We start from the raw sequence: 144,179 nt of genomic DNA, 5'->3' as shown, positions 1-144,179 counted from the left end.
GGGATCTGAAATTTCTGAAGAGAATATAAGAACGTGCTTCTTGTTTATTTAACAACTGCCTTTCTGCCATTACTCAATGTCTAGTATTTCAGCCATGCTGGCTGTGATTCAGGTGTTGTAAACAGTCATCAATATTAACCGGCATTGATCACTTGTTTCTTAAAATCTCCCATCATGTGCCTTCCCTGGATTGATTAGGTCTAATTATGGAACTACCTACACTACTTTTCTAATTAAACAGGGAACTAATTAGCATTAGGTCTTAGAACATGGGCTCAAAGAACATCAAAATACTTGTGGGTTTCTCCCATGATGCCTGCTGTATCCCTGATTTTCATATCTTTGAACAAATTCATGTAATTAAAAAAGTGGGTAGTCAGTGTGCTGTAAAGAAAATATCCATCTCTATTCTTGTCAACAATGTTTCTGGGCCTAGAGCATTTTTAGAAAATAAAAATGGCAGGCAGCTGACGTGCAGTGGTTTGTTTGGAGCTATATTGACCTGCTTAGAAAAGGGAAACAGGGATAAGTAGGGGGTTGTCCAGCAGTGGAGAAATAATAGGTAAATTCTTATAAGCTGGTGCTTTGGAAAATGATTTTTTATAAATTAATGTTTCTGTTGAGATCTTTACTTGTCTTCCTGCAGACATTTGATTACCAGTCTAAATAACATCATCAGTGCATGGAAGAGTTTAAGTTTGCTGATTGTTTAGATGTAGTAGCTTGTCCTATGAGCCTTGATTGAGATATTGTTCTTCCCTGATGATTCTTGTTTATTTATTGTATCTCTGGTAGTAATGAACCCTAACCCGTCCCCCACACAAACACCCTCAGTACATATGTATTCTCAGCATTCTCCACTTGTACAAGCCTGAAAAATCTTAGAGGCCCAGCAATGGGCTTTTGATTTACTTCCAGGAACTGTATCTATGTGCTAAACCCAGACAAAATAACCATGAAAGACAGGAAGTGGCCCTATGCTAGTGTGGTGGTGACATAATAAGGTTTGGGAAAGAAGTGCTTTATGTCACCTGCTGCTTTATTCTTTTCATGGGAGATATCAGGGACACAGAGCTCTAAGCTTTCTTGCAAAACACCCATTGCAAACCAAGAAAAGGAAGAGACCTTGCTTTGATGCACATATGACAGGGGAAGAACACAATCAGGCAGTACATTAAAGTTCCCCACCAAAACAAATGCATTATTAATCATGCTGTGACTTGATATAACCTTTAATTACTCAGGGAGTTAGTTATTTTCCTCTCTATTATAGCTCTTCCTTTATAGTTTTATTATCTTGATGAGTTATCATTCCCTGGAAACAAAGAAAATAAAATGAAGATTGCTATTTCTCAAAGGTGCACAAGGAGACTCAGGGTGCACATGTATGGATGGACACAAAGGAGAAAATATGGCATTACGTTAGATAAGTAAATTATCTCCTCCCAAAAACACTTTCCCAGGGACAATAACCTGTCAGCTCAGCCATAAAATATTTAGATACAAAGAAATGCTGATTCAGATATTAAAGAATAATAGAAGCACCAGGAAGGACATTTGATAATACCTACTGAAAAATACATGTTAACAGATATAAGCTTAGATCAAGGATCCTCAAACTTGATGACTTTAAGACTTGTGGCTGGCTGGGGAATTCTGGGAGTTGAAGTCCACAAGTTTTAAAATTGCCAAGTTTGAAGACCCCTGATCTAAGCTTAGATATTTGTATAAGTCAGAAGCCATTGTTTTCACCTCCTTTCCTCACCATCTTGACTTTATAGGCACACACTATGAATCCAGTCAAATATTCACATCTCAGTAAAATTATTTACAAGGTAATTTTACACATCACAGTAAAATGTAATGACAATCAATTACTTTTGAAGAATTGCCTTAAAGATTGTTCAACTATTTGCAAGTGAAAAAAACTATTTTTTAAATGGGTTAACATATTTAACAACATAGAAACTCAAATTAATATTGTATATGGTAACTGTGGCAAGATTGTACACATGCCTTCAAGTTGGTGTTAACTCATGAGAATTGCAATAGATGTCTTGATCAATCTTTTCCAAATCAAAAGTATTATGAGAGTTTAAACCCCACACATCTGGAAAGCATCATTTTGGGAAAGCAGCCAGCTGGCCAGCAAGAGAGCAGACAGATTCTGGCAAGTGATTTTTATAGTTTTGAATCCCCACCATTTAGCTCTCCTCTTAAACATAATAAATGCTATATAGATAGTCTTCAACTTATAACCAGTTGTGTAATGACCATTCAAAGTTACAAAGTCTCAGAAAGGGCATTTTTTTGTTCTATAAATCACTTCCAGATGTTGTAAAATGTTGTGCCACCCACTAATGATCATGCAACCACACTTCGAGTGTTTGACAATTGGCTAACATTTACAAACAGCTGCCAAGTATCCTGTGATCATGTGATCACCATATGCAATCTTCTCTGCCAGCTTCCTCAGAAAGTAAATGTGGAAGAAGCAAGTGGAGGAGGATCTGAAATCTTTCTATGGACTGCAGGAACAAAGCTAAAATCCTGAAGATTCAGTTCTGTTTCTGCAGCCCCATGAAAGATTTTGCTTTCCCTGTATGGAGGAGAGCTGAAATTTTTCAGTGGGCTGCAGGAACTTTTGAGAGGAAAAGGGCTGCCTGCTGGGAGGATTTCAGCTCCATGCAGAGCTGAAACTCTCTGGCAGGCAGCCCTTTCCCTTTCAAAGACTTTCCTGCCAGGAGGATTTTAACTTCATGTGACCACTTAATGACCACAACAGGGGGTGCCAGGATTGTAGTCACTGAGCAAAACAGTTACATGGATGTCTCTTTTAATGACTGGTTTGTTCAACAACCAAGATTCTGGTCTCAACTGTAAACATTATGTGAGGACTACCTGTAGGGTGTAGAAGGAATGTGGTGGAAAACTTGCCCAGTAAAACATCAAAAACTGGAGAGGATCCAAATTTTTACCCTCTAAAATTCCCCAGTCTCTTGTACCCAGATGAGCCAAGAGTCCCAAATTTATTTATGTTTTATACAATGTATATCAAAAGCAGTTTGAGTATTTAAGAAGATACCGCCATAAAAAAAGCAATGCTGTACTGATCAGGAAACAAGATAACTCTAAACGAGACATAGGTATTATTCATGATGTAAACTCATTACAGATACATTCTCTGGTGTACAGCATAGCTGCTTTGATTCATGAGAGGTGCCAAGGCTTTAATTGTTATTCTAACAACCTGATACCATGGTTTACTGCACAAGGAAGGAGAAAGATAAGGAGGCCTAGCAATAGACATCTTTGACTCTATATCACAGATCAGAGTGTAAATTCTATAGACATGTAATCATCAAACAGGCAGCAAGAATTTCACCCTTAAAGAGACTGATTACACACACACACTTATATATGAAAGAGACAGAGAATTAATTCAAGCTACATTCTTATTCCAATTCTCCACAGAGATTAGGTTATAGTTCCCACTTGACCACAATACTCTGAGTCTCCATGAACTAATCACTATTTCTCAGTCAAACTACTTTATATCTTAATTACCTGTTTCAATAAATTAATTCATGAGGTACTGGCCTTTTGTATCTTCCATTGCTTAACTTGAGTAATTGAAAGTTGTGGTCCAGAAACATTTAGTAGAGATGCATTGCCTGTCCCTTTTAAAAGCTGTTGCAAACCACAAGCATTGGAAGAACCAAGTTTAAAAAATTGGAAGAAAAGTGTCTCTGCTTTTCAAATCAGCTAATATGTGTACCAATAAAAAATGGCTCTGTCTTGTTTTCAATTCACATAGTTATAATTCTGCAATGAGGTTGTTTTGAGCCTTTAATGGTAAAAACCTAAGTTGAGTAACAACAGGCTCTCTCCATTTCACAGGAATGTAAAATATGAGTTGGACAAGGGACAAGCTTTGAAAATCTGAAATTGATTGAGCATTTCTTAAGAACTAGCATTCAGCCATCTGGAGCTTCACAAAGCAGTCGGACTGGCTTATTAGAAGATAGAAGTGAAGTATGAAAAAGAAAAATATCACAAATATTCTCAGGGGGAGGAGGAGGAAGAGGAGGAAGAGGAGGAGGAAGAGGAGGAAACAACAACAACAGAGGAGGCAGCGGTGCTCTACCAGAGTCCTGAAAATGATAGCTTATTTAGCTTTTACTCTTGCTTACTAAGCACAGTTGGTAATTTAGATTTATTACTGAGCAGTTGTATTTAGTGTGTTTTTGAATGGCCAACCCAGGAAAGAAACATCAATATGGCTTAAAGAAAATAGATCTTGAAGATCTTGAAAAATCAGTTGTTCTCTCTCCTACTCGTTGATTTTCCAGAGGTGAACTCTCTTATATCTTAGCTGGTTTTAACTTGATCAGACTGGAAAGAGAGATGCTTTTAAAGAAAAGCAAACACATTTAGCTAAATTCAAGAACATAAGTACTTACAGTTATGGTACCAAGTAATATTGAATCAGAAAAAAACAGATGTTGCCTGTTCTGCGCAATCATAGCCCTGCTTGTAATATTGATTAAAGTGAGCAAAGAATGCAGCAATTGTCTGTAGAATCACTGTATTCTTGCTTCTTAATAAAAATATAAAATCTCTCTCAAGTCAAGCTTGCCCCTTGATGACTTTGCAGGAACATCTTGCAGTTTTCTTGGAAACAGTTCAGAAACCTTTTTCTAGGTATTATTTTTACTTCCTACTGAAGATCTCTCAGTGGTCTCCTGCCCAAATCTTAATCCATCATACCCTGCTTAGCTCTCTAAAATCAGCCAAAATTGCTAGGTGCTAAGTGTGGCTTCCCTTTTATATGGACAGGATAAAGGTACAAGTTGGACTATTTCTTTAACATGGTCACTTTAAAGAATGAGATCTCTCTCTCTTTTTTTTTTTTGGAAAATTTTATTTGGGTTTTCACAAAAACAAAATACAAATAAAACATCTTTTTTGAAAATAGCATGGTCCCAGGTTATCACTTCTTCATACAGACACAAAACTCAATTTCATGTTCATTTTTATATTCTATTCCATATCTTATTACCATTTTATATTTTCTACATAATTTTTCCCCTCTTTTAATTTTCTCAACTTTGTTTTAATTATCTCAATTCAAATCATTATATTTATACTTTTGTCTGTCCTGTTACAATTTCACATTATCTTTTCTTATTAAGCAAATTTTTCCCTGTAGTTACCAATTAGAGTATGACACCTTTATATCCTTTAATTTTATCCATTCAAGCTCTTATTTAAGCTTCAATGTATAGCTTTAAGATTATAGCATTCAATATAATACATAACTTCCAATCGAATTCTGCTTGGTACATTCTTAAAATAGACACTATATTCTTATGGATCTTGGTTATGGCCTCGTAGAAAGGTTCGAAGTCTCATCCACACCATATATATATATCCAACCGCAGCAGGGCGCCGCGCCCACTGGGTGTTCATATATATATATATATATATATATATAAAAGATATATATATATATATATATATGTATGTATGTATGTATGTAAATAAAACACATTCCATTCCAATTCAATTCTATCATTAATATGCATTAAAATCTTAACATCTTTAACATTTCTTTTCAATTGAATATCATACTTCCTTGGGAACACTTATAAACTTTCCATAATTAATTTTTTTTTCCCATATTTCTCACTTATATTTTTATAAATCATTACTAATAATTAAAAATGTTCCCTTTTAATTCTCTCAATCATTTTAATTCATTTATTTATTAACAAACATCCCACTGCATTACAATAAATATTTTATCCATCATCATATTTTCTAAAGTTATTTCTATTTGTAATATAACAAAGCTATCTTATGTACCTTTGCAGAATCCCTTTTACAATTAAATTTTCACCCATTATCTCTAAACAAACTTATGGTTACAATCCTTATATCTTTTCCCTGTTTCTCCATTTCTTGTTTCTGTCTTTTACAACTTCTTTTCCTTGCCTTCTTCCCCCTCTTCTTCTCCCTCACCTTTTTATCCCCTTGTCTCTCTACTTCTAACTCTCTCATCTGTAATCCCTTCTTCTGTTGCTTTCTAATATTATACTTATCTTTCAAATTGTTCTTCTTCTTTTTGGTTGTTTTTTTCTAATCTTAAACCTTTCACTCTCTTTCCCCCCTTTTCTCCCCCCACTTAAAATTATTTGATCATTAAAGATGGCTTCTTCTTTGTCCCGATCTTCTTGTTCTGTAAGCGTTACTTGTTGCTTCTCATAGTTCCAGAACTCCATTTCTAAGAATTGAAACATGAAGCCAAAAGAACTTCTCCCTTCTTGTGCGTCTTCTTTCTATTTTTTAAGTTCCATTTTCAGTTCTTCTAAGAGTGATACCATTTTAAAAACTTTTAAACAACCACCCAGTTAATTTTAGTCATCTAGATGCAAAAACCAAAAATCACCAAGTAATCCAAATAATCCAAGGCTGTTTCTACTTGCTTCTTTTTTCCACTTTCTCTTCCTGGGGTTCTATTATTTTGTTACCAAGTTTCCATTAAAATGTATCTTTGAGGAATCTTGTTAAAATTTCACTGTAAGTTCCTTTTAATTACAGTTCCATTCCTTAATTCCAGGCAGTCTCCTCTCCATTTTTCCAGATCCTGCCCTTCTATTCTTTTTTTTTCTCCTTTCCAGCTTTTAAAAACTTTTAAATGTCCAGAAATCTTTATTATCCCTTTGACTTTTATTTTCAGCTTAGATGCCTATTAATGTCAAAGTGGATTTTTTTCAGTTTCTTGCTTAAGTCTCTTAGCTGTCAGTATAAGGAAGGGAAGAAAAAAAAAACTAATCCTTTCCCTTCTCTCTCTCCTTCGCAGCTTCAAAATCTTCTTTGGGAACAATGTTGTTAAGTTTAAATTCCAGGGTACCTTATTTGTTGCTTTTGCTGTTTGACCCGGTCAACCAGAACTTTCTCTTCTTATCTTCCTCCTGCACATTCTTTTCCAGTCAAATTCTTCTTTGTGGTGGCCATTTCTGACCACCGCTACAACCGCCTTCGGAAAAGGGAGTAATGGCCAGCTGGGGAGGAGAGATGCGGCTCTCCTCAACCCTGCAAGCAGTCTCCCCACTCTTCACCACCTCTACGGGGTGGCTTAGCCCCGAAACCAGCTGGCTCAGGGCGCTCCAGCAGCGAGCACGGATCGAAGCCTCGGAGAGACAAGGTTTCGGTCTGTCACCGAAGAAGCTCAAACCGGAAGTCCCGAAAGAATGAGATCTTTTTACAAATGAATTTCAGAAGAATTAGATGTGTTTCTGCTTCTACCTTAGATTACAGGAAGAAAGGTAAAACTGTGAGATATTTTTCCTCCACTGGTTAGGTAGGATGGGAAGATGTCAAGAATGAGGGAGGCAAGATATGTAAAGGGCTTATCTAACAAAACTGCATATCCTTTATGACCACCAATCCATGTAAGCATCAAAGTTCTGACTGACAAACCCAACCAAGCCAGCAAAGTTGAGATGGTCCAATCTGTTTAAGCAAAACTTTATTGAGTATATCATTTTGGCACACATGAAAGCAAAACCAACTCTACCTATTTCCCGCAATTTTCCCATAAGTAAAGAATAGATTCTTCCCTCCCCTCATTAATATAGGTCACATTGTCCAATCAGGTGTTCTGGTGTCACTATGGCAACTCTGCCAAGTCTTTGCTAAACATCTGTTGAGATGACCTTGATTCCCACAGGATGATTTCTTTTTGTCATCTGGGGCTAGCATTCCAAATCTTTCCCTCCCCCTTTACCCTGTGGCAGCTGAGAAACAAGAAAATGGCCACAACAGCATAGGCATGTTTACAAGTTGACAGTAAGAGAGAGGTTGGTGCTTACATAGGCAGGAGGGGAGAAGAAATAGAGAACTCCAGTGGAACGACTGTGGTAACTAGCATCCAGACTGAACACTTTGATAGCATCACTACCAAAGCTGAGGAACTGAATTGAAATCTGGGTGTCAATAAATGTCTTCATTACATTCTGTTTCATCACAGAAGTCAGGCAGATAATGCTATCTCAAGGAAGAGCCTGTAGGACTTTGAACATTTATCCCACATTTTTGTGCCAAAGTAACAATCAGGATTAGGATTAGGCCTTTATTTATTTATTTATTTATTTATTTGATTTGCCAATTGTTTACAAGATAATAAGTATAAATGTATACATAGTTGTGAATACATGAAATGGTTACATATAAGAAAAATAAAAGAATAGGAGAAACAATAGGACAGGGACGGTAGGCACGTTGGTGCGCTTATGCACGCCCCCTACAGACCTCTTAGGAAAGGGGTGAGGTCAATAGTAGACAGTCTAAGGTTAAAGTTTTTGGGGTTTGGGGAAGAAACTACAGAGTCGGGTAGAGTATTCCAGACATTGACCACTCTATTGCTGAAGTCGTATTTCCTGCAATCAAGTTTGGTGCGGTTTACTTTGAGTTTGTATCTATTGTGTGCTCTTGTGTTGTTATGGTTGAAGCTGAAGTATTCATTGACAGGTAGGACATTGCAATGTATGATTTTGTATACCATGCTTAAGTCAGACCGAAGACGGCGTAATTCAAGGTTTTCTAGTTCTAGAATTTCAAGTCTGGTGGCATAAGGTATTCTACAGCGAGTAGAGGAGTGGAGAACTCTTCTTGTGAAATATTTCTGGACTTTCTCAATTGTGCTAATATCAGATACGTGAGTGTGGATTCCAGACTGATGAACTGTATTCGAGTATTGGTCTAGCAAATGTTTTGTATGCTCTGGTTAGTAGTGTGATATTACCAGAGAAAAAGCTACGTAGGATTAGGTTAACAACTCTTAATGCCTTTTTGGCTATGTAGTTGCAGTGTGCTCTAGCACTTAGATCATTAGAGGTGAGTATTCCAAGGTCCTTTACAGAGCTTGGGTCATCAACAAGATCTTGACTATTCAGCTTGTATTTTATTTTCTGATTTTTTTGCCAATATGTAAGACAGAGCATTTATTTGTTGAGATTTGAAGTTGCCATTTGTTTGACCATTCGGATACATAGTCAAGATCTTTTTGTAGGGTAGCAGTATTGTCTGTGGTATTGAACAGCTTTACATCATCAGCGAAGAGAACGCAATTGCTCTTAATATGATCAATATAATATAATATAATATAATATTATATAATAATATTATAATATATTATTATAATATATATTATTATTATATATTAATATATTATATATATTAATATATTATATATTATATAATATATTATATAATATATAATATATCAATATATAATATAATATATTATATATTATATAATATTAATATATTATATATTATATAATATATAATATATTATATATATTAATATATTATATATTATTAATATATTATATATATTAATATATAATAATATTATAATATATTATTATAATATATATTATTATTATATTGATCATATAATAATATGATCAATATAATATAATATAATATAATATAATATTATAATATAATATAATTAATATAATCACATATTAATATGATCACATATAAATATAATTAAATTTATTATTTTAAAAAAATTATATTTTTTTTTTTATTTTTTAATAAAATAAAAATATTTTTTTTATTTTTTTTTTTTTTTTTTTTTTTTTTTTTTTTTTTTTTTTTTTTTTTTTTTTTTTTTTTTTTTTTTTTTTTTGTGCTGCCTGGATTGTTTAATGAAATTGTTCTTTTAAAGAATGTAGGCACTTATGGTATGATAGCAGCTTTGCTCCTGTTGGGCAGCATTGAATGGGTTATAATGGGAACATTTGATAGCTGTCAATAATTGTGTGCCTCCATCTTCCCGGAAAGGCTCAAAGGAAACATTCTTTCAATCATTTTCAGCTCTGTGAGTTATCCAATGCCTCCTATTTCATTATATCACTTGGTTAGATGTGCCTCCTGGGTTCCAACAAGCTTCTGAATCCTGATCAAACAAAGGGATGCTTTAAAGGGATGGGATGCAGAAAGGAAAATACAGCCAGGGGAAAACAGAAACTCTAGGTTTGAGAACTATGGAAATCTGAAACCAGATCTGTTGTCTGTTGGTCTGGTTATTGAAACTGACAGAATCAGGGAATTTTTCTCAATGCCTTATAATTAAACAGAAGAAGATAATGTTACTCTAGGGATCTGGTTATACATTTACTATTTCATAGGCCTTTTTCCAAAGCAATAAAGACCTCCCCCCGTTTATTGCCATGGCTTGCTCTGCTCAGTTATTTGCATGCCCTTTAAAGAGCTGAGATTGCATTATCTCAGTCTTGATTGGCATTAGAGGCAACCAGGGACCATTTCTTGGCTGACCCTATTTCCCTGTGTCAATCTATTTGCCCTATGTGGAAAACAGAAACAGGGATCATGGTATGGGAAATGTTTTATGGAAAAAGACCCTTACCTAATGAACCTAGATGTCTTAGATGAAGGCATTTCCACACAAAATGATTCGGGGTTGTTTGAAAGCACTTCCAAATCTCTCTTATCATTATTACAGAGGTATTGAAAGGCTGAGGTAATTATTATCATTGCTATTTGGTTGTGCTTGAAATGGAACTCATGCTCACTTCTTTATTTATTTATTTTTGTCAATTGCTTACAAGATAATAGATATAAGTAAAAAACATAGTTATGAATACATGGATACTTATAAGAAAAAATAAAAAAATAAAAGAAACAATAGGATAGGGATGGTAGGCACGTTGGTGCGCTTATGCACGCCCCCTACAGACCCCTTAGGAAAGGGGTGAGGTCAATAGTAGACAGTCTAAGGTTAAAGTTTTTGGGGTTTGGGGAAGAAACCACAGATTCAGGTAGAGTATTCCAGACATTGACCACTCTGTTGCTGAAGTTGTATTTCCTGCAATCAAGTTTGGTGCAGTTTACCTTGAGTTTGTATCTATTGTGTGCTCTTATATTGTTGTGGTTGAAGCTGAAGTATTCATTGACAGGTAAGTCATTGCAAAGTATGATTTTATATACCATAGTTAGATCAGACCGAAGGTGGCGTAGTTCTAGGTTTTCTAGGTCTAGAATTTCAAGTCTGGTGACATAAGGTATTCTGCAATGAGTAGAGGAGTGGAGAACTCTTCTTGTGAAATATTTCTGGACTTTCTCAATTGTGTTAATATTCAGATACGTAATGTGGGTTCCAGACTGATGAGCTGTATTCGAGTATTGGTCTAGCAAATGTTTTGTATGCTCTAGTTCAGGGGTGTCCAACCTTTCACCTTCCCTGGGCCACATTAGAAGATGAAAATTTGGTTTGGGCCGCACATAATTAAATTAAATAATTAAATTAAATAATTAAATTAAATTAAATTAAATTAAATTAAATTAAATTAAATTAAATTAAATTAAATTAAATTAAATTAAATTAAATTAAATAATTAAATTAAATTAAATTAATAATAAAATAAAATAAAATTATTATTTATTATTAATTATTTATTAAAAATTATTTATTTTTATTTTATAATTTTCCGCCAAATTTTGCAGGGTGGGGGGGGGGAAGAAAGCTCGCCCGCCTCACGCCTACCTCTCCTCCTGCAAATGCAACAGCGGCGACAGCGGTGGCGGGGCAGAAGCAGCAGCAGCGGCGGCGGGGGCAGAAGCGGGCGGCGGCGGCGGGGAGGGGCAGAAGCAGCAGTGGTGGCGGCGGCGGCAACAGCAGGAGGTGGCGGGCGGGACTTTTGGGCTGCGGCTGCCCACCTTTTCTGTTGCTCGCCTCACCCGCCTCGCGCCTACCTCTCCTCCTGCAAATGCAGCAGTGGTGGCGGCGGCGGCGGCGGCAACAGCAGGAGGTGGCGGGCAGGACTTTCGAACTGCGGCTGCCCACCTTTTCTGTTGCTCGCCTCGCCCGCCTCGCGCCTACCTCTCCTCCTGCAAATGCAGCAGCGGTGGCGGCGGCGGCAACAGCAGGAGGTGGCGGGCGGGACTTTTGGGCTGCAGCTGCCTGCCTTTTCTGTTGCTCGCCTCGCCCGCCTCGCGCCTGCCTCTCCTCCTCCTCCTCGCTGGATCTTTCATGAAGGTTGGGGTGGGCATTGGGCGCATTGCACGAGGTGACATGGGCCGCATGCGGCCCGTTAGGCATGGGTTGGACAACTGCTCTAGTTATTAGTGTAATATTACCAGAGAAAAAGCTATGGTTGATCCCATGGGTGCTCCTTCTATCTGTTTGTATCTTTGTCCATTGTGGATGAAGTATATGTTGGTTAGGCAGTGGTTGGTCAGATCTAGGATGTGTTTGGGGGGGTTGTATTTGTTTTGGATGGCTGTCAAGGCTTCTTTGATGGGTACTTGGGTGAAGAGGGATATGACATCGAAGCTCACGAGTAAGTCGCTGGGTTGTAGGTTTTGTTTCTTTATTGTTTCTATGATGTGGAAGGAGTTTTGTACGTGTGAGGTAATGGATTCTGTGTAGGGCTGGAGTTGTTTGGCGAGAAATTTGGCAAGATTCTGTAGAGGTGAGCCTGTGGAGCTGACTATGGGTCTGAGTGGTATTCCTTCTTTGTGTATCTTGGGGAGGCCATAGAGCTTAGGGCATCTGGATGATTTTTTTCTGGGGATGATTCTCTGCTGGATCTCTTCGCTGATGGGAGATGCTTTTATTTTGGATTTGGTGGTTTTTTCTAGGTAGGTGGTGGGGTCAGTATTCAGAGGTTTGTAAGCGAGGTCTTGGAGTAGGTTGGATAGTTTGGAGTGGTGTATGTATGTATGTATGTATGTATACGTACGTACGTACGTACGTACGTATGTATGTATGGTATTCAGCTTTGTTCGGGTATTTTCCCATGTCATTATAGTTGTGGTTTTAAAGTTGTAGCAACGTTTCAGCAGAATCTCATTTGCCATCATCAGGCTTCTGTATTGTGAACGACGAACACAATACAGAAGCCTGATGATGGCAGATGAGATTCTGCCAAATCGTTGCTACAACTTTAAAAGCACAACTATAATGATGTGGGAAAATACCCAAACAAAGCTGAATACCATACATATAAATACCCTCGAAAACTTAAGAAAACACACACACACACACACACACACACACACACATATATATATATATATATATATATATATATATATATATATAGAGAGAGAGAGAGAGAGAGAGAGAGAGAGAGATGGGGGGAGGGCGGCTGACATGTGTATAGCACTGACATACATATGTGTGTGTATATGGATATAAATATAGGAATGAAAGGTATTGTGTGGACTACCTTGATTTCAGGTCTTCTAGCTTTCATGTTGAAATATAATATCTAGTTTGGTCCATTTTCTTAAAGTCTTTGGAGAAGGTACTTCTGAAGGATGCTTGCTTTTCATAGAAAGACAGGATATTATTAAGGGAAAGCCAGTCTGAAGTAAGTAATTTCTTGATTTGCTTCAAGCACCACAAAAGCAATGCTGTCATGCAATTCTGCTAACCACCCAGTGATGATAATGAGCAAGTTCATGCTTAGCAAGCATTAACACAGCTATCAAATCATATGTTTCATTACAAGGGGCAAAAAAAAAATGATCACAGATCATCTTTCATCTCCAGTGCTTTAATATAACTGCCCAAGAGAGGGAAGGTTATTGAGCATTATGCTTAATGACTGGCACCCTATTCATGCTATGAATTAGCCTTCCATGATGCCTAAGTAGCAAAGTTCCATTAAAAGAGTCCTACAGTAAGAGTGGGTGAGTTAAGAGGAAAAGATGCAAAAACACAAGAGGGAATCTGGGTTTGTCAGCCTAGTGAGGTAGTCTAGATAAGAAGCACACCTAGATATACCAGCTCTAATTTTATTGTAAAGTTACTTTAAAGAATCTTGCAAGTCTGGAGGCACATTCCCCACCCCCCCACCTTTACAGTTAAAAAAAAACTAGGGAGGGATCCTTCTGAGATGTTTGCCATGCTCACATTCCTTCTGCAAACAGCTGCAATTTCTCTGAGCATTGTCTAGTCTGCAGCTTTTCCTTCTGTTTTCCAAGGTCATTTCCACATGCCATTACAGGGTCATAATGCTGAAGAGGGAGCAAAGGCTTTTGATAGCAATTCAGACCATGGACATGATCTGGTTTGTTGAAGTAAAGAAGCCATCAAATCACCTTTACTTTGGGCCACTGCTAAAGAAGAAGGCATCTCTCAGAGTTTCCTTTGGCCAGAGCTATGGGAAAGAGCCAAGAAGAGACTGCTCATTCAGTGTTCCCCCAAAGAGAAGGTGAATTGAAAGCTTCTTTACTTCAGTGAAACAAATCATGTTATCTCCATGGCCTCAACTATTTAACTTCTCAACATCCTCCTCTCTTAGTGTGAGCTTTGTCACAAGAAGTGTCAAAGCTAGGGGTGTCAAACTTGATTTCATTGAGGGCCACATCAGGTTGACCTCTGGGGCCAGGTGGGAGTGGCCAGGGTGGGCATGGCCAGCTTGATGTCATGTGTCGGGGGCACCTGTGGTGGCCTGGGCAGGACTGGGGGGATCCATTGTCTCCAGCTCTGTTTTCGGCTGCAACTGCCTCCTACAGCCCTAACCCAGTCACTCGCTGTTTCCAGGGCGCTCCCATGGGCCAGATCTAAGTACCTTGCAGGCCAGATCCAGCTCTGGGCCTTGAGTTTAGCTCCCCTAGTCTAAGCAGAATGAGATAAAGCACTATGACTCTTTTGCTTCACTTACCGCACTCATGTCTTCTTCCCTGAGTCTAATGATATGTTGGGCAACTGAGTCAAATGAAAAGAAACTTGTCCCATTACCCCCATATGTTTTTACAAAAAGGGTTAGAGATATCAAAGCTTGGCTGTCTATTAGGGCTAAATATAAGGAGAACAGACCCAGACATGGAAAAAGAACGCAAAAGAATAGATGAGTCAATCTCAATAGACAAATTGGCAAGAATAACTTATACATAGAAACCGTGCCTCAAAATTGTGAAAAAAGTAATGAGGGGCCATGCTTGAAAATGTTGGAGGGAAGCCTTTGAATGTGTCTGACAGGAGGAATCCCACCTAATCCATGATTAATAAAGCAGGTTTTATAACTATAACAAAATTTAATTTAATGTAATTCAATTGAATGAAAAACCTAATATGAACGGGCCAATCCTAGCACTAAAGAAGTACAAAGAACAGCTGCAGGTGGCTGTCAGGGAACAAAGGCAGGAGAAAGACCCTGGGATTAGTAATCTCATAGACAAAAACAGGCAGAATTGAAGAGTGAGAGAAATCAGAGAATGATTCATACCTGTTTTCACTCTACAATCCCTGTGGCCAAAAGAGTGCAAAGTGTTGAAGAAGTGCCATCAAAACCAACACTTCCAACAGAAAAGAGTGCAGAAACTCCCATTGGATGCTGCAGTTAAAACAGGCTTTTGGAGGCCATTTAGGAGGCACAGGCTGCCAGTTGCTTTCCACAGTTTAAGCTCCAAAGTACTGGCCTTTAAAGCTTGAAATGACAGAGAGACTACCTATCCCGTCTGAGCCATCAGACTAGAGGGAGAGATCCTCTGAAAAACCCTTTTTTTCACAGTCTCTTGGAGAGGGACTCATGCTTTGGCCCCTGTTTGCCTTTAGAATTAACCAACATGCCTTTAGCAAGACTTGAAATGCTGCTAATCATTTTATTTTTCATGCTGAGTGCTTTATTGTTGCCTTTTGTTTTATGCTGAAACCGGTTTGAGTATTTAATTGGAATAGAACATCAAGGTATATGCAAAAGCAAAGTTGACTGATTGAAGAATTGCTTGCATGAAATGCCTTTGGGCCCACAGTCCGAGGAATTCCAGACAAATGTAAAGGTACTGTTGGAAGAAATGTCCATCTGGGGTTGAGGGGAGAAAGACACTGGAAACATGGAGATTGCTTGGAAAGATGGTTTTAATGGTGGACAGCAGGACCACATGATTTGAAATCCTGGGCAAAAAGAGCACATGGGTAAGAGAGGGAGAGAGATTTATAAGCCCTGTTGGGCTTTGAACTTGCTTCCTGTGGCAAGAAATGTATCCTGACTGGTTGTCAGACTCCCATGAGGACATGCAGGGGTAGCTATGTAGCCTGTCTCAAGTCCCAAGCTTGGTTGAATCTTGCTGGGTGATGTAATCTTCCCAGGTGCCATGTGGTGAGATGGGTAGAAGGCTAATCCTATCATGTCCTGAAGAGCCCTGGAGCTGATGGGGAAGAAGGAGGGCAGGGAGCTGCAAGAAGCTGCTTTGTGTTTTAAAACATGTTTCTCCTTTTCTCATCCAGGGAAATATAATATTCTGCCTTTTTAATATTTCCTAGAATATTTCATTCTTTTAGGAGAGGTAACTTTCTACAATACTTTGCACGATATGCCATTGCCATACAAATATTTCTACAGAACGTATCTGATTAAACCTTTCAGGTGATTCTCAGACCAGGTGCAGGAATTGTATGGTAACAGTTCTGCACTGCTTCTCAAGAACCATTTTTACTGAATGAACCCTGAAGGAAGAAAATAAAAGTTCATTTTAGATAAAAATGTGTAGAGCTTTAATGTAATATGGTTGTTTGTGTCTGATAAAGAGATGGTCCCGTAATATGCTGATGATAATATTCACATGGATTTGAATTTAAATGATCAAATCTTTCTCAATTCCTCCAATGAAACATTCTACTTGAATATTTTCCAGAAAATGACATCCGTAGTTTTACGTATATGACGTAATATTCTATAAATTTTCATATTTTTTATCGGTGAAGTTTCAGTTGAACCTGATATGCTATGTTATATATCCTTTTCCACCATTATAGGAGATTTAAGAATATGTATTTTTGTCTTGCTTTTGGACAGATTTCCTGAAATTCAAATATTTGGGACAGTAAAAAACCAACAAACAAAAACAAGCAGAAAGCTTCTGACTCCGTGAGAAGCAAGATTTGCTCCACTAGCAGCAAAATACCATCAGAATTAATTATTTTTATGTCCATATTGTCAAATGTAGACTGGATTGTTGATGTTTTCTAGCAGTTTTCAGCTTTGTGTATAATGTCAAGTATTTGTGTATAATGTTTGTATATTTTTTCCTGCTCTTAAACTGTTTTGTTATGTTTGTTACAGCTCGTGCTTAAGACAAGTAACATTAAAAGGAAAGTCCATATTCTGTTCAATGAGGATTTCTGCCCTTGGTTATTTCATGCAATTTTCATATTTTCAATGGATTTTTTTTCCAACCTTGGGATCTTTCAGTTCTTTTTCTTTTTTTCAGTTAATAAACTCACATAGTGCTTTGTGTAGACAATTGATCTTCATAAAGTTTCAACATATCATTAGAGATATTTCAGATTCAACATGGTAGGAAAAGCTTACAAAGCAGTTTTCCAACCCTTAATAATAGCTTCACTTTGGAAACTACAGGTGGCGAGGAGGTAGTTTGAGCTCATCTTTCTTTCTACAGCTTTTTCCCCATCCCTACCAAATTTGGCCCCATATTATTCAGTTTTTGAGATTTATCCTACTGATGGTCAGGCAGATAAACAGAACACCAAGCTCCTTTACATATTTACTTTTCAATGTTTTGTTGGGTTGGAAAGAATGAAAAAAATTGACTCATGGTAGAAAATAGCTAAAGATTAAATATCCCACACAGGCACCCTTTTTATTTCATTCATTTCTGCAGTTTTGAAGATAATGTAAGTAGATAGCTTTTTATACACTAAATTGTAGGGAGGGAATTTTTATTTTCATTCGCTATATTGGTATGGTTTTCCTTCAGGCTGAAACTGGTTTTAATCAGGGTTGAACTGAGCAGAACAGAAGACATCTGATTGCACAGTATACAGATCCCAATAATTTTAAAAAACATAACTGCTAGCTTCAGTAACAATATTGAGGAGGTATGATTTCAATTTATTTCATTTGAATTTTAGATTATGGAACTTTTTTTAAAAACTTAAAGGTGAAGGGTATTGGTAAGCAATGGTTAAGCAGGGGTAAGGGGTGTGGTTAAGCCTGTTTCATATAGACAAAAATATTAGGATTTATTGGGAAAGGTTTTCTCATTGGGTTGACAACTTATAGAAGCAGGCAGATCTCTCACTGGAGAATGACCAATCCAGGCCCAATTTAAAGATCAAGATCTATCAGAAGGGAGAGTAGAGGTCTATTTAATACTAGTACATGTATCGGCCAAACAAGTAGGCAATAGATCAGTACTATATTTGCAGCTATACTGAGTTTTCTGATGTGTATTATTAGTGCTGCCTTTGACTACTCAGTAGCATCATATCTGGCAAGTGATAAACTTGCACTAACAGCAATGAGAAAAGATATACATACTGGGGGGGGGTGTGTCATTAAAGAGCCCTATCCCTGTGATTTTCCATGGGACTCTTGCTAACTATGAACGTTACCTCCTAAATGCACATATAGTTCAAGGTGGACAATGAATGCATAAGGAGAAATCCTGGGGGGGGGGGGGGAGACTGGGGGAAGACTGAAAAGAGGGATCAGTTTAGAGCTGTTGCATATGTAGCCACAAGTGAACTAAGTCCAAACCCCTACCCCACTCCTTGATTGTATTTGGCTGACATCTAACTCTAACCAGATGCTGGGCATTAGTCAAGAAGATTCCAGTGCATTGGCTTTTAGTAATAAATCAGTTAACTTGAACCTTCATATGCTGACCTGAATTTTTGTACCTGACATTCAATCCTCCAGTTTTACTAAATGAAAGCTTCTACCATTCCTCAGTATTGGTCAGGCTGCCTAGTTGTATTTGTAGTTCAGAAACACCAAGGTTTCTTGTTCCTCCTTTACAGATTTTCATACCTGACTTCCAACAATATATGGAAAGAAAGAGGACATTTGTGTACCTATAGCTGTGGTGGCAAACATATGGCAGAGCTATTTGTGTCAGCGCACAAGCCGCAGGCAAACTTACCTCACTGCACATGCGTGTGCCTCACAGCTGATTTTTCTGCTGGTTTCAAGCCTTTTTCAGCCTCCCAGAGGCTTGGAAAAAGCCTCTGTAAGGCTTTTCAGGACAAATAGGCCCATTTTGTCATTTCCTGTAATACCGGAAGTGACGAAATGGGCATATTATTCGTCCTGAAAAGCCTTGCAGAGGTTTTTTCCAAGCCTCTGGGAGACTGAAAAAGGCCTCAAACCAGCCGAAAAATCAGCTGTGAGGCACAGTGCAGGTAAGGGGATGGCAGGAGGGGATTGCATGTGCATGCGCAGGAGGCGTGGGGGGGTGCATTGCATTCTGGGTGCTGGCACGCGAGTGAGCGTGCGCTAATGCGTGCACAATTTTTGGCTCAAAAGGTTAACCACTACTGACCTACAGTATGCTTAAACCACACTCTTCACAGGGATAAATCTGTTATAAGATGTTGCTAGCTGTATGAATGGAGAAAGGCAGCCACTGCAAACATGGTGGAAAAAGTTCTGCCAGACTGACTTCCAAAATACAGGGATTAAAAAAAAAACTCTCACTCTGAAAATGGTCTTTTGATACATTTCAATTACCAATAGTGCTGATCGTATTACAGATAGGATCCGTACATCTGACATTCCTGCTAGAGAGTGAAAAACTAGAGCAGCCTATCTGCTCCAACTTTTCTTGAATCAATCTGCAACTCCTACATCTGAACAGAGAATGGGTAGTGTGGCACTGAAGTGTGGTGTCAGCTCCATAAGTGGCAATTTCAAGGTCATTAAACCATTAAATGAGCTTCTTCCACAACCTCTGGGAAAGTGCTCTTAATTCAGAGCTGGTTTTTTTTTTTCTTTATTCTTTTTCTTTTTTCTTTTTTTGAAACTGAGCTCTAATGAACTTTAAATGATCTGAGCCAGAGGCTGACAGCTGCCTTTGTTGAATCAATGTCATATACAACTGGCTTTGTGAACTGAATATCATAGTAACAGAGAACCTGCCTGAACTGGAGTTATATCAGTCTCCAATTCTGTGAATTTTAATTGCTTTTTCAAGAGTTCCAGAGAGTGGAGTCAGAAACAGTATCTTCGTGATGGGTTAGAGAGCATTTGTGGTTTGGAAAGAATTCTAGGCATCCTTCTCCGTCAGTGTAAAACACTATCATTGCTATGCAAGAAACACTGATAATGGGACCCACAAAGCATTTTATTCAGAGCAGAGCATATGTCAAACTTTAACGACAATGCTCTGGCTAGAGAACAGGAGCATCAAGACCTTGTTCAAAATGAAAATAGCTTTTAATAAACCATTGTTAATCAAGATAGATCAAAATAACCAGCAAAGCTTTTAACTGAAGACAAAATGAAGTTACTTATGACTTGGAAAGTTGGAATACTTTGGAACATAGCTTTAGGTCAAGTTCCCTCTCTAAATATGTAACTTATTAGATATTGTTATACTATGTTTAGTGCAAGCACTACCTCCGTGTTAACTCACTGGCTAATAGAAGCAAAATAATAAATAACACAAACATGCACTAATAATACACATCAAACTATAAACTATATGTCCTATTGTTTCTTTCTTTTTCTTATTCGTATCCATTTCATGTATTCATAACCATGTTTATACTTATACCTGTTATCTAATAATCGCTTGACAAAATAAAGAAATAAAAAATAAAATAAAAATAAAATAAATTTTCCACAAGTGTCATACTAAGCACCGTATTTCTTTTCCTCAAACCAGTACATATTATAAGTTTCTGGTGCTCCTTTGTTTTAATTTCTTTACAACTGCTGTCCCAATGCTGACACTCTCCACAAATGTGTGGTACTACAACTCTCAGAATTTCCATCTTTGCACTAGAGTACCAGAATAGATCTATGGACTACGTTGAGTGCCAATGGTTGTATTCTCCCATCTCTTTTGCAGACTAGGTTAGTCCATCTCAGTAAGTCCTTGATTTATAACCATTTGTTTAGCAACTGTTTGAAGTTACAATAGCACGGAAAAAAGTGGCTTATAAGTGGTCCTTGTACTTATAACTGTCATAGCATTCCCACAGTCACATGATCAAAATTTGGGTACTTGGCAACTGGTATATATTTATGACGATTGCAGCATCCTAGGTTCATGTGATCACCATTTGTGACCCTCCAAGTTGGCTTCCAACAAGCATAATCAATGGAGGAAGCTGAATTCACTTAACAACTGCACAATTCATTTAATAAAAGCAGTGATCCATTTAACAACCATGGCAAAAGAGGTTGTAAAATTGGGCATGACTCCCTTAGTAACAGACATTCTGGTCACAATGAGGTTGTAACTCTAGAGTTACCTCTACCACTTTTAATCATGTTATCATGTTGCCGCTAGACACAGAAGTGTCTACATTGGGAGTTGGATTAAAATATTTGTCTGTCTTCAAAGCTTCTCAAATTATATTTTTTGAATCCCATACACTGCACAGAGTTGTTACAAGGTTGGGGGGGAAATCTCTGTGCCACTTTATAGATGAAAGGAGAGGGTACAAATGCTAATCAAATTGAAATGTGAAGCTGTAAAATGTATCAGAAAAGGTTCACATTTGCTCAGTTTAGTAGCATTGAATGTTTCATTTTGTTTTCTGTTTGAAATGGGTCTGGTCTGGGGTCTTTTTATGGGAATGATGTGTATTTCTGAAAATAGCATTATTTCGATGGCCATAGAAGGCAGGTTCAGGAAATGACTGGTTTCACACATTGTGATTAGTCATATATTTTATCGAGTGAACCACAGTGATCTTGATTTGCACAACCATTATGCTTTGCACATTAAACCATAATAATTTATAAGTCACAATGATGGTTTGCTTGGTTTGGCTTAATTTGTTGCACAAACCCAGCCATTTGTGCAACAAACTAAGCCAAGCTGAGCAACCCACCTTCTGAATTAACATATTGGCTGAACAAACTTAGACAGAATTAATTTCACTGAATTAAATAGACCAAAGATCTGATTTAGGAACAAAAATAGTTTCCTCTTTATATCAACAGCACATACTTTTAAAATGTAAAAGGTAATTGTATTCCACCATTGAAATAAAGGAATCGTTATGATCACGAGACAGCTTCAATCCTAATGAAAAAGCTGTGTTGTTGATGCAGAAAAAAATATGGTTGATCGAACTGTTGCTACTGTCAGCAGATGGAGTCCCATATCTGCAGCTTAAATTAAAAAGAGCTTAGTGTATTAGATATAGGCATGCACAAACTCCGATCCACCACTAGTAAAATACTTGGCTATGTCAGATTTCTCAGGACATGACTGAAGAAAATAATTCTTCCTAAAATACCTGATTGGGCATTTTATGATTTTGAAAAGAAGGTCTTAGAAAAAAGAAAACATACTATACTGTAACAGATATTTTAAAAAGGCACCACAGAGTCTAAACTTAATAAACAAAATGAGGATTCCTAAGATGAGCACTTTTTTTCTATTGTGCCTATAAAAATTCCTCCCTTGGCTCTGCTAACAGAGATGTGGAAGGAAATGTGTCAGAATAAGCAATGGGAGAATAGTCATTCTAGTCAAGATGTAAAAGCCCAGCACAGAAATGTAAAATTTGACATTGGCTCACAACAATAAGAAAACCATATTGTGCATTATTGACAGGCTGACAGATTTTCTTATTTCTTCTATTTTTCTACATTGCCCAGTGCACTAGTGAATCAAGACTAGCTTGGAAGGGAGACCTTTGCAATAAGGCTCACATTATTTTCAGAGAACTGGCTTATATTTGAGGATGGTTTTGAATCTGATTGATCTTGTGACTTGGTTTCTTTGGGGATTAGACTTGATTTATTTCTAACTTCCTTGTGCTTTCATTGAAATCACAACCACAAGATAGCATTCAGTTCTTTGTGCTTTAATTGCTTTGTGCTTTATAGATGTTGTGGATAATCTATGTTCCTTTGTTGGGTCAGGTTGCCACAACATGTTTCCTGATTCTCTCCATCCCTCAATTCTCAAGAGACAGCATCATGTTCCTACTTTCTTCTTGAATGCTTTGTTTAGAATGTATCCCTAAATCTCTTCCAATCTAACTACTAACATAATCAGGGTCATAGCTCAGAGCTTTATAGCCAGATTACAATAATTCTTATTATTCTGTTACTGGTTACTTTTGCAAAACCATTCCAAAACCCTAAACTCAGGATACCCTGGTCCAAGTCTCTCATCTGTTCAGTATTTAGCAAGACTTCTATGAACAGATAGTGTAGCATTTAGCAGCAAGGTAATATGCACACCATGCAACTTGAGCAACGAAGTGGTGCGGCCGAGCAGCAGCTCCGTGAAGTCCCGCTGATTTCTTCAAGCCCTGAGGCTCTTAGGAGCTGAAAGTCACCCTGGATGGGTGGTAAAGGCACAGGGATGCTTTGGTGGTCGTGTGGAGAGTAGAGTCTCCTCAACTGACCTGAAGAAAACCCCTCCATCCGAACTAAAAAGAGAACCGCCAGCAAGGCTGAATCGAAGCCGGAAAGGCAGCTGAGACAGAAGTGAAAAAGAAAGGAAAGATCTTGTTACAGCGTGCTTAGTCTTGGTAAGAATCACTCCAATTTCTGCAGTGAAATTTTCCTTGGAAAGCGGGATTCAAAGGAGGAAATTAGCTGCGATTAACGATCGGGAGTGACTGTCAGATTTAGTAAAGAAAAAAAAAAGATATTGCAGCTAGAAGTAACTTTAAAAGTAAAGGACAGATTGGATTGGTTAACCCAAATTTCTGGACTGTATTTTTACTACTACTCAACTTGAAGAACTTTGGGAAACTATTGGAAAACAATCTTATTCAGAGACATATTGATTGTAGTTAAAGTGTTTTAATTCAGCGAGTTTTGCTCTCTTTCAATAATCCAGCGTGCTTTTGAACATCCTGTTACAGCCTATTGTTTACAGCCTAATAGCAGCAGCCATCGGAGCAATAAATTCCTCCCACCCAGTAAATAACAGCTGCTAGTAAAACAATTAACCCTTTCCTTGCAGATTCTCAATACTACCTCATTTCTTTAATCAAACACTGATTAATTCATTACCTCAAAACTTACAACTTTTCTACCTCATTACCTATATCAATGATTAGATAATCAATTTCTATAAAATAATTTATTAATGGTTTAATTGATTTATTGTTTTAATTGATTAGTGTGATTAGAGTGTTTAGTACAAATGGTGTGATTACTGATTAGTTTAAAAGATCAAGATTCATGTAATTTACTTGATTAGTAAAATTAGTGATTTAGTGAATTTAATTGAACAGTGTGATTAATGATTAGTGTGATTAATTGATTAGCAATTAGTGTAATTAATTGATTAGGCTGATTGTTGCTTAGCAAAATTATTTGACTAGAGAGATTATTGCAATTGACTGATTGATATGATATTGGCTATATTTATTACCCAAAATTGTTTCATTAAGTAATTTAATCAACGTACCATCTTAACAAACCTACCATGCCAAGAAAAAAATCCAATGCCAAACCACAACCTAAAGAGAAAGTAATCCCCACCAATGAACCACAAGACTCCTGCACATGCCTTAAATGCTATAAAAATCTAAAGGATAATGAAAATTCCATCAAATGTTCTCTATGTAACAAATATGCTCATCATGACTGCTTAGGATTACCTGAGCAAATGATTCAATAGCTAGAATCATCCAATGAGTTTCCATATCTCTGCAAATCATGCAGACCCAAACTGGATCTGTTTGAAAGAGTTAATATCATAGAAACACAAATAACATCCCTTGACACCCTAGATGCTTTAAAAGAAAGATTATCCAACCTTGGGAAAAAAAGACACAACACAAAAATCTGAACATCCAATAGCTACAAACCACATCTCTACCCAACAACCACAATCCAATCCATAATCCAATCCACAAAAAAACATAAATCAGACAAATAATGATATCCCAATCCTCATCAGAGAAGCTGTTGAGCGTGAACGGAAACATCCAAATGCCATGTTATTTGGTCTAGAGGACATCAATGACAATGATGACATCACAACTGTCCGAAACATCATCAGTGATTATCAAGCATCAACCATCTCCCTTGATGAAATACTTGACATTTCCCGCATTGGCCAGAGCTCAAAAACAGAGATGGCTCTGTGGCCCCAAGCTTCTGCAGGGTCATTTGCAAAAATGAATCAAGCAAACATAAATTCATCTATACCATAAATTCACTTGCCAAAAGCAACAACAACCATAAGAACCTCCATTCTTGCCCTGACCTAACCATACAGCAATGTGCCCGCTCCTGTGCACTCCGCACAGAACTCAAAAAACGTCTATACAATGGAGAGAAGGACCTGTACATTGACTACTGCACTGACTGTATCAAAAGTAAGTCACACAACCCGCAACTCAGCTTTAACCTTCAACCACAATGATCTAATACATATTGATTTTACAGAAGACAATGTTGAAAAAGCACTACACAATCTAAAACCATCTCTATCTATTGGACCGGACGGAATATGTGCCTACTTCTTAAAAAAGCTATCCACTGCCATAGCCGAACCTCTAAGCATAATCTTTGAAAAATCTTTCAGGAACAGCTCCTTGCCAAAACTATGGTCACAAGCCACGGTTATCCCCATCTTCAAAAAAGGAGACCCCAGCCTAGTTGAAAATTACAGACCAATCTCCTTATGCTGCGTCACCTGTAAAGTCATGGAATCAATTATTAACCAATCCATTATCCTCCACTTAGAGACAAACAACCTACTCTCTAATAAACAATTTGGTTTCAGAAAAAAACTATCCTGTAATCTGCAACTCTTACACTGCAAAAACATATGGACTACACAACTTGATCAGGGCAAAACAATAGACGCAATCTACATAGACTTCTGTAAAGCCTTTGATTCAGTGGTACATGACAAACTAAAACTAAAATCTTATAGTATCTCTGGACAACTGCATAACTGGATAGCAGCATTCCTGTCAAACAGAAAACAAATGGTCAAAATTGGGAGTGTCCTATCAAAAACTGTACCTGTCAATAGTGGTGTCCCCCAAGGCAGTGTTCTAGGACCAACTCTCTTCATACTCTACATAAATGACCTCTGTGATCATATTAAGAACAACTGCGTTCTCTTCGCTGATGATGTAAAGCTATTCAATACCACAGACAATATCAGAAAATAATAATCAGAAAATAAAATACAAGCTGAATAGTCAAGACCTTGTTGATGATCCAAGCTCTCTAAAGGACCTTGGAATACTCATCTCTAATGATCTAAGTGCTAGAGCCCACTGTAACTACATAGCCAAAAAGGCAATAAGAGTTGTTAACCTAATCCTACGTAGCTTTTTCTCTGGTAATATCACACTACTAATTAGAGCATACAAAACATTTGCTAGACCAATATTCGAATACAGCTCATCAGTCTGGAACCCACATTACATATCTGATGATTGCACAGTTGAGAAAGTCCAGAAATATTTCACAAGAAGAGTTCTCCACTCCTCTACTCGTTGTAGAATACCTTATGCAATCAGACTTGAAATTCTAGACCTAGAAAACCTTGAATTACGCCGTCTTCGGTCTGATCTAAGTATGGTATATAAAATTATACATTGCAATGTCCTACCTGTCAATGAATACTTCAGCTTCAACCATAACAAAACAAGAGCACACGATAGATACAAACTCAAGGTAAACCACACCAAACTTGATTGCAGGAAATACAACTTCAGCAACAGAGTGGTCAATGTCTGGAATACTCTACCTGACTCTGTGGTTTCTTCCCCAAGCCCCAAAAACTTTAACCTTAGACTGTCTACTATTGACCTCACCCCTTTCCTAAGAGGTCTGTAGGGGGCGTGCATAAGCGTACCAACGTGCCTACCATCCCTGTCCTATTCTTTTATTTTTCTTATATGTATCCATTTCATGTATTCATAACTATGTATATACTTATACCTATTATCTTGTAAGCAATTGACAAATCAAATAAATAAAATAAATAAATAAATAAATGATGTTCAATGTGACTTAGAACTGGAAGAATTACAATCATTATTTAATGGTTCTGAATTTGTTTTTGGTTTTTTTTGAGAAAAGGCCAAATTAAATACAATCAAATTAAATACAATTGACAATACAGTCAATTCTGAAAGCAAAGCTTATGCATTGCTTTGCTTTGTGTTGCTCTGACTGCTCATGAATTTTAGTTGTCAACTTATGCACCTCTGTGATTCAAAGGGCTTCAGTGAGGTGAAGTGCAACTATTTTGCACAGGCCAAATATGGCACAATGAGCTTGCCAAAAACTTGAGTTTCACATTTCAATAATAACCAGATAGAAAGGAATGAACCAACTGGTTCCATAATTTATCTATCCTAGAGAAATGGAAGCAGGTGAAGAGGTTGTCTATGCTTATGTGTAAGTGCAATGTAACAGCACCAAAACAAACAAATATTGCAACATTCCTCTACCCCCAGTTCTACCATAGTTTAAGCAACATGATTCTTACTTCTTACAACCACAGAAGGGTTTTGCAAAAAGGAGTTCTTTAAGCACATTTTAAATTTCAGGAATTAACACTTCAGATGTAATTTCAAGATGAATTGATTCCAAAGAGTACATTAGAGATTAGAAAAAACTCTGATGCATGAAATGTCTACTTTAACCCATGGAAAAGCTAGCCAGTTCCGATTGTGCAGTTGAACAGAACGAACAAGAATATACTGTGTATTCTTATTGACAGTGTCCGGAAGCTAAACACCACCAATGTAAAATTGATACAAGTGTCTGTTGGTTTCCTCCTTTTCTTAAGCAGAAGAACCTAGTTATTGTGGGTTTTCTTTTCCTTTCCTTTTTGTATTGAGCAGTACTGAGGTTAGTTTTATTACTACAGAACAGGAATCAGCTTAGATTTTATTGTGTCACCATTTCTCAAAGGAAAGGAAATCAAGCATTTCCTTCTGACTGTTCTAAGATGACTGCCATACTGCACTATTTTTATCCTCAAGAATTCTATTCTTTTCATGTCCCAAATACTCCTGATACATAGTTGTTTACACATGTGGAGTTGCCTCCTCCATTGGAGGGGTAAAGGATGCTCCAGGCTCAAAATAGGAACAGAATGCACTTATCATGATCATCACTGATGCTATGGCCCTTCTGTAAAACTTCTCAATTGGTATTCTTATTTATCGACATTCATTCTCAAGTATATGCAGACATCCTGAATAATTAATGCTTTAAGTCAATTACAGTTTCTGGTTAAAAGGTATCCCAGTCAGAGACTTCTATGAACTCCTCACATTGCATTTCAGAATGCAACAAAGTATTGTCCGGCTATTCACAGAATGATTTTTAAGAAACATGCCTAATCTAAAAAATGCATGAGCAATTGGCTCCTTTGAAGCCTAATAAAATGAATATTTCCACAAAAATATTATCAAAGAAACTTGAAGCTAAAATGGAATGATTCTCATTAAAAATGAATGCACCAAACAAATTGAAGGAAGACAGAGAACGAGTCCATTAGTCCCTAGCTAGAGGAAAGGAAATAATAAAGCATGACTCTTTCAACAGCCATATAAAGTTATCATGGCTTGTGAATAACTTGTGTTCTTGGAAAAAATGCAGGATGAAGTATATGTATTTCTTGGCAAGTATTACATATTGTCTTGGAGGTAGGGAAATCTGGTGTTGAGATTGATGACTGGCAGCCAAAAAGAGATATAAATTATTTTGAAGATATTCCATGGTTTCTGTGGCAACTCAAAATAATTTATCTTCTTTGAACCTGACTAATTTGTTATTTTATTTAGGGTGGGATAAAAAACAAAACTCTTCTTTTAAAGCAAGATGATATAATTCAAATACAAGAAAAAGTCTGGTGGCAGCAGAAATTTTATCATCACCTCAGCTTTTGAGGATCATGTCTACTTTACCAGTTGAATGCAAGACTGAGTTAGATTAAGCAGCCTCCCCGTAGATCCCTGTACTGCAAAATAACAACAATAATCACAATTCTTAGAATGACATGCCTTGTTAAGATGAATTCAGACCCCAAGAGCTCCTGGGAAATCCTGTTTCAAACAGGAAACTAATATGAAATCTGTAATAACACTCCCTCCCAACCGTATCATGGAATTCCTGATATTTCTCACAGAAACTTCATTTTGCTAGAGAAGTCTGGCTGCTGAGGGACTTGGAAGGGGTTGAATAACTCATTCTTTTCCGTTATTCTCAGATGTTATTCTGACAGATAGCAGCTGCATTTAATGTAAGGCAGATGGCAGTTACAACATTTCCTATCAGAAGGAACCATGATTCATTGTTGGAGTTGTGTTTTGATTCCACTTCCACAAATTAATACTAAGTAGGTAAAGCAGGGAAAAAAAAAAGACATGCTTTCTTCTGTTTAGGGCATAATCATAATCTTCACAGTATGATGATAGTGGTAGAAAGATCAGCCATTTTATTTTCATAAATTGAATGGACTTAAATAGAACTTAAAATCTAAATTGCCCAACAAAAGTATGAGATAAGAAGGCATCATTGCATATAGTTTCAAATGGTCTGCAGTTCTCATGGCATTTGGTGTTGGTAGTCTGGTAACAATTTTTTATAAACTGTTTCTACTGCTTATGTAGCACTAGCTGTAAGAACCAGCAGAAACAATCCAATAACAACAGCAACAAGTCATTAGCTCAAGACACACTGTTTGGAGGGTTTTGGGGGTTGGCACTGAATTCATAAGGATGGCAACATCTTGACAAAGGTAATTCAATACCAACAGCCTTGATGGATCCATTAATTAATTATGGGCATGTCCATCTGAAGAAAACATGTCAAAACTGGTTTCGATAAATGGGTGAAAATAAAATAATGTTTTGGGAAGATCTTAAGATTTTCCTGGTTTTAAAAAGTGTGCCCATTTAATGTCTGCATGATATGTTGGCTAATTGGATTCTCCAAAAACAATTTTCATAGATGGACTCGGCAGTTGGCAGTTGTGATTAAGAGACTGATGTTTCCCATAGCACATTATATTTGCTTCTCTTTGTAGGCCCTCTGAAGACTATGATACCTCTGGAGATTTTTTTTTTAAAGGTCAAACAAAGTTCAGCTGGTTATTTCCTGAATATTTATTTACTAAAACAGATCAAAGATTACTTGGTTGCGTTCAGAAAGAGGGAAAGAGCAATAAGTAGAACAATTTATTTAAGTGTGACTGGTAGAAGGGAAATCCTTCTGTCATTTATAGTTTTTTACAGTGCTGTATATCTAAGTTTTAATGCAGCCATTGTATAATATTTAACCAGTAAAGATTTCTAACCTCACTTTACCTCCACAAAGTGAACTTTATAGTTAACATTAACATTTAACCAGCCAAATTAGCAAAACTAAGTAACTGGAACATTACTTAAATCATTGTTAGTTAACCTTGTAGGTATAACTCCAAAGACACTTCATCGTTTACAAAGCCTGTGAAATTGGATAATTATTAGAGTAAAGATGTAGAGATGGTGGAATAGTCCAGATTCTTCATATTTATTAATCTATTATTAAGTTCTCTGTAACAGCTCATTGCATTATATAAAAAGGTAAAGCACATTTTAGAACAGTTTCTCCTGAACCCTTCGTACAATGCAATAAATAAACAGCTGACTGCTTTGAACTTAAATAAACTCTCCTGAGAGACAGAGTGCTGAAGAATGCAGCCAGGGTGTTTGGAGTCTTGGATGACTATCAAGTAGAGAAGTTGGGTCTAGCTTTAGAAACTAGGCTGGCTATAATGTTCCCATATGCTGTCAATGTAGCTTCATAGGAAACATTCTTAAATTCTGCTTTGGGAAGCTTTCATCCAAGGTACAGCATACCACTTTATTTTCAAGAAACTACAGTTGGATGAGTTATCTGCTCTTGTACCAACAGGATCCCTCTCCAAAATTAGGCATTATAATGCTGAAAATGAGCTACAGGATTTACCACTCTGATGTGACAGAACGACCTGAATATTATATCATAAACCTTAATGTAGGCTTAATTTTTTAAAAAAGGTCCCAACAATTTTCCAAGATTTTTCTATTTTGCTGTGGAAATAAATTCCTAGTCCCACCAACACTTCTGATTGGCTAATCCATGTTGTGTTATCCCTTTATGAAGTTTAGCCTTTGTCCTTTCCCCATAACAACTTATACCCAATTCTGTGGCTGTACTAGAACTAATTCAAATATAGCCACAGGCCAACGAAGATAGTCCAACCCTGTATAAGAGAATGAAATACAAAAAGAAGACAAACTACTTATATTATGAACAATGAAATTTTGACAACATGTTGAAAGTTGCCAGCTGGCTATCAAAACCTGAAAAATTGATTCACTTGCTGGAATTCTGTATGCTAAAACATTGATTAACGGTCTTCTTTCTCAACCAACAACCCTCATTTTAATTCTTTTCTAAGCTTCAATATGAGCCAAATGAGGTCAGAGCTCAATCCTTCAAAATAATAAACAAAAAAGAGCTTATTAATATATGAGTCAGGTCTATAAAAGCTTATTTTATGAATCACCTGGTTAGTTTTTTTTAAACCCAGGACTAGTTTTAACTTCAACAAGCAGGTCACTACTGAATACTTTGAAAATGTGATTTAGTTCTGAATTATTTTTACAAGACTCACTCTTTAAAATAGTTTTTTTTTTAACCTCTGACATTATGCCCTCCAGGTGACAAAATGGATACCAACTAATGTAACGGCAGAGTAAAGACTAGAAAATAGGTAACTACTGTTCCTTTGTTTATGATCCAAGAAGAAGCCAACTGATTTTGAGAGGAAGCAGCAAGACAAACAATTCCAACAAGTTTGAGATTGGGATGTAAATGTAGACCTACTCCCATCCCACATAGTTCATCTTTCAGAAAGATCATCTCCTGCTTTGCTGACTGTGGATACCTGGCACAGATGTGGAAAAAATTACTTCTGGAAAACTGCTTGAGCCCCAAAGTTCAGGAAAATGACTAAGATATGGAAAGAAAGAAAAATCTGGAAAGTCTGGCATAATCAGCAAATTTAACATCACACTGTTACTATTTTATGAGGGGAAAATGAGCTTCTTCCATGCCTGCTTGCATGTTTAAGCCAGCCAGCCCTCCCATACTGAATAAGCTATAATTACAGTGGCTTTCAGCAGCTTTCACTTATCTAGGCTGAGCCCAATAATTACCAAAATGGTAATTGTACATTGGCTTGGCCAGATTGTCCGAGTCTGAAATGCCCAGACCTTGCCCCTTTTTTTGTGTAGCTCTTATGTGGCTTTTGTGACCTGCTGATTTTAAACATCCTTTGCACATCCGCAAAATGACTACATTGCATCCCAGCTGCTGGCTTCTTAAGTTGGAGCAAAGTCTTTCCTACCAACATCATAACCAGCAGCAGCTCCTCTGATTTATTTCATTCATCATTTTTTTTTAAGTTATTGAACAAATGTATATGGTTGCCAATCTATTAAGGAAACTCTGGTAGGCAGGTAGAAGACAAAAAAAGCAATTTCACAAATAATTAAAAGAAACTAAGTTGAGGCGTCTCAACCTGTTACACAAACTCGTAACCATCATCCTTTAACCTCCATTAACTTCCTGACTCCAGTGCCTTCCAGTAGAGCCAGGTCTTCAGGGAAGAGCCTGTTTGACAACACAGGCACCATGATGGAGAAGACACACCCTTAGTTCTGCAACTGGTAGAATTTTCTAATCCAGAAATACTTTTATCTACAATATACAAGTGGTATATAGTACATAGACTCAAAAATGTGTTTCTTTTTATTTCAGAGACAGGCATATGTTTTCTCTGCATGCCTGATTCTCCTGGTTTGAGAAGATACTTGCTACGTTTGTAACTACTGCAAGAAAGATTGGAGGTTGCTATTCTTCTTTTCTTTCTTTGTTATTCATCACTTATTCTTTTATTCTTTTATAATATACAGTATTTCCATTTCTTGCTTCTATACTTTTAAAATATTTTTAATAAAAAATACCATAAAAATGATATGGGTAAGAGCTATTACAGCACATTGGATAGAATACAGTATTACAAGCTAATTCTGCTCACTGCCAGGAGCTGGATCCTGACTGGCTCATGGTTGACTCAGCTTCCATCCTTCCAAGGTTGGTAAAATGAGGACCCAGATTGTTGGGGACAATATGCTGACTCTATAAACTACTAATGCTGTATGCTATGAAGCAGAATATAAGTGTACTTGTTATTGCTATATCACATTTCTCTCTGTTTCTCCTCAATGTTTTTCAGTGAATGCATGAAAACACAAATAATGGGCACTCTGGTAAAGTGTAACCAGAATTGCAATCATAAAGCAAATGTCATTTCTAAACACTCTGTATTGTACGCTTCATCCTATATCATACAGACATGTCTTCTTTGTTTTTAAACAGTACAAAAAATAATTTTATGAATATTGCTACAAGGGTACTACAATAACTAAATATTGTTATTAAAAGTACTTCTGGCCAGACAACTCATATCTCTCCTTTACATACTGTAAAGTTTCTTTTTCTCTGAGCTAAATGGGGAAAAGATATGCAAAACTGCAGGGACAGATATATAAGATCCCTACAATTCTTTCTACATGAATATTTGCAATTACTACCTAGCCCTCACTATACAGTACCGTCAAATTTTTTTTAAAAGGATACATTCTTTGAGAATAATTTATTCATACTATCATAGATTCTTGAGATATATCTTGCTATGTTTTGCCTAGGCTACTAATATGATGAAACCTACATGTGATTGGTCCAAACTACAATCTTTGACTAATTCATGGAAGTCTGTGGCCTGTTCTGTAAGTCTATTCCTCTGTTTTCTGGTGATCATTTGCAAATAAAGTCCTTCCAACAAAGCTTAGGAAATGAGGCTACTTATGTGCTTACAAACTAGGCCCTTGCCATAAGATATTCTCCCCACTTCTCTTCTCCAAACCCTTTATAAACAAAGTTAGCTGTTAAAGAGAGAAGAAGCAACAGCATCTACATTTTTGAAACCCAGCTGTATGTTCAAAGCAGATCTCTGAAAGAAATGGAAGGAGAAAGTGAAAAGATAACTCTTTTGCCATGATCCACGGTGAATTAATTTCTGTAGAGGCTTAAATTCTTATTTGTAAGTTTTATATTTTATGATTCCTCGAGTAGCATTCCCACTAGCATTCCTTTCTGCAATTTTCCCACAACAGCACATCTGTAATATGAAGTGGATTATGAAAGTGACTAACTTGAAGTCACTCATTTCAATTCTGTGACTGAACCGGGATCTCCCCAGTTTTAGTCCACTCTATAATGAAGGAGAAGGAAAGCATTGGACATAATATAACTGAAGGGCCATCCTTCAGGAAAGAGGACAGTTTGAAAATTGCTAGACAATTAATATAATCTATGGATGAAAAAGTCCAAGACCTGGAAATCATCGTGGGGATGGTGGGAAAAAAATGGTGTTTGAATCACCTTGTGCAAAAATGATATCAGGATAAACCTTTGTACAATAGAACATTTATCTGAAGTTTCCAAGTTTACGATACCTGTATAATGATATACTTTATATGGATCAATTCTCTTCTTGAAGGGATGTTAAGTTTGATCTGTTAGATCAGGCGTTTGCTCAGTTGCTCAGATCAGGCAAAGAACTGTTAGAGAAAAAGAGGAAGCCATTGAGCTGAAGTAAAAACTGGAGTGCATGTTAGGCAATCACATAGTCTTCACCCTCACTGGGTAACAGATAGCTTTTCTAAAGTATAACAACCATTCCTATATTTGCTTTTAGCTGTATTAATTGGCTAATGCAAATTTGTCTCTTTTATTTTTTATTTTTTTTGATGGGGGGAGCTGAGGTAGGAAGGAATTGCACAGATAACCATTCTATTGTGGATGACCTATCTTTGTAAACACTTTGAATGTGGCTCCACAAGGCTCTACTAATTGTCTTTCTCTCTGGCTCTGCCAACACAATGCCTCCAGATCCTTTATTTCTTCTCATTGAACTGCCATCTGGAGAAAAGCTACCTTTTCACAGCTGGAAGTAGCTGACTAATGAAGATCTGAGAACATTAATCAACTCCTGAATGGAGTCTCTAAATATAGCTCAATGTGCAGGTCTTGAATCCAACTTTGTCAAGAGATTCATAGATTAGATTTTTAAAAAATGATTTATTATCCTGCACCATGGCAACAGCAAAAGTGGAAGACTAAAGAAGAGAGAAATCATAGGCTATTAATGATGACCACATGCATATTACCTATACCCTTTTGTCTGATGTGTGAGATCAGCAGCATTTGATTTAAAGCAGCAGGCTTTGAAAACAGGATAAAGTGCTTTTTAAAGAAATAAATGGAAATAATGTAAGCCTACTTAAGTTGACTTAAGTATTTGTATTATGCCTACATTGGGTCTAATTCCTTATGAAAGTTCCTGTTTATTAATCATACAATATGAAAATGAAACAATTTCCATTTTGATTTGCAACATTACCTATCTTCCTCTTAATGACTTATTAACACAATCTTCCTGATTTAACTGATTTAACAGTGCAAACCTTTGAGGCAGAATTCAACAGAATTCAATTCATATAAAAATAGAATCTGGAAAACTCATGCATTTCCTTCCTTTCTTTTTTCCTTACTTCCTTCTTTCTTTCTTGACAGAATGTGTGCTAGGAGGCAAGAAAGTGTCCTTTTTTTGCATCTAGTGGGTAAAGGATTAATCTTGATAACCTCCAAGCCTCTGCAAGGCAATTTGGATTTGAGTTTTATATAGAGATGACCAGATTTTTTTCAAGGTGAAGAGGTAATTTGATTCTTCTCAAAGAGGCAGTTTGTTTCACATCATCTTTCCTCACCTTCCAGAACATGCAAAAAATCCCAGAAAATAACTCTCTGGTAGCTGACTGAAATATCAAAAGAATGCACAAAGCCTGCAGTGAAATTTCTTACAGCTGTTTTAAGCATCAGAGCCATTCAATTCCACTTTTTGCATAGAAGATAAAGTTGCCATGGCTTTGTAAAGCATCTTAGAGGGAATGCTATACTCAATCTTGTTTTAAAATAAGGACATGCATCAGCTAAATAACCACTTGAGTCTCCCAGACTTGATCGTTAATGAAGATTTATGCCAGTTCCTAAACCCTGCTAATATCACTTAGGTAAAGGACAAGCAGATACAGCTTCAATTCTTAGTAGTTCTCATTTAGTTCAGTGATACATGGGGTAATCCTTAGTTCCAAATGTCAGGCTCATTGGCACTAAGGTATTCACATTCCATCTATTCATTTATTTTTTATTTATTTTTATTTTTATTTGTCAATCGCTTACAAGATACAGGTATAAGAATAAACATAGTTTTGAATACATGAGATGGATACTTATAAGAAAAATAAAAAGAAACAATAGGACAGGGACGGCAAGCACGATTGGTGCGCTTATGCATACCCCCTAGAGGCCTCTTAGGAAGGGGGTGAGGTCAATAGTAGACAGTCTAAGGTTAAAGTTTTTGGGGTTTGGGGAAAAAACCACAGCATCAGGTAGAGTATTCCAAACATTGACCACTCTATTGCTGAAGTCGTATTTTGTGCAATCAAGTTTGGTGCAGTTAACCTTGAGTTTGTATCTATTGTGTGCTCTTGTATTGTTATGATTGAAGCTGAAGTATTCATTTGCAGGTAGGACATTGCAATGTATGATTTTATATACTATATTTATATCGGACCGAAGGCGGCATAGTTCTAGATTTTCTAGATCTAGAGTTTCAAGTCTGGTGGCATAAGGTATTCTGCAATGAGTAGAAAAGCAGAGAACTCTTCTTGTGAAATATTTCTGAACTTTCTCAATTGTGTTAATATCAGATACATGATATGGGTTCCAGACTGATGAGCTGTATTCAAGTATAGGTCTAGCAAATGTTGTGTATGCTCTAGTTAGTAGTGTGATATTACCAGAGAAAAGCTACGCAAGATTAGGTTAACAACTCTTAACACCTTTTTGGCTATGTAGTTACAGTGGGCTCTAGCACTTAGATCATTAGAGATGAGTACTCCAAGGTCCTTGACAGAATTTGGATCAGCAACAAGGTCTTGACTATTTAGCTTGTATTTTATTTTCTGATTTATTTATTTTTTGCCAATATGCAAGACAGAGTATTTATTTGTTGAGATTTGAAGTTGCCATTTGATTGACCATTCTGATACATAGTCAAAGTCTTTTTGGAGGGTAGTAGTATTGTCTGTGGTGTTGAATAGCTTTACATCATCAGCGAAGAGAACGCAGTTGCTCTTAATATGATCACAGAGGTCATTTATGTAGAGTATGTTTCATACTCATATGAAACAGTCATGCTCTTTACTGCAAAGATTGCAGTTTACAAGCAATGGGAGTGGTAGTTAAGATTATATTGCTTTTTTTGAGTTAACCATGCTGTAACTTCATTTGTTTTCTTTTCATAACACAGAATTGGGTCTGGTGGCTTTATCTGTCCTATAAGAGAAAGCAGTAGTGATGATGGTGAGGAAGAGAAGGAGGACAATGACAATGATTAAAGTTATTTCTATTATTAATTTTATTAAATTTTGCCTTGCTTCTCGAAGGTATTCAGCACACAATAAAACAGTATTTGCTATAGAATGTGGTGGTCTGGCATTCGAAATGAGACACAGGGAAAATGTCTGAGAAAATGCCAGCCCTGAGTGAACTCAGGTAGCAGTATTTATTGAGAAAAAAGTAAAACAAAAGTACAGTATGCATTCAGAAAACAATGACCTCTACAATTACCTCACCAGCATGAGAACATACAATCTTGGAAGGTCCCAGATGTTACCTTACTAGGATGAGATCATACAGCCACGGAAAGTCCCATGGGAAAGTCTGGAAAGTCCCATGAGAAAGCACAACTGTGTACCTTGAACTTTTACCTATTTTCCTGTTCCTTCTAAACTTGCAGATCAAAACAGGATGAGACATTCATTGCAAAGGTACTCCTACCCCCACCAAGAATGCCTACATATCCCTAGACCTATTGCTAGTTGTACAAAGGACTTACAGAAAATGATCAATAGATTATATTACCACAATAGAACAATAAAAGTATCCAATGAACAAATGACATATCATGTCCCTTAACAATCATCATAATTTGCAAAAACTTTTTGAATATTATGAGCCTGCTCTAAAAATAGAAGCAATCTATAGATTTAGAGTTCAAGCAAGCAATCTGTTGGGCTTCAGTTTGCTCTGTTCATATGGGTATGTCTGAGTGCAAACCAGTAGCCCAGCATGCATTCATTTGTTTCACATTGCAATAACATTTTCTTGAATTTTTCTCAGGACTTTCTCTCACTGGGGATACTATGAGAATGAATTGATCAGGAGAAATGCATTGGACAATGTGGACAAAGTGACCATTTTCTGAGAGTGAAAGCATCCTACTTCTATCCTACAAACTGCGCGGTCTGAGCCACCCTGTGCTTTGAACCTCAGGTACGTATGGAGACTTCCAAGAGGCTCTGGCTATTCAACCTGATTAAACCATAATGAAATGTAGCATGTCTCTAGGAAGTTATCACGAGAAAGTGCTTTACATGACTGGTTGCTACAAAGCTTATATTAGATCTGACAGTAAACACCTGATGAGCAAGAAGAAGAACAGAGGATAAGAGGGAAATGAGAGGTGAAAGAAGGCAACATGCAGATTAGAAGTCAGGGAGGAAAGAGGATGGTGGTTAATAGGAGATGAAGAGGATGGAAGAAAAGTACAACAGTTCTGGATTACCCAAAGAGTTTATTCAATTGAGCCCTCCTTTTTTAAAGAAAATGAGAATCCAAAACAAACAAGATCAGGGCTCACCTACTTTGTACTTACAGAAAATAATGGAACTGTAGATGACCAGGCTGAGCTAAGGGAGAGTACAAATACATGGTCAGTCTCCCAGTCATTATGGCAGTTTACAGTGAATTCTGGATTTCCTTCTTCCAGTGCATCTGAAGAAATGGGGAGACTGAGGATTGCAAATGGGGATGATATGGAAATAACAGATAACAGATAATCAGAGTTGGAAGGGACCTTGTAGGTCATCTAGTCCAACCCCCCCACCCAAGAGGGAGACCCTACACCATTTCTGACAAATGGCAGTCCAATCTCTTCCTGAAAGACTCAAGTGATAGAGCTCCCACAACTTCGGAGGGCAAGCTGTTCCATTGGTTGATTGTTCTCACTGTCAGAAAGTTTCTCCTTATTTCCAGGTTAAATCTCTCCTTGTTCAGTTTCCATCCATTATTCCTTGTCTGGCCTACAGGCACTTTAGAAAATAGCTTGACCCCTTCCTCCCTGTGGCAGCCCCTCAAATATTGGAAGACCTCTATCATGTCTCCCCTAGTCTTTCTCTTTACTAGACTAGCCAAGCCCAATTCCTGCAACCGTTCATTGTATGTTTTAGCCTCCAGACCCCTAATCATCCTGGTTGCTCTTCTCTGTACTTTTTCTAGAGTCTCAACATCTTTTTTATAATGTGGTGACCAAAACTGGATGCAGTACTCGAGGTGTGGTCTTACTTAGGCTTTACAGAGTGGTATTAGTACTTCCCTTGATCTTGATTGTATCCCTCTGTTAATGTCCATGGAATGTAAATATAGCTGGTGGCCATAGTCCAATGTGCCTATTTGTCCAGAGAAAAGGCAGTGATTCACAGATTTGAATTCCTACAGAAACCTGACAATTTGTGTTCTAGAAAATGCAGAAAATATCATGACAGCTATTTGACGAACAGGCAATCTCTCTCCTGTGGCAGCCATTTTGTGAGGCATCCATAATACGGTTTCCAAATACCAAACAAGTCCATTGTTTCAAGCTCCTAATGAGGTATATGAAAGCAAAACAATAAAATATTCAATCCTGTAATTATTACTAAAACTGTAAAAAGCAATATGTCTGCATAAAATGCCTTATTTTAAAAACTGTAAGTACAAATAGTAATGACAATCACCAAAATTTGTGCTAAATGTCAACTGTAGAAAGGATGGATAGAACACATGATAGCATAAAATTGGGAAACCTGAAAATATACGTCAGGGTTCTGGTCAGAGAGAAGCAGTGACAGATATACATTGTCCTTTCTACCAGGGTAGTTCTTTAAAATGGAAGAGAGGGGAAGGAGGGAGTTTACTTGTTTCCCTGTAGAAAGAGCAACAAGAAAGCATATGGCTTAGGGATTACACTTGGACATACAGTAAATACTGCTGAAAAGGGATAGTTTTATATTACCCCACACAACTATTGTGCATCCAACCTGGCAAAGGTGAAAGCCGAACAAAACATCAGAATTAGAACTGAAAAAAGATGGCACATGCCCACTTAAGAAGAATCCATACTGTGATTTCTCATGTTCAGGCCCAAAAATAAAGACACATGATGATTCTTCCAAGTAGATATCTCTATTGTTCCACACCTACAGACAGAATTTAATTGACTAATTAAAGCACTTCTACACCAATATCAAGCATATCTTCTGACTATTAGGAAGAAGCTGTCTTCACCCCCTTTCTCTCACACTAACTATCTGAACTGAGCTGCCTCTTATTCCTCTAGAATGTATTCCCTCCCTCTTGAGATTCTAGACTACTACATTCCATAACACTTCAGATTGTATAAATCTTTTCCCTTCTTGATACTAAACGTGCCACAGTATTCCTGAGACAAATCGTTAGCTAGGGTCAGTTTGGTCTAGTGGTTAAGGCATCAGTTTAGAAAGTAAGATAATGTTATTTCAAGTCTTGCCTTAGCCATGAAAGCCAGCTGGATGACCTTGGGCCAGTCACTCTCTCTCAGCCCAACACACATCACAAGGTTATTGTTGTAGGGAAAATAGGAGGAGGAAAATGTGTTGGAAGTGTTCACCACCTTGAGTTATTTGTCAAAATAATAAACATGGGATATAAATAAACAAAGAAATAAATAAAATATCCACCACTCCCACTAGCTGTATTGTCTATGTAGTGTATATGAGGCAGGCATGGCTGAATGAAGCAAAGTTATTTTCAAACGAAAGGGCTGAGAGGGCTAGCATTATTATTTTTTCCCAGAAAAAAAAAGTTCTGATATTTATTTTGAATTTTAGAAAGCACCGGCCACAAAGTGTGGGCTGTGTTATAACAGACAGCAGTTTAACCGTGATGGAAAAACACACAAGTCATGTCTTTAACAGCTCATTTGATTTAAGGTTACAGTGGTAGCTATTCATGCAAGAAAGGACAAAAATGAAAGTAGTGTTAAAAATGCAATTGCTGCCCAGTTTGTTCCACTTGAAATCCTGTTTATAAATCTGAACTAGTGTGTGTGTGTGGGGGGGATGCAATAGTTGGATTTAAAAAAAACACATATAATCGGTAAAGATGCTTTCTTCAAAAGCTGATCATAGGCTTAAAAGACCCATGCTGGTTAATGAAACATGCCTCTCAAGAAGCATGTTGATCAGAAAAAAAGACTTGAAAAACAGACAAAAGGGAGGAGCTATTTCATGAAGCCTCTACTCCTAGAATGACTGCATCAAAGTTTGGGGTATCCATTGGGGTGGGGGACAGCTTCAAAAATTCAAAAAGGTAAATTATAACTGTACATCAAAGCCCACTCCTTTTTTACATGGGTGGCACATGTGATGGCAACCCCCAAATAGTACTCCAGTTACATCTTTGTTCAGATGCCTATATAAGCTTAGAGCACACAAGCAACTTAAAAACGCAAGGACAAAATTAAAGGGGAAAAAACTGTAACAAGAAATATCAAGGGAAAACAAAAAAGCCAGCTGAATTTATTTTTGTTATTTGTTGAAATACATTGAGTATGCATATTTCAAAATGAATAGCAAAATTAAGAACTAGGTCAAGGGTAAGCAGTGTGGCGTCTCCAACATTTTTGAACTTATCGGCGTTGACTATTGGCAGGGCTATCTGGTACAGTTGCATAAAGTCCAAGAACAGCTGGATCACACCAAATTGGGAAACTTGGACATGGACAGCCAAATCAATCATTGTTGAGTCAAGCATCAAAGGCACAAATTTTGCTCCAGTTGCCCTATATTATTTTTATTTATATCTTTACCATGGACATTCTAAATGTTGATTACATATTATACATGCTTTATTATTGATTGTTGCAAACAACTATACTTGATTCACTGGTATACAAATGAGATGGATGACTGAGCAAGAAAGCCTCAGGCTAACAGGGCTTGACTTCTGCTCCATGGGCACAATGCCCTGTGTTGAAGGGAAACTTCCTTATTGTAAGAATAGTTTTGAGTATTTATTCAGTTCTGAGGAAACTGCCGAGTTTCCAAAAATTAGATATGTCCAAGTAGAAACCAGTCAAAAGAACATGTAAATTCAGATTTCTGAACCAAGAAGAAGGTTGGACACGATGGCCAAACAATCTTTGCTGACTATGAGCCTAGTCTGTAGCTGTTCAGTGCTGAAGCTATTGCCATAACAATTAATGTGATTCATAATAATACTACATTAAAATTACTCCTGAACACCACTGCCTTTTAGCTACTGAATCTTGAAGATACCAAAGTATTAATTTTTGAATCCAACTTTCTTCATGCTTCCTTGTTCAAATCAAAAATAGCACACTTGGCATCAGAGCCAGACTTCTGGCTAGAAGAATATCTTCAGTTATTTTTACAATTTATCTCATTCAATGAGGTAAAACCAAAACAAATACCTTTACTTGAATAAAATGTTCTGTTGGATGGAAACTGACATTTAAGCGATAATATAAATATATCAAAATCAAATGAGTCCTGTTTATATCCTGGAGGCTGTAAATACATGCAGGTTAAACGTTATGAGCTTTTAAAGGAAGCTTTATAAGCTTTTAGGGAGTAGAAGTATAATTTTAAGCCAATGGAGTTGGGGAACAAAATAATCTAAAGCATGTGTGTCTGGAACACTCTGTTAACATCCCACTGTATGCTTTCATGAAGAACCACAAATACAGCAGTGTCACATCTGGGTACTTTATGCTCCAGATCCTCTAAGCCATGTGTCTTTATTTGTTAACTACTTCTTTCTTTCCTCAGTCCATACCCAGCCAATGAATGCATATGACAAGTGTCTATTAATTCCAGATTTGGACAAACAGGCAAGATCTTTTCCTGCATATTAATGGAAAGCCTTCTAAGGAGGAAGATGACCCTGGGTCCATTAGAATTCAAATGAATTGAAACCTCTTTCAGTCAGGGTTCAGACTCAGGCATGGACATGATTAGTTATTTTTGTCGGTTGGATACTGGATGGGAGAATAGAGCTTTTTAGATGCAATTAATTCTCTCTGCCACATGGGATACTATGAACCATGGTGTCCTTCTAGAGCTTCTATGGGGACTGAGAATGTGGGTGGAGGATATGTTGCACTGGTTTCATTTCTTCCCAAGTTGGGAAATTAGCATCCCAACTTGTTCTGTATTTGCATTCTTGTAAACCTGCGTTTGGATTGGCTGAGACGCACAGCAACCTGATTGGTCGAGTGTGCGGCACTGATTGGCCGTTACGAAGCAACCGCGATTGGCCGAGCTGATCGCGGGAGATTCGAACGGCTGCCATTGGCCGCAGCACCCTGTGCGAGACCAATATAAGCCGCTGCCGATCCAAGCCAAGCAAGCAGATCTACCTAGCTAATAAAGAGCTTTTAAAAGTCACTCGCCTCGCGTCTCTTCTTGGGACCGATCTACCAATACAACACTGGCGCCGAGGGTGGGATTCTGAACAAAGACCCACCCTGCACGTGACACCGCGGCCCGGCGACCGGCATCATGGCCAGCAGCACCGCGCCACCCGCACCTTTCAACCAGGCTGCAAGGACTGGGAATCTTACATCAATAGATTCCTCATGTTCCTAGAAAGCAGCAACCTAAAGGATGCAAATGGACAGAAAAAAAGAGCCGTGTTCCTGACTCACTGCAGGCCCGCAGTGTTTAAGATGGCGAAAGCCCTCGCCAAACCCCTCGATGTGAAAGTGATGGACTGGGCCGACCTCGAACCACTGTTGCGAAGCCACTATGCGTCCGCTGTGCCCACCCTCATCCACCGGCACGACTTCTACCGGAGGGATCAGAAGGAGGGTGAGAGTATCAGCGACTTCGTGGCTGATCTACGAGACCTCGGGGGCATGTGCGGGTTCACCGACATGGAGCCCTGCGAGACCATGTCGTCCTAGGACTCAAAGACCCCATCCTGCAAAGCTGATTAATGGCGAGGGGCGACATCTCCCTCTCTGATGCCCTCGCCGAGGCAACTGCAGTGGAGGCGGCCAGGAAATCGGCGGCCCGGATGCTGCAAGCAAGCACGGCGGACCGGCCCGCGACAACCGAAGCAGGCCCAGCCCCCGAGAAGCACGCCCCACACCACACATCATGGCGACCTCGACTCCCTCACCGACACCGAGGATGACGAGGAAGACATCCACCAGCTCCAGGCGGAACGGGACCGGTGCAAGCGACGAGGTCGTAAGTCGGGATTCCAGTGCGCCGGGTGCGGGGGTGACCATCCACGGTCGAAATGCCGGTTCCTCGATGCAATCTGCCGGCGCTGCGACAAGCGGGGCCACATCACCAGAGTATGCCGGTTCAAGCGGAACCAGAGTCCCCGGCGCCGAGACAGCAGCCCCCGGAGATGAGACGGCACCCCCCCCCATAAACAAAGACCGGCACGCCGAGAGCCGATGGAGCCGGGAAGGAAGAAACAGGTGTCTAAATGAGGCTCGACAACGAGAAGAGACCCACCAAACAGCTGTTATCGGCCACTCTTCAAACTGGGACGCCCGAAAGGTACACGTGGAGGTGGGCATCGAAGACCGACCATGCAAAATGGAGGTGGATTCCGGATCCTACCACTCCATGGTCGCTTGGCGGGAAATCAAGCGCCTGGTGCCCACCATCCACAGACACGAACTGGAAAGCCAAAAGCTCATCCTCAAGGACTACCAGGGGAACCGCATCCCTGTAGTCGGAATTGGACACTTTAAAATTACATTTAAAGGGCACACCGAAATACTTCCCCTCACCATCGTGGACAAGGACCGCCCTAGCCTTTTGGGACTGCAATGGTTCGCGCCATTAGGAATAGAGGTGACGGGCACCAACCACATCACAGACTGGGAGGAGCAGCTCGCAAGAGATTTCCAAGAGGTCTTTGACGGCAGCCTAGGCAAGTACCGAGGGGCCCCGATATCCTTCAACCTAGACCCTAACATTGCCCCAATCTGCCTTAAACCCCAGCGAGTACCCTTCGCGCTCAAACTTAAGATCGACGAGCAGTTAAACAAGCTCATCGAGCAAGGGGTACTCGAGCCAACAGACCATGCCAGGTGGGAGACCCCCATAGTCACCCCGGTAAAGCCAGATGGGTCGGTGAGAATTTGTGGGGACTACAAGGCCACCCTCAACCGCGCCCTGCAACAGAGCGCCTATCCCGTCCCAGTAGTACAGCACCTTCTGCACTCACTGGGGGGAGGCAAGGTTTTCACGAAACTCGACCTGGCGCAAGCCTACCAACAATTGCCGGTCGACGCAGAAACCACAGAGGCGCAAACCATAGTCACCCACCGGGGAGCCTTCCGCTGCAAGAGGCTCCAATTCGGAGTCAGCGTAGCCCCGGGGGTCTTCCAGAGCCTGATGGAGAGGCTGCTCCAAGGCATCAAGGGGGTAGTGCCCTACTTTGACGACGTGCTGGTGTCAGCGGCCAACCACAAACAATTGGAGAGCCGTTTGAGGGAGGTGCTTCAAAAATTTAAAGACTCCAGGTTAAAAGTCAAGAAAGAGAAATGCCAGCTGTGCACCGAGAGAGTCGAATTCCTAGGGTACCTGCTAGACCAGCACGGGATCCACCCAACGGAAAAAAAAATCAGGGCCATCAAGGAAGCCCCCAGACCGAGAAATAAAACCAAACTACAGGCGTTTCTGGGACTGATTAATTTCTATAATGTTTTCCTGCCCCAAAAGGCGACAGCAGCGGAACCGTTGCATAGGCTGTTGGACAAGACAGCCACCTGGAACTGGGGAAGGCGAGAGGAAAACGCATTCAGCCGGACTAAAGACCTACTCACATCGGACGCTGTTCTCATCCAATACAGCGAGACCCTACCACTAGCAGTCACTTGCGACGCATCCCCCTTCGGCGTCGGGGCCATCCTCAGCCACACGCTCCCTGATGGAAAAGAGGCACCCATCGCCTTCTTCTCAAGAACCCTCTCAAAACCGGAAAGGAATTACAGCCAGCTGGATAAGGAGGCCCTGGCAATCGTCGCCGCCGTAAAGAAGTTCCACGAGTACCTTTACGGCAGAACCTTCACCGTCATCACCGATCACAAGCCGCTGCTCGGAATTCTGGTGGGGGACAGGGCCACCCCGAACATTCTATCCCCAAGAATGACAAGGTGGTCCGAATTCCTTGCCGCCTACAATTACCGGCTCACCCATCGGCCTGGTAAGACAATCTCACACGCAGATGCCTTGAGCCGCACTCCATTGCCCGACATGGACGCTGACCCAGCACCCGCCACGTCCACCATGAGCATAGAGACATTACCCAATCTCCCCCTAACCACATCAGACATTGCCCGGGAAACCAATAAAGACAAACGTCTGGCGCGGGTTTTAAACTGGGTGGAGAAAGGGTGGCCGGAAAAAGACGACGATGAACAATTCAGGACTTTCCGAAGCCGGCAAACAGAACTCTTTACCCAAAAAGGTTGTTTACTATGGGGGGACAGGGTGGTTATCCCAGAGAAACTACGGAAAAGGGTTTTGGACATGTTACACAAAGGGCACCCGGGCATAGTTAGAATAAAAGCCCTGGCCAGGAGTTACGCTTGGTGCCCAGGGATGGACAAGGAAATCGAAGCCTGGGTGGCATCTTGCAGGCAATGCCAAGAATCCAGGCCAAGCCCTCCCGCCACCCCAATCCGGGAATGGGAAACCCCCAGAGGGCCATGGTCCAGGATTCACATAGACTTCACCGGGCCCACAAAGGGACACACGTTCCTGATAACGGTAGACGCTTACTCCAATTGGTTGGAGGTAAGCAACATGAAAACGACTACCACAGAGGCCGTTATCAGAGAACTCAACAAACTATTCTCAACCCACGGCCTCCCAGATGTAATTGTATCTGACAACGGGCCCCAATTTACTGCGCTACCGTTCGAAAGATTCCTAGCGGAACGGGGAATACGGCATGCACTAACAGCGCCAGCACATCCGGCGGCGAATGGGAGGGTGGAACGAATGGTACAATTTACCAAAAAAACAATCCAAAAAATTGAAACCGGGGAAATACAAGAAAAGATTAATAAAATGCTATTCATACAACATATAACCCCAAACACGACAACCAACAAAAGCCCGGCAGAACTATTAATGGGGAGGAAATTAAGGTCCCCACTAGACAGGCTGCACCCCACATACAACCCCAAGAAACCCCTCGACTCATCCAGCAAGCACCGAACGTTCGCACCGGGCGACACAGTATACGCCAAGAACCTCACAGGGGACCCAATCTGGGTATCAGCAACTATAACCCAGGTAACAGGTCCTCGCTCATACCGGCTACAAACAACCGACGGACGAGCATGGAAAAAACACATCGATCAGCTAAGATCGAGAACCAACACGGGAAAAACAACCGACACGGAAACCAGAGGGGGAAGGGGAAACCCAAACAGCACCCAAGAAAGAGAAGAAAACCCCGCAACGCAAAACAAACAAACCCAACAAGAAAGAAACCAGCAATACTCACCAGAGACAGACGACCAGCCCGAAGCCTCACCTGGAAGGTACAGCCAAGCCAGTTCCACCAGCCCAGAAAGACCAGGCAGGAACAACAAAGCCAGCAGCTCAACCAGCCCGGGTAGACCGGGAGGGAGCTGCGGCGAAAGGCCCGACTCACCCTTCCAGGTGGTTCCATCGATGAGGCGGAGAGCAACACAGAACCTGACCAAACCGGCCGGAGACCAAGGAACAACTAACCTGCGCAGTTCCAGTAGACAAACGGAGCCCGCCTACTTACGGGACTACGTTACGTAGAGACTGAACCAAGAGGGGAGGGGTGTTCTGTATTTGCATTCTTGTAAACCTGCGTTCGGATTGGCTGAGACGCACAGCAACCTGATTGGTCGAGTGTGCGGCACTGATTGGCCGTTACGAAGCAACCGCGATTGGCTGAGCCGATCGCGGGAGATTCGAACGGCTGCCATTGGCCGCAGCACCCTGTGCGAGACCAATATAAGCCGCTGCCGATCCAAGCCAAGCAAGCAGATCTACCTAGCTAATAAAGAGCTTTTAAAAGTCACTCGCCTCGTGTCTCTTCTTGGGACCGATCTACCAATACAACACAACTCTTAGCTGTCATAGGGTTCAGCAACAGGATGCCATGATATTTAGCATCTGCACAAAGCTATTATGGAGAATCATACACTAGCTTGGACTTAAATATTATCAATATGCTGGTAATGATACTCAGTTATAAATGTCCATTCAGAACTGGAGATCATTTTTAAATTGGAAGCTGAAAAGGACAGCATGAGATGAAACAAGCTGAATCCCTGTAAAGCAAACAGTGACTGGTTTGTGGCTCCCTCACTGATTCTTAAAGGAGTCGCACTCCTTCCAAAGGTGCTGGTCCTAGTTGGATCAGCAGGTAGAGGCCAAATAGTGTTTTTTTTCCCTACCTGTACCAGGCTAGTGCTCCAGCTGCAGCCCTTCTTGGACCTGGAGACCCTTGTGACAATAATCCAGTCCCATATCACCTTTAAACTGAGCAATTACAATGGGATTTATCTGGATCTGTCTCCAAAGATCACCTGGAAACTATTAACAGAATCCTGCATGCTGAGAGGTGAGAGCCATTTCAGTGTGACACAGTGGTGGGATTAAAAAAAAAGTACTACCGGTTCTGTGGGCGTGGCTAGGTGGGTGTGGCTTGGCTTGGCTTGGTGGGTGTGGCAGGGTTAAGTGACTGCAAAATCCCATTCCCTCCTCACCCCACTAACTTGCTTTCCAGCCGTTCTCCTGTGCAGGGCAACAAAAGAAGACCCAGCCAATCAACTGAATCTCAGGAGGCAGAGAATAGATGGGGGTGGGGCCAGTCAGAGGTGGTATTTGCCAGTTCTCCGAACTACTCAAAATTTCCACTACTGGTTCTCCAGAACTGGTCACAAGCTACTGAATACCACCTCTGTTGTGACAGTTATATTGTGGATACTGTATTAGATAACAGTATGTTTCTAGATACAAATCAAAGTCATAATATTAAAGTACACAGCCTTAATGGCCTTCAAACTCAAACTCCTTGCAGGACTGTCTCCTCTGGTTACCATCTGTTCAATGTGTTCCTTTAGCCCAGAAGGAAAGCTGTGGGAATCCTCATCTTACACAGTCAGGAAGCAGGAGGTCAAAGGTAGACTTCCACTCTGGTAGCATCCCAACTTTCTGCGATAAGCTGCTTGCAGAGATATATATATAGGGACCACCTATATATTGTCATCTTCAGAAAAATCAGTGAATGCATGGATTTTTTAATGAGCTGTTGAAATAGGAAGAAAACTTGCTCAAAGAGACCACTGTAATTTATGTTTATGTTGCTGTATTTTCATTTGATTGAATTTGGTAGATTTCAATGGTGTTTTAATACTGGGCTGATTTATGATTGTATGGGTTTTTTGGTTATTATTGTACATTACCTAAAGCTTGATCATATATAAGCACTGAAAATAAAGTAAGCAACTCTGTTTACCTTTCCTTTTCTATATAACTCAAAACAAACATGAAGTCATGAGATCTGGAAAACTGGACATCAAGTCCTGAATTCTAAATCTTGCTGTTTGGGTGGGGGGGAACCCCAGCATTCTTTGCACCAAATTGAATACCTGCAATGTTACTAACAGTCAAATGTACAATGTTTCCCATCAATAAAAAAAAAATTGTACTATGTTTGTGATGCTTAATAAAGTGCAACAATCACAGTCAAGATATATTGGACAAGATCTCTGAAGCCAGGGACTAACCTTCAAGAACATTGTCACTACTCTGTTTGTTCATATCTCTTTTTTCCTCATGTTCCCAGCTTGTTTTGACAGTGGAAGAAAAAATCCTGCTTAATTAGCTTAAAAGGAAAACAAAAATAACCCAGTGCTTTGCCAAGTGACTACTTCTCAGCCACTGATGACCTTGTCACTACATTAAAGAAGCAATGGGTTTTGGCTATTAATTTTCCAAACATTAAAAGACAGAGTGAAAACATATCTCCACATTACGGCATTGTTGTGTTGCTGTTGATAATGATATATCCCATTTGGCTAGAGGTCAGTAAGAAGCTACTTCTTGTTATTTTCTTCCCTCTTTGTGACAGAGTACTGATCACAGTGTGAAGGAGTTAGATAAATGTACATTAGGAACCATATGTTTTTGAATTCCATGTAAATTTCAAGACCAATTCAAGAAAGTTGTTTAATGTAAATAGGAGCCAATAAATACAGTGAAAAAACATGACTTGATAACTTAGAAACCACTGGTGATTCGGGGCAGAATTAATATGTGATTAAATATTTGTGAAACTGGTCCTAACCAAGAAAGGATTTGTCTCTTTACAAAGTTCAGTCCTGCATATGTTTTCTCCCAGATAGGTTGAAGGTGAAAAGGGGCTGCCCTGCCTTGATCCCTTTTGCTGTACCAGCACAGTCCTCTACATTTCTGCATTGAGCTTAGGAGAGTCTGTGCATGAACAGTTGTTTCATCACTCAGCCACGGAATTATTTATGTGTTGATTCTTTGCCATTGATTATGGGTCATTTGTTCTTCTCCCATTAAGTTTTAAACATCCAGTCAGGCAACTGAAATGATATCATACAATGAACAATAAACTGGAGAAAGTATGCTACAGCTAGGAAAACCACATTTGTTCAGATTCTATACTAGCTCTTACAACATAAAATTGAGGCTGAAAGTATTGGTTTGGAACTGATTTGTGAAGCACTTGCTGTAACTCACATCTGGATGTTCATCAGGAGACATTTGCCACTCTGAAATGAAGAGCTACATGTGTAAAATGGATCCTCAAAGAAACACTTCATAGTTCGTTCATAACGTAATGGTTTCCTTGCATTGCATCAGATGCAGTAGCTTTTATTCAGACAGTTTATTTATTCAACTTTCAATCTTCAGGACCAAATAGTTTATGAAAATGTAAATTCTGCCATTCTTTATATTTCTGTATTTTTAAAAATCTTTATTTAGAATACACAAACATATCCTTGTCTTCTCTTGTGTTTTCTAGATAAGTTTCCATTTTTTCTTTTCCCAATTTATTTCCGCAATACAACTCTTGAAGTTAAGGTTGAAAGATAATTATTTATCCAATCCGGTCCTGTTGCATGTTTGTGTACAGATTTAAAAATTCCCATGAATTTAAATCACAATTCAAGGCTATTGTGTTTCTTCCCATCCTGTAATCACAATGTATTTCATGTAATTTCAGTGGGTTTTCCGTAATGTGAGCAGTTGAACTTGGATTTAAGCCACCTGAATTTAAAGTCAAGTTATTGGGACAAAAGGTTAAGCAAAAGTATTTTCATAAATAAACAAGGTAAGGAAAGTATGCAGAGCATGGGTTCTGAAATTCCTTCCAGTGTCTTAATAGCAGCTCTACTCTGGGTCATGTAACAAAGAAGAATGAGGAATGAATGAATAGGGAGTTGATAGTACAGGTAGTCTTCAAATTGGGACCATAACTGAGACATTGAATGAAGTAGTCATTAAGCAAGATGTCACATGATCACTTTACTCAACAACTGCAGTCCTGGCACTCCCATTTGTCATTGTTAAGTGATCTTGCACATCATTAAGCAGACAGAATCTGTGGTAATAAATGTGAGGGTGGCTCAGGAACATAGGAGAGACCCTGGGAAGCCTGGTGCAGGCTATAAAGCCTACGTACAGAAACCTGTCACAGTCTGTGAATCCTAAGCCTCTACCTTGCCTGAGAGACCTTGGTCAGTTACAGGGCCATCAGCATGTGTAAATTGCCCCAATTTGCTTTTTTTTTTTTTTTTTTTTGGCAGCTGCTGATAGGCGTGCCCAGCCTATTCCAAGGTGCAACCTTCCTACTAAGGCTGCCTCACGCCAATCTGCAAATGGGTGCCAACTCCTGCATGTGTAATTATTTGTCCCACTGCTTCAGGTCAAATCCAATTCATTTTTAATTCCCATCGTACAATATTGGATCCCACTCTGTCCGGTTGATAGATGGACAAACAGAACCCCAACATCCTTTATGTCAATGGCCCACAACCTTTTGGGCACCAGGGATCAGTTCTGTGGAGAAACATTTTGTTGGGTTGGAAAGCAGAATAATTCCACTGAGAACAGTGAGTCTAAATCACTCCTAGTTGTGTTGCTTGACAAAGGAAATAAGTGTTATATCCCAGGGCTATTTTATAAGTACAATGGAGTTCACGTTGAAGGTATTTGGAGCCCAAATATCTTACCATCACTGCAGTACTTTGCTGAGAAGGACAATATTGCCAACAAGCAGTTAATTCAAAACAACAACCATACCATACAAGCAGCTAATAATAATCCATGTGAAGAAACTACTGAATCATCCCCAATCAATAGATTTTTCTGTAGGAATCAAATTTAGTTGCTAATTTATTTAATAATGAAACAGTTTTTTTTCCTAAGTACTATACTAATGTTAATATGGTTAATAGGACCTGATATATCCCAAAATGTGGATCTTATATTAGAATGCTTATCCCACAGATGAGACACAAAAAGTGGTCATTTTAGTGTCTAGCAGGGAAAAAAATATCAGTTTCACTTAATACTGATGAAAAAGGTGGGTTTGTTTTGTTTTTGATAAACCATCTATTTGTGTCAGATGTGCTTATAGGTTTCAATCCTTTGCCTCACAGAGACTGGAAGTAAGGACTATCAGCTGCATTTACATATAAAGATAATACATGGTTACTATTATGTGAAATCCTATGTGGCCTACAAACCACACACAGAGAGAGAGAGACAATCAAACATAATCTTTACCTTTATATTTTAGGCAAGAGACTCTGTCATGCCTTTCCTAAGAGAAAAGAAAAGTAAATTGAGAGGAATGCAGAGTAGAGGAACTGAAGGCAGTAAATTAATGTAACAAAGGTTCTGTGTAGATACAGTCTAAACACATTGGTATGAAGAGGGAGAACAGGATTGTGCTTGCTCACAGTTGCTGGCTCGATCTGAAAGAGCCTGAACTAGTACCATATAAACTGTTTGGTGATTGCATGTCAGAATTTCAGCAAAGTGACGTACATACAGCTTGAACATGCCCATGCTTTGTTGAGATCTTTTGCTGCAAATACAGCGGGTTCATGACTTCAAGAAGATACTTGAATATAGCTCATCAGTCTGGAACCCGCATTACATATCTGATATCAATACAATTGAGAAAGTCCAGAAATATTTCACAAGAAGAGTTCTCCACTCCTCTACTCGTAGCAGAATACCTTATGCCACCAGACTTGAAATTTTTAGATCTAGACAACCTAGAACCACGCCGCCTTCAAAGTATAGTACATAAAATTATATATTGCAATGTCCTACCTGTCAATGAATACTTCAGCTTCAACCAACAATACAAGAGCACACAATAGATACAAACTCAAGGTAAACCGCACCAAACTTGATTGCAGGAAATACGACTTCAGCACAGGGGTGGGATACGACAGGGTTAACTACCGGTTTGGGATTTACAAGCTTCCCTGCAGGCTGTGAGCCGTGCGCCTGTAAATCGTCACCAGCATGCTGTGTGCAGAGACGCAGCCTTTGAAGCAGCCCTCTTTTCCTGCTTTTTAAACTGCAGCTGTGCCTCGTTTGGCAGCTGAAGTTGAAAAATCAGGAAATAAAGATCAGGTAAGAGCCCGGGTGGGCAAAAACATCAGCAGACATAGAACCGGTTCTATGTCTGCTGCTGTTCAGAGCTACCGGTTCTACGGAGGTGGACAGAACCAGTAGAAACCCACCCCTGCTTCAGCAACAAAGTGGTCAATGTCTGGAATACTTTACCTGACTCTGTGGTTTCTTCCCCAAACCCCAAAAACTTTAACCTTAGAGTGTCTACTATTGACCTCACCCCTTTCCTAAGAGGTCTGTAGGGGGCATGCATAAGCGCACCAACGTGCCTACCGTCCCTGTCCTATTGTTTCTTTTTTTTCTTATTCGTTTCCATTTCTAGAAGAATGGCCTCATGCAAAGATGGTGTTGGAACATTTGTAGAGTAATCAACATGCAGTATATGACTGTAGTAAACCAAGGTGTGCTTGAAATCCCAAGTGAACTACACCTTGGGCTGAGCCCAGATTTAGCATCTGCCATTGCCCCTTCTTTGAGCTAGTTGCTTGAACCACTGTGTGAATGACATTAGGTGGCAGATCATGTGCAATGCATCCATCCATGCAGATACAGGCATATATAGTTCAGTTTAAAGAAAAGTGCTAATATGAGTAATTATTGCAGTATGTCACTGTGCTATTTAAAGTCTCCTTACTGCATGCCAGAAAGTGCTCCGGGCAGGAATTTTATGCAAGCATCTGCTAGAGACTTCCCAAGGGGAATTAAGATAAATTTAGATAGCAGAGAGCCAATCTGAAACCACTGGAGTGAAGAACAACTAAACACAGGCCTCCAGGTCCATAAAGCTCACAACACAACAGATAGTTAGATTGCTTGGCTCAATTTACTCATCATTTTGAAAGTGTTTGGCAAACTTGGATGCTGCATTTATTTTTCAGGTAGCCATCAGATATCACATGGTAACTATAACTGGAGTGTTAAGTCTTATACACCTGAACCACCTTTGTCTGAACCACTTTTGCTTTGAGCTCTTGATTAATCACTGTGGATCCGAACTTAAGCCATACCTTTTTATAGAATAAAAATAATGAAGCTCATCTTTTTTTCTACCTTATATCAGGGCTTGCAGTTTTTTTTCATCACAGCCCTGGGGGAAAAAAATTGGGGGGGAAAACAGAATCAATCATATGGGTAGTTTCATAGCAAGAAAGGCCAAAACTCATTGAAGAATATATTCCCAGATTCCAACCTTAGCATCTCCGGAAATATAGGTGAGGAAAACTATTGGCTGTAATCCTAAAGACCTTTCTTCATATAATTCAGCATAAACATGTTCCGGAAATATCCTTTTTGTTGTTGTTGCTGGTTCTCCACAGGGGTACTTTTCATTTATTCGTTTGTTTATTTATTTATTTATATCTCACCTTTATATCTCACCTTTATTAGTTTTATAAATAAATCAAGGCAGCAAACGTATTACTGCTCCTTCCTTCCTCTATTTTCCCCACAACAGCAATCCTGCGAGGTGGGTTGCGCTAAGAGAGAGCAACTGGCCCCAACTCATCCAGCCAGATTTCTTGCCTAAGGAACTCACAGATTCTAGCCTGGTATCTTACCCCCCCCCCCCAAAGCTTACATTATCATAGCTGTACCATAGTTACTTTCCTCCTTATTCTGTCCAAAAAGGTACCTTGAAAGTGTATCAAGTTGACTAGGCTTTGGGCAGGTCCATACTTTCTGCTGGCCCCACTGTCAATGTAAGCCATTCACCAATTCTCGAGTGCAGGATTTTACATAACCCTCCACCCCATTCCCACCAACTGCAATGCACCCCCTGCAATGTCCCATCCCCTGCAGTGTACCTCCCACAATGCACTTTTGAAGCTTGGATTCAAAAAGACTGTTTTCCATCCTGAAACCTTTCAGAACTTCTCCATTTCATACCCAAGTCCAATTAGCTGCAGCATATGGCACATTCCTTCAATCCAGCAGCTAGTCACTGACCTGTATAAACATTTCATCAGCTGGTTAACAGCCCCCCCCACTTCTTTTCCTCCTCTAGTTCATTCAATAACGGTTTGTAAAGGCCAGAGAATCCCACAGTCTCCTGACAACATGTTTCCCCCACTTTTTCTTTCAGGTCCACCTTCCTTCTCCCCTTTCACTTGTTGCTCAGGGTGGCTAATGTCTAGTCTCCATTTTTGTGTGTGTGTGTGTGTGTGTCTTGCAGTGGTGCCATTTTTCATTTCTTTGAACCCTTAAGTTGCAATGTAGTAGCCACCAAGTTTCAACAAGTGCTCCTTCTTTGCTTCTATGCATCAATACCATCAGTTTTCCTTGCCACTTTTTAGGGTTTAGATTTTAGAAATAGCTTGCTATTACCTGCTTCCTAATGCTCCATCCAAGACCAGATGGATAGCAACCAGGGAGGCATTTAGGAAAGCTGGTTATTCTGGAATGTCTTAGGGGGATTGATGATAAGATTGGTTCCTTCCTCAAATAGCCAATTGCTATTGGTGTCATTGTTTCCAGCAGTGTGCAGTGCTAGGAAATTATCAATGAAATTGATGTTAGGTTTTGGTTAATTTTGTTTGTTTAAGTTTTTCTGGGTAATTCTCACATTATTGAAAAGCTGTTTGGAGCTTTTACAGAAGTGAGCAGCAGGGAGGTTGCAGAAGTATTTGTTCCCGCATTTCTTTTTGAAATTTACATGCAGAATGGGTAGGTAGGTAGGTAGGTAGGTAGGTAGGTAGGTAGGTAGGTAGATAGATAGATAGATAGATAGATAGATAGATAGATAGATAGATAGATTAGACAGACAGACAATTAGGCAAAGCAGTCCTCTGGGATTCCTCTCTTAGATTCCTACCTCTCAAGAGAAGCACCTTGGTCAGTGGCTGAGTCCCCATTTTGTGTCTCTTCCCATCTCAAGATGGGGCAGGCTAGTAGAGTATGGAAAGTTCCTGTCTGAAACTCCTGGAAGCCATTAATAGGGGATTCCATAGAGTCCTCTCAAACCTCTTTGTTGCTAGTTTTATTCCTGTCATGAATCGAACAGCTGTACATACAAAGAGAGGGGGAATCAATTTGACTTTACTTTGAAATGGGGTGGGCTTGCAGGTAGATTTATACTGAATGTATGGTAGAGCTCAATATTAGAGTATAATAAGCTAAACCCATGATTTCATTCAGTGTGCTATGCAAAACTGGCCATTCAGTGACACCTGGTTCTCACATTATGCTTAGTTATGGTTTGTTTAACCATGGTTTATTAGAAAAACCACAAGTGGCCAGCTTCACATTGCACATTAACTCCAAATGCATCCCAGATGTACTAAATGCTGTGACTCAGCACTGCTGTTTTGTCTGTTATGTTGCCATTGCTCTCACATGCTTAACAGACTCTTCGACTGTTGTGCAATTCTGGCTCTACTTGGTTTGCTAGCAGCCCAAGCAACTTGTGTGGTTTACCTGGGGAGGAATCCTTTGGGACATTTTGAAGTTACCCATTGAAGCTAATTGGCAGAAGATTCAAGACAGAAAAAAAGGAAGCTTGAATGGGATACTGAAGTTGGTGATGCACACTTGCTAGCTGTGGAAAGGATTAGTTAGATCCACAGAGTAATTCTATCAGGGGTTACAAACTATGAACACCATAAGAATATTTACGTTTAAAAGCAGTGTTCCCCAGAGTATCAGAATGACATGTCAAGGCTTTTTGTTTAATTTCATGCCTTTTATGGACTTCCCAAGGGGCATCTGGTTGCCCTCTTGTCACACAAAAGCATTTCTTATTTCCTTGTTCACAAGAGGAAAATGAAAAGCAGATGATTGGAGCACTTTCAAAGCAAGGCTTAGGAAAGTTTCCATCGAAAGTGCAGTGATGAATATGTATTTGCAGCACACCTGGGTGCTACGCAAAAATGTAAGATGAAATGTAGAAAAATGGACTGAGCTGATACTGTTCTCTGTGGAAGAATTTGACCTATGCAAACGCTACCAAGGGAAGCTGGATAATAATCAACTGCTTTTGTGAAGCAGGGAATCAGGTTTCTTTAAGAGCCTTTGGGCTCAAAAAATACACTGCAGACTGGCACTTAGTAGAGTAGCCATGAAGGCTTTGGAAAAGATATTCCAATGCTATGGTGGAGAAAGTTCAGAATGGTGAAAGCCATTTTGAAAAAAAACACAATACAGCATTTGATACTTTTGAATTTTGGTATGGGAGAAGAGTCCTGAAAACACCATGATCAGCAAAAGAAAATAAATCAATGGATCATCAAACAAATCAATGCAGACTTCTCATCCGAGGCACCAATGACCAAGCTCAAATTATGCCATGTCAGACACATGATGCAAAGACCCAGATGCCTAGAGAAGATTCTGATATTCAGAAAGGAAGGAGGAAGGGGGAGGAGGGGGAAGAAAACCAGCAGCAAGATGCATAGATTTGATTACACCACTGGAATAGCTGAAGGTTAGGGGCAAATAAAGTCTATTTATGTGGTCACTAAGAGTCAGCAATAACATGATGGCATATAATCAAGCAAGCAATAAAAAAACAGTTTTAGGCTTTTGCTTTCTTATAAACTGTATCAGATTTCCTCACAGTGCTGTACCCCAGAAAGGGTGGGAAATTATGGAAACTGCAGTCCTGATATGCCTGTAAATCTAGCTTGAGGAGGCTGTAATAAACTGAAGTCATACCGGAACAAAGCTAGAATAAATGTTGTGTTCGGTTGAGTATATGGTACAAAAACAGCCATTGTAGTTTGCCTATCACAGTTTGCAATGTGGCTGCTATGTATGAAACAGAGTGAAAGTATCTGCATGCAGAGAGAAAGTCCTGTTTATATTTATAATTGTTATGCTTAATGTCAGGCAGATGGTACTTAGCGAACAAACCATAACTAAACACACCATGGCTTATTATGTATTTTTAACACAACCTTTATTTAGGAAATGTACAGCTTTTTTCTCAAAGACAAAACTGGCCAGTTTTTGCTGCTCCTGTCAGCTTTCATGCAATCCCTTTCCAAGCTATGCTGGGAAGGCTACTCAAGAAGTAGAGATGCTATCATCTATTCATCCATCCATCCATCCACCCACCCACCCATCCATCCATCCATCCATCCAGTACATATCCTGCTCACTTTGAAACTCTCAGAACAATTCATATTCATAAACATCTTTAAACCAATAAATACAACATAACAATTAAAAACATAAATGTACAAACTGAAGGAGAGAATGAAAAAGAACTGACCCCGTGCCAGATATTGCTCAACCTCCAAATGTTAAAGAGCCAGGTTTTTGTGGCTTCCTTTAAGATGAACAGCACTGAGGATCTCTGGCGGGGAGAGATCATTCCACAAGGATGGGGCCGCCACCAAAAATGCCTGTTTTCCGAATGTGGAACACTTTTATGTGAAATGGTGCAATGGGATCAACATCATTGAGTCACATGTTAAGATGGTTAGCCAACAGAAAGCAAATTACTCATATTGCCTTAATTTGTCTACTTGCTCAAACTATATGACAAAAGGTAAGCTCCAGGAAATATTTAAAAGCAAAGACACCAACCAAACATTACACTAAACTGACCTGGAGTGTAATGTTTGGTTGGTGTCTTTGCTTTTAAATATTTTAAATATTTTAAATATTTCCTGGAGCTTACCTTTTTCACATGTCACTATAAAACTCTGAAAAACTTTGCAAAGTCACTCAATTTATGATTCCCCCTTCCATGTGGCACTGTTGATTTATTGCCCAGTTCATTGTCATCATGGACCTTTTGAGTCTCTGGATGATGAAAAGGACAGCCTAGGCATGAATGATTACTGGGTGACATTTGGTAACAAAGCAAGAATCTCTGCTTCTCCTTTCATTTCTTTTTAAATGCTAATCAATTGTTTCAAGGGCAATTATTCTATTTCTATATATAGGAATCAACAGCACTTAATGAATATATAATTTGTCTTGCTAGCTGCATATAGATATGAGCACCTGTCTGAATTAACGATAGTTATGACAATTGTTAAGCAGGAAAGCTAGAATGCCAACATCCTTTAGAGTACCTACATCAGCCTTTCTTTCTCAAGTGAGTGATTTCTGAATGTGCTGGACTTCAATGGTTATTAAATGTGACATCACATGGCCACATTGCATACTGATGGCAGTCTCAACAGCCATCCTTATGTAAATACCATGCGGGTTGTTAAGGGAGGACCTCACATGACTGGGATTTCAAACTTCCTGCCAGCTCCCCCAAGTGATTGGGCTTGTGCCTGTGCATAGTTATGTAGGCCATATTATTTTCTCAGCAGAAAAGCTTCCTGCTTTGTTCTTCTAGGAACTTTGTTTCAGTTTAGGGTTTTCTACCACTTACTAATCAAGTCTGATCTCACTTAGTTTTTCAACATCAAGTAAGTGAGCGCTGAGAAGAATCCCCAATTCTGTATTTTGTGATTGATTTCTTATGGAGGCCAATGGTTGGTTGGCCTCAAAATGGGAGTGTCACACCTTCCCCAACTTAGGTTCTTAGGAAAGAAAGAGTCTTGACTTCATTTGTGTGAAAGGCATACTTTTACTAAAAGCCATGTGGTTACAGTACAGCAAAGCCAGATCTGAAAGTTGGTGTGCGAAGGTTCCCCAGTTAACTTTCCCTTGTTCCTCCCCACTGTTATCTCCCCATTATCCAGTCACATTTGAATAAATTGTTTTGGTAACAGACCAGGCAATGGCAGGCTAGATATGAGCCGTTACATTACATTGCCAGGTCTCTGACCTTAGGAGGATAAGCTGATATTTCGGGTTTCTGTTTTCCCCTCCCAACAGCTCTCCCCCCCCATTGTTTATGGCAGGATGGCACCTAGCAAAGTGAGGCTGAAGCCCAGGATGGCAGTTCTGACAGGGGGCTCGATTCTGAAGGCATATCCTCCACAAAGGGTAAGCAGCTTGTCTTGGAGCAGAGCCCTTAGTGAAGGATGGAAAAGTGTCGAATGGTTCTGAATGTGTGACTTCTTTTGATAGTGGATTCAGTGGGGAATGGTTATAGAAAGAAAAAAGTGGAAGCAATAACAATGAAAGCAGAAAAACTAGAAAGAAGAAAAGATTGGGTTATATGTGAAAATATGCTAGAAGACAAATTGAATTCCCGATAGAGTAAATGATAACTAGAGTTAAGAAAAAGATGTGTGTGTGTGTGTGTGTGTATATGTGTGTGTGGTATACACACATGGTAAATAATGTGGTAAAAAAAGGAACATTTATGATTAAAAGAGGCAAAGAAAACAGAGTAATTTTAATTGGAAGAAAATTGTTTTGGAAGTGGGTCACAAGGGTAAAACAATGAGATTGAGAAAGGCTGGAAGGAACTGAAAATAAAACTGATTAAATTACGTGGAATGAAACTTAAGTGAGGGAATATGGAAGGAGTATTTTAGAGATTTATATGAACACAGCAGTGGAACTAAGATGAATGCTACAAATGTAGAGTCCAAGAAAAAGGTCATGAACAGGAAATAAAGAATGCTATGAACTGGTGTACAATGATAAGGCTGCAGGTGTGATGGCATCACTGGTATAATATTAAAAATGGAGGTTGCAAATGAATTGGTTGCATGACCTGTTTAACATGTGAAAAAACTGCCTCTGTGCCACAGTATTGGAGAAATTCTGTAATTACCCCAGCATTCAGAAGGAAAGGTAGCAGCAGTGAATACAAAAACCTGCAGAGGGATTAGTGGTTCATTAGCAGTATCTGGGAGTGTGTTGACTGAATGAGGACTGAAAAAGTACACAGCTTTACACCGCATAGTACAGTGACCCTATTATTTTGAGAAAAAAATAAAGAACCAATCTGAAAAAGGCAAATCTAAAAGAGGTCCATGAGGACATAAACATTTGTTTAGAACTTTGTTTTGTAAAGGAAAATTCAACAGCAAAATTAAATAAATGAATAAAATGTTAAAAGGGCAAATCAAAGACTGACTTTATAATAAAGGGCATATAAGTGATACACATAAGTGATACTTTAGCTCTCCATTGATCAGGTCCTTGATCATTAGTATAATAATGTGAAAAGATTTATTGTACATTCTTAGACTTGTGGCCTTTGCTAGATCAGCAGGTAGAGCCACAACTAGGGAGCTTTTAGCCAGCTTCAATGGGTGTGTCTGTTAAACCCTTATTTGGAACGGGGAGCCTTAACTATGATAACTCATGATTTCTAGTCTGGATTATTACATTTTATTTTATGTGGACATGTCTGTTAGGATGATTTAGAAACTTTAGTTGATACAGAATGCAGCAGCCTGATTCCTTTTGGATGAGACCCATTGAAAAAGTTTTTTAGTATTTTGGTTAATATTGCTTTGATTATCTATAATGTCCCAAGCTAACATATTCTAACATAAAAAGCCCTAAGTAGCTTGGCTCTCTTATTTTTCCAAGACTATCTCCTCCAAGTTAAATATAGCAATAGCACTTAGAGTTATTTTCCATTTTACAGTGCTCCACAGCCCTCTCTAAAGGGTTTACAGAGTCAGCATATTGCTCCCAACAATCTGGGTCTTCATTTTACCAACCTCAGAAGGATGGAAGGCTGAGTCAATCTTGAGCCAGTCAGAATCAAACTGCCAAATTGCTGGCAATTGACAGTCAGCAGAATGACCCTGCAAAGCTGCATTCTAACCACTGCGCTATCACCGATATGCCCTTTCTATTGTCTGAGGAAATATGGGATGCTACAGGTATCTTCTTTCTGAGAGCTTTGAGGGAACTTTAAGGCAAACCTTTGGAATCAGAGTCCCTAACATCTGCAATAGCCTGTCATAGACAGCTGAATTTCCTGCCGTCTTTTTTGGAAAATATTAAAATTTTGTCTGTTTCACAGTGGTTTTGGACCCAGGTGGAAGTTGGAGTGACTTGACTGAGTTGGGTGGTGTTGCCTGAGATAGGATTGGGTCGAGCACTGCTTCACAAAAGCAGTTTTTAATACGTTTCTATAGATTTTGAGAGTTGTCATCGTTACATTATTTGATAGCAGATTGTGAAGTGCCTGTACTCAAATGGAATGGGAAAGTGAATCCAAATTGTTCATAAATATGCAAATAAATAAAGAGGACTTATCTTTCTTACTGTGGGCTTATTCAAGGGACTTCAGCTTTTTGACTCAGTTACTTTTATTTATTTTTTTAGGTGTTAAGACAGGAACGTAATACGTACATTCTGGAAGGAAGCTGTTTCCAAAGCAGGTCCATGAATAGACCAGGTTTGAAACCTAAAAAATGAAATATGATCCAAGAGGGATTTTATGAGCAGTATCTCTAAAACCGAGTCTATCAAGATTTGACAAGGAAACTCTGATCTCAGATTGTTTTAACAAAAGTGCATAAGATTGAAGGAAAAACATTTCTGAAAGCTGTTCTTCACTCAGCACTGGATGTAAATGTATGTTTGTTTTAAGGGTAAGTTTTAAATGGTTTTGGAGCAAACCATGGAAGCTTTCCAACACAGATCTTAGCAGTTTCCATAGCATCAAAAATTCATGCTCTCAATGATCCTTGAACTTATTTGGCTTTTCACCTGTTGTATCGGTTGTTATGGCTTTCTTTAAATAGGGGGGATAACAGGGTTAGGTGAGGTTGTGGCAAAATATCTACATTTGATGTGGAAAAGCCACTTTTGTTTGAGAAGACGCAAATTTATCCCTGTAATCCTTCCTTGCATCTCTATAGCCTGATTGGAACAGCTGGCAAAGAAAAATCCTGTCTATTTTCAGAAACAGATAAAACCATGTAGATTATGAACTGTGTGCCTTGATAAAAAATCATTCAACACCAGTGGCTGGAGCCCCACAGCCCTTTCCAGAAACAAATTGCAGTGATCATAGCTCTCCTTTCCCACTAGCAGGCTTCCCCTACCACATATCACCATGCCCAGAATTGCACACAAGCCTAAGGTCTGCAAAATGTCACTGCATTTTTGTGTTTATTTTGCCAACTTCCCATCCCAGTATTAACCAGACCCGGTCCTCCTTTACTTCTAAGATAGAATTGTCACAATCTTGGATTTAGCTCTTCTTTCTGTCATTCAGTAATTATCTTTTTCTATTCATTCATTGGTTTACTTTACAAACTTTCTTGGGGATCCTAGTTCTATTCCATAATAACCCACAGGTGATAAGAATACGTTGGCAGGTAGTCTTCAAATTATGACCACTATTGATCCTGAAGTCTCTGTTGTTAAGTGAGTTTCAACCTATTTAAAGACTTTTTTGCCATAGTTATTAAGTGAACCACCACAATTGTTAAGTGAATTGTGTGGCTATGAAGTGAATCCGGCTTTTCCCATCGACTTTGCTTGTCAGAAGCTGGCTGGGAAAGTAGCAAATGATAATCATATGACCTCAGCAAAGGGCAACTGTCATAAACACAAGCCAGTTGCCAAACACCCAAATTTTGATCATGTGGCCATGGAGATGCTGCAACAAATCGGTTATAAGTCACTTTTTTCAGTGCTGTTGTAACATTAGACAGTCACTAGAAAACCTCCTGTATATGGAATTTGTTGAATGGGCTGTTTCACTGAGGTAATTGTACCATGGAACTTACATATGGGAGAGTAATGGGAGAGAAGTCATATTAACAAGGATAGTGCAATTAAAAACAGAAAATAATATACACAGCACAGTCAAAATATTGCATTCTTTTTTTGGAGACATCACTATTTTAAATTCAGCTATTTTGCTAATTTTCTGTAATATAAAAAGAGATATGTATGTGAAATATGCTCTGAGAATACTCTATTTAGCCATTAAATCTGTTGTATATCTTTCCATTTTGGCATGTTTCTAGCCTTTGTGCACTTACATACATGTAAGACTCTTGCTCTGAGAATTGCACTCATTACCAGTTTGTTTTCATGTTCAACTGAAGGCACAGGCTGCCACCTTTAAAATCTTTTGTGGCTTGGTATCTTTATGATCATCTAACCAGAGATTAAACTGGCTCCAATGCTTCTGAGTTTTCAAACATATACATACCCACTCTTTCAATGTGACTTCAAGATGTTGTATTATTTTGAATTTTCATGCAGCTAAACAGCTGTACCATATGTGAATTGTTTTTAACAGTATCTAGAATACTGATGTATATATGCCTGTGACAAAGACGTACTGTATACATATCTATGTCTGAGGGACCACTATGGTTGGAGCAACTAAAAACCCAGCAAATAAATAAACAAATAAAAAAAAAAACCAGTCCCCTGCAATGACTAATTTTTCATCTCCCACATTTGGGATTAATGGTCCCATCTCCTGTCAGCGCTGATGGATCTCACTGTTTATTACATGCACTGCAACACAGCACCTGGTTTTAGTTTAGACTCCAGGATGTTGAAAAAGCCACATGCTATTCTAGCAGCCAACTTAAGCTGTAGGAAACCTCCAATGTTGGGTTTGGTTAGGAAGGAAAGGATTTGGCTCATGCCTCAAGATGTGCTAGAACAGATCTAGGTCTGCAAGCAATTGATAATGTCAAATTGAGATGAAACAGATAAAGTTAGATTTGCATAGTGCAAAATTAAAGACAAATTCCTTCTGGCATCTTCCCAAATAAACTGCTCAAGCAATGTTGTAGACTAAGAAAGGAAGTACTATATATTCCACTATTTTTTACTCATTTCCTTTGAAACACATACAATGGCTAGTCCAGAGCTATTCATGAGGTTTAGTGATGTGAATAAATTTGCTGCAATATTTTCAAAATACATTTATAAAGCCAGAAGCCTGCTAGAGAGGATGATACAGTTTACTTCAGATGTTGCTCAATTTCTGCTCCCAGTTATTCTATTATAAATAAATCTGGAAGTTGTTATTCAACATCTGGAGGGCCATGAGTGCCCCATTTAGATTTACAGATAGTGTTCAAATGAATATCATACAGCCTACTTGTCTTTGATCCTAAAACAAGGACAGAAACCTTGGTATTTTTCACAAGTTTTACATTTCAGTATCAATGAGCCCTGGCCAATGGATGACAAGGGACTGTAGTGGCTGTAGTCACACACTGCTGAAGGACATTAAGTTGCCTTCTCCTTCCTTAAAAGTATATCTTGGGACATACCCATTTCAGTTCAGGGGCACCTTATTTGTCACAGGAGCAACATAGTGTCTATTGAAGCTACTTTTCCACATGAAAGCAATTCTATATTATGGGTCATGAAATTGACCTTGCATGCCAGTTAGTGAAATATATGTATCAGCCCATGATGTGGTAGATATATCAGTTGTAATTACAACACTGTAATAACAGCAATAAAATAATTCAATTATTAATAATGAAGAGACGCAAACTGGAAAAAAAATGTAATTCATTTAACAGACACTATCTTCCATACATACTACATGTGTATCAATGTGCATCTAATGCTTAATAACTTTTGTGATCCCCCTGTCAATGAAAGAAATACAAGTTCTGTCTTGCTCTTCAACAAAAGAAGACCCATTTAACTCCAAGTTTTATTTTAAAAAGCACTGACAGCCACTATTTGAAAATGTTTTGGGTTGTTTTTAGAAAAAAAATCAGGCTCCAGCTAAGACTAATGCTTCCTGGAGGCATTTTTGGCATGCTGTGATGTAAATCCATTGTACATGTGGCCAGAAAGAATAACATCTTGGTGCATTGTGCAAAAAAAGAAACCACTCCTTCCTATTTTCATATTTCCAATGTATATAAGCAGGTGGCTGAATAAAGACAAAAGACTTGGCTTGGAACAAAAGAATGAAACCCACAAATCAAGGTCATAGCTTCAGAAGGTCATGATCAAGTCATGTGTGCATTTTCCCACTCATTCAAAACAAATTCTGCTTGTAACATTTCCTTCCTAGAAAACCATAGATATTTCTTCTTTCTGCTGCATTGTTGTTGTGTTTACCCTCAGGGCACTTTATTTTTAGCTGGAGATAAGAATTGTCATTAATGTTTCAATGGGTGATGGCACAGCTAGTGAGATGCTGCTGCCAAAGTTCGTAATTACCTTTCTTCAGAAGATGAATGTGTCCAACTTCATAAGGCTCAACTACAAGGCAAATTGAGCAGCATAAAGGAAACCTTTAGGTTTATATACTAGCTAAGTGAAGAGTTCCAAAAGCTGAAAACAGATACATTGTAGAGTAGAAAGTACAAGGAACCACAGAAATTCTTGGACATTGGATTCGAGTTAACAGCTATTTTGAGATGTTACTTCAAATCATCCTTCCCCACAATAGTTCTCTTCAAATACTATTGCAATAGGCAATAGAGTGCAACATTTTTGAAAGGCAGGCACTACATTGAGCAAGATTACTTTAAATTATAACTGCTGTATTCAACATTTCATTTTTTACTGTCTGCTATTAGATTCATAGCTTATCTGAGGTCAGGAAGACTGATCTAAGTGATCAAGCAGAGACATCAAGAAGTTATTCTGGGAAGCTTTTATTTTATTTGCTTCTTATTTTAAGTGGATTTTTATCACCTAGGAGAACAACATTGTAGTTACCACAATGATGCGATAGTAGTCAACAGTTTATTTTTAGCCTGTTTAGATGTAACATCCAATAAATTGTCAAAGATGTACAAAGGTATTTCAAATGTATAGTGGAAATGTAAATGTAGAAAATGAAGTCTTTGGTGGATTTGTGATACACAAAGAAATATTGAGGTAAGATTCACATTTTAATACAGAAGATGCTTAAGGTAAATATAAGGATTACACCACAGAACATTTTTTTAGGCTTAATGGACAAAGAACTTGAAAAAACCATTTCCTGTTATATTTGTTGACAGCAGCAAAAAAAAATTATGCACAAAAATGGAAAGATACTTTATTTCCCACAATGGATGAATGGCTGGAAAAACTGATGGAACTAGAAGAGATGGCTAAATTAACTGCTTTAATCAGGGAAAAGAGCACATTCAACTTTGATTCTACTTGGAAACTGTTTCTGGATTTTGCACTTGAGATAGAAAAAAAAAATGAAAGGCTGACTTTGAATTTTGCTACTTAGATAAGCTTGTTGTTATAGAAATGGCTAATACATATTATGTAAAAATAAAAAATGAGTCTGTAATATTACATTATTTTATTGCACTAAAAAGTGTAGGAAGTCAATGCTTTTCTTTTTTCCTCTTTACCCTACCTTTCTTTCCTCTTTTCCCTCCCCCATTTTCCTGCTATTTTCAATTTCATTTGTATTTTATACTTCAACAAGTTTAATAAGAAATATTAATTAAAAAATAATGTTATTTTACAGTATTTGCTCTGAATCCATTGTATTATTGTTGAAGGAATAGTAAAGTGAAACTACAGGTAGTCCTTGTTTAGTGGCTACCTCGGACAGCGACTGTTCAGAGTTAGGATGGTGATGAAAAAGTAACTTTGGAGCCAACCTATGATTTTATGACCTTCACAGATTTTTAAAGCAAAGGGAAGTTGAAGTATAGGTAGTGCTCGACTTATGATCATAATTGGGAATAGAATTTCTGTCATAAGTTGCTGACAGTTGCAGTTGCCAAGTCATCATATGACTATATCTGATTTTATGACCATTTTACTGTGGTCGTAAGTCAAGTCATAAGTGTGTATCCAGCTTTGTGTTTTTTTTCTTTTTGCTGGAAACCAGAAAAAAAGCGCTACAAATGACAGTTATGTGACGATAGGATACTGCAAGCAGTCATAAGTGCAAGCCAGTTAGTTGCCAAGTGCCCAAATTTGCAGTCATGTGACTGTGGGGATAGAGTGGTTATAAGTTTGAATTTAGGTCATAACTGATGTTTACAGAGGCTGTCATTAGTTCAATCATTATTAAGCAAACAGTTGTAAACTGAGGACTGTAAAGCATAGTTGCAGTTTTACTTAGCAACTACTTTGTTAAATAAAGTAAATGAGGACTAGTTGTGTATAGCATTCATGAAGGCTCCAGTACAGTAACAGCCACCTTGGTTATATCATAGATTTTCCTACTGGCCTATCTTACTAGTATCAAACAAAGTTTCTCTCCTGAAGTCCATGTATTTGAAGTTAAAACTATTTACACCAAATAATTCCTTTAAGATTTGCGCATAAATTCCCAGTCTATCATATCCCTCTTTTGGCCAAATACTGAACATTCTTTTCTTGCCCTAGCTGTTATCTTTGGCTATAAGAATCAGTGTTTCCATTTTAAATAAAGTCCCTGAGTCTTTAATAGTGTATATCCAGTTTTTGAATAAACATTTGCTTTTTATCAAAACAGCTGTTTTTAATCACTTTAATATAAGCTTAATCAGATGGAATTAGTTAATAATCGGCATGTGTCTGTGTGTTGTGTATGAGAAGCTTAAAGCTGCATTGCTGTTCTATTTCTGAAATATGAATATAATCATCACATTTAAAATGGAGGTGTACTCCAAGTCAAAATCATTCAAGAAAAGTAAAATGTTAGCTTAATATTATATGCACTCTGTATATAATTATTTGACTTTATAAGATGCAACCTATATTGTCAGGGGGGAGGGGTTGAAGGAAGCGAGGGTGAAAGGTACATTGTGACACAAACTCCACCCTGTACATACTTGTATGTGCCCAAGTACATAATCATGACCTCACAATAAACCTGTTGTCATCATTATAGCTAGCTGTGGCTGCCTTTATTATCACTAGTGAGGCTCCGGCACAACACTGCTTGGGGGCCATGAACATTATTATTCTCCAAAGCACCTGAAGACAGGACAAGAAGCAATGAATGGAAACTAATCTAGGATGGAAGTAACCTAGAACTAAGAAGAAATTTCCTGACAGTGAAAACAATTAATCAGTGGATCAACTTGCCTCCAGAAATTGTGAATGCTCCAACACTGGAAGTTTTTAAGAAGAGATCGGACAACCTTTGTCTGAAATGTATATGGTTTCCTGCTTGACCAGGGGGCCGGACTAGGAGACCTCCAAGGTCCCTCCCAACTATTCTATTCTAATTTCTATTCTACAGGTGGCAGTTGCAGCCTTTTCTGGACCAGGATTCCCTATGCTCAGCCATTCAGTCCTAGTTATCTCACGACTGGATATTGTAATATGCTCTACACGGGGCTACTGTTGAAGAGCATTCAGGAGCTACAGCTGGTGCAGAGTGTGACAGAATGGATAGTTTGGGAGAGCCCTGTGACACCACTGCTCTGTGAGCTGCACTGGTCTGCTTCCAGGTGCAAAGTGTTGGTGATCACCTTTAAAGCCCTTCATGGTATGGGTCCAGGGTTACTTGAGAGACCATCCCACCCCACTGGGATTGGCCCATACTATTCGTGCCAGCAAAAGAGGCATGCTGCAAGTACCATCAGCCCAAGTATACCACCTCCCTCCCTACTCCGTCCACACCCTCCCCATGTCTCTTTGGTTGTTAAGGTTTTCAACATTTTATGATTTTATTAAGATGCAACTATAAGCCGGTCAGAGTTTTCCTATGGTAAGATGGGTGGCCAATAAATTTTATAAATAATAAACTTATTTTGTATCTAGCTTTTATTATTTTTACAAATAATTCAAGGCAGCAAACATTTAAGTTCCTCTGACATATCTAAGTTTAGGTTTTACATTTTTTATCTTTGCTACAGCAGCAGATGGTTTAAGTCTCCCAATGAGTTCACTCTAAGAGATGATCCAGGATGATTACAAAGCCCTGAGTGTAGAGTATTTGCTTTTACTGTATTTGCTAGTCTTTTCAGTCATTTCCATGTTCTTGAATGTTCCTGTGACTTTAGATTTACATCCATCTTGGCATCTCACCCCAAGTTTGCTATTTTGTCCATTTTCTTGCTTGTTCTTTGGGATTATGCATTTACTTTTGAGTTGATTGTCCAAAGCCCTTTATATTCAAAAAAAAATTTAAACATTCAAAACAGTCTTTTAAAATGTATTAACATTTGTTATCTCTAAGATAATACTTCTTTGAGAGATTGGTGATACACTACTGACTAAACATAAGAGCTTCATGTACAGTGAAATGGACAATTTGATTCTTTTGGCCTTGAGCTTAGGAAAAATTAATTCACGATTGATGTGTGGAAACCTTGACAGAAGTCTCTGTTTACTTATATAGATCTCATTAATATTTGAAAATTCATGACCTTCTTCCCTTTTGGAAGTACTTCATGTTTGAACAAGGGTGAAGAACCTGAAGCTATTATAGATGAAATACAAATTCAGTTGCCCCTGTCCATCCTGATGCAAGAGTTGTTAAAAGAAAAACAAACAATTATTTGAATAAAATAGAGCTGGAAGGGACCTTGGAGGTCTTCTAGTCCAGCCCCTGCTCAAGCTATACCATTTCAGACAAGTGACTGTCTAGTCTCTTCTTTAAAAACTCGTGATGGAGTGCCCACAATTTCTAAAGGCAAGCTGTTCCACTAATTGTCCTCACTGTTAGGAAGTTTCTCCTTAATTCCAGATTGCGTCTCTCTTTGATTAGTTTCCAACCATTGTTTCTTGTCCTGCCCTCCAGTGCTTTGAAAAATAATTTGACCCCCTCTACTTTGTGGCAGCCTCTCAAACACTGGAATACTGCTATCAGTCACCCTTAATTCTTCTTTTCTTTTGACTAGCCAAATGCAAAACCTGCAGCTGTTCCTCATATGGTTTAGTCTCCAGGCCTTTGATCATCTTAGTTGTGCTTTGAACTTTTTCCAAAGTCTCAACATCTTTTTTGTAGTATGGTGACCAAAATTGGTTGCAGCATTCCAGGTGTGGTCTTACTAGGCTTTTGTAAAGTAGCACTAATATTTCACGTGATCTTGATTCTATAGCCCAGGATACTAATGGTTGGGAATTCTGATGATAGCAATAGCGTTTAGACTTATGTACCACGTCACAGTATTTCACAGCCCTTTCTATATGGTTTACAGAGTAAGCATATTGGCTGCAACAATCTGGGTCCTCATTTTACTGACCTTGGAAGGATGGAAGCCTGAATCAACCTTGAGCCAGTCAGGAATTCAGGATCAAACTGTAATTGTTTCAGGACTTCCAAGAATGGATCCAGGAGACATCCACGTTCATGCAAATATTAAGCATCTGAATTCTTCAGCACAGAGCTAAAATTCAGTACTCAATGCACATCACAGTTCAATTCTCTAACCGCAGTGAAACAAACTCCGGACAGAATTTAGCATCAGCGTAATACATTGGAACACAATACTGGATAGATGGACCAATGCCTAAATTAGGCTTTCTCAATTTAAAGTCTTTGAAATGATGCATACTAAATCCCCCATTGTTTTCCCATCAACGGTGGTTGCTGTAATCCAAAACCTCCAGATTGGAGAAATCTGATCTAAACCTTCACCCTGGGAAAATACAGGTAATCCTTGATTTGCGACCACAATGGAGCCCAGAATTTATGTTGCTAAGTGAGAAACTGGTTAAGTGGGTTTTGCCCCATTTTACAGCTTTTCTTGCCACCTGTGTTAAGTGAATCCCTGCAGTTGTCAAATTAGTAACATGGTTGTTAAGTGGCCCTGGCTTCCCCATTGACTTGGCTTCCCCGTCCTAAATATGAATACATTGTCGAGAATCCAAATGTAAATCACGTGACCGTGGGGAATGTCGCAACGGTCGTAAGTGTGAAGAATGGTGACAAGTCACTTTTTTCAGCACCGTTGTAACGTCGAACGGTCACTAAATAAACTGTTGCAAGTGGAGGTCTGCCTCTATTGTCCCATTTCGAATATGGGTACAGATTTAGGTCAGCCGCAGGAGTTGCCCCCGGTCTCACCCGAGCTACGACCACCCGGTACATCTGGAACGCCACTCGCCTCTCCCTGCTGTTCAGGCTACCCAAAATGCAACGCGTCGCGGTCGAGCGTTGTATTTCGGGCAATCGAAGATGGCGGGCGGTACAGGCTGAGCGGAGCCGGGCGTCGGCTCGGCTTGAATTTGGAAGCGCCTCAGCTTTCTCTCTCCCCTCCTTGGAAAGTTGTCGGTGAGGAAGCCGGCGGCGAGGGATGAGGAGGGCAGGCGGTCAGGTGTCGTCGAAACGGGAGGCTCCCTCGGCTCCACCCTGCCCGTCAGCCCCCACCCAGCGGTCCACCGCCCTCGAAGGGTAGCTGTTAAAAAAACAACGATCTTTTAAAAGGAAGTGGGGGGTGGGTGGGAGGCGAGGGGCTGCTTAATAGACATTAATAAAAGGTAGGCGAGGTCCTCAAAGGAAGCTCCCTCGTTTTCTTCGAGGCAGCAATGACTGTGGAGATGGGGGGGGGAGTGTTGGATTTTGACAAGTAAAAGCGTTTCGATCGTAGGGGTGTATATTTCTTATCATTGTTTGTGAGGTGTTATTTTAGGCTCTTTGGGGGAAGAAACTGAACTGACTTGTAGGAATCCGAAGAAGAGGATCTAGTCTGAGTTACAATAACAGGCTAATATGGCATTTTCTTTTGACTATTACAAAGCATCGTATGCGGAAATACGCCTAGCAAATGTCTACTCATCTGGCCCAATTTGTTACTTTGCTGGACCCACTGTTATAAAATCAGACAGATGGACCATAGCTCAGGTGCTTAACCTTTGAACACCGGTGTCTTCTGGATCCACTCCTGGAAGACCTGAAACAGTTGTAGCCAATTGAAAGCCGGGTGTGCTGACTCTCAAAGCGCTCTGGGAGAAGAGCCAGGTGAAATGAACCCCTTAAAGAAGGTGCATTTGGGCTGTGAGACCTTCACAGAGTAGTAGCCAGAACAGTGTATTTTTCCTTATGGAATTGTTTGCACAGATAAAATAACTATTATTTTCAGGTCTACTTTAAAGTCATACTGAATTGAAAGAAAATGTATGTGACTAAAAGGGTAATTAGAAAAACGAGTTTTCTCCTTAAGGTTTATTTTAAAGACATTGTTGCACTAGTTATGACTGTTACCGTTTTTTGTTTTTTTTTAAACATAAGCCAGACTTTCCAGTGTTTATTTTCACTTAGAATGTTGAGAATTTGACTACAGCTTGGGAGCATCCTTTGCAGAAATCTGGATTAATTTCATCCTACCTCCTTTTTGTTTTTATTTATTCTGTGGCCTGGAAGCAACCTCCTTCAGGTGTTGTCTTCTATTGCTGATGTAGTTATGTAAATACTGTACATGACACTCACCAGCAGGCTGTTAATTAGATGGAAAAAACTTCAATAACCTGTCTCTCTCTCACCATGAAAAGTGGGTGGTAGCTTTGCCTTTTGGCTCCATATGGGATGCCAGCTGTGCCACATCCTGGATTGGGTACCCCTCCACATAATCACACATGCCCTTATCAACCACCTACATTTACTACTGTAATGTAGTCTACAGATGCCTTGTCACTTCATGGCCTTACTATTGCAATGCATTCTGTATGGAACTGTCACTGGCTATTATTCAGAAACTCCAACTGGTACAGAATGCAGTGGCATGAGACTGGTAAAGAGCTAACTTGCCATGGCCAGGTGACACCCTGCTTCAGCATTTATACTTATAGCCAGTATGCTTGTGGTGCAATTCAGGGTACTGATTATTACTTAAAAAACACTGCATGGCATGGGCCTAGTTATTTGAGGAACTGCTTATCTTCTGTGGACAAAAGAAGCCTGGACAATAAGAGGGTGCTCTGGGCCCTCTGATTCTCTGTCACAGAACTTGACCTCTGGAATGAGGGTATCCCTGAGATCTGGAAAGTTTTTATTATCCTGATGGCATTCAGGAAGGCCTGAAAGATTTGTCAGGCCTCAGGGTATTTATTTATTGATTAAATTTTTTATGCTGCCCATCTCCCCTATAAGGTGACTCTGGGAGACTTTCAAGTTAATGTAAAGGTAGACTGAACCCACTTTGTTGGAGGGAATTGCTATTTTTGTATTTATGTTGATGTGATATTGTCTCTAGGTTTTTTTTTTTTTGTGCTACTGTGTTTGTATTCTGTTTTATATTAGGAGCTGCCCTGAGTCACTTTGAAATCAGACAGGGCCAAAAACCAATCAATATAAGTAGTCCTTGTGTTACAACCATAGTTGGGCCTGGCAATTACTGTGGTAAGTTGTGACAGTTGTACCACCTGACTAGATCCAATTTTATGACATTTTTCATGGTGGTATTTAAGCAAATATGGCAGTTGTTAAGCAAACGCATTGTTTGCTATGATACATTTTTACTGGAAACAGGAAGTAAACATCAGTTTCCAATAAAGCCATCATAAGTAGCAATCATGTGACTATACAGTATTGCAAATGGCTGTAAATACCGTATTTTTCGGAGTATAAAATGCTCCAAATTATAAGATGTACTTAGCTTTTGGGGAGGAAAACAAGGGAAACAATCTGCCTCTGCCTCTCAGCAATTTGTCTCCTTGCAGCAAACAACAAACAGCCTGGTCAGCTTCAGCACAGCCTGATTAGCACAAGCAGCTGATTGTTGGTACGATCGGCCTCCCGATGATCAGCTGTTTTCAAGATGTGGGAATTGCCATCGCCTATTGCTGCCTCCGCACGCCCCTTTTTCAGCCTACACATCCCATTTTTGACCTCCGCGTGCCCCATTTTCCACTCATTCTGAGTGGCCGGGATCAGAACAGGCGGAAAATGGGGTGCATGGAAGCCAAAAATGGAGTGCACGGAGGCTGAAAATGGGGTGCGGAGGCCAAAAATGGGGCGTGCTGAGGTGGCAATAGGTGTTGGCAATCCCTGCAGTATGAAACAGCTGATTGTCGGGAGGCCGATCCTACTGAAAATTAGCTGCTTGTGCTAATCAGACTGTGCTGAAGCTGACCAGGCTGTTTGCTCCAGAGAGGCAAATTGCTGGGAGGCATAGGCCAAAGGGTGGGGACTGGCAGGTGGGCGGGGCTTTGACAATATTTGCAGTATAAGACGCACACACATTTCCATCCACTTTTGGGGGTGGGAAAATGTGTTTTATACTCCAAAAAATGTGGTACAGGCTGCTTGCTAAGTGCCCAAAATGGGGTTATGTGATTGTAGGGGGAAACCACATCAGAACTTTAAAATCAGGTTGTAAATAGCTTTTGGGGTGTTTGTCATAATCTTGATTTGTTCTAAATAGCAGTGTAAATGATCCTTAGTCCTAGCTAATTATTCTTATGGGAAGGAACTAGAGTATAGAATTAGGATTGTAGACCAATATTTTTCAGGCCAAGGATCCCAGGCTTAATCTCTGGGTGATGGTTGCACTGATTGGGAAATGAACAGATTGGGTAAAAGTATTTGAGATGTGTTGAAATTGAAGGTTTTCTGTTGCATTTGTCCCAGATTTGCTTTGTGTGTATATTGTTTCTCCATTGGCCTTAAATATCCTGAAGCAGAACCATGCCTTCAGTTCTAAACTTGCATTTCAGTGTTTGATGCCTCTGTTTCAAGTATATGAAGCCCTTTTATATGAAGTGCTATTCACTTGTTAGGATTCTTTGTGGAGAAAATGCTCTCAGTTTGAGAACAATGAGCACCATACAGGCAGCACTGTAATAGAGATAAAAAAGAATCTATGTGCTGGTTATATTGTCAATGACTGAGCTTCTCTTAGCATTATTCAAAATACTCCTGCTAAATAAATTGCTTCAGTAAAACCCAGTATAACAGAATAAGCTTGTGGAGTCGGTTTCCTAATATGTTCTTTTGTGTTCTTTATATTTGTGGATTGGAGAAATTTCTAAAGCAAATTTGGGGAATGGGGGCAGAACAGAAGAAATTTGGGAATGCCCTCTCCATGAGCACAAATCTCCTTGAATAGTATTTGATATAACCTTAGCTCTCTGCAAATATCTAAAGAAATGGAAAATATGCTGAGAGAGAGAGAGAGAGAGAGAGAGAGGCAATAGTTTTTCATCTTTGATAAAATCTAGCTAATTTGTTTTTTTAAAAAATTCTTTGAAATGTATCATTCTTACAATCAGAATCTCTCAGAAAAAAAGATTTAAGATCAATTTTTGGCCCTGTCCTCTATCACAGGGGTCTCCAACCTTGGCAACTTTAAGACTTGTGGACTTCAACTGCCAGAATTCCTCAGCCACTTGGCTGAGGAACTCTGGGAGTTGAAGTCCACAGGTCTTAAAATTGCCAATGTTAGAGACCCCTGCTCTATCAAATCCTGTCCTCTAGTTGTTGTGGCCCTTTACATTTTGGCTGAATATCTGAAAACCTTGGCCTTCTTTGTCTCATTCAAGTACTAATTAGGTTTGACCCTCTAGCTTTTTCAAGGTCAAACAGGGTTGTGTAGTTGTTCTCACAGTGGTGACCTGGTTCTAATTGTTCAATTTCTTTATACTTTTTCGGAATATGAAAGATTGGGTTTCTAAGTTGTGCAGAGAATATAAATAAATAGGGAAGTCTTCCTGTTACAGTAATTAATTTTTCATTGTGGACAGAAGTGGGAATACTAGCACACAATGGAGCCATAGGTTGATTTCTATTCACTTTTGTGCAAATGTTTTTAGAAACCAACAGATGCTTCTTCCCACCCTCCAGCTATTTCTTGCTTGAACAGCAGAGTTGAAGATTTGTTAGCTTTTTTAATAGAAGGTGTTTTCAGTATTGGCTTTAAGGGATATAAAAGTGATTATCTTTACAATATTCATAACCAAAAGAATTATTTTCAATCCCATGATTACATCTTCTAGCGTTGGAACCTTTTCTTATCCAAATAAATTATTCACATAAACTTATTTAACAAATAGGTGGCTGCTTGGAAGATGCTAATTTGCACGATAGTTATTCTTTATATAGATATATCAGATCTGATTGGATTGTGTGTGTTTTTTTTTTGGGGGGGATCATTTAAATAAGAGATAGCAGTGTGCTGCAGCTGCCAAAAAAGCCAACTTGTTCTAGGCTGCATTAACACAGGGATAGAATCAAGATCATATGAAGTATTGATACCTCTTTATAATGCCTTGGTAAGGCCACACTTGGAATACTGCATCCAGTTTTGGTCGCTACGATGTAAAAAAGATGTTGAGACTCTAGAAAGAGTGCAGAGGCTAAAACATATAAAGAACAGTTGCTGGAACTGGATATGTCTAGTCTAAAGAAAAGAAGAACTAGGGGAGACATGATAGCAGTGGTCCAAATATCTCCGGTTGCCACAAAGAAGAAAGAGTCAAGCTATTCTGCAAAGCACTTGAAGGCAGGACAAGAAGCAATGGATGGAAACTAATCGAGGAGAGAAGCAACCTAAAACTAAGGAGAAATTTCCTGACAGAACAATTAATCAGCAGAACAACTTGCCTCCAGAAGTTGTAAATGTTCCAACACTGGACGTTTTTAAGAAGAGATTGGACGACCATTTATCTGAAATGGTATGAGGTTTCCTGCCTGAGCAGGGGGTTGGACTAGAAGACCCCTGAAAGTCCCTTCCAACTCTTTGTTATTTTGTTATTTTTTCCATATTAAATATTCCTCTGAAATTTTCATGTAAATATAATTGGATTGAAGTTTTGACATTTATTCAATTGCTTCTAAAGCAGTACAATTACAATTATACTAGTTGACAATTGTACTAGTTGATTTTTAATTATTATTAACTTGATGTATATGCTATTTTTTATATTACATCCCCTACCAAGCCAGAAATTGATCCTTCTTCCTGCATATTGTCCAATTCTTGAGGTATTGGTGTATGATTGTTGTTGTGTTAGTCATAAAATCGTGCCCGACCTATCACGACTCCATGGACTAAGTTCCTCCAGGCCTTCCTGGCCTTTCCTGTCCCTGGAGTCCATTTAAGCTCACACCGACTGCTTTAGTGACTCCATTCAGCCACCTCATTCTCTGCTGTCCCCTTCTTCTTTTGCCCTCAATCATTCCCAGCATTAGGCTCTTCTCCATTGAGTCCTTCCTACTCATTAAGTGGCCAAAGTATGTATGATTATCCTGGGGTTTAGAATTTCGATAAATCAGGATAGGTGTACAAGCATGAGGTCTCCATGTTCGAAGTTACAGGATACATTTTTGCCTCCCCCCCACCGCAGTTATATCTACTCAGTTTGTTTTCAGTGTATGCTGTGTTTTGCCTATATTTAAGCTGCACATTGTGCCTATGTTTATGTTTCTTTAAATATCATTAATTTGCCTTCAATAAGTGATTGCAAAAGAATAAACATGAATTCAAAAGAGTGATTATTTTGCTTTGAAGTTTGTATTTAAGTTTTTGGCAAGTTAATTTTTTGTTAGTTTTAGTTACTGTTGTTTGTATTAAGGGAAATGGATATTTTATAAAGCAGTCATTCTAGCAGGTACAGCCATGATGATAAAATGATTCCATTAGCCATTGTAGACTTATAAAATGGTTGAAAGGTAACCTGAAACATTTCAAGTCTGCTGAACAATTATATCATTATTAGAGAAATAATCCAGATACTTAAACATCTTCCTTATTTAGATTTGTTTTCTTAAAACCTGTCTGTAAGACAAAGAGTATTTTGAACATTGTTGAGTATATTCTATCCAGAAATGCTTTGAGAATCTTTTTCCTTAAATGCTTCCCAAGACTTATTTATACAAGTTTTATGCAAGTCAAGAATTGCAAATAATTCATGAAAAGAGTGGTCTATGAACAGGCAGTATAGAAAAGAAAAACATAATTGCTTATCAGTGACAGTTTTGTTTTGGACTGTTTAAAAATAGTTGTTTCTTATAATCACAGCATTTTGAACTACAATATATAGTGCAGCCTTTTGGAAGTAGGCATAGATTCTGTAATGACATTTTTCCATTCGTTTTATAAATAAATGTTGATCATTATATAAAACCTTTTTAGAGAATTTTTAGTTTCCAAAAGCAGCATTGGTAGTTGAAATTTAAGAATACCAACAGTAAAAATAACCAAGTGGCAAACTAATATAGTTAATGGCACAACTGAAAGTACAAGATTAATACAATATGATTTTGTTAATACAAAATATTATTTTCTTCCTGGAAGCCATAAAGTCTGTAATTCAAATAAATTGAAGTTAAGAATTTGGAAGAGAAATTTGAAGAAATGAATGCAGGCTAGGATCCAGAGGCCTGTGGAAGTAATTTTGAAAGCCCGTGGAGGATTTGAATTTTCATATGTTGAAGTGCTCTTGGAGCTGAAAACAGAATTCTAAAGCAATTTGTGCTTGTTGTGAGAATCAGAAACCGAATTCACAAGAGTTAATGCAAGCTGTTTGCATGATATAATAAAACAGCCACAATATTGAATTTCTACCAAAGATGTATATCTGTATGGAGCATGTATATTTATATAGAAAAACTCATTCAGAACCCAGTGTTGTATCAAGCAGAAAGTATGCTGATATGTTAGGACTTTTTCTCAACCAAAGATTTTGAGACATACTATATACAGGACTGAAGAGTGAAAAAAACATCTCTCTATTCTTTGTTCTGGTGATAGAAACCTTTATTCAGTTCTACTGTTAATTTGAAAAAAATAAGTTATTAGCAATAGCACACAAAAATCACAATAGAATGTACTATGGAATATTAACAGCGGTGAAAATACTCTTGGGCCTAAAAACTAGTTTTATGAATATAGACTCATAGTTGTTCAGTGTTAGCCTTTTTCTGTTTATATTCCACTTTATATATTTGGAAATTTTTGATATATAGACATACTTAATTTATTTTCACTGAGTTCCTTGGGCAATTTTAATGGGGTGGGGGGAATTAAATGCTCTCTACTAAGATACAAATTTTTTTATAGTTACAGCATCCCTTTAGGTCTCTTAATTTACTTTACTTTTTTTCTAAAAAAAATCATGCTAAACATTTAACTGCATACTCTAGTAAAGTTGTTGAGAGACAGAATATCTCTGTGAGGTCAGTAAATCCAGTCAGAAACTGGCATACCTAAGTTTAAACTTTGAAGCATAGATTTTAGCTTTCCAAACTATACAGACACATTCAGCTATCGTCAACCTCAAGTCCTTGAACAAGCTCATTCCCTACAGGCACTTCAAGATGCAGTCCTTCCACACTATTCTGGAGAGAGTTCAGGAGGGCAGCCTCCTCTCATCCATAGACTTCACGGAGGCACACCTCCATATCCCAATCTGGCCCCTTTATCTCCAGTTCCTTCTCTTTTGCTACAACAGCAAGCACTACCAGTACCGGGCCATTCCATTTGGCCTCTCATCGGCCCCCAGGGTCTTTACCAAGGTTATGGCAGCATTGGCGGCATCCCTACGTGAGGAGAATGGATGTTGGTATATTTACCTGAGACACCCTTTCTATACACGCTGCAAGAGAGTCCAGCCCCACCCTGTATTAGTCTGGTCATGGTTTGGGAGGGATCTTCTCACTGTTTTATTTTTCAGAGTTACGCCATGTCTGCCAAGTTTCTTTGCCAAAAAGCTGGGAGTCAGCAGCAGGGGCTGGCTTTTATAGCTTTGGCAAACTCAGCTCGATGATGTAGGAGGTCTAACCCTATCCTGGACTCTCGCAGTGTGTATAGAAAAGGCGTTTCAGGTAAATATACCAATGCCCATTCTGCTTTATCTTTATGTCAGAATTTATCTTGAAGGAAATGGCAATGGAAGCAGCTTTTGGAAGCCTGTACCATAAGAAGGATGGAGGAAAAAACCAAGCTGTTGACAAACATTTCCCTTTAGAGGTTTCCATCTGTAATTTATTCTGAATTACTGAATTTTAGGAGAACAACTCTTTCATGAAAACAGCTGTCAGAATAGCAGATAATAATATGAGATTATGAAGTTATAAATATATAGTGACCATGTCCTCGCTAATTCTTTTTTTTGCAGCAACATACACTGTACTGCACAGTGATGTGTTTGCAGCATAAAATTACTTGAAGTTGAGTAATAAGTCTGGATCCTGGATCATGAATATACATTTTTTGCTGGACCTTTGTAGTAATTTCTGTTTTAATCCAATTATTACAAGTAACATAGAAATCTATTAGTACTTAGAAATCAGTATTGCACACACTGTGTTTATTACGGTAGAAAGCCAACTAAGTGGTTAAGGCGTTGCCCAGAAAACCAGGAGATTGTGAGTGCGAGGTCTGCTTTAGGCATGAAAACCAGCTGGGTGATTTTGGGCCCATCATCCTGTCTCAATTAAATCCATCTTACAAGGCAGTGATTGTGGAGAAAATACCAGGAAGGTATAATAGGTATGTTCACCACCTTGAGATATAGATGTACTAATAATTATAAGTATTATAGTGATGATGATGTAATAATTGGTGCCTTGGATGCAATTCTAAAAGATTTAGGGCACCACTTGAACCCCATTGGCAACTTCCCATCAGTCAGTTGAAAAGGCAGAATACCTTTAATGCCATCCCTAACCCTAATGCATCTGCCTATCTCAAATATTTGAAAAGGGCTCAAAAACTGGGGAAAAAATCCAGTCTAAACGTCTAGGTGACTGTACAACTAACTATAATCTTTTAAATGTTTTATATGCTGAAAAAATTGCAGCAGTGGTCCTGATACTTTATCTTGCCCTCTCAAGGAAATATATCTGTTTTACATTGTATTATCTTTGGAAAAAGATTGCTGTTTGTGATTATTATTAGTATTTCTAAAATCTAGATTGCAAGTCACAGATATTTTTCTCAGAGAAAATGTTTACATAAAATGGAAAGTTATTCTGAACATAAGGTTTAAATTTATTTCCCTTCAAATCAAGTCTTAAATAAAACTTGACAAGTATCCACTGTTTCCAGTGTTTATATCTGGCAAGATTCTCATTCCAAAATGGACATTTCAGTTTATAACTTTGTTATCCCACATATCTTGAATTTCAGTTCCCAAAACATAACTTAAATACTTTTTAAATTTAAATAAGAATTCACTCTACTAAAAGCAATTCCTCCTTTTTTTCTGTAATTACATTAATCCATGTAGTCTCAAGGGTCAGTTTTCTCTCTTCCATATGAAAATAGCATTTTAATATTACAGTGAATATCAAAATATGGTTTAGCTTAGAACATTGCAGTATACATGTTACTGTTTTATTCCAAATGTTGAATGACATTAAATAATGTACATCTACTCTAGCCAAAACAAATGAACGGAGATCATCATCATCAAATGTTAATGTATTGAGCATGTTTTTGTTTAAACTTAACTAGAAAAAAAATATCCTGGAAGTTTGTTGCACTTGTTCATAAAATGTCAAGCTTACTCAAATAGTGATTATATGCCATCAAATTTTATTGACTCTTATTGGCCAAATGGATTGATCTTCCTAATAATATTATCTTAGATAGCTATCATATATGTTAAAGTTGAATGCTAACACAGTATATTGAAAACATCACCTACAAAAGAGGCATGTTGTGGAGAAATATAATCTTAAGAAAAACAGAATACTCCGGAATGTCTTCCTCCTTGAGAGTATTCTAAAGACAGCTAAGCTAGAGAATATTTATTTTTTTGCTTATTGAATATGGCTCATGGATTGTTCAATTTTCTATGGCTCTGTGTAGGTTACATGAAGCAACAAAGAACATTAAAGTAGAATTAGTAATTAAAACAGCAACATCTAATGATAGAGATAGATCAGTCTCATTGTCCCCATAATCTTTCCTGAAGATCCATGTTTTCATGGCTGTTTACAAGTCAATAGCGGGGGGGGGAGACAGATAAAAATAGAGCATGTGTGTGTGTGTGTGTGTGTGTGTGAAGTTTTCACGGGTACTTGTATGGTATTCAGCTTTGTTCGGGTATTTTCCCACGTCATTGTAGTTGTGCTTTTAAAGTTGTAGCAACGTTTCGGCAGAATCTCATCTGCCATCATCAGGCTTCTGTATTGTGTTCGTCTGTGAATCAGACTTTTACAGTTTTACAGACTTTTACAACTGTAAAAGTCTGACTCACAGACAAACACATTACAGAAGCCTGATGATGGCAGATGAGATTCTGCCGAAACATTGCTACAACTTTAAAAGCACAACTACAATGACGTGGGAAAATACCTGAACAAAGCTGAATACCATATATGTGTGTGTGTGTGTGTGTGTGTGTGTGTATACACACACACACACACACACACACACACACACACACACACACACACACATTTTGGAAGATGCAAAGATTGGCTGGAATACTAAACAGAAGCATGTCCCACTATATTTTGCTGCAGATCCCCTTGTTTAATTGGCCACACTCAAAAGTTTTTATGATTTCATCTGCAGATTATTAGAAAATGTGTTGTTGTTTCAGCTAGGATAGCTTATATCTGGTTCCTGGAAGTTACCACATTCTCCCTCTGGATATAGGATTTTGGTGCTGTGGGGCAGGATCCTAAAAAATGCAATTGTTTCATAAACATACTTAGCAGCAAAATGGAGGAAGGCAATCCTATTCTTATTAGGCAGTTTTAGAATAGATAGGAGAATCCACCCTTATTTTTCTTGAAATGTGCAGCTATAAACAGTTACTTCGCTAATACTTCTGTTGAAACTTTTAAGCAAATGTATATATACAGGGATGCATTTTCTCCAGTGGAAGAACATGTTGGGTGACTACACACACAATTTTATACATATTGTACTTGGTGCAACATGTTGCTGTCTTCAGATTTGATAGCTGTTAACTACTCTGCATGGGGCTATCATTAAGGCTAGAATAGAAAAAGAATTGAAAAGTCAGGGGAGTCTCAAAGAGATTATTACATTATACCTCTGCTAAAAGCTTTTTCCTAGCTGTTTTGCTGGTTTTAAATAGTGGTTGTTTTTAAATAAATACACCTTTTTGTGTGTGTTTGTAGTGTAAATGGTTGAAAACCTTAATGTTATCATAATACAATAGCTATGTATATATCCTTAACAAATATTTAGTAAAAATTCTGTGTTTTTAAAAATATTGTACAGAATTCTATAATAATAATTTAGAACCAATATAGCCCTCAAGACTAAGATTCCAGAGCTTTTCGTGTTTTAGTAGTTACCTTGAACAGGAATTAATTCTTGAAACAATGAAATGCTTAATCCACTTGAAATATTTGTTAAAGGAATGCCGGCTGTCAAGAATGTTGAAACCAGTGTTGAGTTATTATAATAACATTTTAAGGAAGTTTTTATTAAGGGTGAACATATTAAAATAACTGTTTCCAAAAATGGATTGCGAATCTGTTGGGATATCCTATCAGTGACTAGATGCCTTTAGCTAGACAAAAGGATTTTGGAATGTGAAATTAATGGATTGCCTTTTTAAAAAAAATTAAGGAATGAATAATAAAGGCAAATAATTAAAGCATTATGAAATTAACAAGGAAGTAAAACAGAACAAGGTCAAAAGAAAAAATAGGAATATAAATCCACACATTCACACAATTCACATATATTTGAATACATATGATGATGTACGTAATTTTGAAATACACGTATCAGTCCTCATGAGGATTTATTTTCATTTTTTTATGGGAGCAATTTACCATCTCAGTCCATATAGTTTTTATGTAGTGTATGGATATGAATGAAATTAATAACATATTTAACACTGCTACTGATGACTCTACAGTCAATCCCCAAAATATCTAGTTTCTACCAGCTTTCAAAAGCTGGGGAAGTAGGAGCCTTTCCCACTATAAGAGATATGTTTACTCTCTGAAAAGAACGACCTCCACAGAGAAAGTCCATCATTGGGCTTCCACTTCAGGGTAGATGGAAGATATTTACTTGGTGCTTTCTAACTGTTCAGATTAGGTAGATTAAATCTATCTGGAAAAGGGCATCTCTTGGCCCTTAGGTCAGAGGTGGTATTCAGCAGGTTCTGACCAGTTCTGGAGAACGGGTAGCAAAATTTTTGAGTAGTTTGGAGAACCGGCAAATACCACCTCTGACTGGCCCCACCCCCATCTATTCTCTGCCTCCCGAGTCCCAGCTGATCGGCTGGATCTTCTTTTGTTGCCCTGCATAGGAGGACAGAGCTGGAAAGCAGGTTGGGGAGGGAATGAGATTTTGCAGTAACCTTCCCCCAAGAGTGAGGAGGGAATGGGGATTTTGCAGTATCCTTTCCCTGGAGTGGGGTGAGAATGAAGATTTTACAGTACCCCCCCCTGCCACGCCCACCAAGCCATGCCCTCCAAACTACACCACGCCCACCAAGCCATGTCCACAGAACTGGTAGTAGAAATGTTTGAATCCCACCACTGCCTTAGATATATACTGTACAGTAGCTTTAAAAATAGCACTTTGAATTACACATGCAGACCAAATGTAGTCAATTAAGCTCCCACAGTATCCATATAACATGGCAATAGTATGACTGTTCAGAAATCAGCCTGGCCACTATATTGTGGCACAGGTGAAATTTCTGGGTAATATTCCATTAATAGCTAGCATGACTATTAGTTGAAATAGTGAGATGACCTGAAAAAATATTGAGGATTATTTAGTTGCAAATCAAAGAGAATTGAATGATGTGTTCATTCTTATCAGAACAAATTATTGTTGACTCTTTAGTTACTGTAAATAGTGAGATTGCTCTCAAGTGTTACTGTTGGTTGAACTGAATTTGTTCTTTCAATAGTTTTGTGCCAGTGGAAAAATTAATATTCCCTATTAATTGATAGCCATCTCATTTTGCTCTGAATAGATGAGAAAGTAATTAATCATGTTTCTCCTATTTAGAATTAGTCCCTCCATAACCTTTGAAGAGGTTAATAATTTCCTTGAAGAAACCTGCAAGTTGTTTTTAATGTTAGCAACAATGAATTAGAACAATGATCCTCCAAACAAAAATTACAAACAAGCAAAAACAGATGAACCAAAATATTTAAAAATATTCACTAAAATGTCCATGCATTCTGAGGTATCCAGGTCATGGTTTTCCCAAAGGTGCTTTTTCAGAACAGTTGCCTCATGAAAAAGCACCTTTGGGATATTCACTGAAATGTTTTTATGATGGATGGATGGATTTAAATAGTTTGCATGGATATAAATGAGGAAATTCTATGTACAGTTTATGTATGTATTTCCTATGTACACACATAAACTTCTATATTCCATATGTTGTATAACATGTGAACATTTTTTTATAAATTGAGATCAACTGACCAGCAATATCAGCAAAAAGGTCAGGAGGAAAAAGATAAAAGTATAACGAAGTAATTGATTTATTTATGCTTATTTCAGAATTTTAGGGAAGTATTTACTGAAAGAGGTAGTAGTGTACAAATTTTCAGTCAAAAGGTTCATTTCAGATTTCAGTTTATGAACTTTAACTTTCTAGCACAATAGGTTAATAAAATATGTAGTACATGTGCTTTATTTATTTATGAAGTTTAAATCCCACCTTTATTTTTGTGCAGGGAGGCATACGTAATGCTCCCTCTCCTATTTTCTTCATAATAAAAGCCCTGTATAGTGGATTGGGCTAAGAGAGTTGCTGGTTTATAGTCATCCAACCAGCTTTCAAATTAAATTACCATGTGTATAAAATTCATAAATACAAATAAGCTAATGAATTTGAAAAGCCAGTAGTGTGGGAGTTAAGATACTGGATTAGAAAATTATCAGGCATGAATGCTCATTGGTTCCCCTTTGAACCAGTCATTTTCTCTGAAGCTAACTTCTTTCTTATTGTTTGTGTTGGGAAGGGAAGGGAATGCTCTCTATATCACTGAACTATTAAAGGGCAGGCAAGATGTAATCTTAGTTATCTAAGAGTGATTTGGAGAAGTAGAAAAGGGATGATTGCATCAAGAAAAGCAGAAGAGGAAATGTGCTGGTTCAAAGTGTCATTATGGCTTTAAGTTTCATAAAAATAGTACATTTTTATTCATTTATATCTAGCTAGAAGTTGAGAGAGTGGACAACTGGTGGTTGCTCAAAATGAAGTAGGAGGTACAATTGCAAAACTTAAAAAATATTTAACTACTACAGATAGTCCTTGCTTAACTACCCTAATTGGGACCAGCGACTCTGTTTTTAAGTGAAGTGGTTGCTAAGTGGGAAATCATGTGACCATGATTGTGCTTTTTGGCTGAAAAGAGAAAAGACTACTTCAGCTTTTGCTTGCCTTCTAACTGCTCCTCCACCCCTTAAAATGCTCAAGTGTCAATTTACTGTCTTACACATATTGAAAGCAGTCTGGGGCTGGGAGTTGTGGGCACATGCTACACAAAGCGTTTACTCTCTTGAAATCCTTTTCTTTTCAGTCTCTCCACTAGGAAAGGGGGTCAGGCAAAGAAGAAATGGCCTACAGAAATTGTCTGCTTCCCCGTCACAGAATGGAGAGATTGGAGGCAAAGAGATTTGAAGAGAGTAAGCTTTTTGCTCTTCTGAACATCAAGATAAATGTGATCCTGACAGCAGTAAAAAGAGTCAGGCAAAAAAGATACCGCCTACAGAAATCACATTCTTTCTTCCACCCCCCACCTTGCCCCTAAGGGGACAAAAGGAAGAGAAAGAGATATTTAAAGAGACTACCATAAGCTGCCCCACAGACTTTGAGATCATTTTCTGTGGTTAGAAGAGCAACAGCTTATTTTCTTTGTCTCTAATCTCTGCTCTACAAGGAGTGAGGGGGGGGGGACACATAGGATAGTGCACACTGAATAATGACTGAAATGGTGATCATTTGACTGAGAGATCCTGCAAAGTTTGCAAATGGTTATAAGTGGTCTATAAAAGTATTTTCTTCAGCAATGGCATGACTTCAAAGACTTGCTGAACATACATGATCAGTAAGTGAATACTAATTGTAATCATTGTAATCTGATAATTTGGGATTTATGTACTTTCTGAGATCCATGGAAAAGTGTTTTTTTTTCTTTAACGCAAATATAAGATGTAGATAATGCAAACAGAGCATGTTTTGCTCTTAATAAAATATGAAGTTTATTCCCATAGCCCCCAATCTAAAATTGCACTCATTCAATGATTGAAAAAAGGGTATATGTATTTGTCCAGTTTATACCTTGAGCTAGGGAATTGTGGGCTCTTTGTGTTTCTAGTGCATTGTTTACATATGCATTTCTTTCTTATGCTTTTTTAAATACTTTGACCACTAAAATGTGGTTCCATTGTTTCATTGTAAAGTGTAAAAGCAAAGAAAGCTTCAGAGGGTGAGCAAGCAAGTACCATCTGCATACAAGTTTTAACATATAGGGTATTACCTTACACTTAAATTGAGTTGGATTGTTTGTTCTGGCTCGGTTCTCTTATCCTTTTAGTATAAGATATTGTGTAATATTTTAAAGTTTATTGAAAAATGGATTGTTGGATGGGGTTTCTGCTTAGTAATTGACTAAAGAATAAACTGAAATTTTAGTACCTCTAAAGATTAAGAAAAGTTTTTTTGCTAGTTGCTATAAACTGAAATACTACCCTGATCAAATTTAGTAATTTGATGAAACCTAATTTTATTTGTTGGCTCAAGTCATTTGTCATATACCAAAAAGGTAATTCTATTTAACAGACTTCTCTTCTCTTCTCTTCTCTTCTCTTCTCTTCTCTTCTCTTCTCTTCTCTTCCCTTCCCTTCCCTTCCCTTCCCTTCCCTTCCCTTCCCTTCCCTTCCCTTCCCTTCCCTTCCCTTTCTCCTTTCCCCTCCCTTCCTTCCTCCCCTTCCTTCCCCTCCCCTCCTCTCCTCTCCTTTTCTCTTGCAATTGGTCTAGAAGACAGCTTGTGGCATTTGTGGTACTGCTGATCATTTGTAAGCTGGAATTGCACAGTAAAGTTGGTCAAATTATGCAGATCTTTCGACATCTTTAATTTTAGAAACAAAAGGACCTCTTTTTAATCAGATATTAAGAATGGATCTCATATTTTTTCATGTCTTTTATGAAATTGGTGGCTGAATGGGAACTGAAAAATTATTAAGTGATCTGAATTAGGTTTCTTATTTTTGTAACTTCTAACAAGGTGTGACTTGTAAGAAACATGTTTTGTGATTTCATTATGTAAAGGGCAGAAGTAAAGAAACCAAATATGTAAACTATCAAAGTAAATATTGTTTAAGTATCTTGTAGACAGAAGAAAAAAATCGATTACCATTTCAGTGAAATCTCAATGTAATGGACTAATTGAGAAGGAGAGGGGTTTTTTTTCTCTTTTGCATCAAAATATCTGAAAACCTAGAAGAAACAACAAATTTGTCATGGAAACATATAATGTTTCTATTTCACATAATAGAGTTTGTCACAAACAAGAGGGTAGGATTAAGCTGCCATAACCTTAATTGTTCATTTTATGGAAGAAAAAGTATTCTATACATGTGGTATAGAATATGATGAAAGCGTAGTATGTTTTAAGTTGTAGAGAACTTATATATTGATATGCTGATGTTTCATAAAACCTGAGCACTTCATCCAAGAAAAAGTGAGGCTTTCAACTACGTGTGGATCTAGCAGGATTAATATGATGATTATTATTGTCATTATTTACCTGTACTTTGAAAACAATATGCAAAGCTAAAGGGTTTTAGAATCTTAGAATCCGTGGATATGATTTTAGATAAATTGCAAAGAGAAAAAAAAAACAATTGTACTCTTGCCCTCTTCATGCTCATGTTCATATTCTGATACCGGTATTTATCATCCACCTCCTAAACCCATCCTTTTTATGAATGTGTATGTTGTTTAGAAAATTTGTTAAATGCTGAACTGATTTTACAGTCAACTTGTGTTTGTATATTATTCAATTTGTCTAGATACCTTCTGAACAATGTGTTGTTAGTGGAACTGAAATTCCAACAAGTTAGCCAGATTGCTTTTCCACTGCTATTTTCCCCCTAAAATTGAAAACATCAGTTTCCTGTCTGTCCAGTGCAAATTCTTGCATGTAATTTTAAACTGATCTTTTAGAGAGCTTCCAGAGTTGTGAACAAGAGCACCCTCTTACTTTTTACAAATATCTAGTTTAATACTGTAATAAATAATGGGAGAGAGCCTGTTTATAGTTTGTAATTTGGAAAACTAGTGTTTCCAAATTTGTTTAATGATAGGAAGTTGCCTACTAAGATACTAAGATGGAAACATTCCTAACAAATGATAGGATGTTCTGGAATTGAGTCACATTTAATCAGAAAAACAGTTTTTAAAGCATCCAATTTGTTAAGTATTAGATGTTTATCATGGAATTGATGCATATTTTGTAAGAGTAATTAAGTTTGACATGCATTGAATTTATTTGAAAGTGTATTGCAACCATGATTTTGGCCAGTAGCACTCTTTTCAGTAGAAGAGGTGCAGAATTTAGAAAATGCCACTGTTTCTAAATAGTTAAAATATCAAAAATAATTCTTTGAATCAGTTCAGAGATAGTCTGTTCAGAGTCAGTTCATTTCCAAAATAAATATTTGGGCTACTGGTATCACCAGCTGATATACTAACTATCAGTTGGTATATCATTTTTATTCCTTGGCATGTATAAATTATTTATCGGTGTACATAAATTACTGCTTTTATTTAATGTGTATAAAAAAAAAAACTAGAAACAAAAATAGAAAACCACCACTAGAAAGCCCAGAAAAGATACTGTTTGGGGAAGAAGTTAGCATTAAAGCTGTTTACCAAATCCTTGTTCCATTGTATTTCAGAACCATGGTGCTATGGAAAGGAATTTATTTTGTACTTGCACTATTTTTGGGAAGTTTTTTTGGAAGCATCTTCATGCTTGGTCCCCTACTGCCACTGATGTCTATTTCCCCAGCTTGGTATCGCTGGCTTACTGATCGTGTTGTGGCCACTTGGTTTACACTTCCAGTGGTAAGTTGCTTATGTCTGTAATTTATAAACTCCTCCCCACCCCACTCCCATGTCTCCAAAATAATATATTACTTGTGGCATGCCAGATAATATGCTTTAAAGCTGAGTGTAAAATGTTTAAACAAGATTAGTATACTAGCTTTGGATTGGTGAATAAATGCCAACTATGCTAGATAAAATGTTTGGACATTGGTTGCAGAATTACTTTTTCATCACTGTCATAACTGTGAATGATCACTGTGTGAGGCAGAGTCAGTCCAGGAGGAGATTAGAATCAACTGTATCCAAAGTCTTTGAAAGATCAAGGAGATATAATATGTAGGAAGAATGTGCAGTCCCCATCCTGTTTCTATTAGAAGTTATCAACAAATGCAAACAATGCTGTTGGGTCCCATACCCAGAAGTCAAACTAGACTGAAAGTGGTATAAATGGATCTTCCTTTTTTCAGGATTCTGGGAAGCTGTAGCATGACTACTTTCTCAGCAAGTTTCCTTAAAAAGGGAAATTAGAGCTGAAAATTGTCCAGCGTGGTCCAGAAATAGCTTCTTGAGCTTTCTTTAATTGTTGGTGGGGCCACCCACTCTTTCAAGTATAATCCCTCCTCCCAAGGCTCAATAACATATTGTCTCCCAGGAAGCCTTGACTAATTAGGAGAATCATAGCTCTAAAACTTAGGAGGCCAAGTTAATAGTTCCAAAAAGCCTGTTTACTTCATTAGGACTATCAGGATCAAATTCATCCCAGATAACCAGGTTATGGAAATTTGATTGGCTGTTGAGGAACTTAGTGCCAAAGGACTTAATAATATTAGCTCTTAAGCTATGCGAAGCTTTGATTCAATTATTCCTTTAAACTGATTGTTGATTCAATGCATTAAATTGGTTCCTTTGAATTATTCAACATTTCAGTGAACTTTTGCGCATGTATACTCTCACTTTTAATCTAATTGACTATTTGAATTGGCAATTTGTCTACTCCTAAGAAACAGAATATGAAATTTGCAAAATAGGGAAACATTGCCCATTTCTATTCTGAATGGGTTTGCTGTTTTTTGCAAAGTGTGTAATATTGCAGCCAGTACAAATGAAGAGGAGGGTTAGCTCATTCCTTTAACTGAAAATACCTAGAGCTTTCAGACTCCAGAGTTATATGTAAAACCTTTTCCCTCAAAAAGTATCTGTAGCAAGTGTGATTGTGGAGGACGGTTATGAAGGAAAAATGGCTCTTCTGGCTTTCATTATTTTCTAAAAATACTGTCAACAAATGATTTCAGAAATCTGTTGCTTTATTGAGTGCCAAGTAAGATAAGCAAACTAAAATCCCAGGGGTTTAAGTTAAAAACTTTTCCATGGTGAATCTGAGGGAGGAGCCCATATAGACCATTCCCCTACAAGTTGGGGCTCCTGATGGGTAGAACTGAAAAGTGAAGATACCCAACAAAACTGGGAAGTAGTGTAGGTGTAGGTAAGGCCCTCAGAATGTTACTAAATCACATCTTAAAGTAGTTCCACTCAAACAAAGAATGAAGCATACTAGGAATTGTAATTTAAATATAATAAGGAGAGCTGTTAGTCCTCCCCTCTTGCTTTTACATGTTGGGTAAGAAATACATTCCATTGGATTAAATTGTACTTTCCCCTAAAAAAGTATACATACCGTATTTGCTGGCGTATAAGACGACTGGGCGTATAAGACGACCCCCCCAACATTTCCACTCAAAATATAGAGTTTGTTATATACTCGCCGTATAAGACTACCCCTCTTCCACACACCTTCCACTTTTGCACTTTTTTTTTTTTTTGACGCACTTTTCTGCTTTGGACAATTTTGAAATGAGCTAATCCAATTTTGAACCAAGAATATGCCAATAGCTATGGAGTTTAGAAATGAGTTTAAAAATATTTTTCATTGCTTACCATTAAGCGTAAAATATGTTGTAAATAAAATGAGAACACAGGAAACGTTCTCTTCTCAATACAGCTGATCTCTCTCTCTCTCTCTCTCTCTCTCTCTCTCTCTCACACACACACACACACACACACACACACCCCAAAAACCCGGACACTGAAAAGGCTGCCAAGGAACAGTATATTCAATGCCTTCTCTTTAATCAAGAAACAAGGAATTCCTTAGAATCTTTTTTTTTTCCCCAAGTGGCCCTCTTTAAAAAAATATATGGAGGTAACACTTTCATTCAAAAAGTCTTCCAGTATCTGGAGTCGCTCAGACATATTGAAGTGAGGCAGGAGAGTAAGTGAAATTTGAAATGATCCAGCTACAGTTTTCTTCCCCTCCCGTCCGAAGGCCATTATCTCCACATCAAACGAACGAGGGGAGGCAAAGAAGCCAAACACGCTAAAAGGATCTCTTTATTTTCCTACACAAGGTCACACCTACTTTTCCGCATTCAAAGGACAACCTCTCCTCACCACCACCACACACACACACACCCCCAATACCCGCAAACAATGTTCTGGGCATTAATCACCATTGCTACATTAACCTGGTAAATTTATACCCTGCCTCCCCACTGTTGCTTTGACGGCAGGATTTCACACAGCGGGCGCTCGCTCGCTCTCTTCTCCGCTCTCCCACCGTTCGCACATGTTGGAAGCACCGTAAAACCTGATAACCCACCCGGGGCTCCCCATCCTTAACCTACAGCCGCCCGCATGCAAAACCTGCGTGCAAAAAGAAAAAAAAAGAAAAGTACGCCGCACGTGAGGATCTTCGAATCCTCTCCTCCCCACACCGCTAAGGAAGGAAGAGGGGAAAGGTTGCGCAGCGCGTGGCGAGTGACACCCGCCACACACACACACACATACACACACACACCGCTCCCCCAGCCTCCTCCCGGCTGCAACTCAAGCTCGAAGTGGGAGTCGGAGTCCTCCCGGCGTATAAGACGACCCCCACTTGGAGGCATGTTTTTCAGGGCAAAAACGTCGTCTTATACGCCGGCAAATCTGGTGAGCTTCTGTGAGTTAGCCATTTTCTGCAAAGAAAAAATTGAAAATTAACTGGAAGAACATTGGACAGTAAAAGACAGTGGCTATTTCTTTGAAATAATTGTTACCCAGAATTTACTAAGAAGAGTATCAAAAAAGTTCAACCATTAAAAAAAGTTTTATTCTATTTTGGAATGGAAAATACAATGATACTTGATTTGTTATACATTGTCCATAAAATCCTAAACTACATTTATTTGTGTTTTCTTCATTTAGGTAATGTGCATTATTTTATTTGAGAAATTTGATAAATAGGATTTCTGCTAACATTACTTCAGTGAGCCTCAGTGGCTTACTGTCTGTTAGCCCCATCAAGTAGATTAGACCAAGAATCAACTCCACAGAAGGACTGAAACTCTTTTTATCGAATCTACTTGTATTTTATTATTACAATACAATCTATTTTATTCACTGTAATAATATAATGACAAGTCTAATTGTGCTATCCCTTCTCCCATTCTTATAATCATTTAATTAGGGAGGTTGTCTGTATAGGCCTCTTACACATTTTTTGGCTTATAGACTTAAAATAATGTTTTTATCTCTCATTGCTTTGATAAAAAGATCTTGCCTTTGTCTGGGTTACCTGGCTTATTCTATACTGTCAAGTCTCCTCTCTTCAGGATACTTACCCTTTGTCTGCTCAGACAATTTTACTCCCTAGATTTTAGTTTTATCCACACCTAAATCTTGTTTTCCTCTTTTTAAAACTAATCTAGATAAGTGGTTGGTCTATCTTCCACTTTTTAACGTCACCAGGCAGATTTGTCAGTAGAAATCTTAAGTATTCATATTAAGCCAGGTTATACAAGCTTTTTGAGCCAGTTTGTTAAAGGCATCATGCTATATATCCTGAAACCTTGAGTTCTAGTCCTGTCTTGGGCACAAAGCCAACTGGGTGGCCTTGAGTCAGCCTCTTTACCTCTTTACCTAGGAATTAGGCAATGGCAAACCACTTCTGAAAATTTTTGCCAAGAAAACTGAAGGGACTTGTCTAGGCCATCTCTGAAAATCAGACATAATTGAATTAAATTTTTACAAAATGCAAGCAATAATCTTATAGTAAAACTTTTAATGTGTAAAAGGTAGCGGTTTTCCTTGCATATACGTGCTAGTTGTTCCCGACTCTAGGGGAGGATACTCATCTCTGTTTCAAAACCGAAGAGCCAGTGCTGTCCGAAGATGTTTCCATGGTCATATGGCTGGCATGACTAAATGCCGAAGGCGCACGGAATGCTGTTACCTTCCCACCAAAGTGGTCCCTATTTTTCTACTTGCATTTTTACATGCTTTCAAATTGCTAGGTTAGCAGAAGCTGGGACAAGTAACGGGAGCTACGGGATTCGAACCGCTGAACTGCCGACTTTTCTGATCAACAAGCTCAGCGTCTTAGCCACTGAGCCACCACATCCCCTATTTTAATTTTAATATTTTATTTTAACATGGAGATAAATCAGTGTTTGTAAAACAGCTTTATATAAACACAGACTCTTTTCTTCCTAAGTGTAGGATTTATTTGTCTCCCTAAGTAATAATAGCCTTTAGAAGACTCAACAATATGCAATTTTCTGTCATCTCCAAATGGATTCTAAATGTCTAATACATCAAATGTACATTAGATACTTCTGGATTCCATTATATTTGTTTATCTTGCTCTTGCCTAAAAGCCTGCAAAGTATTTAGCATATGTCCCACCCTACAATGTCACTAGCGTTCTCATCCTGTGCATTCTTTAATCCAAGCCAGAGGAAGTCTGATGTAGGAAAACCACAGAACTCCTAAGTAAGAGCCCCTGGAAGTCATAGACAACCCAGCAGCATGGCACAAAGCCACAGTGCCTGGGGACCTCAGCCACTCTGACCACATTGCATTCACAGTCTCCTGCCACCCTGTGTTTGTCACTGCAACTGACTTTTAATCTTCTTGCTCCAACTACTGATGAGGTGTGCCCACTCTGGCACTTCATAATGGAGCTGCTGGCCATGCAAGGCCATCTTCCCCAGGTCTTGCAAGGAAACCACTGTGTGTGACCTTGGGAAGAAAGCCTCTGAGAGCCAGCAGTTGCATTGAGAAAGACCATTTTGGTCAGATATGGTGTTGGGGGTCCGCAAAGTACAGGAAGGCGCAATGGCACAGATGGAGGGGTAAGATACATGGGAAGGGGACGATGAAGTGTTCTTGTGGCTGTAAATGCAGGGCATGCTGCCAAACATCTGAATTTTGATCACATGACAATAGGGGCACTGCAGTGACAGCATCTTTGTAGACCAGTTGCAAGTCCTTTTGTTCAGCAGCAATGTAACTTTGAACTGTTACTGAAGAAATGGTTGTAATTTGAAAATTGCCAGTATAAAAATATGGTGGCAAACTGCCGTATCATCAAAATATAACTTCCCATTTTCTTTTCAAAAGGAAAGCAAGAGAAAAAAAATGTTTTAAAATATCCAATACTTTCCAAAGCCTTTTACTGAGGTCTGCAAAGTAGTATCTCCCAGAATAGTCCTTGGTCATTGGCTGCCCAAACAATGCCTACTTAACTACCGTACTTTCTGGATTATGGCTCTGCCACAAGCACCAACTCAGTGCAGTGCAAAAAGGTTCATGTGAAAAAGATGTTCACGATTTTATAACTAAATATGTCTAATTTGAAACAGTATGTCTGTTTTCTGTTTCTTTTACAACATAACTAAAGTTGCTTTCAGACCATGTGGTGATTCAGTAAGACACGGTTTCAGTGTTTAGCAAGTAAGGATTGCCCCACAGTTCTCCAACATTTTCTTTCATCTTCTTCTGTGGTTGAACAATATGCCAACCCTCAAATTAAGCTAAGTTTCCACTGGAGTTTGAAGAAATACTGAAAATTATTGATTTACTCCTTTAGACTATAACTCCCATATGTATCAACAATCCCTTAAATAGAGATTGAAAAATTAACTTCTCCCACATTTCTGTCTACAAGTATCTTGTGTACTTATTGTTCCTTTCTTTTGTAGCCTAGAGCAGGATTAGGCAACCTTTTTGGCTAGTGGAGAGCTTTAGAATTTTAAAAACTTCTCTGGGTACTCTCACAAAGTGGTTGCCTTGGGAACAAATCCAGTTATAAAACATATATACCAAGGCAAATTGGTCTCTGTGATTATCTGTACCCCAGTTTAACTTTCTTTTTTGCTGGGCTCGATACTTGCTTGGTGTTCTAAAAAGATTTTTGGAGGCTTCTGGGAGGCCTATATTATAAAACAGAAACTTGAAATGGTTTACAAAAACTATAAAAACATCCCAAAAATTAAAGCAAAATACAACAGGTGTAAAAGAAGAATAAAATTAATTCATTATATAAACTTTCTTTTAAATGTGTATGAAAATACAGGAAGCATTTCAAGAACCTGTTTGAATATTTTTTTAATATATAAAATAAAAATAAAGTCAGATGGAGCCCTGTAAATACCAGGGAGACATCTGTGGATATTGTAGTCCTTGTTACATAAAATTCAAGTTCAGAACCGGATAAAACTTTTTTTTAATTGTTTAGATTTTATCCCATCCTTTTTTTATGAAGAACTAGGTAGCGAGCATACTTAATATTCCTCCTTCCTCTTATTTTCCCTACAACAATCTGGAGGTGAATAGGGCTGAGAGTCACTGTCCCAAAGTCACCCATCTGGTTTTTCATGCCTAAAACAGAACTAGAACTCACATCCTCTGAAGTAGAGTAACACTTTATTCAGATCAGTTATCTCCAGTGATACAGAATCCATACATAAAACTTTTGAAGTAAAAGTATTGACCAAAGCATTTGCTGATGTATTCGGTTCACCTTGCATAGTCATGCAGTTGCTATTATATTCATTTATGCAGTTATATTATTGTGAAAAGTTTTTTTTCAAATTCTTCAGGTTAATTATAATTTTTGAAAGAAAAAAAACTATATTTGTGGAGGTAAGCATAGACTAGTCGAAGGTTTTAGTGCAATGTAATGGATTTTTTTAAAAAAATTAATCAGTGTTAATATTTGCTTTGAGATATTTAGCTCATTTGTAGGATGGTCATATAATATTTTAGTTTTTTATCTAGGCCCTGCTGGAGATAGTGTTTGGGTCAAAAGTAGTCATAACAGGTGATGGATTCATCCCCGGAGAAAGAAGTGTCATAATCATGAATCATCGAACACGAATGGATTGGATGTTTTTATGGAGTTGTTTGCTGAGATATAGCTACCTCCGACTTGAAAAAATCTGCCTCAAATCTACTCTCAAAGCCATTCCGGGATTTGGTAGGTTATTGATTGATTTACTTATAATATTCTAAAATATGTTATTTTTGTTAACTGCCCTAAGGGCCTCTGGAGCCAAGGACTTCAAATTCTATTTTGTCTTGTCTTATAATTGGAAAGAACAGAACCCAAGTTAGATTACAAATAGGCAGTACTTTCAGATATGGCAAAGGTATCGACAACTACAATTTATATGGGGCAATTATCAAAACATTGCTTTTATTTTGTTTTATCTTTAATGTAATTTCACATCATGCCTAGCTTGTGTAATATATATATTGTTATCTTTTTCAAAACTAATAAGTAGAGCTGGTTGTTTTTAAATAGAATTACATTGTCCTGGGCTTGTTGGATGGTTTTTCCAGAGAATTAGCTGCTATTTGATGAAGAGAAGGTAGCACAATGAGTGTGGTGCCCAAGGAAAAGAGGCCAAAGAGTTCCTGGTTGATTGAAGATGTAACACAATGTGCCAATGACAATGTAATAGATTATGGTACCTTTAATGTGAAAACTGTTGATGGTGACATGGGAGCAAATAAGGATGCCCTTTCCTAAAAATCCATAGCAATAGCTATAACAGCCCTCAAACAGGGTCACCAGCAACTCAAAGTGTTGTCAATGTGAAGAGGCACGTATGTGCCCAGCCACAGAACAAGTACCTGAGAGCTAAAGAATTTTCCCTCACCTATTGAGAGAAAGTAAAGAATGTCAACACTCAATAAATAATTAAGGCTAATTAAGGGAGAGAAGGGGTAAAAGGTTAATTGAACAAAGACAGAAATATAAGAAAAGAAACATAGGAGCAAAGATAAAGCAATTTGGAATGTGAGAATAGTATAGAAATACATGTTTATTAGGATAGAATAGATATGAAGATGGGTTGTGCAATAAAATCCTTGTAAATAGGAGTCTACATACTGTTCAAAGACTGAAGCAACACAGTTTATTTTGCAACAGTCCATTTATAGTTAAAGTGATTTCCCAACCAGGAATACCTTGTATTTTTGCTTGAATGTGTCATTATACTTGTACTTACCATTACCATCATATCCATAATTCTTCAGAGGGAGGTCTGTTGTTATAACGTGCAAGCCAGTATCTGAATAGGGTCAAAGATTTTGTATGTGTGTGTGTGTCCTGTGTCCCTTTAAACCTGGTATAAATAGCTTGTGGTTTGCTTTGTGGATTGTAGGTGATGACCTTTTAAAGTGAAAGTCTGATCAATAGTGTCATATGATGTCTTCCAGCAATTCTATCAGGAGCTGTCAGACTTAGAGTTACTTAGAGTTATTTATATTGTGAATTAGCTTTGAGTCCACATGCTGGAAAATGTTTCTTATAATGTTATCATTTTTACTGAATTGTTTATACCAGAAATATGGATATCGAAATCTTTTTTTTTTTTTTTTTGCAATGTGAATTTTAATGCTGATTCAGATAAGGGGGAAGAGCATGAGTTTTATAGAAATGGGAAATAAGATAGTTTTGCAGTTATCTAATTTGATAATTAATCAAGTCTAAATCTCAATCCAGTTTTTTCAGTGAAATCTTTGTTAGAAAAAATAGCACCACTAGCAACTTCAATGGAACAAAACTCATTTAAATCACAATTTCATTTTAAGTATTTTGATAACATTTCTTCTGGTTTCCCTCTTGGTTGTTGCAATCCAGCATTGAAGTTTGACCTAGAACTGATTGCACAGCCACTTCCCCAAAAATTGTGTGTATGTGTAATTTTTGATTTTCAGAAATATTCATGAAACAAGCTTCTTTTGCCTCATCAACACTATAGTGCTACAAAACCTGATCTGTAGACCAATCTCTTACGTTTTATAACAACGTCCCCAGCCTCTGGTCCAGGCTGTGGCCCATTGGGAACCGGTCTGGGCAAGCGGTGTGCAAGTGTGTGAAGCTGCATTTGCACAAGTGGCATATGCACATGCGGAACCATCTCCTCCCCTTTCCCTCTCCTGCCAGAAATATCAAGTATCTGGCTGTTTTATAATAAAAAAAAAACAATTGAAATTTGATGAAACACGAGATCATCTTGTAGTACCAATACATCCTGAGGGTACCAAATTGGAAAAAACTTTGCTCAGTTATTAGTAACAAGAGAAATGGTTAATGGTAAATAGTGCAGAAGTCTATTAATAAAAAACAGAATTTGGAAAGGGTTGATATGGTTCTGCTATTTTTTGCCATTTTTAAAACAATAATTAAAAGTATATATGTTAGTTCTATATTTAATATCTAATTCTCTAATGTGCTAACACACATGTATATTTCATAATGTTGAAGGGTTTAATGTTTAAACTCAGTTCAGAAGGAAAATGGAAGTAATGGCATGCATTTTTTGCAAACTTTGACAATTTGGTTAGACATCTGTTTCCTCTTAAAAATCATCCTTAAGGAACAAAATGTAGAATTTATACCAGTAGAAATATAAGTTTCTAATTAGCCCTTAACATCAGCAGAATGGGAAAGGGGGGTCGTTTTTTCCTGTACCCCCTTCAAAGTCTCCTTAAAAATAGATTATGAAACATTTTCTTAAAATAATTTATAAGAAGAAATTTCCATTCTTTGGGATCAAGCCATTGTTGCTGCAACATTTTATTGTATGAATGAAGATTTGATTTTAAAAAGAAACAGTTAACACAAGTCTTGCTTTTCCACAAGTTTTAACATATCTCAAAATCTTTGTTTTTAATATAATCATAGATACTATGATTTTTTTTTACTAATAAATATGTTGAGTTCTTATATTAAACCATCTTTGTATACTTTGGGAACCTAAATCACGTTCAGGCACCATCCAAATAAATAACTAATTCAGTGTTTAAAAAATTCTTCAAATTTGTTTTAGGTTGGGCCATGCAGGTTGCTGCCTTCATTTTCATTCAGAGGAAATGGGAAGAAGACAAACTTCATTTTGGAAATATGCTGGATTATTTTTGTGATATCCATGAACCACTGCAGCTTCTCATCTTTCCTGAAGGAACCGATCTCACAGGTACATCAGGGTTACTTAATTTAATGTTCCACATTCATTCTTAGAATGTGTTGGCAAGCAAAATAATGCTATATAATGTGAAGTAAAGAGTAGTTCTTTCCCATCTCTGTGCTTAGTAATGACTAGAATAAATAAGTAAAGTTAAATGTTTACTTTTGCTTGTATTAAATAAATAGCAAAAAAAATATTTTTGTAAATCTGATAATAGAATTAGTAGAATATTTATGATGAGGCATATCTAAGATCTTTTTGGCATGATTTTATATCATACTAAGTTGTTTTATGTATAATTTTCTGTTTTATATAGATTTAAAATGTTTAAAGTGAAAAAAAGTAACATTTTATCTTCAGTTTTTATTTTTTGTCTTATTTTATTAGTTTTTCAGGCATTGTTAGTTGTTTTTCATACTTTTAAGGATGGTGATAATATTACTCCATTTAAGTATAGGAAAAGAAACATGAAACTTGTTTTGAAGAATTCTGTTGTTTGGTTTGATTTGGTTTTTAATGTTAATATACTGAATAGAGAAGATTGTACTTCCTCACAAGTCTTGACATGTATCATAGGTCTTTGCTACTGCTGTTTCTCATTATATTATTCTTTCTGGATGCATAATGTCCCAAACATTTCCTGTTCATAAAAAGCATACCAACAAAATTTAGTCTCTGAACTTAACCTAGAGCTTTCATTCCTCCTGTTGGATTTGCAAGAGGCAACCTGGTAGGCTGTTTGAAAGATTGGTTTTTTCATAAAAACAAACAAACAAACCACAATCTGTGCTTCTTGGTTAATGGAAATTAATATCTAAGTTTGTAAGATTTTCTCACGTACTGCTTATCGGTATGGAGTCCTAGATTCCTGCTTGCTGTGCTTCATTGCCTATTCATTCTTAATGAAAAGCAGAAATAATGTCTATTGAATATAACACTGGGGTCCTGGATCAGTAATCCTAGAAGACCTAATAGATAGATTCTAGGTCAGTGGTGGCTAACCTTTTTCATCTCCCGTGCCGAAAATTGTGTGTGCGCTTGTGTACCAGCACCCAGAAGGCAATGTGCATGCCCCCCACATGCCCGCACATGGTCCCTGCACATGCACATGTGACCCCTCCACACGCACTACATGTCTCTGCGCATGTGCGTGCGTCTTCCCTGCCCCGCCCCCCCCCCCCACGCATGCACGCCAGATACCCGACAATCAGCTGTCAGGCAGGTGGCAGTGGGGCTCTTCCGGGCAACCTCTCGCATGCCGGCAGAAGTAGCTCTGCATGCCACTTCTGGCACGCATGCCATAGGTTTGCCATCACGGTTCTAGGTGTTGTTGCTGATTCAGCCTTTGGACTAGGTCCTGCAATTTTTGAAACCCTTTTGACCCAAGACATACCGTGACTGCAGCTCTCTCCTGACAGTTGTATTCTGTATTGTAAGAATTGGACTTTGGGAGTATAGCTTAACTATGTTTATGTAAGAAAGTGACAGAAGTATTTTTTAATGATTTTTATTGAAATAAATGCATTCTATTATAATGTCTTTGATTCTTTATTCTAGTGATGTTCTCTGTAATGCTGAAATTTAAGGCATTTTGTTTTTCCTACTACTTTTCTCTGTAGATGAAACTAAAGCCCGTAGTGATACATTTGCTGAAAAAAATGGACTTCAGAAGTATGAATATGTCTTGCACCCAAGAACTACAGGCTTCACTTTTATAGTGGATCGTTTAAGAGATGGTAATGCATGTTCAGATGCATTTTCTTCCTTTCTTTTCAAAATAATGTATTTTAGATAAGAAATGGTGGTGGTGGCTAATTACTTTGAACCATTGCTCTAAAATATCTTTTAAAAAGGTTTGTGTGTTTCAATAGATTTCCTTCCTTATTTATTCAGGGAAACTTTTTCCATGCTTAAAATAGGAAGTAATTTGATCACTTCCAATTAAATTGCCAGCATTGTGTCATATTAAATTGCTTCCATTTTCTAGGTGAATTTTGCATTCTGAAGTAAGGAAATACATACAATTAAGTTTGGTATTGAGGCAAAATATACTTTTGTAGGTTTTGCTGCAGTTTTCTGCCCTATCAGATTGTTATAATGTCAAAACAGTATTACTAAAATTATCCACAACATAAAGTAAGAATTCAAATCATTTATAGCCTCTTTGGTGAAGTGAGCTATAAAAGCAACTTAATGTCAAGTTTCCGACTAACGATCCCAGGCAAATCAGAACTCTGAGGCTACTCATTTCCTCAAAAAACTTCTTTATTAGGGACATCATATTGGCATGCTTAGTGGAAAACTAATTCTGAATCTTTCCCTTGGTTTTAACATAATTAAAGCTAGGAATAACCCCTTCTCCAAGTGTCACTGGTCATGTTGGCCAATTAGGTTAATCCTCAGGCACTATTCTCCTCCTCCCATTGCCTGGGAGATGACCTTGGTTCCCACAAGAAAGATCTATGTTGTGTCTAGCAAGGCTTTCCAACCTGCACCTCCTTCCTGTAGTGTGTGACAATGATGAACTAGGAAAATGGCTTCTGCCAGGTTTAGTTTGGCGTTGACACTTACAGTAACTGGTCATTTATGTTTTCTAGATTATTGGCAACTATGTGCTAGATGAAGATTGAATCAATTTTGATGATGCCCCAGAATGCTTTGTCCGTTCTCCTGAGAGCCGTTCGGATCATCCAGAGAGTGGGAGGTGCTTCAGTCTACGTCGTTGATGGCTGAGCTCAATCACTGAGGAACGCTCCGCCCTCCATCACGTGGCTCTCTTGCGTTCCCCAGTTTGCGCTCAGCGTCGTCAAGTTAGGCTGTGCATTTCTCACTCCTTGGCCGATCCAAGACTAGCTCTCAGGTTTGAATCTATTTATAGGAAAAAAAAAAACAAGTTATTTCCTTAGCCTTCTGGCGCAGGACTGGGGATTTAAGGGGAGCGCGTTTCTTTCGCCCCCAGGGGTTGTAGAACAGGCGACTTTCGCGCTTCGCGCTAATTCCCCAATTTGATCTCTTGCCTGCCGTTTCTCTCGCTGCGCTTGCAGCAGCTTTACTGATCGCACTGATAAGTGCTGCTGGTATTCCCCCCCACCGCAACGCCGCTCGCCCTAAGAAGGGGCGAAACTTACTGCTTGGCTTCCTCGGCCTCTTTTAAGGCCGGAGAAGTAAAACTTCATTGCCCTGAGCAGCCCGGGACTTTAGAAACGTGGGCGATCGCCTCTAGGCGCCACCACGTGGCGGGCGCCATCTTTAAAAATAAAATAAAATAAAATAAAAGATTGAGGCCTCATAGCTGCGAAGTAACGGCCCTAGCACAGGCCTCTCAGCCTGTAGGGCCTTTGCTAATTGGTACAATTTAGTAATTGTTGGCTTCCGCAGCACGCTCAGGGCAAGTGATTGCAGCCTATCCCTCCCGGTTGTTGCCTGGGAGCTCCAGCTGCCAGAGGCCTCTCTTCCAGCCTCAGGCGTTTAATTCGGATAATTGGCAATCTTTCATTAATAGAGTAATAATAATAATATTTATAATTACAATAATAATAATTATAATAATAATAATATTAATAATAATCATATATTACTAATAATAATATTAGAACAAGAATATTAACAATAGTTCTAATTCTAATAGACATTGGAATATCTGCCTGTATGCAGGTCTAGATATTTCCTCATATATAGGTTTATATTTATACTCACATATAGATAGACCTGAGTGAGTTTATTCCTGTAATTTTTTTCTTATTGATATTGTACCTTAGCATTCCAAGTCTCATTGGATTGTTATCCTGCTTGTGCAGATAAGTATTAAGAATTATTTCAACATCTTTATTACAGAATTTATACATCTAAATTCCAAAAGGGGTGTGGGCCAGCTGAAAGGACACCCACCTTTGTTGTAGGTCGAACCCTTGGCGAGCCAACCGCCTTTAACTGTATTACTGTCCTTTCTTGTACAATGGCAGATGACATTCCACCAAAGGCCCTTCTTTGAAGGCCAAATCCAAATCCTACCACCTGCGCAAACAGGCTAAGGAAACTCCCTAAGGAAACACCTAAAGAGACCTCTAAGGCTTCTCAGAGAGACGCCCTACGACGTCACGGGGCTCTCGAGAGGGAATTTGACAGGAGGTCCAGAGAGACTCAACCGGTACTTCCAGCACCCTCCGCTCCTTCTACCTCCAGACACCCCCTCCTCCAGATTGTTTTTCCGTCTCCAGGCGCAGCCCATCCCAGGGACACCAGGCTCCCGGCCCATCAACCAGACAACCTCCTGAAGCTACTTTCACGCCCACGGCCGCTGGTCTTCGCCAGGAGGAGGCCCCTCATCCGAGATCCCTGTGCACATACAGGCATTGATGGAACGGGCCATTCGCCAGGGGATAGCAGAGGGCCTTCAACAGATGTCCAGGTCTACTCCCCCTCACTGGCGCCCGAACACGACCCACCATCAATGAGGTCCTCGCCTAGATCAGACCCTACTCGTGGTCAGGTACCTTCTCAAAGGGCAGTCCTCTCCCAGAAAGGGAACCGGAGGAGGATATAGAGTATCTAGACCAATTTGGGGGAAGAGGAAATGGAATGGGGGTCTATGCAACAAGAGGAGCCCCTATCGGAGGTAGATCCTATGGAGGGGACATGTCCGAGGATGAGGGTCTCACCGGACCAACCCACTGTTGCGGGCCTGTTCAAGCCCCACATGTTTAAATCCCTTTTATTCAAAGCCAGGAACATCTCTGGCCTGTCGGTGCAAACCTCCTCAGCTCTCCCTCCCGGCAGAAGGTCAGAGGACGCCATCTTTAGTCAACCCGTGGTGGAGGCGGAGGTAATCCCGGCTCCACCCCTATTTCATGACCTGGTCTCAAATCAACTGAATTCTACTAGGGCCCCTCCGCCCCATCCAGCCTGGACAGGAGGTTCTTTAACCTCGAGTCGAGTTTCTGTGACTTACTCAACACCCCGAGGTGGATGAGCCCATTGTTGGGTTGGCCTCCTCGTCCTCCCCCAGTGAACCCCTAGAGGCTCTGAAACCCGAGGACAAGAGGTCCGAGCTCGCCCTACGTGAGAGCTCACCAAGCGGACTCAGGGCCATTAGATCAGCCACTGCGGCTTCTTTCTTCACCAGATCCTCGATCTGGTGGCTTCGGCAACTGAAGCAACATGTTCCCCCCTCCAACACAAGGGCTCACCAGGACATAGCAAAATTGACGGCCGCGGCGGGAATTTTCCGCTGACGCCACCTTCCATGCGGTCAAGTTCTCCGCCCGGGCAATAACGTCCCATGTCACTGCTCGCCGCCTGCTCTGGCTTAAACACTGGCAGGCGGACGTTAAAAACAAAGTTAAGCTGGCTACTGCCCCCATAAAAGGAGACAAACTATTTGGCACGGCTCTGGACCCCTTGCTATCTGAAACCCGGAGCAAGAGAAAATTTCTCCCTCCTCTGTTTCGGAGGTCAGAGTCTAGAAGCCCCCAGCCATTTCGAGAGGCTCCTCCCGTCCTTTCTACCAGTCTCCCTTCCGCCAAGGTACTCGAGACCCCCTCCTCCCGACCGTTCCAGCCCCAGGATCGAACCGATCCGGCCGATAGGAACAGGAGGGGCAGGCTACAGGCGCCCTTTCAGGGGCTCAGGAGGGAGGCCCTTCCGGCGTAGATAGATCCCGTCCCTCCTCCCATCGGCGGTCGCCTCAAGCACTTTGCCGACCGATGGGACTCTTCCACCTCTGATACCTGGGTCCGTGATACCATCAGACTTGGCCTCACGCTCGAATTCAAGAGCGCCCCCTGACTTCTTTCTGGCGCCCCCCTCAAGGGACCCCATCAAACGCAACCTAATGGATTCAGCAATCCATCATCTTCTCCAAATACAGGCCATTCAACCCGTCCCACCCTCCCAGCGGGGCAGGGGTTCTACTCCCACCTTTTTGTAGTCCCCAAATCCTCCGGAGGATGGAGGGCCATCTTGGACCTTAAACGCCTTAACGTTATCTGGTCTATCGCAGGTTCAAGATGCACACCCTGCAGTCCATCCTCCTCAGCATCCGCCAAGGGGACTGGCTATCCTCCATAGACCTCTCCGAGGCCTACCTCCACATTCCAATCCGACCCTCCCATTTCAAATTCCTCAGGTTCTGCTACAACCACCGCCACTTCCAATATGTCGCCCTTCCCTTTGGGCTAGCCTCTGCCCGAGGACCTTCACTAAGGTCCTCGCGGCCCTGGCGGCTCATCTCAGGAATCTCCCGGTCCGCCTCCATTGCTACCTGGATGACATCCTCATCCTCTCTCCCTCCAGACCCCAAGCAGAGAGGGACATCAGGGTTACTATCTCGGCCCTCCAAGACCATGGTTTCCTAGTTAATTGGCAAAAGAGCCAACTATCCCCATCTACCAGGATCTCCCACTTGGGGGCTGTCATTGACTCAGTGCAGGGTAAGGTGTTCCTCTCCCCCGAGAGATACCTTAGTATCCAGGAAGCCGTCAGGCATATCAGACAGCTCCAGGAAGGTTACAATTTTAGAATTGTCCAAATTACTGGGTAAAATGGTTTCTTGTATCTCCATTGTTCCATGGGCCCGTTTACACGCTTAGACCCTACAATGGTTCCTGCTCCCATTCCAGCGGACCGGCAGAAGCAACTCAAAGGCCACAGTCAAGGTACCTCCAAAAGTCCTTACATCTCTCCTCTGGTGGACCAGCCCCACCATCAACAAGGGTCACTTCATCAAGGAGCCCCACCGCCTCACCCTTACCACAGATGCCAGCCTGTCCGGATGGGCGCCACATCCTCTCGCTCTCAACTCAGGGCACATGGTCTCAGGTAGAACGGGGTGCAGTATAAACTGGCTGGAGCTCCACGCCATCTTCCTGGCCCTGCGCAGTTTCCTCCCCCAAGTGCACGCGGGCGGCATGTCCTCATACTCACGGACAACGTCACCGCCAAGGCTCACGTCAACCGTCAGGGGGCACACAGTCCATCCGCTTGATGAGGGAGGCGAACGCCTCTGCCGTTGGGCAGAGCGCAATCTCCTCTCCCTCAGAGCCGAACACATCTCAGGGGACTCAAACACCCAGCGGATTGGCTAAGCAGGACCACGGTGGACCAGTCCGAATGGCGCATCCACCCGTCACTATTCAGGGAAGCGACCAGAATGTTCGGTCTCCCGTTAGTAGACCTCTTCGCCTCTCCACTCAACACGCAACTCCCCAGGTTTTTCTCCAGGTACCCCTCCCACGGGGCCGAGAATCACGACGCCCTCCGTTGCCCCTGGCCCACAGGGCTCCTCTATGCCTTCCCGCCTCTAGCCCTGGTTCCCAGAGTTCTCCAGAAGCTCATCTCCGAGAGGGCAGAGCTGATTCTAGTAGCACCCTTCTGGCCCAGGCGCCCCTGGTTTGCGGACCTCCGCGCAACTTATTGGTGGCCCCTCCTGGAGAATCCCCCCGACCAGGATATCCCTCTCCCAGGGGCCCCTTCAACACCCAGACCCTCAGTGGCTCCAGTTAGCCGTTTGGAGGTTGAGCGGGAGCGCTTAAGGAAAGAACGGTTTTCTGACCAAGTTATTGAGACCATTTTAGCGCCAGGCGACCTTCAACAACCCGCATATACAACGCCACTTGGAAGGGATTCTGCGAGTGGTGTCATGGTCTCCAGATCAACCCGCTGTCACCTTCCATAGCTCAGGTCTTGGAGTTCCTCCAAGAGGGCCTGAGGAAAGGGCTTTCCCCAACACCCTAAGGCGTCAGGTCGCAGCGCTATCCACAGTCATTGACTGTGATAACCTGGGTTCCCTTTCCCACCACCCCGTATTCGGGCATTCCTCAGGGGGCCACCAACCTGTGTCCCCCAACCATACACCGATACCCTACCTGGGACCTTAACAAGGTCCTGGTGTCTCTGACTAAGCAACCCTTTGAGCCTCTCAGGGAAGCCTCTCTCCAATTCCTCACATTCAAAGTGGTATTCCTGGTAGCTATTACTTGACCCGCCGCATATCGGAGTTAGCAGCCTTGTCGGTGAGAAGGACCTTTGCATATTTCATGCCGATAGGTGGTCCTCCGACCGGACCCTACCTTCCTGCCCAAGGTTAACTCGACCTTTCACAGGGCTCAAGAACTCATACTCCCGAACTTCTGTCCCAATCCCTCGCGGGAAAGGGAGAAGCTTTGGCACTCACTGGATGTAAGACGGGCCCTACGCATTTACATTAAGCGTACCCAACCCTTCCGGAGGTCAGAATCTCTCTTCCTTTCCTTCCAGCCCAAATCCTTAGGCCACAAAGTGTCCCCGTCAACCATCGGCCGCTGGATTAGGGCTACCATTTCCAAGGCTTATTTGTCCCAGGCACTGCCGGTACCCAGGGGATCACAGCACACTCCACCAGAAGTGCAGCCACCTCGGCGGCTTGGGCCACCCAGGCTCCAATTTCTGATATTTGTCGGGCAGCCACTTGGGCATCCCCCTCTCCTTTCATTAGACACTATAAGATTGACACCTTTGCCTCGGCGGAGGCTTCGTTTGGTAGGCGAGTCCTCCAGCGAGTCTTCAGGGAACCTCGGAGATTGCAGGACCAGGCGGGGTCCCTCCCGTAGGACAGCCAAGCTTTGGTATGTCCCACTCTCTGGATGATCGAACGGCTCTCAGGAGAATGGGCGTTGGTTCTTACCTGACACGCCATTTCTCTGGAGCCGTGAGGATCATCCAGCCCTGCTTAATTGCCGTCTGGTGGGGCCTTGTTTCGCCAATGACCTATTTAGCATAGGGAGAGCAGAGCAACGTCCTTCTCTTCACCTTCGTCTTCACGCAAACTGGGGAACGCAAGAGAGCCACGTGATGGAGGGCGGAGCGTTCCTCAGTGATTGAGCTCAGCCATCAACGACGTGAGACTGAAGCACCTCCCACTCTCTGGATGATCCTCACGGCTCCAGAGAAATGGCGTGTCAGGTAAGAACCAACGCCCATTTTGCCATGAACTTGCAATACTCTGACAGAAGGCATTAGTGTTTCCCTATTTCTGTTGGTAATGGGAAAAAGACTCAGCAATCATTAAGACATAGCGGGAAGCATTGTTGCTAGTACTAGCAAGGAACTAGTGATCTCAAAGAGAATTGAGGAGAAATAGAGTCTTGCAGTCTGGGAGGAAGATTCAAAGGTGGAACCTTTTTTTTAGGTCAAGGACTTCACTTAAATTTAATTGATACAATTTCCCATATGGCAAATGCTTTTCATGTTTTGTCAGATTAAATATTGGGAGTCATGCTGTAGCTATTTAAAATGTATTTAATCTCTTCCAAATCTTCGCAATCCAGTGGACATCATTTCACCATCATGTGTCAGTGACTGTTATTTGACTTCTTAAAGGTTCATAACTTGCATAAATTTGTGCAAGCTTTTTTTAAGTACAGTGTAGGCATTATGTATTCTGTTAGCCTCTTTTCCAATGATCTTTGGTGTTTCTAAATGTTTTAAAACACTTCTCTAGTATCTGTGTCTTCTTATGATGCATTCAAAATATCTTACTATTTTGCTTCATTATAAGTTCTTAAAATGAGCAGTCTTCGTCTAGGATTGAATTAATCATTTTTTTCATTCATTTTTATTGGACTATTTTTAATCAATGTACTCCAGCATCACAGTTTAAAGATATAAGTTTGTTTTCATTTAGTTTTCATAGCCATGTCTAGTTCTAACATAGTTTTTCTCCCGGTTAAGAGATGCCTTTTTATATCATTATTATAGTGAAAATTTAAGCCTAAAGTCTTTACTACTGCAGGTTCTTCTCTGCTATTTACATTGGGATTGTGTGTTGACATAATCTTAAAGTCTGTTTTTTTTAATACAGAGCAGCAGGCTGGCCTTGTAATCTCTTTCACCTTCAACAAGAAATTCCTTAAGTCTTCTTCATTTCTAGCCATCTAGCCATCTAAGCATTATTACCAGAATGTCTGAGATTGACACTTCATCAAATACATTTAGTTCCAGTTGTTATTCCTTCTAGTCATCATTTCCCATAGTGCATTCTGCCTATAAGTTACCGTATTTGCCGGCGTATAAGACGACTTTTTGCCCGAAAAACATGCCTCCAAGTGGGGGGTCGTCTTATGCGCCGGTATATCCACTGCCGGCTTTCGGATGCTTGTTGGACGCAGCGGCGCCTCTGGCTTCCCGGATCCCCTGCGTCGCTTCGCTTCATCCCGCTCGCCTCGCTCCGCCCGAGGCTGCAGCCTGCCTGCTCTTCCCACGGCCCCTGGCACTCCGCCCTGCCGCTGCAGCCCCGGGATTTTTGGAGGGCGTTTCTGGTGGTGGTGGGGGGCGTCTTATACGCCGGGTCGCCTTATACGCCGGCAAACACGTGTAGGTAAATTGGGTGACAGTATATGGAACCTTAATGTACATGTTGTCCTCTTTTTGAGTTATTTAAATGATATGTATACAATTCCAACCATTATTTCCTGATTGTCATACACATTTTTCTATAGGCAGATAGGGTGGGAAGTGTTTAAGTGTAATCCTGTTTATTTATTTGAACTTGGGTCTGCCTGACTGTGAACTCTGGATGGATTTCAATGTAATAAACCAATACAAAACAAGTTGTGGCTACAGTTGCTTGGTAGAAAAATAGAGCCAAGGCAAAGACCTTACTGTGTTTACAGAGTAAAAAAATATTAGTATATTTAATGCAGCAAAAATGTATGTATTTTGGAAGTTGACTTGCTTTTCCATTATTCATCATATGTTAGCAATGAGATCATGAATGCCTTTTCCTCTTCTGAATCAGAGCCCTTATGGGAAGATAGTTGATTCATATTCTCTTTTCCCAAAGTGTCTTGAGTACATTTTTATTACATGAAGTTTATTGAGGTATCTGCTGCATGCAAGACAGTACAACTAATCAAGTTTTTGTTTACATATATGAATATCCTCTCTTTCCTGAAATGTATGATGTAGCTAAAATTCTGGTTAGTATCATTACATGGCATAAACTTCCACTTGTTTCAGTGGGATAATGTCAGTTTATTTATTAAGGAACATGTCTGCACTGGATCTTCTCTATCTAAGCTACATAAAGAAATGATGTTCACTATAGCTCTACGAAATGGAAAAGTTTCAGTGGAGACAGTTTTCCATGTATTATCTTCTGCTCTTTCAAAAAGGAAAATGAATGGAAAATCAGTCAAGCAGATGTTGGAATGGTAGCCATCATGTCACTACTGATTGAATGAGAATTTTTAATATTTAGGTTATTATCATGAAACTTTTAATATCATGGCAGATCCTATGTACAAGAATGATAACCTTAAGTGTCTCATGGTTTTCTGTGAATAAAGTTTAGCTCATGAGAGTTTTCCGATCCTCGGGCTGATGTCCATTCTCTTCAGGAATATATGTGCATTATGTTACTTCAAAAATAGTTCTGTGCAGAAGGGGGAAAATGTCATGTGGGGAGAAATAAATATCTCTAAATGGACAGATTGTATGCAAGGAAATTAAGGTTATAAATTACTATGCATATGAGAGTATTCTAGGATGGAATTGGAAGTGACCAATTCAGTATTCTAAAAGACCAAATGGACAAGTGCTTTTTATATGCAAAAAAAAAGTAAAGTTGAAAGGTACAAGGAAAAACTGTACCTTCATCCAATGAGAAATGGGCAATTTGTGCTGTGCCTATTAATGATAATACTGGTATCTCCTTCAGCTCCAATAATGATTGTTGAATCTGTTTTACCTGTCGCCTCTACTAACTAGATGTGGTATCATTATTCCATAATGTCATCAAAAGTTTAATTCCTTAAAACTTCTCAAAAATTAATTTTATTTGTCAAGAGCTATATTTAATTTGTATTATAATATGTTGTTCGGCCTAATTACCCGTTGTGCTAGAAATGACTCTATTACATGAACCATTAAAATGCTGAGGAAGTATTTGAATATGAGAATCAATTTGTGAAAAAATTATATTTGTTGTGCCGCAGGCTAGCAAAAACCTAAATGTTCCCTAAGTTAAAATATGATACTTTACTTCCTAATGCTTAATCTATAGGTAGTCCTCCAATTATAGCTACAATTAGGACTTGAATCTTGGTCATTGACCCAAGTGTCATTAGGTGAAATATCATGCAACTGCTTACCTTAACAACCGCAGTTCTAGCATTCCAAATTGTGGACATTAAGTGATCTTGCAGGTTGCTAAGTGACAGAATTCCAGATAAGGAGTACAGGATGCCTTAGGAGAATGGGGAAGACCAAATACAGACCATATATGAGTATCTCTCCACTCAGGAGTGGAAAATGGTTCCTGCCATAAGCCAAACGGGATTTTTAGTCCCAGAGGGAAGAGACATTCACAGCTTACACTAGGTCTCCCGGGGCCTCCCCCATTCCCCTGAGTGTCTGTGGAGATTCTCAATAACCCAGACCACTCAGAGTCCCACTCAGAGTGGAAATGACTGGATGACTGCCAAGAATATAAATCCTTCCACTCCCCACCAGTTAGTTAGAACTGAAAAAGCTTCTTAGATGAGAAGCAAAAAGTTTTCAAAGGAAAAAACCAAGAAAATCCAGTTGCCTTTTGAGGAAAAGAAAAGCATCTTTAGGACATTCCCCTGAGGTATCCTGTGTTCCCTACCTTACTAAACTGTCTCTCTGTTCGGGCTGAAAATCCTGCTTGTCTCTGGGGACTGGTTGAAACAACTGCTTGCCAAACGATTTTAACACCCTGTATGCTTGGATTTTGGCAGTCCAAATAGATTCAGCAAATCACACCAATTTCGGCAATCTAAGCAGGATTCAGCAAATCCAATCAGCTTTGACATTTCAAGGTAGGTAAGAAGCTAAAATCCTTTGACAGGCAATTCTTTAACTCTGAGATTGGCTGAAAGAGCTGCCAGCTGAAGAATTTCAATTCCATTCCTGCTTTGATTTTGGCAGTCAAACCAATTTTGACAATTGGATTCAGCCATTTTTGCAATCAAAGCAGCATGAACTTAAAATTCTCAACAGATAGCTCTTTTACTCTGGGACCAGCCTGAAAGAGTTACCTGCCAAAGATTTCAGCTCATGCCTACTTGGATTGCCAGAATCAAAACAGAAACAGAGCTGAAATCCTTTGACAGCCAGTCTCCAGAGATGAGAGGGGATGTTCTTGGCAAGCAGCAGAAATGTGTAGCCTTCCCTGCAGCTTCTCCATTGACTTTGGGGACCCAGCAGAGAAGATTGCAAATGATGATTATAAGGCACTTGGCAACTAGTTGTTAGTCTGAATATTTTGCCACCAACCCAGATCGTGAGCATGTGACCACAGGTTGGTAGTGCTATGTTTTGTAATTATCAGAAGTTGTAGGCTGTAAAGCCCAAACAAGCAGTCACAAGTCGAGGATTACCTGTACTCAGATTCTGTGATAGAATGTGCACATGGAGGACCAGTGAGGGAGAATTTGAGCAATACAGAACTTTCCAGATAGAGACCTGGATTAAGTGACTGCAGTCCCAAACTAAGTAAGGAAGAGAGGAAGAGGTTCAGAGTAGCCACATTCTACAATCTAAAGATATATCTAGTAAGTTGGAAAATTCTACTTTTTATTTGTCCAGATTGTATCCATTTGGTTTAAGCAAATAAAGGATTGAACTCAATTGGATTTCCCTATATGGTCTCTGGACTTGGGCCTGACAGATTCTATTCACATCCAGAATTTCAGAATTTATAAATGCTTGATTTTTAGCAACCTAAATTCAATTTACACTGCTGTGTTTTTGTTTCCATGTAGGTGTTAGTCCACTTTGCATAATTTTTTCAATGGATTCCTGAGGCTGTTAGTTCTTAAAGCCACAATTGTTTTTCACTTTTATGCTTCTAGAGGTCTATTTTGTTTGGACATTTATTTTAGTTTAAATTTTGATTTTAACCTGACGTACTTGCAATTTGTATTTATACTAGTCATTACTTACCAGATTTTAAGAGATTTGTTTTTACGTGCTGCTGAGATATGTATGTTTGTGTACACTACATACCTGCAAAATTTCTTAAAAGTAATTTATTAATCATTTTAAATTGGGCTTCTAAAATGATGTACTTTTTTTATTGTAGTAAGCCCTGCATTCAGTCACTCATACCCTGAACATCTCCTTGGATTTTTGCCAGTGCGCTACCCCTTAACTATCATTTGGAAGCTACAGTTGGTCTAAATAATACACAAATATTTATATAAATAAGAAGGTTGTATCTTGTATTGAGTACTTGGGACATAGATTGAAGATTCTGTTGGGGTATCCTTCATTGCCTTTTCCAATAGTTTTCTTACCTCATGGATCAATTTCAGATTGGTATAGTATACTCCTTACAAGAATGTTGGTTTTGGGACATTTCAGTGTTTATGATCGAGGCTGCTCAGGACATCATAGCTGCTATAACAACTATAGTTCTGTCTCATTGAGTCAATTGTCCAATACAGGCCATGCCCTGGATTTGCTTTTTTTAACTTTAACTTGAGCACAAGGATGGTGCTCTGAATATATGGCATGTTAAATATTTTCCTTTGCCAGATGATACTAGTCACATTAAAATTTAATCTTGCAAGAACCATGTATCTCTGAGGGGTAGGAAACTATTAAAATGATCTATCTGTGAAGGGTAATAGATTCCAATGGATTCCAGAAAACTCTAGCTAGTATGGAATTTTGTTAAAGACTTAGCTGATATATTTAGAGATAACTGGGGCTGTTAGTATTTTTCTTGGATCATCTCATATGTCACAGAGCCTATTCAGAGTTTTGGTAAATATCTCATTGAATAGGGATAAAGTAAGCTGGGAGATGATTAGAATGAGGAAAATGTGTCTTTTACATACTCAAACAATTTTTAAAAAATTCATTATTGAAACCACTTTGTAATGGTACTGTAATTTTTGACTGATTACGTGCCCTCAGGTTTGTGTCATCTTTTGGGAACCTCATAAATAGATTTTGCCCAGAAGAATCTATCTCTGTTGTGGCTCTTGAGGTCTTCCAATGGTGTTGTGTTGATGAGGAAGGCAAAAAACATTTTTCTCCTCCAGCATTATCCAGGGGAGCTTTTTGAACTAGTTTGCAGTTTTTAGGATCCGACTCAGTAAAGATCATATAAAAATCATAGTAGTTATGCTATGACATGCTAAATAGTTGAGGGGAAACATCAATTAAATTTACATGATATAAAAGTCTGTAGAGCCTCCTTGATCAGGTTTCTTTGGATACATTTCATTCTGGCTTTTAAGGCATGAAGATATAAATACGTTGTTTGATTGGTTCAGCTAACTGTGTATTTATTTAACCCTTGCTCTCATGACTCATCATATAAATGTTTTTTTTTTTTTAGCAGGGGTAGGATATTATATATTGAGGGTAATCTCATCCTCATTAAATAATAACTATATTGAGGCCACTATCTGTAAAAATAGGCCCAGAAAAGCTTAATTTTAAGCTGATGGCTAATACTCCCTTTTTGATACTATGGTTTATAGTATTATTTAGGGGAGACTGGCATTTATAGTGTACGGGTTCTGTAGCATTCCACTTTCTTCCGCCAAACTGTTTATCATCTACATAACACCATTTATTGAAGTCATTTGGAAATTTAGAGTAAAGTGTCATCAGTACATTGATGATACCCAGCTCTATTTCTCCTTTTTGTTGGATCCAGGTGAGGCAGTTGAATTCCCAAATCAGTGATTGGCTGTGATAGTGGGCTGCATGAGGCCAGCAAACTGAAGTTCAGTCCATTTAAGAAAGATGTGCTCTTAGTGGATGATTTATCTCTACAGGTGAGTGGTGTTCAACATGTTTTGGATGGGATTGCAACCCTAAAGGATCAGATTTAGGGACGATTCCATTTAATTGTTGAAGGATGGCAAAAATAGATAAATAAATATGCAATAGCCTCTGTGATCCAAAACATCTTTCGTCTGTTCTGGCTGTTGCATCAGTCATGGCCCCACTGTGGCAAAAGACTGATTCACTATGATAATTTCTGTTCTATAATCTTTTATTTAGAATACAATATACATGAGACCGCTCAATAAAATATTTCCTACATTTCAGGCAGTATAAAATACTGTGGGCAGAATTCTGATCGTGATTGAACAATTTGAGTATATTATGCCAATTCTTAATTTATTTTTACTAACTCCCAGTTGATTTCTGGTTCCAATTCAAGGTGCTGATAATCATGGCTTGGGCCATAATGAAAGAATTCTTCTGCTTATATTTCCTACTTTTACTCCAAGATCATATTTGAAAAGTTTGTTGGGGGGCTTCTGCTATTGAGGTGTGTTAAGTGGCAACTTGGATCTGAGTCTTTCCAGTGGTTATTCTATGACTTTGGAATGTTCTCTCCAACTAAGTTCACTTGAACTGAATAGTGAGTAATCTCATTCCAGGAGATTTCACACCTGAAAGAAGTAATTGAAAACTTAATTTGTCACACTAGGTGTAGGCAGACACAATGAAGTCTTCAAAAATCAGAAATCTAAGAAATCAGATAGAAATGGGATGGTTGTTCTTCTGCTGAGTTTAAAAAAATTAGGCATAATTGTTTGTAGAACAAGTGTAACGAAAGCTCAGTCAGTGTTATCTAAATGTTCACACTATTCTTTGCAAGGTAGTATCCCTAATGTATATGCAGTCTAAATATACACTCAGCATAGCGAAGGAAAGAATGAATTGAGAAGAAGGGGAAATATATCATTTGACAGAGCTGATTGGCTTCTCCAAAGAGAGGGGTGATAAGTTTAAAGAAACAAAGGCAAATATTCTGAATATGAACATTTTGAAATAAAAATACCCTGTTTCATATTTGAAGCAGTTGTTTTGACTATGAGGCTGCTGTTTTGCATTTCAAAATGGGCTATTTCAACCACCTTGGAAGGTATTTTATCTCACAACAGCTCCAAACTTGAACCAATTTCCAACCAAAAGCTGGATTTTTGACTTCTTCAAAGTTAAAATTTGAAACTTTGTATTCCTAGTGTAAATAGTTTCAGATTCTCAACAGTGGAATATGTTATTTTCTATTTACAATTCTTTCTAACATTTGTCAATAGTAATAGTTCTGTCTTTTTTAATTTATGAATTCAACACTATGAGTTCAACTTCAATAATAATAATAATAATAATAATAACAACAACAACAACAACAACAACAACAACAACAACTTGGTTTCTATTATTGGTATTGATCTTATAAGCCTAGATATTTTGAATACAATATGAGGGCAAGAATAATGGAAAAACATCCTAAAACTTGGAAAAAATGAGGACAATCAAAAAAGAGGTTAACAAAAGATAAGGAAGTTAGATTCTGTCATTGATAACATATATGAGCTCACAAGAACATACTAATAAACTGATAAAATAATGCGCATTACATCACAAAGACCTGGAATTTACTGAACAATGAATGATCACAACAACAAAATAAAATGCTGTTGAACCCATTGTGAGAACTATGAGAATTGCTTTCTCCAGCAACCATCTATATGCTTATACATAGAAGAAACTAATTTGGAGTACATACAGTAAATGCATCAGAAGTAGCCATGGAATAGTTTTGTGGAATGTGAGACCATCATCAGGAAAAGCATTAGAAGAAGATTTTCAGGGGAGGCATGGTTTTGAAGATATGTCTGCAAAATCAATCATGGTAAAGACCAAAGAACCATGAATAGATCTGTGCTTTGAAATCTCTCCAGATGAGAGGATGGAAGGTTGTCCATATGTGTTCTGCATAGATGCTTCTCAATGGTGAGATATCAGGACAGCAGCTCCAAGAAATGAGAGAAAGTTAGAAGTTGTTGTCTTCTTTACTCCCAGTATTAAAGTTAAAGAAAAAGAGTATCTACTGCAGCTATCATAATAATGGCAGGGGCTGGGTGCAGTTTAGAGGTAGAAAACAACAACGAAAAACAGCTTTTCTGCTTGCATCCTCTTTATAAAAGTTTTTGATCAGTTGCTTTGCTCTTTTGAGGCACATGCCCCCATTTCTGTTGAAATTATGAGAGTCAGAAAGCAAAACCAAATCTGTAGGGAGACATTTTATTTACAGCAGTTTTAGGGGAAATTCAGATCAGGGGATGAGTAGGACCTGTTCTAGATTAGCCATTGTCTGGAATGGTATAGGGCCGTGATGACGAACCTATGGTACATGTGCCAGAGGTGGCACACAGAGCCATTGCCCCAGCTCAGCTCCACCGCGCATGCGCTTGTCGCTGGCTAGCTGGTCTTCAGGTCTCTTCTGCGCACGGATGTGTGGGGCACAGGGAGGCACGTGCACATTCACGGGAATGCACGTGTTGCGTTTTGAGGGTGCACCTGCGCTTTTTGGACACTTGGTGCCAAAAAGATTAGCCATCACTGGTACTGGGTCTCCTTGAGCAGGGGGTTGGACTGGAAGACCTTCCAATTCTGTTCTGTATTTTTTTTAAAAAGCACCTCACTTCTTTCTCATGTTTTAGGGAAAAAAGGTCAGGCTGTCACCTATAACCTCAAAAGGAAAATTATCAGTCAGAGTTCTGTTTAAGGAGCTACAAGGATAATTGTGTAGGAAAGTTCCTATGGGAGATGGTCCATCTTAGAAAAAGAATAGATTTGAAATGATGCTTCTACAAATCTGAAGAACTTGGCAAACTTTTTCCTTTGCATTTGTGATAAGGCAAATAACAGAGATTTTAGTGTGCAGAAAAGAGCATGTAACATGACACCTGGCTGTAACTGGTTTCTTTGGGAAACATAAATGAATCGAAAACATACTACTATATTACGTTATAGTTAAGAGATTTTTTTAAACTTGGGTTACTGGGATATGAAATATATGAATGCCTGAATTGCTTCCCTGCTTTTCTGTAAACAGTGTCCCTGGCCTTAAAATGTTCTGTGTACAGGTCATTTAGATAATTTATATGTAGTGCAGACCTCAAAAAAATAGCTGTTAACATCTATAATATTTGCAAATTATAACCATGAGTCCTCTCTTATTGCATATTGCTAGGCTTAAACAATCTGTAGATATGCACATTCATTGGAGGAAAAGCTTTACCTTTCTATAGCTGTTTTATTAAGAATAATGTTTGTCTTTTCCTTCAGTACAACAGTACTGGCCCCTAGAGGACAACCATGCTCACTTAATACATATTTGCCAATGAACATTTAAACCAGGGGTGTCCAACCTTGGCAACTTTAAGACTTGTGGACTTCAACTCCCAGAATTCCTCAGCCAGCTGGCTGAGGAATTCTGGGAGTTGAAGTCCACAAGTCTTAAAGTTGCCAAGGTTGGACACCCCTGATTTAAACAATGTGGCTCTATCCTTGCTGATTAGGTAGTTCAAATACATGAAATTTAAAACTTTACTTTCCTGCATTAGCATTATGTTTGTTTTTCATTTATATCCCAAATGTGTTTATTTCCCTATATACTGACACTGAATTTAATTTGCTGATGATTCTAGCTACCTTGAAAAACAGAATGTGCCTCAACTTTTTTTTCTCTTCCTTTTTATTCCTGATTTGCACATATTTTGGTCTATTTTGAGCTGACTTACATTTTTCAGTCTGATAGATTTTCCTGAAGAGTTCTTAAAATATAAGCATATTTATTCTGGTTACATGTTGCCATAGTTACAGAAGTTGAAAAGTTAAAACAAAAAGGGCAGAGATGCTTGGGAAAATGTTACCCTGGAGCCAGAAATCATTCTCTCTCCCTAAATATAGATCACAAAATAAAGAGTTTGGAAAACAAACTAATTTAGTTTTACAAAACGGATATATTATTGAACATTTTTGTTTATCAAATTTATTTGACCAATTGTGTTCTGGGATAGACACAGAGATATTAAGTTATATCCAATAAAGAAGAAAGATCCAGAAGTTACCGATTACTCTGCTGGATAAATCCTGCATATGAAAAAGTAATCAATCCAGCATGCAGTATTTTTCAAGATACTTAGATACTGCAACAATTGTAAGACACTGCTGAAGTCTTGTTAAGTAGTAATTAGTAACAGGAGTTGGAGGATTTTATTATTGAACTGGACCTTAAAATATCGTACTTATGCATCTGCTTTATACAGTAGCAGACAAAATAACTCAAAGGAACAGCTACAGATCCCTAGAAAAGGCAATAGCCATATAGTACAGGGGTCGCCAACCTTTTGGACCTCAGGGACCATCAAACTCATAATTTTAAATCCCAGGGACCACTAACCCATTCTGTGGGTATGGCCTAATTTGTGGGTGTGGCTTGGTGGTCATGTGACTGGCTGGGCATGGCTTATATGTAAATATTATAAATATTTATATAAATATTGAATGTTTTATTAAAAAAGAGCAACTTTTACCCAAAATCAGGCAAAGTAGGCAGGCAGATTGAATTGCTCACAGAATCACAGATACATTCAGAGATCTATCTATCTGCCATTGGCTAGCTCAGTCTGTCACATAAAATTTGCTTGCAAGCAAACTCACAAAATTAACTCACAACACACCATGAATGTAAATATTGAAATTTTTACTTAAAAAAAGAGCAACTTTTACCCAAAATCCGCCAAAGCAGGCAGGCAGATTGAGTTGCTCACAGAATCATTCAGATCTAAAGATCTAGAAAGCAAGAAATCCAACCATTTCCTGCTTCCTAGCTAATCTGAATCTCCACAGCAGAACACCTGATGGTCAGAAAAAGGAAAAATACCAACTTAACAGGCAAGTTTGCTGGGTAAGGAGTGAGTGGGCGGGGAGGGTTCTCGTGGGCCATGTGGGTGGTGCAGCCTTGTGTTTCTGCACAGACTTGATTAATTGCTTTCGGGGGGTACTCTGGGGGTGAGATTCCTCTGCGGCCCACCAAAATTTTCTCACGGCCCACCAGTGGGCCGCAGCCCATAGGTTGGGGACCGCTGATATAGTATGTCTATTATAAAAAAGGTCTTCTATGTAAATCTTCATATCCCCCAATTTGTACTTGTTTTCCAAACTGTTCAGATTATGCCTAATTCAGTCCAGATAATATCTAATCCAATTTAACCTACACCCTCACATTTCACTTTCGTTTTATTTGCTTGCTGATATTGTTAGTTTCATCACTATATACGGCAAATGAAGCACATGCTCAGTATCTTTGTCAGGTGCATATTTTGTCTCAAACATAAACATTTAAGGTATTTTCAATTCTAAACTTTTTGTGTATCTCTTCCTCTTACAGTTTTAATAGAACTGCTTTAAAAGCATTTATTCAGTCCATCGGTCAGTCAGGTAGACTATCCATTCCACTCATTTAAAAAATCTATAGAAAGGTATAGAATAGTATTTATCAAAGGCTATTTTCTAATCCTGTTACAGATGTATTTGCTTTCTTGTAGCATGTAACATATGAAAAGATGCCTAATGGCACAACTCAGTAAATAAGGGCCATGCCTTTGTGTATTGGCTGACAGTGTGTCCATTTTCTCCATTTAGTCTTTAATTTTGTCTATTCGTTATGATACATATATTACATTTACAGAATCTCAAATTCTGCTCTTCACCATCCTGCCAAAAATCGTCTTCTAACCCTAACCACATTGTTTTGATTTACTTTCAGCATAGCTGACAGAGCAGAATGTATTTGCTGGAACTAATAAAATTTATCCAAATAATTGTAAGGAGTCGAACTTGTGTTAACAATTTGCAATCCCTCTTTTTAATTCTTTTTAAAACAGATGATTATAGAAAATAGAGTCCAGTCCCTCACATCTTCGTCAGCAGTTTAAGTACTGTATCTTGTTATTTGAATTTCATTTTTGCTAATGTTCTAAAACTACATTTCCCCCAACCAACAAGTTATATTTAGCTAAAATCAGCCCGTTAAGTGTAATTTTCTGATTCAGAATATATTTGGCCTGAGAATGCTAAGAATAATCTTCTCTGAACCTCAGCTATGTGAGAAAGTATAGATTATCCATGCATCGCTGAAGGGAAAAAAACTGAGGGCCCGAATTAAGAATAACCTTTTTAGTGCATATCTGATTAAAAACTGAAAAGCAACCAATTATTTTTTAACCACCAGATATGTGAGTTACTTTTACTTGTGAGAAATCTACATTACAGTGATAATGAAAACCCCTTTCTAAACTAGTATACTTGAAAAATATAATGCCCTCTGTTCCATTATTAATACAGCAAAACTGCTGGAAAACTAAGTGCAAATACAATCCACTTAATGTCATTCAGCACAATAGTACTTTCCATTTTAAACTATAGCATGCGTAGAATAGCAATGAAATATACATGACTTCTTTTTCAAGCTTGTGCTTTAAAGGAAAAAGTTCAATCGACATGTTTATGTTTAATATCATTTCAATTTAATTATATGGATTTGGGAACATTTCTGTAAATGGGAAAATACTAATACAATTTAAAAACACATTACTAATTAGATTATCTAATTATTGAGCCTTGACATACATAGACCATTTTTCCAGGTGTATGATAGCAAAGTGATAGCAAATTTTGGAACATGAAAACCTAAAAATAATCCAGTAATTTATACATCTGTGGAGGATTTTAATGGGAGCATAACTCATGAAGGACATGCTGATTGCTCAGAGATAGAATATGTGCTTTGTATATAGAAATTCCAAAGCAGAGGTGGGAAATTTTCAGTCTGAAATTTCAGACTGTAAGAACCTGTTTTTATATGCAGAACCATCAAGAGGTACTGCTCCCTATGGGAAATTTTGTCAGAAATATCTATAGAAGAGAGAAAAAAAACCATACTTTGAAAAGTATTTTGAAAAATCATTTTTAAGGAATAGCATTCCAAACCCTTCTTAGGGGATAATCATGAAAGGAGAAGGAATATTCAATTTGGACTCCCTTTAAATTTCTAGAAAAATCTTGTCTAAAGGCAATTATTTCCGAGGTGGATACTCTTCTGAGGTGGGGCATTTGTATATCAATTTCTAAATGATAGATGGATAGGTGTAAAGATGAATAATTGCAGGCATTTGTTAAATTCATATGTGGAAAAAAACAAACCAGGCATTGTCACATGGGTCCATTCTTACATTTTGCAAATAATACCAAAAGCATGCAAATTGTTGTGAAGAAAAAATGGCAGGCTTGAACTCTACTGCTAGGTCAGTTCTCTAGTTTTTAAGTGTTGGTTAAACATGAAGTTTGGTCACATATCTAAATATAAGTTCATTCTTTTTCTGTCCCCCCCACCCTCCTTTTTGTAAACTGCTTCTGAACAGATGATTTCAGAAGCCATTTTACTACCAGTATCACAAGTAGTGCAAAATAAATATTTTCTTGCATATCTTTTTTTAAAAAGAAGTGTTTTTGGAAATGAAAGTATTGGTAAGCCATGACAGGAAAGCTGGTAGCTCCAGAATCTTTAGATCTTTATGGAAGATAATTTTGATAGAAGGAAACATTCATGCTATCTTCAATGTATATCCAAAACAGGGACTTGGCTGGATTTTAACCACATTCTATTCAACAGGAAATAAAACAAATTGTTTTCAACTTTTTTGAAATCCTGTGACGGGACTCATGTTGGAAAAAGTTTCATTGTATGTACTTTTTCCTACTACTGGTATAGTTACCCCTTAAATGTCATGTGTTTGAGTGAATGAGGCTTCATCATAATATGGGAACATCAGCTAAGCCGCATCTTGACTCTCTGTGCTTTAATATAGTGTTCTTTCCTGCAACTTTGTCAAGGCACACTTCAGGTCCCTTCTAAGGGAGTCTGAGGGAAAAGGGAAATGAATTTTGCTGTACAAATTGAATCATCCCAAGAGCTTCTTTTACTAAGCTAAGAGGGCTTAATTCCCCCTTTAGCAACAGAAAGACTTCTTTTTTCTTTCAGTGTTCAACATTTTTTATCTATTGTAAAAAAAAAAAAATCCTTATTGCATCCATAGCGCCTCCCCGGTACTCTATGGTACCTATTCTTTTCTCTAGGTACCACAGAACATAGTCTTTGCCTGTGTTCTCATATCTGGTCTATCTAGAACAACTATATAAATATGTTGAATGAATGAAATAAAATAAACTTCATTTCTTAGTTGTTTCTCACCTTCTGCCCCCGCAGTTCTTTTTCCCTGGATGTCCACCTATCATCACAATTTTTCTTACTTCCTCCGTTAGTCAGCTATTCTTCTTTTCAAATTTTTTTCTCCAACTTCATTTCTGTTTCCCAAAATGGTTTTGGTTCTTCTCACCTACAACCACTTAATTCCCTGGGTGACTCTAAGCTTATTCACTCTTAGTCCAATTTTCCTCAGAGTGGTTGTTGTGGGGAATAGGAGGGAATGCTGTGTACACCATCCTGAATTCCTTTAAGAAACCCAGGATACAAAGCTAGCAAATAAAGTAAATACAATTTTTTTCTCCTCCTTGCTGCATCTCCATTCTGCACATTGCATTCATGCAACTATAGCAATTTAGATAAGGAGATTCTGGAGAAGTAATAGCCCGCTGCATGCTGAAGCTAAACCACAATAGGATTGTTTATACTTACATATGTTTTAAACTGTATTGAGGAGACTGCCATGGTCAAAGGGATTAATAATCGATTGATGGTATTTGAATTATTTTATTAATATCTACAAGATGGCTTTGCCTGGACCATGTGGTACATAAGTATGATGTATAATCTAATCTCAACAAGTAGGAGAAAAAATATTCATTCCATGCCAGCTTCTCACTTTCAATTATCCTTCAAGTGTTTTTCTCCTTCCATTAAAATGGGATTCTTGGTGATAAAATTGAGTGTAATATATAACCAGATTTAGTTCTGTAGTAGTGGAATCCAAAATTTTTGTTCTTCCAGTTATTTATGTACTGTAAAGAAATCTTAAATTAAGGTGATCTAGCAGCAATCTGCTGCTTTTAAAAAAAATGATCAAAGGATTTTCTGAATCAAGAGATAGAAGAAGCACCAGTAATGCAGTCATTTAGTACAGCCTTATTGTTGCACTGTTAAGGGAGAGTATTATATCCAAAAGTGCTGTGGGCCACATCTATACTGGTGGTTTTTCACATAATTAATGAAAGGTCAGTAATTCAATCTAGTGGGGGAAAACATCATGTCTTAATTGAATATGCATTAGTGATTATAGGCAAGGACACTTAGTAATCGTTTCTGTAATAGTAAAATACATGTTTTCTCCACTTGATAGGAGAGTACATAAAATACGGGGAAATTAATGCAGAACTATATCTCGTGTGGAATGAAGACTTGTTATATACATATGTCTTTGGTTTTATTACTTGAGTACAATAAGTGTGTTAGAAATTAATTCTTCACTAGTGCATAGTCTGAGCTATTAATCTATATTTCAAAATCTCCTAATGTGACTCTGTTTTAGCTAAATTGTAAGCTTATTATCACATATATTTAAATTTTTGGAAGTATACTAATAAGCTTTTTTTTTCTTTTGGGATCATAAGTAGTTATATACTATTTCTCTTTAAATCTCTCACACATACCTATTATAGGATAGAGTAGCTAAAAAAATATCAAAAGATAATAAATATAAAGTAGCATGGTTTTCCCAGTTGCAATGTATGGCTGTGAAATTTGGACCATAGAAAGGCCAAAGAATTGAGGGCTTTGAACTGTGGTGCTGGAGAAGACTCCTGCGAGTCCCTTGGACTGCAAGGCAATTAAATGGGTCAGTCCTAGAGGAGATCAACTCTGACTGCTCTTTAGAAGGCCAGATCCTGAAGATGAAACTCAAATACTTTGGCCACCTAATGAGAAGGAAGGACTACTGGAAAAGAGCCCAATGCTGGTAAAGATTGAGGGCAATAGAAGAAGAGGACAACAGAGAATGAGGTGGCTGGATGGAGTCACTGAAGCAGTAGGCATGAGCTTAAATAGACTCCAGAAGATGGTAAAGGACAGGAAGGCCTGGAAGAACGTTGTCCGTGGGGTCGCGATGGGTCGGACATAACTTCGCAACTAACAACATAAAGTAGCATAATATAGCATTAACCAATGCTGTTTTAATGTATTTTAATGTATTTCTATCACTATAGAAGTTATAAAAATAACCTCTTGTTAGGCATATCAAAATCAAACAAGAATGTGATATGCCCTTTTTGAAGAGCAGAAATTATTTATGAAACAATTCCCTTTTACATTTCTCTGAAACAATTCCCTTTTACACCTCATCTTATCTTTGATAACACATCATCCATATAACTTTCCCCAAATTGTAAAGTAATCATATTTGAACAAGCTTAGATATTCTTGAGATGGACTAGTGTAAGTAAAAATTTCCCAAAATCTTTTATGTCCTCCAAACATCTTTGCTAATTATCATAATATACTGCTACAGAGCAAAAGTGCAAAATTTACATGGTTTTGAAGTTTGGAACCTGCCAGACTCATAAACCATTGAAAGCAAGGACAGTGGGTCCTTCTCCAGTATCTTAGTTATATTGTGCATGTCTATATGTGCAAGAAAAAAACAGTTCTTGTGACCCATTAAGGTGTGATGTGGTCAACAATGCCTTGTTTTCTTCAGCATTTAAACTTTTATTTTTGTATATTCACTTTGGTATCTCTTACATTGATATTTTGGTGTTTTAATATAATACAGTTATTTTAAAATAATATATTTATCACTCTGATATATGCATTGAAGAAAGATTTGAAAATCTGCCTATACTAAATAATGGCTGTTTCATCATAGAGTAAGGAATAATTGTGCATTCTAATATATTCCCTTCTGCATTGTAAGCTAAGAAGCACTTATGAAAGAATTTGAGCAACAGTGTCAAATGCAAACTTTGTTTTTAATCATCAGTGTTAATTTTTTTCTGTCTTGTTTTTTTCCTGTTCAGGCAATTTTTTTTCAAGGTGGATATACAGTTTCCATCTGATCTTTGGTTTGTAACAGCTTGATACAGTATTAGGTTTTTTACTTTTGACCATATGGGAACTTTGACAGTGAATCAATAACCTGTTTGTGATCTAACTTTATAAGAGTCATGGTGTTAGGAATAGGTATAGGGATATTAAAAGCTTTCTAATGTAGAAGGGAATGTTATAAATAGAAAGGTAAGTGATTGCTTCCTAAAAACAGTGGGGTATTTCTGAAGGTATTTCTGGAACTACTTTTAACTAGTTTTAACTGCAATTTTCCACATAATTTACCATATGACTTTGGAATGCAGGCAGTGCTTGCCAGGAATCCAGCTATTTATTGTATGATGAAGGAAATACATTTTTAATACTGGATTTAAATAATATGCTTCAAACTTTATTATTAACCTTGGATCGTTGAATATAGTTTCCTTTTCCTACTATAATTTTCATTTAAGTCTGAGAGAATTTTTCAATAATTGCAGAAGGATAGTATCACACAATATTTTCTATTCACATCGCTTGTTTAGTTTTAAATTTGTTTTTTTAATAGGTGATTGTCAATTTACTTGTTTATGATTCAATGTACTATACGAATCCTAAAAATGGATTTCTTCAGTGACTAGGTTAAGCATCTTTAGTGTTCACTCAAGATTTATCTCTAAAACATGAGAGTTGATTGGTGTTAAATATTCATGTGGTTGTAAAAAATGACATTCAGAGATGAAGTAAAGTTGAAGTAATGTTGAAGTAATATTAGTATCCTACTTACAGAAGATAAATGTAGTTCTTGCAGAATCCAGAGAATCCTACCATATAAGGAAAGATGGAAACTACAATTATGTTTAGATAGACAAATAGACAAAGCTTAGGACAATAAAATGTATTTTTAAAATATAGGAAGGAATTACTGATTATCCAAGGGCTTAAATTTTAAAGGTTAGAGATTTGTCCATTGAATGAGATTTTAAAATACCGTGTTTCTCATATAATAAGGCCGGGTCTTTTTTTTTTTTTTTTTTTTTTTTTTGAGCCCCGAAAAAATGGTTAGGCTGTCTTTTCGGGGGATGACTTATCACTAAATGCAGTGCTAGAAGATGATGCTTTGCTTTCAGCATGCCAGCTTTTTTTTCTTTCCAGAGAGGGAAAGTGAAAAAGAGAATAAATGAGTAACTAGTAAAAAAAAATTAGGGAGTATATTGGTGCATCTCAGTTCATATTGCCTATCTGTGGTTTAATGTCAAACTTTCCAATTATGTACTGTCTTCTGAACAATACTTCAGAATCTTTAAAAAAATGCTCCTTTGATAAGACTCTATAAACTAAATTAGAGTAAAAAGGTGGCAGCTTTATGAGACCAAACATGTTTGTTGAATGTAGGTGTTGATACTGGGACATTCTTATACACATGCAGACTCCATATATTTTTTTTAAAAAAGAACAAGAAATAAAGCCTACAGCTTTAATGTCAATGTTTGTTAACTGAAGTATTGTTAATTTAAGCTTTTGTTATATTTAAGTTTGAGCAAGCCACGAACCAGCCTAGACATGTTTGTACACAGAAGTGTCTTCTCATTTAAATTCATAGTCACTAAACAAGCCTGGCTAAGACTAGCTGAGGATATAAACTTCATTTTCATCTCATTAGGCCACCTGGAAGCAGCAATCAGTGAGTTAGTCTTGACGTCAGTAGTCTCTCTACTTCATTAAAATGTTAATTTCATGGCTTTAATTCCTTTTGTAAAACGTGCTGCTGCAGGACACTTTCTGCTACTTTCCCCCACCCCTCTCCTGTACTAAATAAATCATTTTTTTTTTATTGCCATCAGAGTTTTTGCTTTGTTTTGCTGTTTCTTTTTTTAGCACTCTGAAAGGACATTGAAGACATTAGACAAATATATATATATATATATATATATATATATATAATCCTTGAAACAGGAAGCCCTTTAAAAGGACCTAATGAAGCTCCTCTATTAATAATTAACAAAATATCTGTTTCCTTTTATTATTTTGATATGAACACAAAAGAAGATCATGGATCACTGAACTAGAATAATAATTTTAAAAACCCATATTAACTATTTTTATTCCAAAAGTCTGATTGGAAGAGTGTATACAGTACACTCTTCCAATCAGATATGTTATTAATAATAATATTCGATTTATTAGAGTAAGTTCATTACTGTAATTCTCAATTTGAAAAACAATCTTGGAAACCAGACAATCTATAAATTGTATAAATAAAAACAATTCTGATAACCAATTAATACGTCTGACTTTACTTATCATAAAATTATTAAATAAAAATTGTTCCCAAATCAGTAGGCTATACAGCCTGCTCTGTATCCATTTCATTGCCAAAGTGTTATTGTAGGAAAAGCAATACTTGAATATTTGAATAAAATAGAGCTCAAAGGGACCTTGGAGGTCTTCTAGTCCAGCCCCTGCTCAATATAAGTATATACAGTTATGCACAACCTTCCCTTCACAATTCCTAATGTTATTTTCATTCCTCCAGCTTTCTGGCCTAACAAATTACAGAAAGATAAGAATTTGAGAAATATAGGAGTAACCCTGATGAACCTGGCCCTGATCAACCATATTAATTCAATATTTTATATTTCATAGTGGTCAACAGATGCCTCTGTGGTAATCACAAGCAAGACATGGAAACAAAACACATTTCTGCCATTGTTCCTCTGCAAATAATATCTGGAGGAGTGCTGCCTCCAACACTAAACTAACACTAAGCCTGCAAGACACTTTTCTATGAGAACCTGACTAACTCAAGGTTGACTCAGCCTTCCATCCTTCAGAGGTTGGTAAAATGAGGACCCAGATTGTTAGGGGCAATATGCCGACTCTGAAAAATGTTTAGGGAGAGCTGTAGAAGCACTAAGAGTGGTCTTAAATGCTATTGCTACTATATACTAATGGCTCGCCCTGTCAGCCTTGGTCAGAGTGATCTTGGTAGTTCCTTGATTAGGCTGTTGTTAACTGTTACCTTGTTTGTCTGCATTGGTAGTTCCTTGATTAGAATACTGTTTACTTCTTGATTGTTGGTCTAGTGTTAATCACTGCTCATATGGTGCTGATTACTGGCAGGGATGTGTTTGTAGTCCTTTTGTTTTCTTTGTGGAGTTTTGATTGTCTCTTTTGAGTGGTATGTAGATGTTGTTTATCTCTATGTGCTTGTTGATGGCTGAGTGCTGGGCTTCCAGGAATTCTCTGGCGCTTTGGATTTGGCTTGATCTAGGATGCTCAATTTCCCATTGAAACTTTGGTTGTGTTTGTCCATGTGTTGTGAAATTAAGGAGTTGTTTTTTCATGTCTTCTGGTTGCTAGCTAGAGTTTATGGATGCACTCTGCTAGTCTTCTGCCTGTTTGTCCTACATATAGTTGCTACATTGTATGTTGTAGATGACTCCTAGATTACTTCTTTTCTTGTTTCTTTTCTGTTTTTTTTTTCCTATTGGTACTACAAGAAAAGAACAATTCAGACATATTTCTTCTGTCTGTTCTAAATCTGCTTTTAGTCAGTTTCATTTGGATGGCTGCTGGTCCTAGAGTGTTAAAAAAAGAAGAAAAAACTTCCCCTTGTCACCTGTTTCCATGCTATCCAATATTTGGCTCCATCCATCATTTTTTTTAATCTAAAAATGCTCTTAAATATTCTGCTTCTCCTTTTTGTCAAAAAGGAGGTGTAGACTCCTGATTATCAACATTAGAGAACTGGAATCTTGTCTCATAGGTTATAACAATTAGTGGTTAACAAACTATTATACTGATACAGTGATGCCCTCTTGACTTAAATTATGAAAGGCAATTTTAGATAATATATGACTACAAGATACTTTTCTGGAAAATCAGTGTTTTGATACACTCTTATTTACGCATAGGAACATAAGAATTCTTGTGTAAATTTTTAAAATCAACTTTTTCTGGATTTTAAATATTAAAAAACTCTCCTTCTCATCCTCCTCATCCATTCGCCCAGGTAGTAATCTTCCATTTAAAATGTTTTAAATAGAAGACTGTTACTTAATCTGGGACACTCTTAGGTACTTTAAACAATAGATATATCTGATATTTTAACATTACATTTAAAAAAAATGGACTATTTTTGAGTCTGACCTAGAATCTGATCAATTTTGTTTCACATTGAACATTGTCTAAAAGGTCATTTACTATGAATAGGTAATTCTAAATGCTGTTCTTTGTCATTTGTAAAAACACACTAACGATGTAAGCACTTGTTCTTTACACAACTCAAGTCATGAATTTTACACAACTCAGGTCATGTCTTTTAGTGCATAGTTATGGATAAATAGATAGAATTGACAGACAGATACACAGACAAGAAATAATGGATGGAAACTAATCAAGAAGAGAAACAACCTGGAATTGAGGAGAAACTTCCTAACAGTGAGGACAATTAACCAGTGGAACAGCTTGCCTTCAGACCTTGTGGGTGCTTCAGCACTGGAGGTTTTTCGGAAGAAGCTGGTCAGTCACTTGCCTGAAATAGTATAGGATTTCCTCCTGCTTGAGCAGGGCCTAGACTAGAAGACCTCCATGGTCTGTTCCAGCTCTATTCTGATTCTGATTCTTTAGACAGACTGATATACACCTCTCTTTTTTCCATGCACACACAGTAAAACATATTTATGATAGGGACTTCAATTGTGTAACTTCGTTTAAGTACCTTTTGAAATTCCATAAATTCTTATTTATTTGAGAAATATATGAATTAAATTATATAAAAGGATGGCTATAAGCTTTCCATGAAAGTTACAAAGGAATAGGTTTTTTTTATACTTAAAGCTAACAGAGTCTCTCAATAAAGTTTTTTTTATTAAAAGTATCTTTGAATTTGAAATTAAATTTAGTTACCTCATATTTAATGCCTACTTTACCTGTTGATACCAGTCTGATAGAACTGAGCAAACCTTAAGAAATCAATTAGCTACAGCAGAATTGACTTCATAACTTTATGTTGCTTTATGATGGACAACCTCTGTGTTTGATAAGGTTTACTTTTAGGAAAGTGAAATGTAACTTGAGAGATCCAATTCTAGCTAGAGTTAGAGTATACAATAATGCACAGTTTACCTCAGATATCACAATATGTACACACCTTGAATTTTGTAAGATTAAGTTTTTAAAAATATTTTTTAAAAATACCAAGATGCCATTTAAGAATGTAGCTGTGAACAAGCATATCTCGTGGAACATTTGGGGCTGACACAATTGCTTTTCAGGCCAAATTCAGCATATAAGCTATCAGTTATCTCTAAAAGAAGTAAAAGAAGAACCTGGGGGGGGGGGGACACACATGAGCAGAAGGCCTGACTGGCACGTGAATGGAGGCTCTGGGCAGGGCACGAGAGAAGCCCTGGATGCACCAGAATGAAAGAAAGCCCCAGCTGGTACATTGGTGGCACACAGTGTGGTGGGCATGGCAGCAGCAGACAGGGCAAAGTGGCAGGGGAAGGAGGTAGGTGGGGCGGGGAGCAAAAGTGCTGAGATAGGGAGAAATAAATGGGTGGGGAAGTTCAAGAGGAGGCAGAAGAGGCAATTCCTTACTTTATCAAGGCTTGGAAATGCAAGCTTGGCTTGGCTTGTGTCCTCACCGAATAACCAATGAAGTTTGGTTAATGACAATGGGGACTACCTGGATTTCTGTCACTGAGTAATGTGGTCATATGACATTGCACTTTTGACCGCATTGCTTAGCAACAGAAATTCCTCTCTCAATTACTGCCGTTAACCAAATACTATCTTTTAAGCAAGGAGCAATATCTGACTTAACCGAATATTTTCTGTAAGACATAATGCTAATTCCAATCCTTTCTCTCTCTCTCTCTCTCCCTCTCTCTCTCTCTCTCTCTCCTCTCTCTCCTCTCTCTCCCTCCTCCCTCCCTCCCTCCTCCCTCCCTCTCCCTCTCTCTCTCTCTCTCTCTCTCTCTCTCTCTCTTACGGAGTGGCATTTTTATTGCCAGATGCAGCAACTTAAAAGCAATTGTGCTAAACAATTATGTGTGCTACAAAGCAATGTATTAGAGTTAGGAATCAATTATTTTCTAATGAGGCATTCCATTATTATATTGATATATTTGGTTTTCTACGGGTCTCAGGTTAATCCTGAAACAGATTCTTTGTGAATAAATATTTCTCATAATTAAAGAGTGTTTATTGAAGCTGAGACGTTTCATTAAATCCTTTTCAGATCAAGGAGCCTCCCAGAGTACTGGGTTAATTGAACTTAATAAGATTTGTCCACTTGTGCATTTTGGTATGGCAGAAACTGTTTTAGTGCCAGCCAGATAGCAGCTATAAGCTCTTTTCTTCTTCCCCATCCTCTCATGAATTTAAATGCCTGTTACTTTCAGAGTTTTTTCAGGCTGCATTCTGATCAGCCACTTCATATCATAAAGGCTATCAGGTCCTATGCCTTATGCCATATGCCTGAATCAAGGGATTCAGGAAGTAACAACAATGACTGCATGATGGAGCTAATGTAATATTATGCCATATGTTCTGCCAGCTGACCTTCACCAACCTCTTGCTCCCACTGCTGACCAGGCAGCCTAGCTGGGTTTTGTGGTGCAAGGCTGAAAGCAACCTCAGAGTCAAAAAAAAAACATCCTTTTGTGCCATGCTGCTGGTCTGGTCTGGTCTAATGCTCTTTAAAAGTTTCAAATACCAACAAGGACAGGATCCATGGCAGCTCCTGCCCTCTGGAACAATATTGCCCCTGAAGTTCAGTAGGCTTTTAGCCTCCTAGCTTTCCATAAAGCACTGAAGACCTGGAATAAGACAAGATGATTGAATATTAGAAGCTTAACCCTGGAACAGGTTTTTGTCTTTAATGTGTTTGGTTTGTATAGCTTTAATATAGTTTTTATGTTGTTTTAATTTTTGATTAGGAGCTGTCCAGAGTTGTTGTAAGATGGGCAATGTTTAGAATGAACTGAATGAATTGAATGAATGAGAAAGAAAGAAAGAAAGAAAGAAAGAAAGAAAGAAAGAAAGAAAGAAAGAAAGAAAGAAAGAAAGAAAGAAAGAAAGAAGAGAAAGAAAATAGTTTTGCAAGTTCATCACTGCCTTTGAGAAGTAGCACCTCCTTGCTTCTTGGTTCAAGCTCCTGAAAACAGGGAATCACTAAAAATTTCTCTCTGTTGGATCTGATCAGTCAGACTAGTACTGCTTGGAATAGATTGTCCTGCAGATATTCAGGTTTATGACTTACAAAGACATACATTGGTTTAAACCAGCACCTTAAATTATACTCAGAAACAAATCCACAAACAAGGTTGGCATGAAGCCCAAGTTACATGCTCCCATATGATCCATAAACAATGCACGCTACCCATTTTGGATGAGCTATAGTTTCCTAGTTGTTTTTAAGGGGCGCCCATATATAGTAGAATAGTAATCCAACCAGTTAATGAAGGCATACATTATTGTAGTTAAGTCCTCCAGCCCAAATACGGTTACAACTCCTGCACCAGCTTCATTATGTCTTCCGTCTGCTGATCCAGCAGGAAATGTCCCCACCAAGTCATAAATGATGGACAGGACTTACCTGTCAAGAAGCAACTCTGGTGGCAAAAGAGAATCCTGATGTATTGATGTCTAAGATCCCATTGGTTTATGGAATGTTTACTTTGTTCTTCAGAATTTGATTATTAATCATACCTGTCGCATTCACAGCAAACTTGAATGAAAAATCCATTAGTTATCTGATTACATCTAATTTCATTGTCACATTAATGAATATGTGTATATATCATGTAGTGTTTCAGTCTTTTACCTTAAAACTATTCAAAGGATTGTTGATGATGCTTAAAATCCAGTTGTAAAGATCAGGAAGAAATTGCAGGCATTCTGTAGTGGCTGAATCAAAGAACTGTTGAAAAAATCAGAAATCTAGCTCTTGATGAAACATCTGGCAATGCTATTGCATCTAGAGATTTTATTGGAAGGAAAACAACCTATCTCATTTTACACATAATTTGCATTATGATTTCTGTTGAAATAGGTTCTTCGGGTTTTTTTATAACAAGTAATCTAAACAGCAGATTTTCACATCTCTTTTAGTATAACAATTATCGCTGGTTTGTTGGCAGTAATAGCTAATCATTTAAAGATATTTAAATAAAGAGAATGCAATTTATATATTATTAAAACGCTTGTTATCATGACCTTTAACTGGGTGACACTGTGCCACAAAGTGTAACATTTTTTTGAACCAAGGTATTTCAAATGGGCTAACGTATCAATTGTGTCCACAATTCAGAACCCATGACTCCCAAGGGAATGAAATTTGGGGAGGTTGTGGCTGCTTCAGCCTACTATCTGCTGCTGCAGTCACATGATCTTCATTTTCAGTGTTCCGTTTCCCAGCCAGTTTTGCAATCTTTCATCACTTACCTACCTGCTAGAAAGGGAAAAGTAGTGGGAAGGACACAGGAAGAAAGAGAGATTTGCTATGCTTCCTGCCAAATTCCTACAAGGAAACTCAATGGGGAAGCCAGTAGAAAGTCAGAAGTCACTCTTGCTCCCATAGTTCCTTCTCTCCCCCCCCCCCCCGCTCCCCAGTCATTCTGTTTCTATATTTAGATAAGGAAATTTCTCTGAAACAATGACCCAACAGGACATGAGTTACCTAGTGTAAAATAAACATGATGACATAAAGTAATCATTGTCCTCCATAGTCCTTTTATGAGCTTCAACTTTCCCAAAATGAAATGACTTTAAGGGCCATCCAGAATGCAAGAAGATTTGGAGCCAATACCTGTCTGGGGACTGTGTTCCCTAATGTTCAAGTCACTGCTGAGGAGGTCTGACTTCTGATTCCCACTGCTCTTATCTGAAAAGGAGAAGAGGTATTTTTGAAGGGCTGCTCTTGATATTTGACTAGGAAAACCATGCTTGGCAAAGTGGTTCAAGCATCGGGTCAAATATAGCTTTATAGCCAGCATTTTGAGGCCTGGAAACTCAACAGGTAGACAGTGTAGTAGCATCTTCAAAATAGGCTTTATTCTACAATCTGGCCACTCAGTTTTGCACCAGCTATAATTTCTGACCGATCTTCAAAGTATACCCATGCAGAGCACATTGCAGTAGTCAAAACAAGAATGATAAGGATGATAGTCACTTTTCTATGGCTTAGTGGTCCAGGTAGGCTGTAATGGATGTACCAGCTGAATTCTTATACTTGATCCTCTGAACAGCAGGTTGAACTGAATCTAAAATACTCCTTGGGTACAATATTTTGGTAAAGCAAAAGCCCCATATTCTTAAGCAAACATCTCAATTTATTCCTTTAAAATATTCTTGAAAATCAATATATGATTTTACTATGGATTAATTCCATGGAAATTGCAGAGGTTTATTTTTATAAAAACTGGGTCATGTTCCAAAGGACTGCATGCAACTTGACATATAAAGTTTCTTCTGTACACTTTTTAACAACTGCTCTCCATATTTGTAAAGACAGCCCAAGATAGTATTTTGCCTCTGAAATAGTTAATATTTTTTGCATATGTAACTCTTTCAATCCAGCTGCTATAAGCATGTGTTAGGAAAAAAGTTCAATCTGTAAATTTCACTTCAAAAGAGTTTATTTATATGGTATACTTAATTTAGTGCAGCTTTTTTACTTAGAAACATTTTCAGAACAACACAGCAGATAACATTTTTAAAAAGAATAAAATAAATACTGTCGATATAGCTTTAAATTAACTTATAAGATTCTACTTAAACCAATAAATTATTTTATTGAAATATTTGAAGAAGCAGAAAATTGAGTTCTTTAAACTGGGCTCCCCTAATGTTACTAAAACATGTTACTAAAAACACTATTGTAATAGTATTTAATTATGTTAGTTAAATTAATCAACTTTATTAATAATTTAATTTATTTCATTATAAATGCAACAGAAAATAGACACAAAAAATAAATAAAATCAATAAATTAAGTATATGTAAGATGAAAACTACAGTTCTTAAACAGCAAATTAAACCTTTATCATACAAGAGTAATACTGATTGAACCTTCCATACAACCAATCCATATGTAGAGAGTGAACACATATGCTCTGAAACAAAATTCAGTCCAAGTTCTTAAATCAAGTGTAGCAGAGTCTTTCCTTCACAGTACAACAATCTTTTTAACAATAAATCACACAGTAATAAATCCAAAATTTTTCAGTACATAATGCAACAATGCATCACATCTTTAAACCATATTCCTTTTTCTGGCACTATATTAACCACCTGAAGAATATTCAACCAAAATGGTACAACTATAGGACAAGCTCTAAATATATATGTCATTATAAGCCAAAATATTAGAATCACAACGTCCCATGGTTGAGACCCAAACTGTGTTAAACATCTGCATCCTCTTGAGTGTCAGGAAACAGAATATAATACTTCACTAAATTAATCCCTATTAAGACTAGACAGTACACATTTAACTTTCTTCAAATACTAACCAATTAATTTATTAAAACAGAATGTTCCAGCTCTTAACTGGTATCCCATATCTGTCCTAGCACAAACCAGAAACTATGACACAATTGAGCACAGGCTACATATGGGCTTGGGAGTAGAGAGAGCAGGTAAATCTAAATGTGTGGCTATCAACAAAAGTTATGTCTTTTACAATGTCTCATGTCGTTTTTTCCTTTGAATTAAAAAGTTCCCAAAATGTACAGTAATACTTAAACCCAGTATTTTTCAAAGTTGGCAATTTTAAAATGTCTGGACTTCAACTCCCAGAATTCCATAGAAGTTCACAATTAACAATTCTGTATGGGAGTTAGCCTGTACATGTTGAGGGTTAAATGGGATGTGTGAACTGTAGATGTGTACCTCCAATAGTCCTAGAGATACATGCAAGATATTCTTGCCCCCTCCCCCAGAAATACATTAAAGCTTGGGGACAGAATGGACCAACTTGCCATGGTCATCTCGCCACAGCCAAAGTACTGCAGGACAACTCACTGCAGCCAACTCACCGTGGGACAATCCATGTGGGTTCGATGGGCTCAATGCAATAAAAGTTATTCACCATTGTTTCTCCTATATTATTTTCATTGACAAAAATGGAAGTAATGTAGAAGAAACAGAGATAGATAAGATTTATTGTATTGAGTTATCCCATGTGAATTGTCCCGCAGCAAGATGGCTGTACCGGGTTGGCCATGGCAAGTTATCCACAGCAAAATGGCCATGACGAGTTAGCTGAGGCAAGTTGCCCTAGACCCACTAGCAGAATGCAGTTGTGCAATTCAGGTGGTGGTTCTCCTGTGCTCCTAGCATTGTCTGTCATACCTTACTTTGGAGTTTTCTGGAAATATTTGAATCTGCCAGTCCTACATTGAAGAATCTAATTAACCTTCTGAGTTAGCACATCTTTAAGCCACTATACCAGATTTCTGCTACAAACTAGGCAGCCTTCAGCAACATTTTCTTGTCCATCTGGACTTCACAGACACTGTATATGAAAGCTGGCTGAGTGACTTTGGGCTCATCACTCTCTCTTGTGGCTGTGAGGAAAATAGGAAGCAGGAATGTTAGTATGTTTGCCAGAGAGAGAGAAAGGGGGGAGGAGAGGATGGTATTATAATTATAATAATTATAATTATATTTCTTTCTAGGTAATAACCTTGATGCTGTTCATGACATAACAGTGGCATATCCTCAAAACATTCCACAAACTGAGAAACATCTTCTGTGTGGAAATTTTCCCAAGGAAATTCACTTTCACGTCTGCAGATACTCTGTAGAATCCCTGCCAACCTCTCGGGAAGACTTGCAACTCTGGTGTCAGAAGCGTTGGGAAGAAAAAGAAAAACGGCTGCGCCAGTTCTATGAAGGCAAAAAATATTTTGATGTGTCAGGGAGAAGCAAAATCCCACCCTGTAAATCTGAGCTCAGGGTCTTGGTTGTTAAGTGCATTTCCCTCTTGTACTGGACATTTTTCACATTCTCTGCGATTGCACTGTTATACATGTACAGCTTTGTAAGATGGTATTTTGTGATTGTAATTGTCATTTTCACTGTGCAAGAAAAGCTGTTTGGTGGACTTGAATTGATAGAACTTGCATGTCATCAATTTTTTAATAGACGCAGGTTATCCAACGTAAACAGATGTTAAATTTATCTGGTGTATGTACTGATTGGATGGGTGATGTTTATGAGCACTTTTCAGATGTGCCATAAACTTTTCATAGTGGAAGGAGATTTTTGCATGGAAATTAATATTTCTTAATGCTGTTTTGGTTAATGCACCATAGTCTTCTTGTAAAGGACAAAAGTTCATATTGAATTTTTAATTTTTGAATGTATCAATGTTCCTCTTGCAGCTAGCCTCTGCAGCATCGCTGGAAAAGCATTTGCTGATCGATCAAAGTTTATATCCATTGAATTGTTTAAATACATAGCTCTAAATTGCTGGGCAAATTAGGGAACTAAAAGTCATGGACTGTGATTCTTACAGTGCCTTGCTATAAATAATGTGTGAGATTTGAAAGTCCCAGTTTATTACACGATTAATAGTTGACTAACTTCAGTTCTCTACCTTTATACCTTACACAGAGTTAAATGACTGATGCAGTTATTGTCATCCAAATCAACAAGTGTTTTGATCTACTGAAAGAGAAAACTAATCCTGGGACTTAAAGTTGGATGAATGAAGATAAGTCTGTTTAAAAAAAACTTGTGCTATTTTGAAAAGAAAAATCCAAAAGTCAGTAAGGCTTACCTCTAAGTAAAGGTGCTGTTAAAGGTAACTGAGCTGGACCCCACCATCCTTTTGCAAGTCCTAAATCATCTTCAGGATTCAATTCCTGTGAATTGTTTGTCATATGGTGAAATCAGAGTCCATCTCCACTTCGGGTTTAAGCTGCCCTCCAAACCTAACCGCTAAATGCTCAGGCAAAACAATGTAAAACTGGGCGAGGTATTTAAATTAAGTTTCCCATGATATGAAAATAGAAATAATGTTTAAAATTGCCCCATTGGATTATTACTATAAGAAACATTAAGGTTTTTCTATTAACATTTGTCTCCTTTCCCAAAATCTGAATTAGGAGAATACTTTATCATGGAAACTGAAGAACATTTGTGAAATCAGTCCATGTTTGACGATAAGCAGCGCCCCTTCCCGCCCCTCCCCAGGCTTCTACTCCATGTAATGAATTAGATTCCCCCAAAAAAAAAATTTCCTAATTGGACCCTTTTTTTCTTGTTAAGGCTAAACTTCTTCCCTCCTGCTATTTTTTAATGGAATTAGGGTAAAAACTTGAACTGGCTGAGTTCATCTTTTACACTTAACACAATAGGCCAAGACATTTCTCTGAATGTTAATAATACCAGAGCTACGTGTTCAACATATTAAATGTCATGGTTACTTCCACATCTTTTTCAATCCCGGTCGCCCCTACGGTAAGTTTTCACAGAACCATTTTATAAATAAATTGTATTAAGAGCTGCTGATATATGAAATGTCTGTAAACTGGTCTTAGATTACCAATGTTATCAAAATGTCAATGTTTTAGTCATAAAAAAATATTTACTCCAGAGCAACAATAAAGAATTTAAAATGCAAATTGGTACAGTTTTATTGCATTCGTTGACAATTTGATTTATGACCTTACAACTTAACCTGGTTAGCTAGCAAAACACATTATAATATATACAATATAAAAGTTATAAGGCAATACAGTCTTTAAAACTGAACTCCAACCAAGATTCCTCACAAAACTATGTCTTGACTCAGAATAGGACACACATACTAAAGTGCACTAATATCCTGACTCCCCTGTCTGAGAAGGAAGCGTAGTCTCCAAAGCTTTCCAGAAAACTGACAGGGCTGTCCAAATTTAATGGAGGAGGCTGCCACAGAATTCACTGTTCTTAGATCCACTAGGCGAGTTGATTTCACAGAAGGTATCTCAAGGGTGCCTGCTCTGCCACATATGGTTGGTCTGAGTGAAATAATTGGATACTCGTAGTTCTAAAGTATCCTGGCTCTATGCTATGCTGGACCTCAGGTGACAACCAGCATTTTTAATTGCACCCAGAGCTACAGTGTTACATGTGCACTCAAAACTGAATATGTGCCATGACATTTGGAATCAGTTGTACTTTCAAAATGCTTTTCAAGAATGGTGCTGTGTAGTCTAGTCTAGCCAGGAAGTGTCTAAGGCATATGTCTCCAGGAATTAGGTGCAACTATTGCACAAGATGGATTTGTGCAAATCCTGGCCATGGTTACCATCTGATCTCAATCAGTAGGCACAAGTTCAGATGGACTGCCATCTTGTACATCAACTCTGTGGGAGTATTGCCTTATCCAAAGTTGTTAATGGTAAACCTCCAAACCTAAAGCCCACAGCCACATGGTCTAGCTAGGGTTGTATCAAAAATCTATTATTTTCCCACCCCAGATCCTCACAGTCTCAAGAGACTGGGAAGAATCTTGGCATAATTTGAGGCAGAAATAATATAAATATCATCATGGAGGACATGGATCTAAAACACAGGTGACAAGACAGCTTGCCCTTGGAAGTTGTGGGAGCGCCATCACTTGAGACTTTCAAGAAGAGATTGGACTGCCATTTGTCAGAAATGGTGTAGGGTCTCTCACTTGGGTGGGGGGTTGGACTAGATGACCTACAAGGTCCTTTCCAATTCTGATTATCTGTTATCCTAAGATCCTGTCCTGTTCCTCAGGACTAACAGGCTGTAACTCTCTCTGGATAACTCAGCAAGAAGTGCCTCAGTCAATTCCATAAGACCTTCATTGAGCCTAAGTGGCGCAGTGGTTAGAGTGCTGTACTGCAGGCCACTTCTGCTGACTATCAGCTGCCTGTAATTTGGCAGTTCAAATCCCACCAGGCTCAAGGTTGAGTCAACCTTCCATCCTTCCGAGGTGGATAAAATGAAGACCCAGATTGTTGGGGGCAATATGCTGACTCTGTAAAACCGCTTAGAGAGGGCTGTAAAGCACTATTAAAGTGGTATATAAGTCTAAGTGCTGTTGCTATTGCTATAGCCAGACTCTGAAACAAATTCAACTCACATCTGACAGATGACTAAAGTAGCCTGGAATGCAGCATTGATCCCAAGGACCAAGACTGCCTTCCCTGAGAACAATCCACCCCTGGTCTTCCACCAATCACCCTATGCCAGGTGTGTCAAACTCACATCGCCACAGTGGTGTCACATGACATATCAGGACTTTTTTCCCCTTGGCTAAACCAGGTGTGAGCATGGCCAGCACATGACGCATCTGGGCCATGGGCCGGGAGTTTCACAGCTCTGCCCTATGCCCTCCATCACCATTGCCTACTCTCATCTCTTTATAACATCCATCACCCAATGATTCTTGCCCTCCCTTCCCCACATCAAA

General features: G+C 38.5%; 1 protein-coding gene across 6 annotated transcripts; it reads left to right on the top strand.

Moving 5' to 3' along the window:
• The first annotated feature begins 72,737 nt into the window (after positions 1-72,737).
• Positions 72,738-142,374, top strand: LCLAT1 (lysocardiolipin acyltransferase 1). Of its 6 annotated transcripts, none has more exons than XM_087965232.1 (7): positions 72,781-72,884; positions 73,435-73,594; positions 91,423-91,591; positions 98,672-98,870; positions 101,734-101,880; positions 103,491-103,607; positions 140,422-142,374. In XM_087965232.1, exons 3-7 carry the CDS (start codon positions 91,427-91,429, stop codon positions 140,919-140,921), a joined length of 1,128 nt encoding a protein of 375 aa, XP_087821358.1. In that variant the 5' UTR covers positions 72,781-72,884; positions 73,435-73,594; positions 91,423-91,426; the 3' UTR covers positions 140,922-142,374. The 6 variants fall into 6 exon arrangements, with proteins under 6 accessions (XP_087821340.1, XP_026537588.2, XP_087821362.1 ...); XM_087965227.1 differs by lacking the exon at positions 73,435-73,594 and adding an exon at positions 74,850-74,948 and having other exon boundaries at positions 72,793-72,884; XM_087965223.1 differs by lacking the exon at positions 72,781-72,884 and adding an exon at positions 74,850-74,948 and having other exon boundaries at positions 73,554-73,594.
• The last annotated feature ends 1,805 nt before the right edge of the window (positions 142,375-144,179 follow it).

The sequence above is a fragment of the Notechis scutatus genome, chromosome 1, assembly GCF_049901735.1.
Source record: "Notechis scutatus isolate UNSWTSFEM ecotype Mainland chromosome 1, rNotScu1.2, whole genome shotgun sequence".
NCBI lineage: Eukaryota > Metazoa > Chordata > Lepidosauria > Squamata > Elapidae > Notechis > Notechis scutatus.
Note: the sequence above shows the minus strand (reverse complement) of the source record. Positions and strands in the feature narration are given on the sequence as shown.

Coding starts and splice junctions, on each gene's coding strand:
- LCLAT1 (XM_087965214.1), top strand. CDS start 72,907: ATGAGGAGGGCAGGCGGTCAGGTGTCGTCGAAACGGGAGGCTCCCTCG. Junction 91,592..98,671: donor CTTGGTTTACACTTCCAGTG/GTAAGTTGCTTA, acceptor TTTTTTATCTAG/GCCCTGCTGGAGATAGTGTT. Junction 101,881..103,490: donor TGAAGGAACCGATCTCACAG/GTACATCAGGGT, acceptor TTTTCTCTGTAG/ATGAAACTAAAGCCCGTAGT.